The 144,179-nt window shown below is 43.2% G+C and overlaps 3 protein-coding genes and 2 pseudogenes across 4 annotated transcripts in view; all 5 read right to left on the bottom strand.

The window, feature by feature from the left end:
* The window catches only part of NFKBIZ (NFKB inhibitor zeta), an 11,639-nt gene extending 1,183 nt beyond the window's left edge, over positions 1 to 10,456 (bottom strand). The window contains exons 1-12 of the mRNA XM_066241257.1: positions 10,028 to 10,456; positions 7,649 to 7,788; positions 7,099 to 7,129; positions 6,877 to 6,980; positions 6,015 to 6,793; positions 5,113 to 5,218; positions 4,578 to 4,724; positions 4,340 to 4,403; positions 3,938 to 4,107; positions 2,970 to 3,080; positions 2,673 to 2,840; positions 1 to 510 (exon numbers count right to left, since the gene is read on the bottom strand). The exon at positions 1 to 510 is cut by the window's left edge and continues 1,183 nt beyond it. Coding sequence (XP_066097354.1) covers positions 457 to 510; positions 2,673 to 2,840; positions 2,970 to 3,080; positions 3,938 to 4,107; positions 4,340 to 4,403; positions 4,578 to 4,724; positions 5,113 to 5,218; positions 6,015 to 6,793; positions 6,877 to 6,980; positions 7,099 to 7,129; positions 7,649 to 7,788; positions 10,028 to 10,316 — 2,163 coding nt within the window. The 5' untranslated portion in view covers positions 10,317 to 10,456 and the 3' untranslated portion in view covers positions 1 to 456. The remainder of the gene's footprint in view (positions 511 to 2,672; positions 2,841 to 2,969; positions 3,081 to 3,937; positions 4,108 to 4,339; positions 4,404 to 4,577; positions 4,725 to 5,112; positions 5,219 to 6,014; positions 6,794 to 6,876; positions 6,981 to 7,098; positions 7,130 to 7,648; positions 7,789 to 10,027) is intronic.
* Positions 10,457 to 42,093: 31,637 nt separating this feature from the next.
* NXPE3 (neurexophilin and PC-esterase domain family member 3) lies at positions 42,094 to 95,654 on the bottom strand. The gene is made up of 6 exons (XM_066240895.1): positions 94,548 to 95,654; positions 70,826 to 71,103; positions 61,775 to 62,529; positions 56,633 to 56,706; positions 45,801 to 46,007; positions 42,094 to 43,865 (listed from the first exon to the last, which is right to left on the bottom strand). Exons 2-6 carry the CDS (start codon positions 70,916 to 70,918, stop codon positions 43,315 to 43,317), a joined length of 1,680 nt encoding a protein of 559 aa, XP_066096992.1. The 5' UTR covers positions 70,919 to 71,103; positions 94,548 to 95,654; the 3' UTR covers positions 42,094 to 43,314.
* On the bottom strand, positions 75,755 to 78,728 carry LOC136311658 (calponin-2 pseudogene; annotated as a pseudogene).
* A 6,222-nt stretch (positions 95,655 to 101,876) lies between the features above and the next one.
* On the bottom strand, positions 101,877 to 105,856 carry LOC136311657 (RNA-binding protein 8A pseudogene; annotated as a pseudogene).
* Positions 105,857 to 106,683: 827 nt separating this feature from the next.
* Positions 106,684 to 132,537, bottom strand: CEP97 (centrosomal protein 97). Of its 2 annotated transcripts, XM_066241231.1 has the most exons (12): positions 132,420 to 132,537; positions 130,514 to 130,656; positions 129,350 to 129,508; positions 128,306 to 128,407; positions 126,418 to 126,531; positions 125,693 to 125,859; positions 121,821 to 121,985; positions 119,823 to 119,947; positions 116,855 to 117,629; positions 113,086 to 113,161; positions 110,969 to 111,676; positions 106,684 to 107,767 (listed from the first exon to the last, which is right to left on the bottom strand). In XM_066241231.1, exons 1-12 carry the CDS (start codon positions 132,460 to 132,462, stop codon positions 107,705 to 107,707), a joined length of 2,640 nt encoding a protein of 879 aa, XP_066097328.1. In that variant the 5' UTR covers positions 132,463 to 132,537; the 3' UTR covers positions 106,684 to 107,704. The 2 variants fall into 2 exon arrangements, with proteins under 2 accessions (XP_066097328.1, XP_066097330.1); XM_066241233.1 differs by lacking the exon at positions 106,684 to 107,767 and having other exon boundaries at positions 109,410 to 111,676.
* Positions 132,538 to 144,179: the final 11,642 nt, after the last annotated feature.

Here is a 144,179-nt window from a genome sequence, read left to right as displayed (position 1 = left end):
CAAAAATAACTATCTGGTTTTGCATTGGGCCAAACGAGGCCTCAGTGGTACACCCAGATTCGTTTTGTTCTTCCAAAGGCTTTCATTTTTCTTTAAAGAATGTTGACAATTGACCTGCTTTTAAACTGGCAATAGCTACGTGAGCAATGCCTTATGCCACATATCAAAGCCTTTTTTCTAAACAAAAGCTACTATTAATTAAAATCAATTTTACCATTCATATTCAATTCAAATGTCTAGATCCCAGATACCTGGGTATGAAATATTAAAATCTGCCAAGAGGAATATTTTTCTTCTTTTCTTTCAATATAACCCACTATATAATAGTGAACTAAATATATTTGTTTCATAGAAACAACTTACATTTGCCAATACAGGGCAAATGGTCTATATACAGATACATGAGGACTGCCTAACTGACAGTGAGTGTTGCCGACGGGCTCCCAGTCAATGGAGCTAATAGGGTGGAGCTCTCTGCTGAATGGACTTGCCCTTCAGGATCCGTCGGATCTGGAATGGAAATGAATAGGATTTGTAAGGTTTCCTTTTATTCGGTCAAAGTCCCATGGTTACTTCACAGTTTCATTCCTTTCTTAGACACGCTACACCACTACTGCAAAGTTGTAAGTATATTAAGAAATAGCAACATCTCAAGATTTAACGTGACTTAAAAAAAAATACTAAAACTTTTTCAAAGCGTATTACCGATCTCCTATAATGAATTTTGAGTGCAAGAACATCTCCACTAGATTATCTGAAGTTGAAAATCTCCAACAGCTTAAATAAAACCTATATTCCTGTCTTAATTTTTACTCATGCTATTTGTGAGAACATTTAACATAAGGCAGCATTTAGGGCATTTAATAATATCTTGCCTATCTTAAAGAGCAGCTTCAGCTAACAAGAACCCAGAACCTACTTTATAAACACACAAATCCTTAATACCTTTCGAGTCAAAATAGCTGTCCTAATATCTAAGAACAAAAATATCTGCACATAATTTTATGGATCACAGGAAAGCCCATAAGCTCATTTAGAGCCTAATGATTGATTTTATATCCCAGTCTGACAAATTTTCTTATCTGTCTTTGAGACCACAGCAGATTAAAAGAAATTAGAAGAAAGAAGATTGGGGTAGAAGATGCAACTGATAGCTGCTAGAAGACACAATGACCACAGTCTGACAACAGAAACAAAGGAAAAGACCCGCCCCCCATACACACAAACACAAAAATACAAAGCAGAACGGAAAGTATTCTGAGAGCATTAAGACTCAAACAGCCCTGCTGCCTGGCCTTATAGATGGACTGGCTGGAGCATCGTCCCAAAGCACAGAGGTTGCCGGTTCAATTGCACAGTCAGGGTACATGCAGGAGCAGATCCATGTTCCTCTCTCTCTCTCCCTCATTCTCTCCCTTTCCCCCTTCTTCTCTCTTCGCTAAAATCAATAAAAAAAAATCTTAAATAATAAAAAAATCAAATAGCTGTCCATGCTCAATAAACCCTGAACATCACTGTATGACTGCATACCACAAACCTGAAGTAAAAGCAAACACTGGGTTTAGGACTCTGCCCTTTACTATTTCCTGATGCTTCCTATCTCTGGAACCTCTGTGAGTCTCCATTTTCTTAGCTAAGCACTTTTACTGCCATGTTTTTCTTTTCTTTTCTTTTTTCTTTTCTTTCCTTCCTTCCCTTTCTTTCTTTCTTTCTTTTTTTTTAAGTGAGAGGAAGGGAGAAAGTGAGGCAGCATCCTGCAAGCACCCCAGCTGGGAACCACCTAGCAACCCCATCTTGGGCTGATGCTCGGAGTACCAAACTATTTTTAGTGCCTGAGGCTGAAATGCTGGGACCAACCAAGCTATCCTCAGCACCAAAGGCCATGCTCAAACAAATCAAACGCTGGCTGTGGGAAAAGGGAGAAAAGGGGGAAAGAAAAGAAAAGAGAAGCAGATGGTTGCTGCTTCTGTGTGCACTGACCAGGAATCGAACCTGGAATGCCAATACACCAGGCTGATGCTCTATCCACTGAGCCACTGCAGTTTCCATAATTACAAAGTAGCATAATACACATAAAAATGTTACAAATTATCAAGAATTTCATTTTAAGTTATAAAGAGCTCCACAAATACGGGTTCCTATAAATTATGGTCATAAGAGGGATGTCAATCAAAGAAACAGTTCAACTGCATTTCATATATTTTGTGATTATCAAAATATGTGGTGATCTATCTATGGCCACAATCACCCTCATTTCCCTCAGGGAAACATTTTTAAAAGATTCAGTTCTTATTATTAAGAAAAGTTCAGTCATATAAAACTGTCCAATTCCCAAAGATAATATATAACCATATGATAAGTAAAGTATAATTTTGTTTAAAGTACAAAACAGTTCTAGATTCTAAACTGCATAAATAACCTTCCTATTTCTTATTTAACGTCAGTCAGTAGATAGAAACAATTGTAAAAGCTGATGTTTAATGAGCAGTTACTATGCACCTGGGACTCTCCTGAACACCCTACAGATACTGACTCATTTAACTCAGGCACACCGATACTGACAGAACCTGCCTAAATAGCAGCAGCTGGCCTCCACCCCGAAAGACCCGATCTCCCTTTATGTTTCAGACCAAGTGCCTGAAAGCACTGCCTGTCCTTCCTGCAACCCTCACCTGTTCTCCCACAGGGCCATCAGGAACCAAATGCACTGGCTGTTCATTCTCCAAGTTCCGCGTGCTCGGGTCTGCCCCCTTCCTCATCAACAAGCGGACGGCATCCAGCTGTGTCAGCCGACACTGCAGGCTGGCGGCAACGTGGAGGGCAGTGTTGCCATTGTAAGCCTGGAGACAGAGAGACAGGATGACACCCGGCAGGAAGTGAGGCTTTTTTTGAAAACAGCTCAAAAGCTTGAAAAGGTAATAAAAAAATGTCGATCTAACTCGTGCGCAGTTGATGCTTTCTAAAAGTACCTTTGCATTCACGAAGGACAGGCAGCTGGGAAGCTCCAAAAAGTGGCGAATGAGTTCCAGATTTGCTTCTTCGGCTGCCAGATGCAGGGCTGTGCGGCCACTTTTACGATCCTTGTTGAAGGCAAGGGGGGAAAAAAAATAAACATCCAGACATGCTTTCCAGTCAATCTCTTCCATGTCTGACTCACCCCCGCAGATTTCCTTTGCACACTCCTCCACAAAGCCTTCCCTAACCCCACACAGACGGAATCTCTCATTCCTACTCCATTCACTATTAATTTGCCTACATGCCTCTTATTACAATCTACCCTGGCATACAGGGTGGCCATAAAATGTAGAAACATGGACGGCACTATAATATAACACAATAAAACATTTAGTACATACTCTCCTGTGTTTCTAGACTTGGTAACCACCCTGTGAACTTATAATTAGTTATATTTCTCGCCTCTTCTACTATACGTAAGGTCCCCAAGGGCCCAATGTAGGTTATGATTTAGACATCCCTCCCAGTTTCCTAACTCAGTGCACTGTACATAGGAAGTACTCAGGTAAATAAACTTCAAATTTGAAGAGAAAAATATACTTTCTAGTTTAAAAAACAGAAGATTAAGACTACATCCCACAATGAGGAAGCAACCCTTACAAAAAGCACTACCCTGATTATCTGCGTATACGGCAGCCAAAATGACAATATCCACTTCAAGCATTTTTTTCCTTTCAAACAAAGACTAATTTATTTCATAGCTAAATGATCTTTTGCATAATAACCCAAAGACTAAAAGCAAATCAAGACAGCAGATAAGATGATCTTTTCAAATCTAAGCTTCTTAACTATCCATACTTTGCTACTCAGCTCCACTACTTTAAAAGGGGCAGGGGGAGTTTTAACCTCTACTTGGGGACAGGTCTTCTTCTATAACTAGTTTTCTCCCCTCTGTCATTTCCAAACTACTCTGTGAATATACCTTAGCTTCCACTGATGCCCCCATTTGAATCAGACACTTAATGGTGTCAACCAGACTCTTATTCTTCAGTAGAAGCTCCTGAACTTCAGGTGAATGGGGCTGTTGATTTCTCTGGAGTTCATGCACCACAGCATTATGGGCCACAACAGCGCAGTGCAGAGGAGTCAGGCCTAGAAAAAAAATAATAGAATAAAGCATGCCATCAAGTCTTTGGAGTGTTCTATCATTACAAACCCTGAGGATGGCCTGACTTGCCCCACACATGGGCTCCTCAAGAACTAGTGAGGCAATCTGAATAATCCCTCCACTGGTTCCATTCTTGATATGAAACTTAATATACCTTTAGAACTAAGGGGCCCTTCTCTAACGATGGCTTTTCACACAATAGTTTCACTTGCTTACCATCGTAGTTAGTTGCCTCAAGATCCACAAACTGATTGCTCATCACTGCGCCCTTCTGAATTGCCTGAAAATTTAAAAACAGGTATCTGTTAGAAAAGACAAGCCACACAAGTATTCTAAACAATGAGTAAGTCAACTCCATATAGATTATTACAACACAATCCCCATCTCACTCCTGATATCCAAGTCCTATCTCTTTGGCCCTGTGGTGATGGAAGCCTGGCGCGCTGCCTCTCACCTGAAGCACCTGGGAGTGGCCCTTCTCAGCACAGACGTGCAGGGGGGTTCTTCCCCAGCAGTCGGTGGTGTTCACCTGCGCCCCAAGGTTCACCAGATCCTGCACAATGAGATGCTGATTGGCCGCCACTGCCACCTGAAAGGCACTCTGTGGACATTCAGAAGAAGAAAAAATTGTTCTTAGACCATATAACACTACCATAACCGGGAATATGAGCCTAAACTAAGACTAAAGGGAAAACCCACATAGAAAAAAGAAATCCTGTTAATAAGCACGAAGACACTGAAACACAAGAAAACGAAAATAAACTTAGGGTATGGATTTATTATACCCACTTAGTCTTTGGTCAAATAACTACAAAGTTCATGTTAACAACTTCAAGGGTGATGGTGGCAAAGAGTCAACATCTCAGAGTTAATATTTGCTCAACTCTCTCGGTCTTGAGCTCTGAAACTCTCTGTAGGGAAACACGAGACTGGCTGGGATTCTCTCCGCAGTGACCACATCTCCGCCACTTCACTGTCAAGGTCCTCACCTGTCCATTGTGCTCTTTAATATCCAGCATGTGAAGGGCGTTCATCTTTCTCGCGAGCACATAGGCGAGCGCCCTTCTGCCTTGAGCAACAGCAATATGGAGGAACCTAAGAGACAGGAAAAGAAAAAGAGGTGAATTACTTCTGCTTCCACTAAGTTCACCTATAAAAATATATTCATTCAGCCTCTGGATCTTGAGATGTTGGGACACTCGAGTAACACATTGCAGAGCAGAAATTGGCTTTCCTGCTAAGTTGATACTACATCTGAGTTGCAACAGCATGAGTTAGGCTATGAGAGATAAGGGAAGGAATGCCAGGCAACATACTGATCACTTTAAACCTGTTATTTCTACGATTCACTGAAAATCCTATGAGGAAGGCATTAATTTAAATGTCAAGAGACTAAAGCACAGAGAACTTAAATAACTGGCCCAAGGCCACGAAGATGTCAGGACAATAAGTATTCAATCTACAAATCAACTTGCAGTTGACCATGACCAACTAATCATGATCTGTTGTGTTGGGGTTTTTTTTGTCTAGAGATGCAATCTATGCTGGTCTTTTGAAGCCAGTTATTTAAAGACTCATATATATTTTTTATTAACTCAGAAGAGGTCCTTTGTTCAACCAGGAAAAAAAAAAGGAAAGGAAAGCTCTTTCTTGAAATATTCTGCTCACAAAAATTAGGGGATATTTTATAGCTTCATATTCATTTTGCAATCTCCCCTAATTTTTGTGAGCAGTATATTACCTATCATTGAACAGCAGTTTCTACCTACACTGGTCCATCTTGATTAGCCAACCGTTTACAAACTTGGTATATCCCAGAGAAATTCTCTGCCACTACATGCAACAAATACGGTTTACCAAATTAGGAACATGAGATAAAAGGGATACTCACGTGTCACCATCTGCATCCTTGGAAAGAAACTGGTCTTGGGAAATATTTGCCAATTTGCCTTCTTCCTGCTCCACTTGCCACTGAAAAAAGGACTTCCCTAACTGCATGGTATTCATTGAATTTCCGAGGAGGCTCTGGAGCGGCAGTGAAGTGCTTACAGGCCCGGAGCCTGCCTCCCTCCCTGCCACAGTCTCACAGGCACTGTGAGGCATCATGCTGAAGTTCTGCAGGTGGCCATCGTTCTGTTGCCGAACAGCGGGGGAAGTCTGAACGGGTACAGCAACATCGTCACACTCCCCGTGACTATTTAGAAAGGATGCAAAACTTTGGTTTGGGCAGAACTGGACTTCTTCGTTATCAAAGATGTTTGGTTCATAGTTGGGGGACTGGGAAGTTCTGGAATAATGACTATATTCCAGACTTGGGTTGTGGGTATAGTGGTAGGGCTGCTGCTGCTGCATGTGCTGGTTCTGTGGAGAATACTGGTACACGGGAGCCTGGTCCATCATGTGCGGGGAGCCGCTGGCTTGGAACGGCTGGAACTTGTGAGGCGGGCTGAAGAGCGGCCCTCCGTGCAAGTCCTGACGCTGCTCCTGGGGAGATCTCTGAGGGGGCACGGGGCTCACCCAGCTAACCTGGACAGTATTCAGGGAAACCGGGCTGCACTCATTCTTGATGTTGATAATGTTCTGCAGCAGATCGGCGCCGCTATCCTGTTTGGGTTCATTATAACGAGCATCTTCCATGCTCTCCACGGGTGTGGGCGTTTGAGGTGGTGTCTGGAAAGACAGAAAAAGGAAATTGCACTCTCCCTTCCAAAACTCTTCCAGGACTATTCAGAGGAAAATAGTGAGATACTTGCCAAAAACTGGGTAAGCAGTGGAGCTGGCCTTTTGCAAGCTGTTCCATCAGACGCAGAGTCGGGTCCTTTCCTCTTCCCACTGTATGACACTGTGCCTGTCAATTCTGCACCCAAAAAGAATACGGAATCCGTGATCATTTTAGTTTGTAAACTGTATCCATAGTCAAGCTAAATTATTTTAGTCTAAAGCCCCACAGTATCATGAATAGAAGTCACTCTTACCTGTGAACTGCTCTCTGTTTACACCTTGTGTCTATAAGGAAGAAAGTGGTCCAATTTAGTAGAACATCTAATGGCTTCCTGCTTCATACACATCAATAAACATTCTTATCTCTCCCACTCTTTCCAGCTCACCATAAACCTTTGATATAGCTATTCTATCAATATTTATTTCCTATCTTAATTTTCACTCTATCTTGTAACTTCCCCCATTTTCTCTTTCACCTTAGTTCAACTACGTCAAGATCAAATAAGGTCGTTTCAGTGTTCCCCTTCTAGTCAAAATGTTCCGTTTCACTTGAACTCCATTTATTTCCTCGCCCCCAGTTTGCCTTCATCTATTCATTCATTAAATTTCTCTTGTGTGCCTACCAAGTGCCTAGCACTGGGCTAACTGATAGGAGTACGGTAGACCACAGGACACATGTGCTCTCTGTGCCATGGACTCTGTGGTCTACAAAAGGCTTCCTGAATAATAAAGCTAGTCAGCAAATAATAATCCAGCAGACTAGCTTTCCTGATCCCCGACCCAAAACAAAAAAATAGGTGCCACCTTAAAATCATCCGTGGCTTGGCCAAAAGCCTTCTGTTTATGACTTCGGATGTGCAGGAGAAGTTCCTTCACCGAGTTCTTCACACGAACACCTTGAAAGGGTCCTCTGTGCTGCCTTCCAACCCCCATATGGGGCTCAACTGTTCAAAGAAAATAAAACAAATCCCATTTAAATCTCTTCACAGATACAAATCTTAGTAACCTCAAAAAACATAGCTGTCTAATGTATAGAGTCCCCAATCACCAGAACGCAAAGCCTTTCCAATTTCACTCTGGTCCATAGCCTACATGTTAGTCCCCAGTCCTACCTAAGGGTTGACACAATGTGATACCTTTCCCGATCAGGCAATATAAAGAATCAGATGTGGTTCTGGAGATCTTCAGAACCAACAGGTAAATCCAAATTAAGCCCCTCTGTCTCTTTGGCCTATTAACCCATGAGACAGTATCACAGATTTGCCACTCTAACCCTCATAGACCTATAATTATTCTTGACTTCTGATAAAGTTTGGAGGAGCAAGGGATAAATGATGAAATTTGTAGTTTTTCAAACCAAAAGCTTTGTGTCCACATAAAAATTTAAGTCTATTACTCCACTCACCTAAGAAAGCACAAAACAAACTTTCTCCAAAGATCTCAATGTACCAAAGCCTAACAGTGTCTTTGGTGTGTTTCTTATTATTTCACTCACTCAGTCAGCTATACCAAGAAATCCGCTTACATCCACTGAGTGCAAACATAGTTCCACACACCCACAGGCAGGACTTCCCCTCAGGGACAGTTTGTGGAATTGCTCAGAGGCCTTCTAAGTAAAAAGGAAATCTGTAATCTCATTTCACAGTTAAACTTTAAAATGCACTTTAAAATGTAGTTTGTGAGTACAACGTTCTACTTCTGACCACTACTGTGTCACGCCTCTTGGGATGAATTGAACACAAAGTAAATAAGCAGAACGTCATGAAATGACTAACTCAGCGACTTCTTAGAGAGTGGAAAAAAGTATGACAATGGGACAAGAAACAATGCATAATTTGAACACATATAACATAAATATAGGAAAGAAACAACTTAATGATGGGGCATATTAAATGTCGAGTTGGTTTCATGTTTAAATTTAGAAATATCTTGTCAGACTCTAACAACATTTCTCTGGAATGGCAGTAGTTAATAATTCAACATCACAAGGAGAAAAATTCATTTTCAGAAATCCCCTATGGTTATGCCACCTGGTTATGCCGCTGTACACCAGGGAACTAGCAAAACAGTTTCAAGCAGATGAAAGCCAAATACGCAAGAAAAGGTTCTAAATACCCACACACATACACACACACAATTTTTGCCTTTGTTGTACATTGAACGTACAGGGTGCACCTTATACAACCTTAGTGGCTTAAATCACTTCTTTAAATGAAAATGGAAAACCACTTTTTAAAGTAAAAGGCAACCAAAACAGCTGTGGCTAGCAGTGGGGATCACCTAAAAGAGAAGGTTCTTTAAATCGTGATTAGATTTTCCAACCATTTGAGATTATCTAGAGTTACGTTAGTCTACCCACAGTGGCATCCTGTTTTGCCCCGAACTGTGTTAGTCGGTTCATTAAAAATAGAAACCAATTCACAACCGAAAAAACGAAACATTGTCTCTCTTTGCTAGGTATGGCTTAACCACTCTAAAGTTCACAGAACAAAATCCTGACCGCAGAAGTTCTGGGCAGACCCGAAACCCCCCAATACCACAAACTAAAGGAATGCATCGAGTTGGTTTTCAGTCCAGCTTTTGCCTTACATCTTGATAATATCGGTTTTCTTTTCTTTAACATAACGTCCTTTTACTTAAAATTTCCACAAATACTTAGGAAGAAATAAGCCATAACTTTCAACACAAGTCCTCACACTATTACGCGCGCGCGCGCGCACGCACACACACACACACACACACACACGTTTCAAGAAAAAAAAAAACCACCTATATCAGATCCAAAACCTCGCCACAGTATGTGAATTATAGCTTAATAAAGCTGCTTTAGAGAAGGAGAGAAGAAGAGAGAATGAGATTCTAATGTGGTTCTTCCCGCCCCCCCCCCCAAAATCGGAGTTCTCTGTCCCACAGGCGTTTCAAGCTGCTGGACCACTCCCGGACTGTACAGACGGTCAAAGGGCATGGAGTTAATATCAAACGCCCGGCACAGGGTAAGACATCCAGTGCTCGCCTAATAAACAAGAACTAGTATGACTATGTGCTGCCACCAGGGAGGCGCAGGGGCCACCTAGCACCTGGTGGAGGTATTCGCATCTGGGCGGCCGGACTCTCCCTTCCCAGCCCCGGTGGGGGACGATGGACTTTGTGCCGCGCCCGCCCCCCGTTCGGGCCGGCGGGTACCTTGCATCCGCTCCGCGCGGGCGCCGCCTCTCGGCCGGGACTCGACCGCCCCGCAGGAGGACACGGACGAAGCGGAGGAAAAGTCGGAGGAGTCGGAGCCCGGCGAGCCCGGCGCCGACGGCCCCGACGCCGCGCAGCTGGCGTCGCAGGCGCCCGGGGCAGCGGCGGGCGGCGACGCGCCGTAGAAATAGGCCATGTTGAGCGGGCTGGTCATGAGACCGCAGTCACTGTCCGCGTCCAGCAGCCCCTCTCCGCCGCGGCTGTCGTCCAGCAGCCTGTCCACGATCATGCTCCCGGGCTTGGCGCTCGGGGACCCCCTGAAACCTGGGCCACCGGGTCGCTGCGCGCGGCTGCCTCTTGGCTGTGGCTGTGGCTGTGGCTGCGGCTGTGGCTGCGGCTGGGACGAGCCCGGGACTACCGGAGGGAGGACGGCACGGGCACGGGCGCGGCCCGAGGCGGCTGGCATATATAACCGGCCTTCGGGGCCAGGGGCGGGGAGAAAGGACCGCCGCGGCGCCGGCCCCCCGCGCCTGGCGGGGCCATTGGCGGCGTCGGCGCCTCCCCCGGCCCCTCCTCCGGATGCGCTCAGTTTCCAGTAAAATGTACAGGATGAGGCAATGTGCCCTCCGCCCTCGCCCCGCCCGTCCGGCTCCGCCTCAACCGACCGGTTGTTTTCTCGCCCTTCACCTGGAAACCCCGACCGAGAGTGGCCTCCCGCCTCCGGGACCCTGACACCCCGCCCGTTCGCGGAGAGAAGCCGGGCCGGCGCCGCCGTCGGCGGCCCGGGCGCCCTGGGGGAGGGCGTGCGGCTGGCGCTCCTAGGCTGCAGAGGGAGGCGGGAAGGCAGCCGGGAACACGTCGGCCAGGTTCCCGCCGAGTAGGAAATCGGGGATGGTGCGCGCCCCGCACCCTTCTGCCCCAGCTTCTCGCCTTCGGATTTAGGACGTCTCTAGAAGGGTTCTTAAAGGCCCATCGCCTCCAGCGCCTCAAAGCAACTTCTCTCTTAATTTAGTAAACTTTTGATGACGTTCCTTTTCAAAGGGTCCCAGACTAAATATAATTTGAAGCCAGTTTTCTGTGTAAAAATTATAATCTGGGCAACAGCTATTTTTTTTTTTTTTTTTTTTTTAGTGGTGGGGGTTGGGGGGTGCGGTCCAGAAACAAAAAGTGCCCTACGTCCTTGTATCCTTCAATAGTGGAACAAAGCCATCTTAGCAAAATTATAAATACACCTAAATGTATTATGTGTCTATATTTATATATATCATTTCTTTATTCTGCATAACTTTACATTGTGTCTGATAAACACAGGAATTTGCTCTTTCCTGTCTTAAATACTTTTTTAAATGGATTTACACAATTTTTTATTTAAACCATGGCTAGGCGTTGGCAAGAGAAAAAGATGAATTATTATGTTTGTCCTTTCGAGTATATTGATACCTTGTAAGAATAAGTATGCTCATGCTACATATATTAAAAGAAACCAATTATGATTAAATATGAGGGATATAAGAAGTCTGGTGGAGGAAAAGAGGTCATGAGTACAATCTTGCTGGTAGTTGAGATCCACACTAAAGATGGGTGGGATTTCAGCCCACAGCATTTACAGCAATGATTTTCAACGTTTTTACACTTAGGGACTGATGAAATGGAATTATTTGGCTTACCTCTAAGGCAGAAATCACCCTGAGTATAAACAAATTCTACTAAGATCATTGGGTCTATAATCTTCACTCATCAGGATGGTTAACCCTTTCACAGACCAGCATGAAATTTCTGGCAGACTGGTCTGTGTACATACTAGTGGTTGAAAAACACTAATTTACAGCATGAGCAAAGAACTAAGAGGAGTCAGGTGAAAGAAAACAGTCCCTTGTAGGATAATCAAAGGGAAGATAACGTTAAATGTAAAAGGGAACTTGGTGCCTTTAGGTAGAGCATCTCCAGGGGCCAACTGAGACAGTGGGTCTTTATTTAATCAACACCAAATGAAAATAAAAGACTTTGAGGTGGACACAATCTGGAAGCAGTTTAGAGGGTGTGACATGAAGGAGTCCAAAGACCATCAGAAGCCATTGCAGTAGCCCAGGAGGGAACTGACCCTGATCCTGGGGCAGAGACAGTGGGAAAGGAAAATGGACAGAACCCAGGGTTGGGCAGCATTGCTAGGGCAAATCCGGAGGTCTGAGAGCTCTGGTTCAGTGGAGGTGGGGAGCCCTGAAGGGGTCCCCAGTGAGGCTGTGGTTAGGGGCAGGATGACTGAGGAACAAGGAGCTAGCTTCAGGTCACAGGGAAATAGGAAAAGCAGAATGTTAGGCTTCCAGGTGGGAAGAAGGGATGGAGGGAGGGAGACAGTGAACTTGAGTTGGTACTCAATTAATTATTAACAGTGTGGTAAGACCCTGTTGGGGGTTCCAACATAAATATTTCCTTTCTTTCTCACAAATGTTGTATTGCTCCCAAAACTTCTTGCTGTCTTTCCCAATTTTTGGATTTTGGTAACTTTTATAAAAAAAAATAAAACAGGCCTGACCAGGCGGAGGCGCAGTGGATAGATCGTTGCACTGGGATGCTGAGGACCCAGGTTTGAGACCCCGAGGTCGCCAGCTTGAGTGCGGGCTCATCTGGTTTGAGCAAAGCTCACCAGCTTGGACCCAAGGTCGCTGGCTCGAGCAAGGGGTTACTCGGTCTGCTGAAGGCCCGTGGTCAAGGCACTTATGAGAAGGCAGTCAATGAACTAAGGTGTCGCAACATGCAACAAAAAACTAATGATTGATGCTCCTCATCTCTCCGTTCCTGTCTGTCCCTATCTATCCCTCTCTCTGACTTTCTCTCTGTCTCTGTAAAAAAATAATAATAATAATAAAATAAATAAAACAGAAACAACTCACTTGATGTAGCTACAAAAAATAAAAAGCTCCAGTAATTGCAATTCCTGAAAAGCTAACTAACATCATCTAAAAAGATGCTCCAAAGAAGATGCTGGGCTTCTTCAGTACAATCTATTTGAATTTTATTTCCTTCCCTGCTCACAGCATAAGCAGAGCAGGCTTTTTGGACACCTTTGACAATCCAATAGGGGGTCACTGTCAGTCTGGACAGTTGGGTAAGGACTCCCATCTGGACACAGAGATGAGTGGGATCTCCACCCCTTGTGGGCTATAAGAACTCAGAGCTTTTACTCTCCAACACTGGAGCTTGGCTGTTGCAGGGTCATGCTCAGAGCCCTGTCCACAGTCACAGAGACTTCCACTCCACCGAACTGTGCTGCTACTGCAGCAGCCTGGCTCAAGACAATGCCCACCTCTCCACCTGCAGTTGCCACCAGTGACCAGGACTTCGTGCCTGACCCTCAGTTTGCTCTCTTCTGTCACGTAAGCTCCCCCCCTCTGTGGGCAACCTCTCTGTGACTCTGCCGGTTTATTGGGCAGGTCTCCGCTATTCCACCTGGCATTGTGGGAACACACACTATGTGTGAGTGACTCCTTTCAGGGATTCTCCCTTGCTCACACCATCCCCACTAGTGTGTTTTATATATAATATTATAAAAGCCATAAATGGCCATTCAAGTAAATTTACAGACATAATCGATAGAAAAAATTGTTTTTACAAAATAAATTCTCCCCCTTAAATTGCTTTCTGTTTCACTTGGTATATAAAAATTCAAACCTCAAAATCAGAGGCCTCTGGAGAACTTTGTATAGATAAATATGATCAGTGAAAGACTGATGTCGCAAACATTTAAAGGTTTCTGTGAAATACTAAAGCTATCATACTATTTGAGAAGACCACCACCCCCAATGCCCAGAAGCCCATGGTCAATATGATTGTTAGCACCATTTCAAAACAAAAATTTTAAAATACTCTGCTTCATTTAAATGTGGAAATATACATTCAATTTGGTCTATTTGGTTGAATGATATGACACTACCATTGATTTAATCAAATATGATGGAACATTCACTCAGTGGAAGGCAGCCACCATGTTAAGAGGACACTGGGAGAATCTACTGAGACTAACAGCCAGCACCAACTGTCCAACCATGTGATTGAGCCATATTTTATTATTTTGAGAGAGACACAGGAAGGAAGAGAGATGAGATCAACGCATAGTTGCAGCATTTTAGTTATTCATTGATTGTTTCTCATCATGCCTTGACCAGGAGGCTCCAGCCAAGCCAGTGACCCCTTACTCAAGCCAGCAACCTTGGGCTTCCAGCCAGTGACCCCTTGCTCAAGCCAGCAACCTTGGGCTTCCAGCCAGTGACCCCTTGCTCAAGCCAGCAACCTTGGGCTTCCAGCCAGTGACCCCTTGCTCAAGCCAGCAACCTTGGGCTTCTAGCCAGTGACCCCTTGCTCAAGCCAGCAACCTTGGGCTTCCAGCCAGTGACCTCTGGGATCAAGCCAGGGACCTTGGGCTTCCAGCCAGTGACCTCTGGGATCAAGCCAGGGACCTTGGGCTTCCAGCCAGTGACCCCTTGCTCAAGCCAGCAACCTTGGGCTTCCAGCCAGTGACCCCTTGCTCAAGCCAGCAACCTTGGGCTTCCAGCCAGTGACCTCTGGGATCAAGCCAGGGACCTTGGGCTTCCAGCCAGTGACCTCTGGGATCAAGCCAGGGACCTTGGGATCATGCTGATGATCCCACACTTAAGCTGGCAACCCCAAGCTCAAGCTGCAACCTCAATCTCAGGGTTTCGAACCTGGGACCTCAGCATCCTAAGTCGATGCTCTATCTACTGCACCACCACCAGTCAGGTGTGACTGAGCCATTAAGTGAGGGGAGGGGAGGCAGAGACAGATTCCCACATGCGCCCAGACCTGATCCACTGGCAAGCCCCTACAGGGCAATGCTCTGACATTCTAGGGCATTACTTTGTTTCTCTGTTGCTCAGCAACTGAGCTCTTCTTAGTGCCTGAGGAGGAGGCCACAAAGCCATCCTCAGCGCCCAGGGCCAACTTGCTCCAATCAAACCATGCCTGCAGGATGGGGGGGGGAGAGAGAGAGAGAGAGAGAGAGAGAGAGAGAGAGAGAGAAAGTGGGAGAGATGGAGAAGCAGATGGGTACTTCTACTGTATGCTCTGATGGGGAATTGAACCAGGGACATCCACATGCCAGGCCAGTGCTCTACCACTGAGCTAACCAGCTAGGGCCTGAAACCTATATATTTTTATTAACCAATGTCACCCCAATAAATTCAATAAATTTTTTAAATATAAAAAAGAAAAATGTATATAACTCAGTAAATGAATATTTTCCAAATGAACAATGCAAGATCTTACAAAATAACACATTCCATTCAAGGTTCAAGAGAAAACAATATACATTAATAAATCATAGTACAAAAAGTTCATTGATATGGTTTCAAATTCCACATTGCATTAATTCTTAAAGAGTTCCCACTTACTTTGGCATAAAATTAAAAAATATCCACAATTATCTAAAAAGTATATTAAAATATTTCTTCCTTTTCCACCTACACATCTGTATAAAGCCAAATTTTCTTCATACACTTCAACCAAAACAATATATTGCAACAAATTAAATGCAGAAACAGATATGAGAATATGTCTTCCATAAAGCCAGACATTCAGAAATTTTCAAAAATGTAAAATAATACTGTTATTCTTAATGTTTTTCCTAATTTAGGAAAAATACAGTTTTAAAAAAAATAAACTAGTAAATATTTAAAATTTTTGTTGATGGAATGTAGAAACTATTAAAGCATTCAAACTAGTTATTCCAGATGTACTAATTATTGTTGAACGCCTGGTTCTGGGACCTTCTTCCCATCGTCATCACAATTTAAACTGTTCGATACAGGCTTTCATCTCTCACCTGAGCCAAATGATTGCCCCTGCAGCCTTGCCCACCTAAAACCATCCTCAAGACGACCACCAGCATGCTGTACCTACAACCAAATCTAAGAATTCCTCTTTAAGGATCCTTTTACGGCTCCCTCTCATCCTGAGTTCAATCTCCTTAGAATGGCAGGTGTCCAAGCCCTGCCTTCCTCCCAAGCCTCATCTATCTCATTACCGACAGTGATACTAAAGTGAATATAGTTACAAAGCTCTGGGCCGTCCGCTGCTGCCTCTTCACAGATTCTCTCCCCCTCCTCACCTGGCCAGCTCCTGCTCATCTTCCCCAAGACTCAGCTAACATCCACCAATCCTGAAGCCTTCCCTGACCCGCCCTCCTCCCTACCTTCACTCTCACCTCCAGTTTGGCTTACAGGACCCCCTTCTATGTCTCCATAAAGACTTCCATCCTAGTTATTAAACTGTTTGGAAAGAATCCTTTGATGAGTCTGTCTCTACTAAACTATAATCCCCCGAAACATGCATCCCTTGTAAGGACCCAACTTATTCCTTAGTGAATATGTAACTGAATGATGGAAAAAATGCAAATGCTTCCAAATTTATTTTATGTGCAATACCACACAGACATCAAAAGAGATCCTCTGGCCACCTAAATTAGAATCCCTCCAGTCTCAGCACCTGGATTACTACACAACTATTTTCATATATTTTGTAAATATAAAAACCCAGCTGTCTTTTTCCTGGGATTCTTTGGTTTATTTCAACTCTGTACATAATGTAAAATGTTTTCAGGAGCTTTCAAAATAAATATCATGTTATAAAATATGTTCATCTCTTAGATAGTTACCCTAAAAAATAATAATGTTACCTCCATTGCAATTTAAAACAATTTTTAAACTCTCAAAAAAACATTTAATCTTCTGAGATTTTTTTTACTGCAAAGGAACAAATTAGACTGTATATTTTCAAATTTATTTAATTCTTCAATATGGAAATAACTTCTGATGGCAGATCTTTTTCTAGGCACTGGGACACAGCAGTATATCAGACAAACAAGAATCCCTGTCTTGTGGAGCTAATATCCCGAGGTTTGAACATTCTGGTCAGACGCTATTACTATTACTGAAATACATATACTCAGTACTATCGGGACTAATATAGTTCCCAAGAACACCTACAACATCTGACCTCCCAGGCTACGGCACATACAGCTCTAGCTAGTCTGATCCATAACCCGCTTCCTTACAAAAGTGCAACACATTGCTTTGTGTGTTTCAGCTTGGGAAGACCAAAAAGTTGTCTTTGGAAATCATTTCCTACATCCTGTTTGCAGCAAATTATTAACAGCTAACACCAAAGCACAGTCAGCCCTTCTACTATTTCTGTTAAGGAAATTTCTCAAAGCAGGTAAATATACCTGTCTAGTAACCTAATCATCATAACAGATGAATTAGCAAAGGGTTTCCACGTCTCGGAACACTTTGTTCAGTGCTGACAGAATGAACCTGAACCACATCTGAGTCAGTAAGCACAGTATATACAACCGTGCATACTATGGACTGATTGTGTCAAGGCAATGTTAATGCTGGAGTATCCCCGTAGACATCTCTCTGGATTTTTCTCATGCTAAAAGTATCTATAAAGAGATGCCACATGTACCACTTTGTCCCACAAAGATTTCCTGAATACCTGCGATGTGCCAGGTGAGTTGTCCACTATGTAAATGTAAAGTAGCCTTACTGTTTTCCATTAGGTACACAAGGCCTGTCCTCGGATGGTGGGCAGAGGAGGATCTCTGTGCAAGGCCAGGTCGCACAGCTAAACATCCCCATCAATCAGGTGCCCTGTGAACACAAGCTGAATCACAGCAGTGCTACGGTACCCCAACACGCCTTCCAGCCCAACTGAAATCCAAGTCTGTGATTTGGAAAATAAAACAATTTGTCTTCCTCTTTAATACTTACTTTATAAAGAATCAAAAGTTTATTTTTCTATTGGATTTGAGAAAGTATGCACAAGCTAAAAATGTGGATGTGATCGACACACATGATAACTTTCACATGATAAAACTCACATGATATGATGGAGTAACGCTCAATGCTGGTCTGAAGGGCAACATGGTGTACCACTCTCTGAGAAGTAATGATCACACCTCACACAAAGCAGCCACATGAAACTAGCACACTTCCCTAATATTCACCCTCGTACTGTTCTTAGCTCAGGAGAGTACTTCTTGGTTTCTATATAATGATGAACTTTATCCATAAAAGACACAGAGAAATGTAAATGATGTTGATGAGCTTTGTCCAAAAGGGCAGAACTTTACAAGTTCTGTGGTTGCTTCTGCTTTCTCTGCCTTGTTGATAATTCAAAGATTTCATTTCCACATATGTGAGTGAATCCACCATCATAAATCCTGAATGTGGGAATATTATCACCTCTTGCCTCCTTTAAAAAATACCAAAGTCTGAACTGCCTTAAACAGAATGAAGAAAGAAAACTATCTTCTCCCAGCTCCCCTTTCCCACACAAATCTGCAGACCCTACACAGTAAAACGGTCCAAACTTATTCTTCCCTACATATCTCTTGATGAAGGAAACTCCCATCCTCTGGGAAGTTAGCTCAGCTTTCAGGAGGAAAGCTCTGACAAGCTGATTCACATTGTAATGCAAATAAATAACTTGGTTACCTTTCATGGAAATACTCACTTTTTAAGGAGAAAAAAGCCCTGGCCGGTTGGCTCAGCGGTAGAGCGTCGGCCTGGCGTGCGGGGGACCCAGGTTCGATTCCCGGCCAGGGCACATAGGAGAAGCGCCCATTTGCTTCTCCACCCCCACCCCCTCCTTCCTCTCTGTCTCTCTCTTCCCCTCCCGCAGCCAAGGCTCCATTGGAGAAAGATGGCCCGGGCGCTGGGGATGGCTCCTTGGCCTCTGCCCCAGGTGCTAGAGTGGCTCTGGTCGCGACAGAGCGACACCCCGGAGGGGCAGAGCATCGCCCCCTGGTGGGCAGAGCATCGCCCCTGGTGGGCGTGCCGGGTGGATCCCGGTCGGGCACATGCGGGAGTCTGACTGTCTCTCCCCGTTTCCAGCTTCAGAAAAATACAAAAAAAAAAAAGAAAAAAAAAAAAAAAAGGAGAAAAAAAAGATTTCTTGTTTTTGATGGCAATAAATTAAGCCCAAAGGACTGAATGTTTCACAGTTGAATTTGAGGACGTGAAGTTATTAACCAAAGATTTTTGACACTGGCCTACATGACTTGGCAAAAGCAAAACACTGAAAGACTTCCAAGAATTGTGTACCTGCAACCTGTATAATTTTTTAACAAGTGTCACTCCAATACATTCCATTAAAAATAAATAAATAAATAAGTAGAATAAAATAAAATAAAAAGACTTCCAAGTATTATTCTACTTCTCTTTAGGTAATGATTTAAACCATGTTTTTTCAAGAAGAAAAGGTTACATGGGAAAGGTGGGTTAATCTTAGCATAACGCCTTTTTAATATAGAAATAAGATACAGTGGTACCTTGTGATACGAATTTAATTTGCTCTATAACCGAGCTTGTAAGTCAATCAACTCTTATATCAAACTGCCGATACTGGACCCATGTGCCAATGTGCCAACTAGCGGCAGCTTCCCAAATCACGACTTGTATCTCGGAATTTCGTTCGGATCTCAAACAAAAATACGGACCAAGCCGCAGCTCGTATCTAAAAAAAAATTTCATATGTTGGTCTGTTCGTATCTCAAGGTACCACTGTATTATACTTGTAAATGTTCAGTACATAGCTGCTTAAAAAACATGTTGATTGGACTGATTAATATGTAAAATTATCTTTTTTAAAAACTTTCATATCCATAATCTCCTTTTCCCTTTCCTTTTTAACACAGATAATACATGTTGTTAAATTAGATTAAGAATGAAAATACAATTCCATGTCTTATAGTGAAAGAATGAATGCCTTACCTGCCGCATTTTATCAAGAAGAATTTTGCTTCTAGAACTTTTAAACTTGAGGTTTGGGGGCTTTTTGGAATTTTTGGAGGGGTACTTTTTCACACAGTATACAGGGATTTATATTGAATTTCTATTTTAAAAAAAAAGGACAGTAGTACGGGCCAGACAGAAAGAGCTGAGGAGAAGTTAGCCTAGATCGTGTGTAGTAGAGACTCCATTACTCCCAAAATAATAAAACATTACAGATCCACAATATAACCATATTTTGATAGACTGATAAGATTAATAATAACTACTACTATTGAATGTCCACCATGTACTGAATACTATGTTGAATACTTTATATATACTTTAGCTCTAATGGAATTGATGCTTGGAAAAATGGTCAAAGATTAAGGTAAAACAGTTATGAAATCTTGCCAACTACAACCTACATTAGCAAACAAAATACAATAAATATGTATAGCTATAAAAAGAATTTTATAGCCCTGGCCGGTTGGCTCAGCGGTAGAGCGTCGGCCTGGCGTGCGGGGGACCCGGGTTCGATTCCCGGCCAGGGCACATAGGAAAAGCGCCCATTTGCTTCTCCACCCCGCCCCCCTCCTTCCTCTCTGTCTCTCTCTTCCCCTCCCGCAGCCAAGGCTCCATTGGAGCAAAGATGGCCCAGGCGCTGGGGATGGCTCCTTGGCCTCTGCCCCAGGCGCTAGAATGGCTCTGGTCGCGGCAGAGCAACGCCCCAGAGGGGCAGAGCATCGCCCCTGGTGGGCGTGCCGGGTGGATCCCGGTCGGGCGCGTGCGGGAGTCTGTCTGACTGTCTCTCCCCATTTCCAGCTTCAGAAAAATGCAGGAAAAAGGGGGGGAAAAAAAGAATTTTATAAAGGAAGGGATAATTTAATATTGAAATAATGAGGACATCTGAACTCTTGTTTTCTAAAAGACTGGGCATATTTCACACGTTAATGACAATTATTAGTTGAAACACTCCCTCCGAACTGCTTTTCTTTACATTTGCTATTTCAGGCCAGGAGTTGGCCTGCGAGCCAAATTTGGCCTATTACACAGCCTGTCACCTAGGAATAGTTTTTGCATTTTTAAGTAGCTATATACTGCTCACAAAAATTAGGGGATATTTCAAAAATGAGTAGGAAGCGATAAAATATCTTCTAATTTTTGTGAATAGTGTATCTTAAATGGTTATTTAAGTGCCTACATAATATTCTCCGTCCTGTCTTAATCCACAAAACCTAAAATGTCTACTATTTGGTCCAATATAGAAAAAGTCTGCCAACCCCTGCTTCCAGCAAAAGTGCTTTGAAGCACTATAGTATCGTGGCTTTGAAGCACTATAGTATCGTGGCTTTGAAGCACTATAGTATCGTGGCTTGGAAGCACTATAGTATCGTGGCTTGGAAGCACTATAGTATCGTGGCTTGGAAGCACTATAGTATCGTGGCTTGGAAGCACTATAGTATCGTGGCTTTGAAGCACTATAGTATCGTGGCTTGGAAGCACTATAGTATCGTGGCTTTGAAGCACTATAGTATCGTGGCTTGGAAGCACTATAGTATCGTGGCTTGGAAGCACTATAGTATCGTGGCTTTGAAGCACTATAGTATCGTGGCTTGGAAGCACTATAGTATCGTGGCTTGGAAGCACTATAGTATCGTGGCTTGGAAGCACTATAGTATCGTGGCTTTGAAGCACTATAGTATCGTGGCTTTGAAGCACTATAGTATCGTGGCTTGGAAGCACTATAGTATCGTGGCTTGGAAGCCTGCAAACTCCACTCTAGCAGGTACCAGCTATGGACCTTGGGCAAGTCCCCTAACCTGTAAGCCTCAGCTTACTCACACATAAACTGTGATACTAGTATCTAAATCAAGCTGCTAAAATCACATGAGATAATGCAGGAGATATGTAAACTATTGGACATCTTTAAAACGCTTAATATTAGTTCCCTTTCCATTCCCATTAATTACAATGACCATTGAGTACATCTACCCTATCTGTGTGTCTGTGGCTAGGAGAAGCAGGGAAGGATAGACTACATAGTAAACAAAAACCTGTCTAGTCATGAGGCAGGAGAGTAAGAAGCTAGGAAAATTCGGTGGCAAGTGGAATGGGGAAACTGAGACAGACAGCTGAACAAACTGGCCAAGCAGTTTACAGCAAGATAATAAATCACAAGGCCTTATCTTCCCTAACCATGGACACTCAGGAGCAAATGGTTTACACTTTCCAGACCTTGCAGAACCAGACCTGCCTTGGTCCTGGTCCCCCCTCTGTGACATTCTTTGATGGTGAAACTGACCAGAGAATGACCCTGACCACGCTATAATAAGTTTATTTTTATTTTTATTTTTTTAATTCATTTTAGAGAGGAGAGGGAGAGAGAGAGAAGGGGGGAGGAGCTGGAAGCATCAACTCCCATATGTGCCTTGACCAGGCAAGCCCAGGGTTTCGAACCGGCGACCTCAGAATTTCCAGGTCAACGCTTTATCCACTGCGCCACCACAGGTCAGGCAATAAGTTTATTTTTATGAATCAACATATTAAAGGACATATCTGGAAAGTTGAGTGTTCTATCGATAGTCTCCCTTGAAACCTCCTCTAATGTTCCTGCCTTTAGAAAACTGACAAAAACCCTCAAGATAAAGGAAGTGTGACTTGCTCTTGGAGCACGACCGTGCAGCTCCTCTTCTCAGGCCTTTGCTTTCTCTCTCCCAAACTCTAAGGGCCCCTATAAGACTTGTAGCCAGGGGAGCATCAGGCAGTGGCAGCTCATCCTGGACAAGCCCACCGAACCTTTCTCCAAGGCCCCCTTTACTCTGACTTTTCAGCGAACTAAGAGCAGCCCGTCTTGGTTCACTTTTATCACTGTGACTTTTACTTCTCACTGCGTCCATTCAGTCCTGTGTGGCTCACTCCCTTCCTATCACATTTCTTTTTTTTTTTTTTTGCATTTTTTTCTGAAGCTGGAAACAGGGAGAGACAGTCAGACAGACTCCCGCATGCGCCCGACCGGGATCCACCTGGCACGCCCACCATGGGGCGACGCTCTGCCCACCAGGGGGCGATGCTCTGCCCATCCTGGGCGTCGCCATGTTGCGACCAGAGTCACTCTAGCGCCTGGGGCAGAGGCCAAGGAGCCATCCCCAGCGCCCGGGCCATCTTTGCTCCATTGGAGCCTTGGCTGCGGGAGGGGAAGAGAGAGACAGAGAGGAAGGCGCGGTGGAGGGGTGGAGAAGCAAATGGGCGCTTCTCCTGTGTGCCCTGGCCGGGAATCGAACCCGGGTCCTCCGCACGCTAGGCCGACGCTCTACCGCTGAGCCAACCGGCCAGGGCCCCTATCACATTTCTAGGGAGCCAAAAGAGAGTACCACGTAGGCTTCTTCTATCCTAAGCCATTCCTTGTTTCATTGTCCCCAGTTACTACATGTAATCTCAACATAACCTGGCCTTGTTTTGTAAAATCTTTCCTGCACAAAGTCAAGAATCCACACACTACATACATCCTGGCCCAAAGCAGACCCATTCTGGGCCCCGTCCCTTTTGGGTGACAGTCATACCTTGCTGTCTGCATAGTATTTTTCTTACAGAGCACCTTCCAATTTCATCACACTGATTAGAAAGAAGCCCAATGTATTTTTAAAATCATATTTGTAGAACCTGTAAGTCAGAAAACTATTATACTGAACTATTCCTTAAAGATGCACCCAATTGGCCATAGGTTCAGTAAACAAGTTCTCCGGTTAAAATCCTTCCATTTTTTCTCTGTTTCCAACAAACATGCTCAAATTTTACCTCTTAGCCTCATCCTGGAATTTACAGACTTGTCCTCTTGCCCCACAGTGTCCTCTCCCCATCTGCACCATCTTCTACAGCTTTAAAGACAGTTTGGTCCCCAAACTGTCTGGGGGACCAAAAGGCAATCCTGTGCTAAAGAGTAGAGGACAGATAGAAACAAGGGTATCTTTTAATTTCACGTGTTCTGGTCACTTGAACCCTCAGAATCTGTGGCCAGTGATTCTCTACCTTTACCACCTCCCAGCAGGGCTGAGGGTATGACACCGCGCCATCAGTACGATGGCGTATGACACTAGCGCTCAGCTAGTACGATCTTCAAAATGGTGTTGTGTGGAGCTTGAAAACACTTCCCCAGTGATCTCGATAACCCTTTAGGGATGAATTCCCCATCTATTGGAGAACTACTGCTTTAAATTACTTTACCCAATGATTCTGGTATCATTTATACCACTCAGACTATCTGAAAAAGAAAGGCTAGACTTCATAAGAGTCTTTACCTGTATGTAATACAAACAGATTCACTTTACCTTTGATTTTGATTCCTTAGAATAGTGAAGAAGAGGTGGACTTAGTTTAAATGCCTACCCTACCTATAGCTGTTTTTTATGAGATGCCATACCATACTCAGTCATCTTCCTGGAGAAAATTATAACAAAAGGTGACAGGTTTACGTTTGCATGGACTGTTGGACCCACATAGATACAATGAGATGTGAATCTTTAAATACAGGTATCATTAGTTAATAGGAAAAGAAACCTGACAGAAATCAAGAACCTCAAAAGTAAACTTCTGTGAAAATTACCAAACACACACACACACACACACACACACACACACACACACACACACACAAAATCTGGTCAGAGGAACCAGACTGCTGAAATATCTAGATTTTTTTTTCTTTTTTGTATTTTTCTGAAGTGAGAATCAGGGAGGCAGACAGATAGATTCCTGCATGTGCCCAACCGGGATCAACCTGACATGCCCACTAGGGGAAGATGCTCTGCCCATCTAGGCAGTTGCTCCGATGCGACCAGAGCCAATCCAGCACCTGAAGTGGAGGCCATGGAGCCATCCTTAGTGCCCGGGACAACTCTGCTCCAATAGAGCCTTGGCTGTGGGAGGGGAAGAGAGAAAGGAGAGGGGGAAAGGTGGAGAAGCAGATGGGCGCTTCTCCTGTGTGTCCTGGCCGAGAATCAAACCCGGGACTTCACACGCCAGGCCGACGCTCTACCGCTGAGCTAGCTGGCCAGGGCAAAATGCCTAGATTTTTAAAGAAAGTCATACCTACTTTCTCATAAAGGAATGCTGTTGTAGAAAAGGGACTAGGTGAACTTGATTTCAGGAAAGTAGAATTTAATGAAAAACAAAGAAACAAAACTAAGTTTTTAGGTTGTATATTTCAAGACTCTCAAATATATGTGTTTATTTATCTAAATGTATTTGTTAAAGAAAAAAATTTTATTTTAAGGAAAGTTAAGGCCCTGGCCGGTTGGCTCAGCGGTAGAGCATCGGCCTGGTGTGCAGGGGACCCGGGGTTTGATTCCCGGCCAGGGCACATGGGAGAAGCGCCCATTTGCTTCTCCACCCCCCCCTTCCTCTCTGTCTCTCTCTTCCCCTCCCGCAGCCAGGGCTCCATTGGAGCAAGGATGGCCTCTGCCCCAGGCGCTAGAGTGGCTCTGGTCGCAGCAGAGCGACGCCCCGGAGGGGCAGAGCATCACCCCCTGGTGGGCAGAGCGTCGCCCCTGGTGGTGTGCTGGGTGGATCCCAGTCGGGCACATGCGGGAGTCTGTCTGACTGTCTTTCCCCGTTTCCAGCTTCAGAAAAATAAAAAATTAAATAAATAAATAAATAAATAAATAAATAAATAAATAAAAAAGGAAAGATAAATCCTAGCCAATTGGCTCAGTGTTAGAGCATTGCTCAGCATATGGATGTTTTGGGTCTGATTTCTGGTCAGGGCACACAGCAAAAGTGACCATCTGCTTCACCAACACCCTCCATTTCCCCCCTTCCTGCAGTCACAGCTTGATTGGCTCAAGTAAGTTGGCCCTGGGTGCTGAGAATGGCGCTATGACCTCCACCTCAGGCACTAAAAATAGCTTGGTTGCCAGAGCAATGTCCCAGATGTGCAGAGCATGGCCAACAGGGGGCTTGCTGGATGGATCCTGTTGGGCTACATGCGGAACTTTGTCTTTCTGCCTTCACTGCTCTCACTTAATTGAAAGAAAGAAAGAAAGAGAAAGAAAAAAACAGAAAATACCTATATCCAGCAATCATCAATTTTAGTTCTATTAATCATAAAAATTAACCTAGTCATAGATTCATTCAGCAAGTATTTATTAAACAGCTACAATGTTCTGCACTCTCTCCAGGTATTAAAAATATAGTACTGAACAAAAAGATAATCTGTGCCCTCATGAAGCTTCCACTCTACTGGGAAAGACAGACAGTAATCAAATAGCTATCCAAATACAATATTAAGTGGCAATCACATGCTATGAAGAAAAACAAAGTAAGGCAAAGGGAGAGGGCCCAAGGTGCTATTTTAGCTAGCATGGTCCAAGAAAACCTCCATATCATCTTCCAAATCAGTGTGAGAGCAAAGCAGTCTGAGACCTGAGAATTCTTGTCCCCTGTCTTATTTGAACTGTGAGCAAGCTTCCCCAGTCCCACAGGTACAACTCTGACCTGTATGAAGACTCCAGAGTCTCTCTCTAGCTCTGACCTTGTCTCTGAGTTCTGATTTCATGTTGCCAAGGGCATAATCAATGTTGAAGACCAACTTGCCATATTCCCTCTTTGCTTCCTCTATCCCCACAAACAATCTTCATTTCCTAACTATTTCTAGAGGACTTAAAAATTTGACCCGTACTGCTCCTTTATTCCATTGTAGAAAAGTCCTAATAGTTCCTCCTCCAAAATGCCCCCAGAGTCCTCATTCCCACTACCATCACATTGAAGAGCAGTTGGAAGTTTGTTGGGGCGACACATGATATACACCTTTTCCCCTGCTTGACCACCCCTGGACCCTACGACCTCCCACATGAAATTAAATTCCTATGCCTGCTGTTCACATTGTCCAAAATCCATCTGCCTCAAATCTGTTAGCCACTGAATTGTGTCCCTCCCCCCAAATTCATGTTAAAACCTAGTACCTTGGAATATGGCTGGGCCTTTAAACACAGGGCCTTTAAAGACATAATCAAGTTAAAATGAAGCCATTAGGATATGCCCTAACACAATCTGACTGGTGTCCGTGTTAGAAGAGAGACACCAGGGATGCACGTGCAGAGAAAAGGCCATGAGCGAACACACAAGCAGGCAGCTATCTCTGCAAGCCCAGGAGAGAGGCTTCAGGAGAAACCAGCACTGGTGCCACTTTGATCTCGGACTTCCAGCCTCCAGAACTGAGAAACACTTCTGTTATTTAAGCCAACAAGTCTGAGGTGTTATGTCAGCCCTACCAAACTAACGCCCTATCACATCCTACTTCCACCTCCTACTCAACATAAAGTCTTCATGAATTCTCGCCCCAAACTTTTATCCAAGATAGAATTCTTGCTTGTCATTTCTACAGTCTTCATCCTTTGCTTAAAAACATGGGGCTGTGAAGTCAGATAAATCCAACTCTACTCACTTAATAGCCATGTAACTTTAATTAACTCTCTAAGACTGTTTTCTCACTCATAAAATGGGTATATTAATAACTCATTCGGTAAGAATGTGGGTTAAATGAAGTAGATAGAATAAATGATATGCCTAGAACAAGTCCTGGCACACAGCGTCTACTCTTGATGGCAGTTATAATTATTATCTGTTTTTCAAAGTGCCATTTAGTACTTGATTGTTAAGCAGTCTAGCCTCTTTGGATCACCAGCCCAACTTGAAGAGCGTATAGAAGAGGAGAAGCATGGAGTCAAGCTTGCAGCCCTATCCCACAGAGCCTTGATGTCACCTGAGAACGCTGCAGTTAATGTACTAAGGCAGGGAACACCATTCAGGATTTTGGAACTGAGCAGACGCACGCGCCAAGCCACGCTTTTGGAAGGATAAAGTGGCAGCTGTGTGGGCGGGTGACCTGCAACAGACAAGATGACAGGTCATGAGGACCAAACTAGAGTGGTGCCTACGGGAACAGCCAGGGGACAGTTCTTTAGTTTAGAGAAATGTTACAGATATACAGTTGTTCATCTAAAAACACTACAATAATTAATAATAATAAAAGAATAAACTCTGTTTCAGGTACTCACAACTGTAAACCTACCTCTGCCCCACCCTGTATAATCTACAGGACTGACAACAGACTGAACACAGAAGGAGAGCAGAGAGTCAAGAACTCCAAGGCCTAAGCGTGACAGAGTGGGAGCACCACGAACAGAAATACAAAAGCCAGGGGCAGGAGCGTGGGGGAGGCACTGAGAGCGGCAGAGTGGGAGCACCACGAACAGAAATACAAAAGCCAGGGGCAGGAGCGTGAGGGAGGCATTGGGAGGGAGCACCATGAACAGAAATACAAAAGCCAGGGGCAGGAGCGTGGGGGAGGCACTGAGAGCGACAGAGTGGGAGCACCACGAACAGAAATACAAAAGCCAGGGGCAGGAGCGTGGGGGAGGCACTGAGAGCGGCAGAGTGGGAGCACCACGAACAGAAATACAAAAGCCAGGGGCAGGAGCGTGGGGGAGGCACTGAGAGCGGCAGAGTGGGAGCACCACGAACAGAAATACAAAAGCCAGGGGCAGGAGCGTGAGGGAGGCATTGGGAGGGAGCACCATGAACAGAAATACAAAAGCCAGGGGCAGGAGCGTGGGGGAGGCACTGAGAGCGGCAGAGTGGGAGCACCACGAACAGAAATACAAAAGCCAGGGGCAGGAGCGTGGGGGAGGCACTGGGGGAGGCACTGAGAGCGGCAGAGTGGGAGCACCACGAACAGAAATACAAAAGCCAGGGGCAGGAGCGTGGGGGAGGCACTGAGAGCGGCAGAGTGGGAGCACCAGTAGCAGAAATACAAAAGCCAGGGGCAGGAGCGTGGGGGAGGCACTGAGAGCGGCAGAGTGGGAGCACCACGAACAGAAATACAAAAGCCAGGGGCAGGAGCGTGGGGGAGGCACTGAGTTTGATTTTAGCCTTCACAGTCCACTCCCGGTGCTGCGCCGGCCACTGCACGTCACCCCAGTTTCTGCAGTCTGACCAGGGAGCCTGTGCCCTTCTCTTCGAGTAAACTCCAAGAAGGCCTTTCAAAATTAATTCCCATTGAGACAAAAAACATTAGGCCTTCCCAGAGGCTCGCATTTTAAGAGAAGCCCCTCAGAATGAACAAGCACGCAGCCTGGATAACTGACAAACGTAAGGGCAGTGTGGGGTGCAGAGAGCCTGTCCTTTACGTCATCACCGCCCACCCCACAGCCAGTCTGCTACAAATATTGTGTCTGGCGACAATCCAGCACCATCTTGAGCTTCTGACGTGAGTATTGTGTTTAAGAACCTCTTCCCATCTTAAGCTAGATGCTGTTCAGCACCACCGGTTAACAAACCAAACTGTTTTCGCAGGCTGTTTAATATATATGAACCATCAGCAGAGCACAGGAGGGCCGAGAAGGCCTCTGGCATATGAGCAGGTGCCATCCTTCAGACAGTTCCCGTTCCTCGGCTCTGAGACGACAGATGCCAAGGGTAACTTCGGCAGCCTCGTCTTCCAGCCCTGATTACCCCACTTCCTTTACCCTTGACAGAGGTATGAAACAGAAGCTTAACAGTCTTCAAAATAGTTTTTCACAGATTAGAAAATAAAGAATTCTTTCATTTTTTTTCCTTCCTTATCAGTTATTTGTTCAACCAAAACTTGCTAAGTGAGTACGGCAGAGGTGAGGAGAAGAGGTGGAAGAAAGAAGAGAAAGGTGACAACCATATACAACTCCATCCTAAAGGCGTGCTAGTTCAGTCCCTCTTCATTCATATCTGTGGGTCACGTTTGTCGTTCTGACCCTTTTAACCCTCCCACCAGGCTACATACGTCTCCTTCACATGTGCGACTGCATGGCAAGTGGCTCGCGATCTCAAAACAACCTGACCCGTATTCTAAATGCATTACCTCCATGATTCTCAGAGCGGCCGTTAGCAGAGCTGCACTTGTTTGTAAGTGCGCACATTGTAGTATGTTTACACACAAGGGTAAGGTGCAGGGGAGGTTAATCTGTTTTACTAGTCGTGGTGCTGAATCACCCAGCGGACTATTTATGCTGAACTTCAGATTGCTCTCTATCCTATTTCCATGGTACACACTTTTCATGGGACTCTGCCAAACAGTGTACAGAGTGAGTAAAAAGGAAATCCTGGTGCAGCTGCTAGAGAGAATGGTATGACAGTTCCTCAAAATAGTAAACACAGAACTACTACGTGATCTAACAATTCCACTTCTAGGGACACACCTGAAAGAACTGAAAACAAGGATTCTAACTGCTACTTGTACAACCATGTTCATAGCCGCATTATTCATAACAGCCAAAGGTGAATGCAACCCAACTGTCCGTCACGGAGTACAGGGTAAACCAGGTGGGATATACACATATAAAATGGGATATTATTCACCGTGATAAGAAATTTCTGACAAATGCTACTACATGGATGAGCCTTGAGGATATTATGCTAAGTGAAATAAGCCAGTCACGAAAGGACAGACATTGCATGATTCCATTTATATGAACTACCTAGAGCCATCAAATTCATAGAGACACAGGCCCTGGCCGGTTGGCTCAGTGGTAGAGTGTCAGTCTGGTGTGCAGGAGTCCCAGGTTTGATTCCCGGCCAGGGCACACAGAAGAAGCGCCCATCTGCTTCTCTACCCCTCCCCCTCTCCTTCTTCTCTGTCTCTCTCTTCCTCTCCCGCAGCCAAGGCTCCATTGGAGCAAAGTTGGCCAGGGCGCTGAGGATGGCTCCATGGCCTCTGCCTCAGGCGCCAGAATGGCTCTGGTCACAACAGAGCGACACCCCAGAGGGGTAGAGCATCGTCCCCTGGTGGGCATGCCGGGTGGATCCCGGTCAGGCGCATGCAGGAGTCTGTCTGACTGCCTCCCCATTTCCAACTTCGGAAAAATGCAGAAAAAAAAATTCATAGATACAAAGTAGAATGGTGGTTGTCAAGAGTTGGAGGAGAGAGGAGTGGGGAGTCATTATTTAACAAATACGGAATTTTAGTTTGAGAAGATGAAAAATATCTGAAGGTGACTAGTAGTGACAGTTGCACAACAATGTGAATGTACTCACTGCCATGAACTGTACATGTAAAAATGCTTAAGATGATAAATGTTGTTATCTATATTTTATCACAATTCCTTAAAATATTAAACACACTTAAGGATATAATAGAAAAAAATGTTTCTGGAAAAAAATATATATGAAAAAAAAACATCACTCTTCTAGAAGTATTTTAAAAATCCATGACAATGATACAGACATAATACAAGACACTAAGACACAACAGGCCACAGAAATAAATCTTTTGACCTCAAATGAATAAGTATGTGTACAGCACTTACAGCCGTGTGTCTCAACCATGCTCTCATTATCATACCCCCTAAGGAGACTTCTCAGACAAACCACAGATATACTATATATCTGTTAACGTATTATGGTCTTTTGGATAGCCACAAACCATTGTAACATCTAGGTATTTCCCCCAAAGAACCAATTTTGTCCTCGTGAACAACGGCACCCTCTTTGACAAGGCATGATTTATGGAATTAGACACTCTAAAATACTGGGTGCCATGACAAATAGCAAATTTGACTGAAACAATCAGAGGACTGAACACATATTAATAATGCTAAAATGTATTCAAAAATCATATATCAGGCCCTGGCCGGTTGGCTCAGTGGTAGAGTGTCAGCCTGGCGTGCAGGAGTCTCGGGTTTGATTCCCGGCCAGGGCACACAGGAGAAGCGCCCATCTGCTTCTCCACCCCTCCCTCTCTCCTTCCTCTCTGTCTCTCTCTTCCCCTTCCACAGCCAAGGCTCCATTGGAGCAAAGTTGGCCCGGGTGCTGAGGATGACTCCTTGGCCTCTACCTCAAGCACTAGAATGGCTCTGGTTGCAGCAGAGCAACGCCCCAGATGGGCAGAGCATCGCCCCCTGGTGGGCATGCCGGGTGGATCACGGTCAGGCGCATGCGGGAGTCTGTCTGACTGCCTCCCTGTTTCCAACTTCAGAAAAATACAAAAAAAAAAAAAAAAAAAAGAAAGAAAATCATATATCAATATTAAAAATATCTGCACACTGCTAAATATCTAAACAGAAAGTGAGAATTTATTTTAATGTCTTCAAATATATGGAATTTGCCATTGTATGACTATAACTTCTAGGTGATTAACAACATTTTGAGAAATATAATTTAGACATCTGGTGTCATATATAGAGGGTGTAGTATTACTAGTGTTGTTTAACACAACCATGACAGAATTTATTTTCCTACATCAGTGATTTTCAACTATTTTCATCTCATGGAACATATAAACTAATTACTAAAATTCTGCAGCACATCAAAAATATACATTTTTTGCTGATCTGAAAAAAAAGAAGTATGATTTTGATTCATTCATAGTGGATGGTGATTGTTGGGTTGGCTGTTATAATTTTTTTATTTGACAATCTAAGGGAAAAGATATCAGTGCCCCTGAATAAAAAGTCAGGTATTGGATGCTTAAAAATTTTCTTGCAGCACAACAGTTAAAAATCACTATCTTATACGGTAAAATGAGATGAAGATTTTATAGAAAAACTATCAGAATTTTTCTTATTAACTGGAACTTAAGGAGCCTTATAATTTTGCAACTCAAAGGGTGAACCTTGGGCCAGCAACGTCAGCATCACATGGGAGCTCGCTAAACATGCAGAACAGCAAGCTCCACCTCAGACCGACTGAAACAGCTGTAGTTCAGCATGGTCTGCAGGTAATTCTTAGCCACATTAACGTTTGAGAGACACTGCCTTAAAAAACAAATACCAAAATTGTTCCTTAATTCATCAGAGAATTTTACTTTTTAACTATTACTCCACTCACCTTAGACTAAGACTAAGGAAAATGCAAATTGGAAAAGAATTGTATAAAATAAAAAAATCAAAAGCAAACAAACAAAAACAGAACACACGCACCAGATACAAAACATACATATTTCTTTCTCTCTCTTTTTTTTTTTTTTTGTATTTTTCCGAAGTTAGAAGCAGGGAGGCAGTCAGACAGACTCTCGCATGCGCCCAACCAGGATCCACCTGGCACGCCCACCAGGGAGCGATGCTCTGCCCATCTGGGGCATCACTCCATTGCAGCCAAGCCATTCTAGCACCTGAGTCAGAGGCCACGGAGCCGTCCTCAGCGCTCTGGCCAACTTTGCTCCAATGGAGTCTTGGCTGCAGGAGGGGAAGAGAGAGACAGAGAGAAAGGAGAAGGGGAAGGGTGGAGAAGCAGATGGGTGCTTCTCCTGTGTGCCCTGGCTAGGAATCAAACCCAAGACTTCTACACACCAGGCCAACACTCTACCACTGAGCCAACCAGCCAGGGCCCAAAACATACACATTTCTATCTGTGACTATCTCTAAAAGAAGTTAATTCAGATAGTTAGCTCTCTCACTCTGCAACAGCAGTCATGGGAGAGAACAGGTGAATGGAGTTGCCATGTGCCCACCGCTCCTCTCTGCAGAAGCACCAGCAGTGGGCCCTTCCCCAAAGCTATGACTAGGAATGCTCTTCTGAGCCTTAGCTTTCCAGCACAGAAGGAAATGTCCCGAGAGGTGCAAAGTAAATGAGCAGCAGGATTTCCCTTTATTGATGATGCCAGCTGTATTATCCAAAAATGGCTCAATAAGTAAGAGGCTGCCTCTCCCTAAACATTAGCCCAACCACTTCCATCAGTTCCACCATACAGCTTTACTCTTCGAGGAAGCAAAGATTGGCCTGCAGCCTTCTTAAAATGTGAAGGGTTAGGTGGTTATCACCTACAACTCTGTTGGCTATATCTCAACAACAAGGAATAAGGTCATAGACAGGTGTAAGCTAGGGAAAGGGAGGGACATTAGGAAATTCAGAGCCCTGGATAAAGGCTGATCTCTCCCCATTGTACCTGTGCTAACATGCCAGTGGCCTCACGGCAAAGGCACCGGCCATGGAGACAAGCCCTCTCAGGTTCAAATCCAGGCTCTGCCACTTCCTATCTGGATGACCTGGAACTAACTGCCCAATCCCTGTAAGCCTCAATTTCCTCACCTATAAAATAAAGCTAATTATGTTTACTTCAGATGTTATTACGAGGGCTAAATGAGATCTTGCTGGTGTACTCCCAAAATGTGTTTAATAAATGTTGATTCCCTATCCACTAACTTCCCCAAGAAGCCTAAAGTATATTTTCATTCATTCAATTTGGAATGAAAGTATTTAACCTCATAGATGGTCCCAAATTAAAGGAACAGGAAATGCTTTAATCAGAAACCACACACGTTAGCTTTTATGAGCACCCTCATGAAAACTGTAGGGGGCACAGCGCTCTCGGAATCTGTTCAAGATTACATAACCTTGAAACTGTCAGTCAGCAGAGAGCTGAATTCCCCACTAAAGTACATTCATGCGGCCTTTTCTCATGGAAAATAGTGGAAATTCAAGTTGGTTAAAATGATGCTAAATCACCAACAAGATCTTACTTGGTTCACAAGAAATCACAGTAAAATGCCTATAAGTAAACTTCATAGTAACTTTGAGGCAATTTTCAAAATTGACTGATTGAAGAGATCTAAGAATCTCAGAAACATGAGAAACCATCCCACTGCCCATTTCAAATGACATCAGCCAAGGCCCAGGTAACATCTGGAAATATCCACCACCTTGCTCACCCTTGAGAGTTCAGCATCAGGCCAAGAAAGTCAAAAGGTGATGTTCTGCCTCCTGATCTTCCTGTTAACCTGGGGGGTGGGATCAAGAGACAGCCAGATCAGTGTCAGCTATGAGCCAAAAGGAAATGGTTTTCTCAGGAGCAAATTCCTTGTGGGACTCAGAACAATGATAAAATCCTTCCCTTTGGTAGTGTTCTCCATAGCTCTTTAACTTCTGAGAGGGTTTCTTTTGCTTTCTGAGAGTGAGATGGCTTTCAGGACAATGGAGAATGAGAAAGGTTTGCCTCCATTACCTCAGTGAGAAAAAGTCTGTAACTAGACAACTAAACTGTGCTGACCATGGTCATCACTTCCATGCGGAGGAAGATGCTACCAAAAGTTTAACATGTGTGCTCTGCTCTGATTCTTGTGCTAACTCATCCCAAATGTCATCTTGTGCTAACTCTTCTATGCCTGTACCCTGCCCCACTGTGTCTTTAGCCTATGAAAGATGTTATAATGGGCCCTGGCCGGTTGGCTCAGCGGTAGAGCGTCGGCCTAGCGTGCGGAGGACCTGGGTTCGATTCCCGGCCAGGGCACACAGGAGAAGCGCCCATTTGCTTCTCCACCCCTCCGCCGCGCTTTCCTCTCTGTCTCTCTCTTCCCCTCCCGCAGCCAAGGCTCCATTGGAGCAAAAGATGGCCCGGGCGCTGGGGATGGCTCTGTGGCCTCTGCCCCAGGCGCTAGAGTGGCTCTGGTCGCAACATGGCGACGCCCAGGATGGGCAGAGCATCGCCCCCTGGTGGGCAGAGCGTCGCCCCTGGTGGGCGTGCCGGGTGGATCCCGGTCGGGCGCATGCGGGAGTCTGTCTGACTGTCTCTCCCCGTTTCCAGCTTAATAAAAAAATTGAAAAAAAAAAAAAAGAAATCTTATTAAAAAAAAAAAAAAAAAAAAAAAAGAAAGATGTTATAATGGAGAGAGATAGTGGATCCTACACTGCATTCCAATGCCACAGAAGATGATGTCTGGGTTTTCAGCATGTTTAGATGATCTGTGAGGTTGAGCCCCTCCTCTACCAGGGATTATTGAAGGCAGCAAATAAGCTTTGGAAATTTTTCTTTTATTGTTTAAAATCATACGATCTTTTTCTTGAGAAGCAAAAAAAATAGTCCACCTGACTCAGATAATGTACTTCTTCAGATGCCAGATTTGAATGGGGGTAATATATATTACCAAGAGCTTAAAATTTACATATTAAATGTCATCCTCTTTGGGACACCCCCCAGCCCACATCAGCCAGTTCACTGATACCTGTAGAGAGAATCCTAATGCATCCTACATAGAAATGTTCCTTTATTTGCACAAAATGCCTTAAAATACTTTATACAGATTGTTATAAATCTGGGGTTCGCACCAAGTCATTAAATTTCAGATCTCCATCTCCCTCATTCACAAAATAGTCTTGTAATATTTGTCTTGAATATAACAGAGGTGATACAAGAATTCATGAGCTCATGATATAAAACATTTCCATTTCTCAGATATACTTTTCCATAAAGAAATCATTTTATGCCCGCCCTTGGTGAGAAAGTAGACTTCTAAACGCACACTCAAACCTTCTGGAAGATTTCTGCCTTGGAGTATCACTATTCTTTCTCACCAACTGAAGATAAACTTTATATTATCTTTATGCTACTTTCATCACTCATCCCATCCATCTCCTCCATCAGCTTCTTAGTCCTTCCTGGGCCTCCAAGGCAAACAGAAAGGATTCACAGCCATTTACCAAAATATAAAAACATCCCAGGTTTTCTTTCCCTAAAAAAACTATCCCCCAATATTTTACCCCAACACAAAGATGATTATCCAAACATCAGAAAGTGATTCCAAAGGAAACATTCTAAATATGGGAAGGCGGGAGGGAGGGGCGGAGAAAGCTGAGCACTTAAGATACTTTTCCATACTAAATATCAAATCATAAAAATATACCTTAGTGTTTGAAGAGTCAAGTCATACAAATACGTAAAGGCAAATCAATTGTTTCCAGCTGTAATCAGCGATAATAACCCAAGTACGTGAGAGCTTGAGAAAGACGACCATTTAGTTTCCTTTTGAGGTTACATGATAAGCAGCAGCAGCAGTTAAGCAGCCTTTTTCTCTAAGGACCCGGCGTCTGACCTCGTGGCAGGAGACCAGCCCCTCTCCCGGCCCCCTTTATAGTGCTCGCTTTCTGTTCACACCCAGAGAGGGGTGGGGGGCGGGGGGGCCGGGGGAAGCTAGGAACTGTTCTCTAACATACAGAATGTGGTCAAACTCCCCTTTGAACGGAGCTGCGTGGGCAGAGAGGGGCAGAGGCGGCGGGAGGGGACAGAGAGGACTAGGCTCGTGGATTTTTTTTCTGCACACTGGAAATTCCCAGGCCGAAAAGGGCTCGAGTCCCGGACATTCCCCTCGACGGCGGGCTCCAAGACATGGACTGGAATCATGCCGCAGAATCAGAAACAAATCTATAAAACATTTTTCTTAGCGGTGCCTTTTAAAAAAAATGTCTCAGTAAATCCACTGCCAGGCATTGGCGTTGCCTCGTTCGATTCACCTTCTCTTATTTCAATTTCTCCGTAAGGTCTCTGAACGTGTGTGTTGGGGGGGTGGGGGGAGAGAGAGAGAATCGCTTTCTACAACACAGCTTTTCAAATATGGCAATCAAAAAAGTATGGCTATCGTGTGCCTTCGCTGACAAATTAAAGGACGTGGAATCTGCGAGAAATCAAGTGGTGCTCCTGTAACACGAAGGTTACGTTATTTTCGAGGGACGGGGGACAGGTAGGGTGGGTGTACTGAGATAATGAACCACTGCGCAATACTGAAAGGATTTCTATGACATCTGGTTTCACTGTTGCGTCTTTTCCTTCCGGGACACTCGAGAGTCATCTCCGCACTGCTCGTCCCCACCCCCACCCCCGCGGGGTTCAATCCAGCTTTAGGATCAGACAGGAAATGCCTGGTCCTCCAGTAGGAATGGGCATCTAGAGCTAACTACCAGAAGGTCCTTAAAATTTTAAAACAGCAGAAGGCCTTTCTTCAAAGAAGCCTAACTTCCTCTCACTTAATGCAGAATTTTAAAAAGCAAAATAGAATACATTTAAGTTCACATTTAAAAAAAAAAAGTTAAAATGTAAGTGCACTTTGAAGAAGAAGTTCAAGTTGATGGGATGCATTTTGTGCCACCTTCTGTACCCTATGAAGTCCTGCCCTCAACAACCCTCTTTTCTTCCACCCCCGCTCCACTGGCCCAGGACTCCTAGATGCCCCTACACTCAGGGACTGTTTCACTTTCAAACAGAAAAAAGAGCACCTTGGAGATCCTATTCAATGCACACTGTGCAGTCAGGCATTCTAAGGGCACGAAGAATGTACTGTGGACATAAACTGTAAGAGAAGAATACTTAACCCAAGAGAATAAATATACTTAAAGTGGAATTTCTGGCATAAGTGACGAGCTGATGTTAAAAAGATGAATTTACGTAGACCCGCAAAGATAATGTTGGGAAGTTGTGTGGTTGTTTGTTTGTTTTTTTTGGGGGGGAGGCTATTTTTATTGTTTCCCTTGGATGTTTATTTCCCTGTACCTCTCAGTAATTGCTATTTCCTTCAACAGGTCCCAGAAACAGACTCACCTCAGACATGTAACACTTGGACATTTAAAGGCCCACCATATATCATCTCGTCAAGAAGCCAGATGTATCAATCTGAAGCTATAGTATATACCTAAAGTCGGGCGCTGTAGACAACTGGTTATTAATCAAATGATAGTTGTTCATAATGGTAAAATCAATCATGTTAGAATACCAAAGGTCTTTCTTTGTATTGGCTAAACAAAGGTTACTCTTAACAGGATGACGTCTTTAAAATATAATTTGCATAGAGGAGCCTTATGGATTTTCCCTTTCACAAGTGGTATCAAATCAATCAAGTTCTAGAATATGATGAGATCTAATTACGTATTAAAATCCAGAAGAATTTGAGTTCTAGAATATGATGAGATCCACTAGATGAAATTCATGTTTTCTGGTTCCAAAATAAAAATACATACTTTAACCCCATTAAATTGTATATAAACCACTGTTTTAATATTTTATTATAAACCTCAATGTCCAACCATAATGGCCAATTTATATAAACAACAACATCATTAGCTAGGCAGACTTTACAATTAAGTTATGAAGACTATTTAACATAGAAAAATATTCAAATGTTAAAAAAAATATTGATACAAATTACATATTCTGTGATTATAGCTATGTGGTTTTAAAAAAAATGTATGAAAATATACCAAAATGGTAATGGTCATTGAGTTCAGATTATAGAAGTATGGATTCTATCCATAGATTTTCCTCTGGATATTAATAATTAGATGAAAATAGTCATAGGGATGTAAAGCACAGCATAGGGAATATAGTCACTAATATTGTAATAACTATGTATGGTGTCACACAGGTACTAGACTTATTGGGGTGATCACTTTGTTAAGTAAAAAAATGTCTAATCACTTTGTTGTACGCTGAAACTAATGTCAACTGTAACTGAAAAAAGTGTTTTAAAAATTATGTTTCCCTTTATACTGGAAAATATGTATTTTAAACAAACTGTATTATTTGACCTAAAATAAGCTTTTCAGAAGAAATTAAAACATTATCTAATTGTTCTGAGAAAAATTTAGGTAATATTTCAAATTCTACACATGCATTTTTAAAAAGAACTTCCACACTAGAGTAGAAAAACAAATTAAAAGAGAGACAGAAATGACTGAGAATACTTTTCATCAAATGTTTAGGACCTATGTCACTAAATCAAAAAATTCCAAAAACTGGACAAGATCAGAAGAAATCATTCACAGAAACAAGTAGCATCACTCCAAAGCCCTAGAGAAGCAGTATCCTCTCCCTGAAATTCTTTTAGGAAAATGATAACAGTCTCCTCCAGCAATTCTCGAGAAAGTGCTCAAAACATTTTTCATTATAAAGAAAACTTCTGCCTGGACCAGGCAGTGGCACAGTGGATAGAGCGTTGGACTGGGATGCGAGGACCCAGGTTCAAGACCCCAAGCTCGCCAGTTTGAGCGTGGGCTCTTCTAGTTTGAGCAAAGCTCACCAGCTTGGACCCAAGGCCACTGGCTAGAGCAAGGGGTTACTCAGTCTGCTGAAGGCCCGCGGTCAAGGCACATATGAGAAAGCAATCAATGAACAACTAAGGCAGCAGTTCTCAACCTGCGGGGCACGACCCCGGCGGGGTCACCTAAAGCCATCGGAAAATACATAGTGCATATCAGGTATTTACATTCCGAATCATAATTGTAGCAAAATTACAGTTATGAAGTAGCCACCAAAATTATTTTTTGGTTTGGGGTCACCGCAACAAGAAGTACTGTATTGCAGGGTCACGGCATTAGAAAGGTTGAGAACCACTGAACTAAGCTGTCGCAACGAAAAACTGATGATTGATGCTTCTCATCTCTCTCCGTTCCTATCTGTCCCTATCTATTTCTCTTTCGGACTTTCTGTCCCTGTAAAAAAAAAAAAAAAGAAAGAAAGAAAGAAAGAAAACTTCTCTGGCCCTGGCCAGTTTGTTCAGTGGATAAAGCGTCAGCCCAGTGTATGGTTGTCCCAGTTTCAATACCTGGTCAGGGGACCCAGGAGAAGCAACCATTTGATTATCACCCCCCACTTACTCTCTTTTCCCTCTCTTCTCCTCCCGCAGCCAGTGGCTCGACTGGCTCCAGTGTTGTCCCTGGGCAGAGGATGAGGATAGCTTGGTTAGTGAATGTCAGCCTCAGGTGCTAAAAATAGCTCAGGTGAGTCAAGCATTGCGTGGATCCTGGTTGAGGTGCATGCGGATGTCTGTCTCACTATCTTTCCTCCTCTCACTTAATAAAAAAAAAAGAAAAAAACTTCTCTTTACAAAAGTCCAACAAGTTGAAACTGAAAAAGGTTATGGACTCTCACCTACCTTAGTTCAAATCCAGACTAAAGTTCCTCATCTATAAAATGAAGTTAATATCACCTGCACTACTAGGTCATGATCAGAATGAACTGGTATGGGTAGAGCACCTGAAATAATAGACAAGGAAGATGATTTCCTTAGTTCTGTCTTCACTCTGACCTTAGTCAGTGTTTCTCCAAGTGCAGCATCCACCACTGCGTCAGAATCACTGGGCCCTTGCCAGAGCCCCTAATTCTGCATCTCTATCAAATACTCCAAGTGATCCTTGGGTCCTCTTCAGATTCAGAAAATAATTTAAAGTCTTCTTTCCCCATTGATATATATATTTTATAAACTTGCAGGTGACCCTCAAGGCTAGAAAGGAAAGTCTTAGACTTTGTTTTAAGCTAAAAAAAAAAAATTGTTTGACCCATTCCTCTAAGAGTGTATTTTCCCATGCTTTAAGCATCTGTCTTCAGTTCTAAAGCTTCCCCATTTTTTTTTAAGTGGACTATAATCTACTGTGGCTCAAAAAAAAAAAAAAAAAAAAAGAGTACTTACTAAATGGCCTCAAAGTAACTTAAAGTAAAATTTATTTAAGATAGCCAATAGGAATAGCAGCTTTTTGACTCCAAGCATGAGAGAACTATATGTACCTATGCGCAAATCAAGAAATATCTGTCACAGATTTCAATATCTAACTTTAATTTCTAATTAGGTTTTAACTTCTAATTTTGGTATGCAATTGAAAATGATATAGGAGGCAATTAGACAGGCAAGAAGAGTAGAGCAGGGACGATAGGCCAAGTATGGAAGGTCACGGGGCAGAGCCCCACGTGCCCAGCATGGGGCAAAACTGGGAGGACAAGTCCCATAGGGCGGGAAGTGCCCCCAGAGCGACCTTCTCCTCTCCTAGCATAGCTGATCATGTGGTTTAGACCGCATAACCTTAGGAACAAAGTCTCAGGTCTGTTGACCACAGAGACAGAGTTCTGGTCAGACTAGAGATAACATCGAGGCCTCAACTGTGTTTCAGCTCCAGGACCAGAAAAGCAGCAAAGCTAGGCAGGGTGATGCCACCCACGGCTGACCTCAGGACCAGCTGCAATTACAAATGACCCCCTGCCCTGGCACAGACCAATCAGTAGAGCCCGCGACCCTGTAAGGGCATATCTGGGAAGCCGATGCATATTCTATTGAAACCCTCCCTTGAGACCTCCAGATAAAAACCCTTAAGATGAAGAATCCGGTGTGGCTCTCTCTTTCTGGAGGACCCCAGCACCTTTCCCCAGACCCCTTCTTTCCCTAGTCCCACGCTCTCTCTTTCCTCTCTTTCTCTCTGGAGCACCCCTGTGCTTTCCTCCTCTCCTTCCCCTGGGCACATTTCCTTTCCTTTCTCTCTTCCAAGCTCGAAGGGCCCTTCGTTAGCCTCCGGAACTTGTTTCCTGAGTCCACGCAGCCCGGCCGGCCCACTTCTTCCACTGCTCACTTTTTCTACTCCTGTAACTTTCTAAAGAAACTTCCACTTGTATTTGAGTTCCTTGGCTCCGGATTCTTTTCTTAGCTAAACTCAAGGACCAAGATTTGACATCTGGTGCCATTTCACTGTTAAGAAAAAATAACGACCAAAAAAAAAGAAACACTTGAAATAGATGGAAGTAGTTTTCGCTACTTTATAATAAACAATAGCACTCTGTACACAAAAGTCAATTCTTAAAACGCTCAAACTTCCCAACACAAAAATAGATTTCCATTTATAGATTTCACCGTTCCAGTTCCAAAAGTGGTGACTTTAGAATATTCATAATGTAAAACTTGAGCTGAATTAAATAAATAACAATCACCCAATGCAATCATCAACCAAACATGGAAACTTTATACACAGTGCTTTCACATCTCCCCTCTGCTTCTTTTCTAGATAAAAGTAGGACACTATAAATAGTCACAGTAGAACTTCTGAACAAGGACACTGGTCTTTTCAAGTAATTCAGAGTGAGTGGATTATCCAGAGAAACTCTGAGACATGGAGGTCTGCGGTGAGTTCCAGGAGTCACTGATTCTAAGCCTCCTTAGTTCATCCTGCTGAAGATGGACCGGCCGTGCTGTTCATGCAGCGGTGCTCGATTTCCTTGGCCGGATAAACTACAGACACTCCACTGCCAGCCAAACGTGTCCCTTCTGTTTAGGTCAGAAACTTTTTCATACTTCTTTAGCACAGTGATCTCCCCTTCCACGAGAAGTTAATTGAAACACACTTATTTGCATCTTTGGTTACAAGGGCAGTACAGTATGTGGATGCTATTAATGGTTCTCTCTTGGCTAAGTCAAGACTAGAAAATATCCTCTAAGTAGCATAATGTAACCTGCAGTTTCTAAGCTTCTTACAAGTCATTATGTGAAATCCAGCTATTTTTTTTTTTTTTTTTTTTGGTGACAGAGTCGGACAGAGGGACAGATAGGGACAGACAGACAGGAAGGGAGAGAGATGAGAAGCATCAATTCTTCGCTGCGGCTCCTTAGTTGTTCATGGATTGATTTCTCATATGTGCCTTGACTGGGGGGCTACAGCAGAGCGAGTGACCCCTTGCTCAAGCCAGCAACTTTGGGTTCAAGCTGGTGAGCCTTGCTCAAGCCAGATGAGCCCGCATTCAAGCTGGCGACCTCGGGGTCTCGAACCTGGGTCTTCCGCATCCCAGTCCAATGCTCTATCCACTGCGCCACTGCCTGGTCAGGCAAATCCAGCTATTTTTGAAATTTTTTATATATCAATGGTACAGCCATCCCTCCACAGGGCCACTCATGAACTTTCTGTAATGCAGGTGATGGTAAAGGTCATTGGAATGATTCCTTGGGTCTTCTTCAGGGCAGGCTATGTCTCCAACGGGCACACAAAGGACAGGAACATGTCTAATTGGTTCTTGACAATAATTTCATCCGGATGTAGCTGGTGGGGCAGATAGTGGGCCAGGGTCATCTCCCAGGCATCAACGAGATACACTCCGAGCCCTGAGAACATCTTCCGCAGGATGGTGTCCAGCTGGAAGTTGTACCAGTCACTGTTGAAAAGGCTCACCTCGGGCCCCAGCTCCTGGGCGTTGGCTGTCCGGATAACGACCACCGTCTTAGGGCTTCGATCTAAGAGCTGGACTACTGCTCGTCGGATGTTCCTAAGCCGCCGGATATACACTTCCCAGGGGAAGGTGCTGAAGTGAGACCATACAGCTATGGCGACCACGGTGTCCTTCCCTCCCACGATCCCGTTCAGCTCATTGGCCACGTAACGGAGCTCGTTACTGAAGACGGTGGTGAAGCGGATGGGCGGCCCGTGGCAGCGGTACTGGAGCAGGATGTTGTGCTTCTGGTCCACGGCGAGGAAGGGGCCCACGTTCTTCGGGCTGCCCAACTTAAACTCCACTAAGTCTGAAACAAGGAAAACTCAAATTCATAAAATGTTCGAACCAAGCACACATATTGCGATTATTCTTTACTAGGTGGTTTCAGAAAACAGTTTTTAAAATAATAGTACAACAACCAAAAGGTAAATACAAAGGTCAAGTTGACTGCACTTTGTCCCTCTTTGCCTCAATGGACCTTGATTTGAACATAGTTTTTATTTAAATCTTGCCATAAACATGACATTACAAATACCACACCAGTGACAGATTCTGTTCCTGTGTCTACACCTCAGACGCAAAATAACCTGTTTACCTCTATTAGGTTAAGAAATCTCCATTTGTACTGATTGTTGAACATCTGAAAATCAACTTAACATTTACACATTATCATTCTAACAAATAAATATTTCTTCCAGGGCAAGGGCTATAATTTCTGCTTTTTTAAGAACACATAATAGTAATTAAATACCTCCTTTTGCTATTGTGTAACCAAACACTTCTGTTTGCTATTGTGTAACAAAATACCTCTTTTGCTATAAGCCAAAGAAAGAAGCAACTCTGTTCTTTTGACTTTCAATTTCAGCTTCTGGATGGAAAATCATGTTACAATCGAGATAACATCAGTTGCTGACATAAGAGTGACAAAGACAGCAGCACAACTTAGAATTCGATTCTCTCCCTCCCCTTTATCTAAGTTGTGTTTCAAAGTCCAGCTCCTCTGAGATCTTCCGAAGATCCCAGGAATTACTGTTTCCTCGTTACTCCTAAAAATCTGTACAACTCATCACTTAATATGCCCCATGAGGAAAGAGGGCATGTCTCGTATTCCTAAATTCTCCTGTAACTGCCTTACAGGAAACAGACTAAGTAACTTCTGGTGACCCAATTCAATGAACATTTCCTAAGTACCTATTCAGAGTACTTAGGGGCTATCAGCCAGCAATGCTCAGTGGAGAATTCACTCTTTGTCCTTCAGGAGTTTCCAGTCAATTTCAAAGAAGTGACATCAAACTATAATTGTACTATCCTACTCCCCTCTCCCTGCAGACCCAGGCTCCTCTTCTAGACTGCCTATCTACCTCACTGCTACTTAGCATTTAACCCCATTTAAACAGAATAAGTGCTCAACCTGCCATTCTTTCTTTTGATTAAAATCAAGCACCAACACTAAGATTTATCAGGTGAAAATCTCTGCAAAGGTCACCGTGAAACATGATCAAGACAATGTGATCATTGCTATGAATGGAAATACCAAACTACGTCATTAAAATGAAGAATCAAACAACTAACTCCTGGAAGGTCCTGTCCGGTTAACATCAAACCATACCTATCATCATGCCATACAAATTATTTCCTTTCTCTTGATTTTTTAATTTATGCTTAATTGACTAGAACTCAACTATATCTCTTTTGAAAAAAAAAACAAGCAAAATAAAAACTGGAATTAATGTCTCACATTTTGGGATCATATCGACTTCCTCCTTTCCTTCTAAAACTTACATTTGAAGCCCTTTCAGAAGTAAATGTCTTGTGCAGGGTCACACAGCTAATCAGTGCTGTAAGCTTCAACTAGAACCTAGTACTTCCATCAATCTAGCACAACTCCACCAATGATCAAAAACTATCACACATATTTCCAGGGTCAGGGTACTTCTGTAGTCCTATAGAAATAACTGCTTTTTCACTTGATGCCTTTCTTCGGGAACCGGAGTGAGTCTGCTTATTTCAAAGCTAACTTTGTGTATTTTTTTAATGTTTATTTTATCGATTTTAGAGAGAGTAATGGAGATGGACAGTGAAAGAGACAGGAACATCTATCCGTTCCTGCATGTGCCCTGACTGGGCCAGAACCGGCAACCTCTTTGTTTCTGGACAATGTTCTAACCAACTGAGCTCTCCAGTCAAGACACGAGTCCACGTATGTTTGAAAGAGTTATGAAACAAAAAGCAAAATACCAACCTGGAACAAATGTAGTTAGATATTCAAACCACTGCCTGATTGTTGAATCACCAAATAAATAAACCACTTTTCTTTGTAAGCACTCGGTGATGTTGTCGGGGTCATTAAACTGGCGTATCTTAAAGTTTCTAGGCCTCCACTGATCTTTGTAATAATGCCCAGAAGGAAAAGTTCCTGAGCCTTGATACAGTTCTAGGTTCCTAGTTTCTGAAAAGAAAAGAAAAAAAAAATGAGATATTCTGAAATTCTCCAACAAACCATGCATGAAAAATGATCCAAGAAACACAATTATGCCCCATATTTGTTAGTCTGATAACACCCAGGGAACATATTCTGCCGTCGCGTCTCAGAGAAAACCCAAACTTTCCCCTGTTACAAAGGGTTCCCCTTTGCACAGAAATGGGAAGATCTGAAATGCTTGTGAGGATGTTGGTGGGCAGAAGGGGGAAAGGGAACTTTTTCTTTTGAGCATTCCCTCTGATTATGCATGTTTTCATCAAAGCCAAAAAGAAAGGCACACAGCAACCAGGAAACGTGTAGATACAAGCACTGTCCAGCGTCATCCCAGAGTAGGAGACATTTCTCATCCAAACGCCTGGGAGGCAATTCACATTTTATATATGCTGAGTAATAGTCCACTGTTTGTCAGCCCATTAAAAGGGAAGATTTAACCCATGGGTCTTAAAATCAAATACTAATTCAGAAACCACCAGAGAACCAAACCAATAACATACAGTCTAAATAATTATTCCGTACAAATCAAACAGTCTTTATGCGAAACAAACAATATTAAAAAATACATCAGCAGTGTGCATGCATGGCTGTCGCCTCGCTCCTCACGGTAACACAGTGCCAGGACACCTTTCAGAGGAAGGGTCCACATCCTGGTGCCCACCTCCCTTGGAAGATGCCACTGTGGAAACAACACGCTTTACATGTCTCAAACAGACAGGAAAGGTTAGTATTTCTTGCCAGTTTACTTTGTACCGGACAACAAGACACTGCTATAAGCAACTGAACGTATTCCCTCATAAGGCGTTCATGGTAACCCTGTAAGGTAGGTCCTATAGAAATAACTACCTTTCATAGCAGTTAAGGCAACAGGACCAGGGCCCCAGAGCAGGTGAGTGGCAAAGCCAGGAACTGACGACCCAGCGGGTGAGCCCCAAAGCCCTGTTCTTCACCACTGGGCTATGTCGCCTCTCAAAGACACATGTCTGAAGGTGTCAGCCATTTTCTCTCTGGCCTTTTTTCTAAGGTGTACACTTACTCACTTCGAACACTTATTCAAATCCACCATCTTCAGAAAACCACCAATCATTTTATATCCCCTCCTTACACCCCAAGGTTCAAACCTTGATCGTAATCCTGTAATTCCATCGTCTCACTTGTTAAACCACAATTCAAAACCTACATGCTTATATGACTCATAAGATTTAGTTCCCTAATTTAGTTTTAGGTGACTATTTTCACTTAATTTGATTTCTTGTTATTATTCCTATTACTCAAAATAACTTTGGTTTTATTTCCCTCAGAAAGATGCAGTATTTGACAGATAGTGCATATTTAATCTTTTCTCTATGGCATCTGCTAATTTTTTGCAGGTTGAGGGCCTCAATTCAAAAGTAAACAGCATTTCTAGCCCTGGCCGGTTTGCTCAGTGGTAGAGCGTCAGCCTGGCATGCAGAAGTCCCGGGTTCGATTCCTGGCCAGGGCACATAGGAGAAGCGCCCACCTGCTTCTCCACCCCTCCCCCTCTCCCCCTCTCCTTCCTCTCTGTCTCTCTCTTCCCCTCCTGCAGCTGAGGCTCCATTGGAGCAAAGATGGCCCTGGCGCTGGGGATGGCTCCTTGGCCTCTGCCCCAGGCGCTAGAGTGGCTCTGGTCACGGCAGAGCAACGCCTCGGAGGGGCAGAGCATCGCCCCCTGGTGGGCAGAGCGTCACCCCCTGGTGGGCGTGCCAGCTGGATCCCAGTCGGGCGCATGCAGGAGTCTGACTGTCTCTCCCCATTTCCAGCTTCAGAAAAATCCAAAAATAAATTAAAAAAAAAAAAAAAGTAAACAGCGTTTCTAAAAGTTTTATTTGGCAAATGTGATTATCAAAAAAAAAAAAGAGGGATGAGGGAGTAAGGTATATTCTTTTGTTGTTACGAGAATTGAGGGGATCAAGGTTGCCTGTGCTGGAGAGGTTTGTGAATCATGTGCTGTGGAAGTTTGTTCTGCAGGGCTGAGTTCTCATTCAGAACAATCCACCTCCACACAGACACTGGTAAAAGCGGTGGCTGAGGGGAAGGGACCAGTCACACGTTAGGCTGGGCTCCATCCACACATCTATCATGTCCTGACCCATTCGTTGGCCTAAGTTCTTCAAACTGTGGGACTCTGAATGAAGGATAACGTATAGCAAATGTCAGACCTTGGAAGGCACTTAAAACATTTATTGAATAAATGAGAGGATGGATGAATGAATGAAGACATTGAAGGAATAAAGATGCATCAGGCTGCTGGCTCAAGACGAAACAGCCCTTCCTTCTCTTCGTTCAGGTATTTATTTGGCTTATTCAAAAACAGTTCCTCCACATGCGCCAACCGTGTCTTTGCCACGTCACATTGCCCAAAGCTCACTCAGTCACATCAGCATGCCCAGGCTGCACGGGCCGGAGAGCTCCCAAGTAGCTGCCCAGGACCCACGGAAACATTTCCTAGGACAGGAACTAGAAGTTATTTTGAAGCTACAATTTTTGCCACTGTTAATTCAGTAGACTTGGCTATTCTGTGTCAGATACATATTATAAAGAAAAGTGTATTATCACACAGGAGACAAGTGCCATTTCTATTCAAATGTTAATTATATTTACTACGAGAGTTAAGCAAAGCAAGTCAATTACTGAACCTGACATTAATTCTTTAAACTTGCAGCTCTATAGATAACAGCACATAGACTTTTAAAGTGAAATGAACGTACCTACACTGCCCTCTTAAGGTCAGCTGAGACAAAAACACTTCCTCACGAATGGATGATTTTAAGCAGTCAAAAGTTGTTTAAAAAAGTCAATTATTTCTTGGAACTCAGAATAAATTTTCACATAAGATACCTGAGATAAGACAGCCTGTTAAATCAATAATATAACCCATATCCCTGGCTGGGTAGCTCAGTTGGTTAGAGCATCATCCCGATAGATACACCAAGGTTGTGGATTTGATCACCATTCAGGGTTCAGACAAGAATCAACCAATGAATGCATGAATAAGTGGAACAACAGAATCAACATCTATCTCGCTCTCTTTCCTCCCTCCCTCTCTCTTAAAAAAAAAATATGTATGTGTATATATATATATACCCATATATATATACACACACACATACATATAAAATCCTACTAATATAATAATATATCTTTCATGTACTATACACGTAGAATAAAATAATTTAAAAAATAAAAATGAGTTACTATTCAATTTAATGGTTATCTGAATCTAGATGGTGAAGAAAGTTTACACAAAGGTGGTTGTAAAGGCAGATAGAAGATCTGCCAAAATAAAAAGATAAAAAGATCTTCATGCCAAATCAAAAGGAATAGTTTTTATTTGCAAGTAAGATCCCTGCTTCTCTAAAATGTCTTTGGCTTCTCTTTAAAGCCCACAGCTTCTATTTTTCTCCAAAGGGTGTCACTGCAGGTAATGCATTAGCCATATGAAGGCCATCTGGGCCGCATGTGGGATAAAATCAGAGGGGAAAAAAAAGCAGGATAAATTTCCCTAAATTATCTAGAGAGAGTTGGGAGAGATACGGAGTGAATTAAGGATGGGGTATACTTAATGTTATGGCCTGGAATTAACCATAGAAGAACGGTAAAAGGTAGGCAAAGAGGAATGGATGGTCCATGACAGGATAGAAAGACCAGACAGAGAAGCAAGTCAAATAATTCCATGACCAGGGGACACAGTGAGCAGAGGACAGCTTGGGTGTCGCCACTGGGAGAAGGAAGCCAGGACAGCATGTGCCAAACCTTTTAGGCATGCCCAGCCCGGTGCTGGGGATCAGACAAGGTCCTAGCCACACAGTCATGACAACAGCTTGACTTTGACCTTACCCTTGAATTCCCCCTACAAAACCTTGGATATTTGTTTTTTTCTTTATATTTTAGTTCCTTAAAAGCTAAGCATTTTAAAGAGGAAAGTTAAAAATGCCGTATAGGTAGAAATACCTACAGATTCAGAGAATGTTGAGAGGGACCTCAGAGACTAGCTCGTCCAAATATCTTTTAGAGGACTTGCGAAAGGTTCTCAGACAGCTGAGGAGACAGGCAGTGGTGAGGTGGCCCTGTGTACCAAGACATACATTATATTACTGAGACAGTGGGGAAGTGGGCTCCTTCCCCCACATGGGATAGTAGTTGGATTTTACATGTAGGATCTGAGCCCTCTGATTTTCTAAAGTTAACTGGACCTGCACCTTGGTATCGTTATCTATCATATAAAGTGAGTAAGTAGTTATTTGAAAGGGTTGTAAAAATTCAATACCGTAATAATGTGAAAGCACCTTTTTTTAATAGTAAAGGGCTACACTGGAGTGCAGGAAATATACTCTATGTTCTAAACATTCTGTATCTTAATCTAGATGATGACTTATTAGCTTTCTATTGTTGTGTAACACAGCACCACAGATTTAGTGCTTTAAAACAAGGGGCATTGTACCCAGTGGTGGGGTTCAAATAATTTAATAACTGGTTCTCTGCCCTAACGACCATTTTAAGTATAAAAAAAATGATATACCAAACAGTAGTTTATTATTTCATGCATTAAATACTTAAATCGGAACAATAAAAGAGGTACACAAAACTAGATTATGTGATAAGAGTTTTAAAATATTAATGAAAAAAAACCTAACAAAAAACAATAAAACTGTTACTTAGGATATTTTCATATTGCTTCTTGATTGGTGTCCTCACTTGGAATTTTTTTTCACCTGCACCTATGGACGGAATGAACATCATCACTACAGGCGCTTAGAATACACTGTTGTGCAGATGAATGTTAAAATAGAGTAAGGAATGCAATTTGTGATTTCCACACTGGCTGGCTGCCCAGGCGCCCACCTTAGAACCCTGATGACAAGTGCCATTTTAACAACTGGTTCGCCAAACTCAACGAAAAATTAGGTATCGGCTCTGCCAAACCGGTGCAAACCAGCTGAATCCCACCTGATTTTACTCCACGATTCTGTCCGCCAAGAATCTGGCGTGTGGCACTGCTGGGTTCTCTGCTGGGGTGTCAAAGTTGAAATCAGATGTCAGCAGGGCTCGTCCCTGCCTGAAGTCTCTGGAGAAGAATCTGCTTCCAAGCTCGTTCAAGTTGGCCAAATTCAGTCCTTTGTGGATATAAGGCGCTTCCTTTCCTTTCCTTTCCTGGTAACCAAGTGTGTCTTATTTCCTTGTCAGCCAGGGAATGCACTTCAGCTCCTAGAAGCTGCCAACATTCCTCGCCACGCGGCATCCTCCATCTTTGAAGCCAGCAACCAAGACTCTCCCTCACAAGAATCCTTCTCACACTTTCTTCAGGAAGAAACTGGTCTCTGTTAAGGGTTTACCTGATTAGGTCAGATCTACTCAGGATAATCTTTTTTTTTTTTAAGACCATTTTGTCATATAATTGAAGGGAAGGGATTAATAAGGGCATGGATCACTGGGCGTCACCCTCAGAATCTGGCTACCACAGTTACAGAAATGCCCAAATGTAAAACTATGTACTATATGCTTATGATCTCTGTGCTCCGTTATATGTGATACATCTCAATAGATAAAGAAACAGAGGAAAGAGCTATAACAATGTTAATATTCACTCTATTACTGTTAGCTGTAGTCCTATCCTAAACTTCCAATAAACATGAGCTCTAGTTTAGCTGATGAAGTTAGAAGCCATCAAGGTCCCTAAGGCGTGATGAGGCTATGACAGTCTGGGGACCTCATTAGAGTTCTTATAAAAATTCAACAGTAGTTGTGTTGAGTTACTGTCAGAAACCAGACACTTGCCCTTGATAAGGTAGTCTAGCCTAATTAAAAATTGTGCTGCTTCACTTTTGCCTGGAATTACACCCAGGCATGGTGATAGCACTGGGAATCTCAAGCAATCCACCAGACTCTAAATATGTACCTTAGAATAATTTTACCTTGTAGAAAAATCATTTAACTAATACATAAATAATAAAATTTCATAGAGTAAAAAAGACCCTCCAAAATATAAGATTCATAAATGAAATAATAAAAGGAGAGAGACTATGAACTCAAGCCCAGGACAAAAAAAAAAAAAAAAAATATGAGATGGGCCTGAAATACTTTGTGGTGCCAGGAAGGAGTGCTCAAAAAACCAGCAAACAAAAAAATGATGATTGAATTGAATCATAACCCAAAGAATGAATAAATAATCAGGAGCCTACATTGATAGGTAAATAAATGGAAAAAAATAGACAACGCTTCCTTAAAGAAAATTCCAAATAACCAATGTGTTAAGAATGAGACAAACAGCAAATCACCACTGGAACACCACGGAAACAATGGCTGCATGTAAGATCTACTGATGCACACTCAAGTCAGTGGGTGAAGCTTAAGTAGAAACAGAATGTTTATGTGGTCTCCGTGTTGATTTCCTGTGGCTGCTGTAACAAATTACCCAAGTTCAGTGGCTCAAAACAACATAAATTTATTCTCTGTCAGTTCTGGAGGTCAGAAGTTCAAGATCAGTATCTCTGGGCCAAACCCAGGGTGTCAGCAGAGCGCCTCTCTCTCTGGAGGCTGCAGGAAAGAATTTGTTTCCTTGCCTTTTCTAGATGAGCTAATGGCCCCTTTCTCCATTTTTAAGCCAGAGCATGGCATCTTCAAATGTCTCTGCTTCTTCCATCTTCACATTGCCTTCTGCCTTCTGTATGAAATCTCCGAAGGACACTTGTGATGACATTTACGGACCACTCAGATAAATCTACATAATCTCTCTTCAACACTCTTCACTTAATCACACATGCAAAGTTTATTTTGCCATATAAGGTAGCATTCAAAAATCTGGGGGATTGGGATCTAGATATGGGGGAGGAGGGGTGATTATTTACCTTACCACAGTCTCCAAGTATATCTCCAGAATACTGAGTAAATGCAAAGATACAGATAATAAGTTTAAAAATAAGCAAATTAATAAAAATTAGTTTACAGTGAAGAACCCTGACAGACACCACTTTAGCCAAGTGATCAAGGTTAACGTCCTTAGCAACGCACATGAATATTATGTATTGAAGGTGTCCCTTCGAAGGACACCAACGTTAACATCATCAACAATGCGTATTGACATCATGCCTCCCCTTAAAAGGACACAATATTGTTTCTGTGCTATTCCTCCCCAAAATGCATAACCTCAGTCTAATTGTAAGAAAACATTAGATAAGCCCAAAGTTAGAGATATTCTAAAAAATATCTGACCGGCCCTGGCTGGTTGGCTCAGCGGTAGAGCGTCGGCCTGGCGTGCGGGGGACCCGGGTTCGATTCCCGGCCAGGGCACATAGGAGAAGCGCCCATTTGCTTCTCCACCCCCACCCCCTCCTTCCTCTCTGTCTCTCTCTTCCCCTCCCGCAGCCAAGGCTCCATTGGAGCAAAGATGGCCGGGCACTGGGGATGGCTCCTTGGCCTCTGCCCCAGGCGCTAGAGTGGCTCTGGTCGCGGCAGAGCGACACCCCGGAGGGGCAGAGCATCGCCCCTGGTGGGCATGCCGGGTGGATCCCGGTCGGGCGCGTGCGGGAGTCTGTCTGACTGTCTCTCCCCGTTTCCAGCTTCAGAAAAATACAAAAAAATAAATAAATAAAATAAAAAATAAAAAATATCTGACCAATGTTCTTCGAAAGGCTCAAGGTCATGGAAGATAATGAGAGACTGAGGACTGTCACAGAGGGAAGACTAAGGGTCTGTGGGAGACTAAAGGCAATGTGGGATCCTGCACTGGATTCTGGGGCAGAAATAGGACATTAGTGGGAAAACTGATGAAATCCCAATAAATTCTACAGCTTGGTTATGAATATTGTACTAGTGTTAAGTTCATAGTTTTGGTAAGTGTTCTGTGGTTACATTAGGATGTCAGCAAAAGGGAAGCTGTATAGGTAAAGGCTATATGGGAACTTTACTATCTCTGCAACTCCTGAGTCTAAAATTATCTGAAAACAAAAAATCTTAAAGGAGAATGAAGGGAGGAAGGAAAGGAGGGAAGGAAGGCATGAGTCTTTTGTTTAGGATCTTTGAATATCGCCCGCTGAGGACACTCGGATCAACAGGGTGACCCTTCAGTGAAATTCTGCCAAGCTAGACTTCTCCCATATTATACACGGGGAGGAAAACCAGGTTTACAGTTGTGAGTACGCAAAACAGAGTTTACTCTGATATTATCCTTATTTACTAACTACTGTATTATATATTTGTATTACTTGTCTCCGTATCTGCACGTTCCCGGATGCCCTAATTTTTGTGAGCAGTGTATTTTGTCTCCAGACTTACGATTTATCATTTCGATAACAACAGCTGGTAATTAAACCTCCTTTGTCCACCCCTGTACAGCAACTGCCCTTTTCTTTCCAATTATGTATGGTACCTGCTTCAAGCTGGTTTTCTTAAAGTCAGGCTATTCGGCTCCTACTGATTCACGGTTGCTTTCTTCCTCTAAAAACCCTTCAAAAGCTCCACTAGTCACTGAACCTGCCTTCTCTGTAAACACAGTCAGACATCATAAACCCGCAACCATTCCTGGATGCAACTCAAAGCCTGTCAGGTGTAAGTAAACCATCCAGAGCGCCTTCCCCTGACCATCACTGAGCACCTGAGCCAGCACGGGAGGGCAGGCCAGGCGGCGGGATCGGGGAGAGAAGAGGAGATGGGGGTGGGACAGGCCCCCTGAGTATCAAAGAGGTGGGCGGGTGAGGAGTGCAGTGCTACTGGGAGATGCCCCGGGCACTGACACCTCAGCAGGCAGGCAACAGAAGGTAAGAAATTGCCGTTAATTACGTTTCCCACGTGTACCTTCTAAAATGAGTAAGTCACTGGGATCATGTAAATCAAAGACAGCTCTTCACTAGGAAAAGACTGGGATTTCCTCTGGCACAAGACAGTGAGCACCAGAGAGACAGCGTTCTGCCTGCATCTAGGGCACAGAGAGATTGTATTTAACCCACACTATTTTTAAAGTTTTGAATTGGATGTAAATGTTTTGAAATCTGGAGCTACCACATTTTAAAAATAGGATTTCTGATTTTTCATGAAACAATCTATAGATCTTGCCAAACTGGGTCTACATTTCCGCAGGGCAATCATCAACAGGTGCTGAGGGGAGGCTGCCCCCTCGCTCCTCAGTTCCCTTCCCACTGCTCACGCAAGGCTCCCACGTGGCCCAAACCCACCGTGCTGGACTCAAGTGCGTTCCCGAGACCCTGTGGCATTAGTGTTTGCAATACCTGCTGTGTGTGATACCATATACATGCTCTCAACAGCCAAAAGGACACTGCTTCCACCTGCACCTGATCTTAACCAAAAAACTGAGAAGTAATTGCTTGCTATCTTCATAAGCACCTGTAATAATGTTCATCCTTTCTTTCTGCTAAGTCACTATAGCTAATTATATCTATCCTGCAAAAACATAAACATACATTTTTCTTTTGAATTTCATTCTTTTACTTTTAATAATACCCTATACCTGTGGTCGGCAAACTCATTAGTCAACAGAGCCAAATATCAACAGTACAACGATTGAAATTTCTTTTGAGAGCCAACTATTTTAAATGTAAACTATATAGGTAGGTACGTTCCTTATCGAGGTAGTGCCCGCATGTGGTATTTTGTGGACGAGCCACACTCAAGGGGCCAAAGAGCTGCATGGGGCTCGCGAGCCACAGTTTGCCGACCACTGCCCTATACCAATGGATCAGAACTACTTGGAAGGTCTGTTAAAACACAGACTGCTGCCCTGGCCAAGTAGCTCAGCTGGAGGGAGCATCGTCCCAATACACCAAGGCTGAGGGTTTGATCCCTGGTGGGGGCACATACAAGAACCAACCAATGAATGCATGGATGGGTGGAACAACAAACCAATGTTTCTTTTTCTGTCTCCTTTTCTCTCTCTCTAAAACCGATCAAAGAGCAAATTACAAAAACAAAAAACCAGACCACTGTGATTCCGCCCCTCGTTTTCGGTTCCGTAGTGTGAGGCAGGGCCCAGGAATGTGCAGCTCCAGTCAGGCCCCTGGTGATGCTGACGCTGCCACTCCACAGACGACACTTAGAGAACAACTTCCTTTCACTAACCCAGTGCTTCTGATTTTTAAAATATCCAGACAATTTTCCACCCCCTTCTGGAATATATGTATCTGGAACAGTGACACCCAGCAGAACTTGCTGCGGTGACAGACACACTGTACGAAATGCCACCCAACATGGCAGCCACGTGCGGCTGCTGAGCATGTGGGACTAAAGGCTGGAGTTTTTTATTTTATTTATTAAATTTAAATAGCCACATATGGCTAATAGCTACCATAATGGACACAGTAGCTCTGAAGGCTGCTGAGGAGCCAAAGAGTAAGGGGCGTGGGGGAGAAGGTAACTTTTACATGAGCATAAATAGTAAAACCCAAGATTATGCACATACGGTCTGATTTATTTTAATCTAACAGCCTTTCAGTATTTTCAGTTGTGTTCAGAAGTAACCATGTCATATTACAGGGTGAACAAAGGGGTTTTGTAATATCATTGAAACTACAGAGCTTCAACCCACTTAGCAAGAAAAACAACAAATCATCGAGCTCACTCCTTTTTACCTTTTATTCTCCTGGGACTTACAGTCACCCAATCAGGTCCACTGGAGTTGATTGGCATTTTGATATTGACACCACTTTAAGGGGAATAAAAAGAGTACAGGCTTAGATTCAGGAACACTTATTTTCCAATATGTATCTTTATTTATAAATGAAAAATGGGTGTTATTTCACAGTCTCATTAAGATAAAATATTCTCCAAAATATTTATCAACACAGTAATAATAACTAGGTCTCCTGAAATAAGTAGATCATATAATCTGAATAGGAATTACTAAATAGATTCATTTTTCACTGCTTAGCCCTTAACCCAAACTCCAGAATGACAAATTCTGGTTTGAACTGCTTACTCCCACTGGACTCAGAGAATGGTTCACATCGATGACACTATTTTGTCACTGCTCAGTTTTCCGGCTGCAGGTCCATGCAGCATTAAGTCACATGTCAGCAGCATTAAAGTCACATGTCAGATTCCACAGGCCTTGCCCCAAACTAAGATGAGTCCTACTGTTGACACTTCTCCCAGACACGTGCTCAGGCAGTAATTTGTTCATCATTACTATGGTTCTTTAGTGTCTGGTTCCCCTTACTAAAACAGACTGTGTCTCGTTCACCTTTTGTCTTCAGTCCTTACTAGCACAGGCCCTAGACTTAGAGTCAGTGCTTGGAAACTGACGGGGGGCTACGTGAAAAAGTGGGGGAGACTGAAGCCCAAGAGAAGAATATTGAAAACTCGGTGAACCATTCTAGAGACTAGGTCACAATAGTTAGGCCTCTTACACTTAGACCAAAAACAAACAAAAAAGTAAAATGCTAACTTTCCAAATTCTTGATATGGGAACTTGTAAGTCACGATTTTTTGTTTTGCTTTGTTTTATTAAAAGTCAATTCGAAGCCAGATAGAAGGTGACAGAGGACCATTTGACTTTGGGTGACAGGGTATGCAACATAATTGAGTGACAAGATAACCTGGAAATGTTTTCTTTGAACATATGTACCCTGATTTGTTAATGTCACCCCATTAAAATGAGTAAAAATTTATTTTAAAAAAAGTCAATTTGAAAGAGATTTGTTCTTAAATAATTCTTAAACTGTACTGTATGCCAGCACTCCTAGAAGCCAGGGGTATAATAGTAAACCGACTGTCACAGCATCTCCTCCTTTATGGAGCTGACATTATAACGGGAAGGGAGACAAAGAAACAAGGGGGGAAGTACAGGAAGCTATATTAAAGAATAACAAAATTTCACAGCTTAAATAAGTGATGTTTAAGAGAGTATATAACTTTTGGCCCTGGCCGATTGGCTCAGTGGTAGAGCGTCGGCCTGGCATGCGGGGGACCCAGGTTCGATTCCCGGCCAGGGCACATGGGAGAAGTGCCCGTTTGCTTTTTCACCGCCCCTCCCTCCTTCCTCTCTGTCTCTCTCTTCCCCTCCCGCAGCCAAGGCTCCATTGGAGCAAACATGGCCCGGGCGCTGGGGATGGCTCCTTGGCCTCTGCCCCAGGCGCTAGAGTGGCTCTGGTCTAGGCAGAGCGACACCCTGGAGGGGCAGAGCATCACCCCCTGGTGGGCAGAGCATCGCCCCTGGTGGGCGTGCCGGGTGGATCCCGGTCGGGCGCATGCGGGAGTCTGTCTGACTGTCTCTCCCCGTTTCCAGCTTCGGAAGAATACAAAAAAAAAGAGTATATAACTTTTAAAAGAGCACATATAAATTGTGTTCACGAGTTTAGAGCTTCAAGGTCAGGAAACAAAAAAAAACTTCACCTCTGCAATTTTCCCGTAAAAATGTTTCACTTCACTCTAGTAATGCAGAACCAACAAAGCAGCAAACCCAAACTAGGGACACTTTACAGAATAGTAATGTAAAAATTCTTAACACTAAAAAACAGGCTAGGGACCTTTTGGATTAAAGGAGATTAAAGAGATAACTAAACACACTGTGTGAAAACAAAGATTCAATTAACTAAAATAAAAAAGGTAGCTATAAAGGACATTATTGGAACTGAAGAAAAATATAGACTGCATATTAAATAATATCATATCAATGATAAAAGTTCAAAGCATGGTAACTGTGTTATGATTGTATGTTGGAGAAAGCCCATGCTCGTAGGAGGTGCATACTGATGGGGTTCAGTGCCCGGATGTCTCCAGCTTACGGTCAGAGGGTCTGGGGGAGAATTATACACAGACACACACATATTAACACTCACACAGAGAGAAGGGAAATGTGGCAAAACATTAGCAACAGTTCTTCTAAGTTAAAGAGATACGGTATGTGTGCTCTTTGTTCTAATTCTTGAAGAGTTTCTAGAGATTTGAAGTCTTTTTAATACAAAATTAGAAAATAAAAGTATAGATCATGCTAAAATAAAGAGAAGCTTTTCATGTGAGAAGCTCATTCTTTCAAAAGGTTTTCCTTTCTATTAATGGGATTATTTAAGCAAAGTACTGTTGTTCTGTCCAAAACCAACACTTTATTTTCATTAAGATTAAAAAACAAAGATTAGATCACCCTATTTATCCCTCATTTAGGGACACAGAGACCAAGACTAAGCCTCTTAATCCTTTCTGAATGAGCAACATTATGAGCACCCAGAAAAGAGGTAAAAATGGGCAGCAGCTTAACCTATTCAGGGCACAAGCTCAAACAGTATACCCAAAGATCCTTCAAACATCGATTTTAATCCTTCCTTTTTCTTTTCAGTTGGCCTGGTGCGAACTTTTAGAATTTTAACAGAGTAAACAAATGCAAAAAATAAAATCGGTATCTGAGCTCTGTCAGATGTTCGTTCCAAAAACTTCCGCCACCTCACAGGCCGCTCTGCCAGCGAGCTCCCAGCGGGGTAGAGCTGCTTCAAGATTCTGCGGCAAAGCGCCACCCGCCAGCCTCGTCCAGGATTGCAGGGGCAAGGATAGGTATTATTTATCCTTTCTGGATCCACAGGTGTTTTTAGGTTTTAGGGATAAGATTGGTGTTACACATATTTTTAAGTTTTACACTCATTTCATTCTCTAACCTCTCTACCACTTAGAATCGGAGTAAATTACAAGCTATGCTTCCCCCGCTTTGCAAGGCCACTAGCTAAACTGTAACACAACTCGTAACTGAACAGTCGTCCTACACAGACAAAAAGTCCACAGAAATAAAATAATCTGTTCATCGTCATCAATAAATGGCATGTCTGAGATCGAACATGGAATTAAAACTAAATCTAAAGTCCCGTTGTACTAATCCATACAAAAAAACTATGCAGTCTTCTCTCCAAGGCAGTACAGCCAACACATTGAGTAGTGCACCCTCTGCTGGCCTTTTAACAGCATGGCATGAGACCATCGAATGTGTAGGTCAACTATTAGGAGTATAGCAGACTCCAGAAGTGGAAAATCAGAGTTTTATTTTAGAAGCTCCTATAGACCACACACCTTCGGGTAGAAAATTTACCCCGCCAAGTAATGTCTGGACATAAAATATAAAATTTTTCAGGGTTCCCAGATGTACTCAACAAAAATCACTCTCTACCAGGGAATGTTTAAAAAGTATATATTTCATTAAAAAATCTTTCTTTTACCTTCCCTCACATAATTGTACTTTTTGTCATGTAGCTTTTATAACTTTTTATATCTGAGAAATGTTATTTTACTTCAGAACTATATAGAATGTTTAAGAAAATAAATTTTAATTCATACCAATTTGCATGCATTCCATTCTGTACATTAGTACAGTGGTCCCCAACCCCCGGGCTGTGGACTGGTACCGGTCCATGGGCCATTTGGTACCAGTCTGCAGAGAAAGAATAACTTATATTATTTCCGTTTCATTTATATTTATTTATATTTCAGTCTGAACGATGTTTTATTTTTTAAAAATGACCAGATTCCCTCTGTTATATCCATCTAAGACTCACTCTTGATGCTTGTCTTGGTCAGGTGATACATTTATCCGTCCCACCCTAAAGGCCGGTCGTGAAAATATTTTGACATTAAGCCGGTCCGTGGCCAAAAAAAGGTTGGGGACCACTGCATTAGTTCATATATTGATCGCTGTGCTGAAAAAATTTTACACTTATATTCAAGAATCTAAAACTGTTCATCTAAAATATACAGTTTGCCGTGGTAATCCTGGCTTCCTATGCTTATCATTAAATTAACCCAGCAATGTTGCTAGATTCATTCTTTTTTTTCTACTGATAAATGGTTTTTTTGTTTTGTTTTGTTTGTATTTTCCTGAAGTTAGAAGCAAGGAGGCAGTCAGACAGACTCTCGCATGTGCCCGACTGGGATCCACCCGGCATGCCCACCAGGGGGCGATGCTCTGCCAATCTGGGGCGTTGCTCCACTGCAACCAGAGCCATTCTAGCGCCTGAGGCGGAGGCTATGGAGCCATCTCCAGCGCCTGGGTCAATTTTGCTCCAGTGGAGCCTTGGCTGCAGGAGGGGAAGAGAGAGAGAGAGAGAAAAGAGAGAGGGTAGAGTGGAGAAGCAGATGGGCGCTTCTTTTGTGTGCCCTGGCTGGGAATTGAACCCTGGCCTTCCACACGCCGGGCCAATGCTCTACCACTGAGCAAACCGGCCAGGACCCTCGTAATAAATGTTTATATGATTTTAACAACTGATATGTCATTTAAAATTATTTTAGTGTATTAAACATGATGCTAAAAAACTGGCCAGATCTGTTCTTGGATGATTTTTTTTTAATCTTCTCTGTGAATAAATGATCTTGCTTATACAGCTATAGATATGCTATATAGTTCTGAAATAAAGCATAGACATGAGGGTAAAAAATGAAAATCCAAGGGTAAAAAGTCTTTATTTGAACCAAAATAAGTATTAAGCTTCACTTTTAAAAAACTAATCACAAGACATAAACCTGTGTCTTGTGCACAACCTCTCCTGAATTGGGCCAAGTTCAAAGAGAAACAAGTAGCACACAATCAAAACAAGAACTCTCGGGGGGCGGGGGCACGATGAGGTGTGAGGATGGCGTTGCATGGGTGGTACCCTGGACACTTGTATAGTTTGGCAAATCATGTCAACCCATTAAGTTAAAAAAGAAAAACAAGAAAGGCTCCTAAATATGACAATGTCCCCTAAATGGGACAAAGACGGCAAAAAGGGGCCGTCACCCCCAGAACAAGGCGCAAGTACCTCTGGAAGAAAGCGCTCTCTGCCGTGGTCAGCAGGCCCTTGACGTAGCCACCTTTGAAATGGTTGATTCTGCTGCTGCAAGGGAGCTTCTTGGGTTTGAAGCAGAACCAGGGCTCTCCAGTGTGCAGGTCTGTAAAGTTACACAGGGGCAGACCCCCGGGAAGACACAGATTGCACTCGGTAGTTTCAGAAATTCTTCCTGAACGAAAAAGACTCTTGAAATAGACCCTGTCTGGTTTCTCCTCCTGGAGGTGCTGAAGAACTCTGATGCCTTCACTGGGGTGGACCAGCGATATGGACACTTTGACTCGCCCTGGCCAGAGCAGGGTGAAGACAACCTTGTAGAAGCCGTTCTGGTACTCCACCACTCTGCCCACGGCGCCGGCCCGCAGTGCGGGGGAATGGATCCGGGCCTGCAGATAGTCTCCGCCGTACTTCTTGGGCTGTCTCTGAAAATCCTGCACGTGAACCAGCACCTCGAGCTGGCTCCCCACCTCGAACACATCTGCAGAGTTCAAGATGATGAAGTAGCTGGAAGAAGGGTCGCTGCTCTTCACAAAGGGGACAAGGCCCGCATCGGGCCCCTGCCACTGTAAGGCGGTCAGCAAGGAGTCCTCCTCCACACGCTCCTGGCGGGACAGAGTCTGGTGCTCGTAGCCACAGTACGAATTCCGGCTGGTTTCTGTCACCTGGGACGAAACAAACTGTCCACTGCCGCTGATGAATGTGGCCGAGACAGCCTCATGGTCCAAGTACTAAAGAGGAAAACACAGAAACAGAGACCACAGCGACAATAAATCTCCTTACATTCAACCAAACACATCTCAGCTTCCATTTAAATTTTAATAACTACTTGGGATGAACTGCTTCAAAAACCAAAGCTCACTAGTTTGCTGTTATTGTAACACAGTGAAATCAAAATGAAAAATAGTCACAGAGGGCTCCCCAACTTCTGCGAGATTTACTAGCGCCAGGAGCTCAATCAGGTTCCCATAGTAAATATTGCAGAACCCCCCAAATGTGTGCTTCCAAAAGAAAGGAAAAGGTATGATTCTGAAATGTACCAAAGCATTCTGTTCTTCTTAACGAGGCCTGACCTCAAGAGAAACTGCTTTACCAGAGGTATAGCAGCTTTATCCGGGCCTAACCACTGGGATAAGGGACATACTCAACTCTAGTCCACCCCACCCATTCTGTCCAACTAAAGAACCAAAAACTACTCTCAATAGCTAATATTATATGTTACAAACTACTTACGTGTTACAAAGGCCCGCCTCCCCATCTATGTCAAACCACTCCAAAATACTATGCAAGATAAAAAAACTCCCATGTCAGGCAAAAATACTCCCCAAATACAAGAATTATTATCTTCTTAGAATCTGTATTGTTTTAACTCTCATTTTCTTCTACAAAGTTTTTACTTACGAAATTTAAAATATTCTAATAATTGAATATAATATTTTAATGTAAGTCTAATAACAAGAAGAATGCAATTCTTCTGGGGGGAATACATCAAAGTTAATGTTCCTGATCTATTTTAAATGTTCATCTTTATAAACCATTTTTATCTCTCAGGGTATATACCAAAACAGGTGACAGACCAGATATTTTTAAATGAAAGGGTTTCATTACTTCATACAAATGAACAACAAAAGAGCTATAGTACTAATACTCACATCAGACAAAACGGCCTTTAAAACAAAGGCTATATAAGAGACAAAGGAGATTTCATAATGATAAAGGGATCGATCCAGTAAGAGAATAGAACCGTTGTAAACATTTATGTATCCAACAGGGTTTGCGCTCTCTGTCAACAGTTCAGTCCAATAAGTGGAGACAGATTGAATCTTTTATGGAGGCTTTCTTCAGATGGCTGGTGATCAGAGGAGACCAGGAGACCAAAGACATCTCAACACCCTCCCCCACGTTTGGAGCCAATCTTTTTATAATGGGAAAACAAGGGTAGGTAAGGGTACTGGAATTTCAAAAGAGAGTTAATCACATCATAGTCAAAGTTAACTGGGCCATAGTCAGCAGGTGTTCTTCACTCCTTGGAGCACAAAGGCTTTGTGTGTAGACTCCTGGAGCACAAAAGTGAACTACCTGCAGTCACCTGGGGCACAGAGGTGGACTGCTTGCAGATCTTCTGGGGCACAAACTCTTGTGAAGTCACGCAGGCCTGCTCAGGCATCCCAGTCCCTGGAACAAGCCTCTGCCTGCATCAGCCATTAAGCCCGGCTGATCATAAACAATGTCACCATTACTCAAGCTAAAATTTTAACTCTTACACATCGATGGGCACTAATACAGTCATCGCTGGGGACTTTAACACCACATTGTCATTAATGAATAGATCTTTCAGACAGAAAATAAACAAAGAAACAGTGGCCTTAAATTATACATTAGACCAGATAGATTTAATTGATATTTTTAGAGCATTTCACCCCAAAACAACAGAATATACATTTCAAGTGCACATGGAACATTTTCTAGGATAGACCACATGTTAGGTCATAAAACAAGTCTCAATAAGTTCCAGAAAACTGAAATCATAATAAGCATTTTTTCTGACAACAATAGTATAAAACCAGAAATCAATCACACACACAGAAAAGAAAAACACACAAAGACATGGGAGCTAAATAACATATTACTAAACAATGAATAGGTTAATAATGAGATCAAGGAAGAAATCAAGATACCTTGAGACAAATGAAAATAAAAATATAACCCAAAATCTATGGAACACAGATAAAGGAGTCCTAAGAGAAAAATTCATAGCAATATAGGCCTATCTCAAGAAACAAACAAACAGCCTAATCAGGTGGTGGCACCATGGCTAGAGCATAGACCTGGGACACTGATGACCAAGGTTCAAAACCCCGAGGTCACTGGTTTGAGTGTAGGCTCACCAACTTGAACGCAGGGTTGCCAGTTTGAGCGTGGGATCACAGACATGACCCCAGAGTCTCTGGCTTGAGCCTGGCTTGAAGCCTAAAGTCGCTGGCTTGAGCAAAAGGTCACTGGTTCAGCTGGAGCCTTCTGGTCAAGGCACATATGTGAAAGCAATCAACGAACAACTAAAAGCGCCACAACTATAAGTTGATGATTCTCATCTCTCTCCCTCTCCCTCTTTCTCACTAAATTAAAAAAAAAAAAGAATCAAACAAAAAAGATCTCAAATAAATAATCTAACCTTACATGTAAAGGAACTAAATAAAAACAACAAAGCCAAAGTGAGTAAAAGGAAAGAAATAATACAGATTAGAGTGGAAATAAACAAAATAGTCTAAAAAACATACAAAAGATCCAGGAAACCAAGAGCTGGTCAAACAGATAAAAGCCGTTGGGAATCTCACAGGTAGGGCTGCCATGTGACATGGGTGTTTCAGTAACCTGAGAAAGCACGGCTGTGCATTCTAGCGGAAACAGCAAAGGAGCAAGTGCCCCTTGAGTTTTGGTCCCAAATATGTAAGAGGGCAGAGATCAGATATACCCTTATAGAGCAGCCAGTTACAGTGAGAAGATCCCTCCAATCAAAGAGTAGACAGAAGGATTATGTACAAGACCCACTCCAGCTGTTGCCCAAGCGGCTCCCTCGAGGAAATGGCATGCATATTTGCAACAGTACACTGCTCTCTCCACAAGTCTCTTGGGCAATGAGTTACACACCATTCTGGGGCCAATGTATTGCAAGACCACTTCAACCCCTACTGTAGAGCCCCCTACATGACATGCCCTCATCAATGAAAAAAGGTACTGTCCCCATTCCCCCAAAAGCATGGTATTTTAAAATACAGCTACATGCCCTTTTGTAATCCTCCACCATGCACAAGTGGGCAAAGGTCATTGCCAAGGAAGGCAGTTAGGAAATTAAGTGGCAGATGCCAGCATGGGTTATCTCCCTACCAACACTTGGGAACTGCTACATGGGATGTTCCACTGACCACATCTGTTAGGAAGCTACAGCTTGATGTTTTGATGCCAGAGCTAAAAAAAAAGGGGGCCAACGTCCGCTACCATTCTGAACTCCCTGAGATACCAAACCACTGGAGGGGACACTTGAATGGAGGTTGGCTAGCAAACTTCCCCAGGTTGAACTCGTATGCTGAAATTACTATATTCTTTCTCATGAACCTAACATTACTGACCTCTGATCCCACATGAAAAATGCTATAGTTAAGACTGATCGGATTTCCTTTGCTGACTATTTAGCTGCTGGCTTGCTTCTCTCCCTGGGAAACGACACTTGGCTGTTTTGGGGACCCACTTATGCCTAGTAAGCAGGCTTACTGTGCTCTTGTTGCTGCTTGCATTGCTGCTGTGGTATAAGCACGCAGGACAGCTCCTGATATCGGCACTAGGGACTCCTGATACATGGTCCCGGAAAACGGGCAGTAAGACTGTGTGGGGCACACAGATGCGAGGGGGGGCACACAGATGCGGGGGGGGGGCACACAGATGTTGATATGAACAAAACTAACTCCTGATCTGTATTCCACATTTCATTTCGTTTTTTAAGTTGCATGCTGAGACCTCTGACCAACCTCACTACCCTTAGCAAGCGTTCTTTCTTTCCTTCTTTTTTTAAGAGGAGGGGAGATAGTCAGACAGACTCCCACATGCTCCCTGACCAGGCTCCACCCAGCAACCCCCATTTGGGGCTGATGCTGGAATTAACAGAGCTATCCTCAGCGCCCAGGGCCATGCTCAGACCAACCTAGTGAACAGCTGCAGGAAGAGAAGAGAGAGAGAAGGGGGAGAGGGATGGAGAGGAAAAGCAGATGGTCGCTTCTCCTGTGTACCCTGACCAGGAACAGAATCTGGGACATCCATAAACTGAGCTGATGCTCTATCTACTGAGCCACTGGCCAAGGCCACCAAGCTTTCTATCAAAGCTTTCTAGTTGATGATTATCCAATGTTCCTTAAAATGAAGTCATAAATATTTTTACTAGTAATAGCTACACTGTCACTACAACTGAGATAAATATCAACCCGGGAAGACTCATCTAAGGCCACCAGGTGGTATGGCTCCTGGAGCTACCACATTCTTTGTCCTTTCTCTCATCAACCATCAGCACCCAGGGTATACTATTAAAAAAAAAAAAAGTACTACATCAGGGATCTGTTAGTAGAGAATAATATGCAAACTGCTGAGTTGTCTGTTGTACTCTGACCCAATCTTCCCGTAAGCAAATGACCCTATAATAAAGCCTGTTATAATCTATGGAGTTGCCTGCTTCATTTGTCAGTCCTGAGATACCTTTTCCTTATAGTCACCATCACACCTCTGCCCACCATCGCCCCCTCTCTCTGCCCTGAGCCCCTGCCACGCAGCGTCCCAGCACAATCCTGGTGACAACAGAAGCACACGGGGGGGGGGGGGGGGGAGCCGCTTCCTGTCCAGGATAAACCAAGTTCCTTAAGCCTGGTCACGTCAACGCAAGTGAATTCATCAAGACATCAGAAGCGCTCACACACCTTCCTCCTGATGGTCAACAGACACGGCATGGTGCGCGTGTCCACGCGGACTTCAGAAGCATGTGAAAGTGAGAAGGGTGAACATGGAGCCCCACGTGTGCTAAGTGCCTCTCAGGAAACCTCTGGAACCAGAGTGTTCATGTGAGACTAGCAAAAGGCAGCTATTCTAGAATTTTTTAAACCCTTACCAAGAAAAAAAGAGGGATGTTACCAACTGAGGCTGAACAGTTCGTCAGAGCACACAGATCATCATCAGAACAGCCGGGTCCCTGACAGGAGTCTTAGGAGCTTGTTCTTCTGTTGCAAGCACAGAGCTCAAATCGGCACACACAGTTTTGGGAAACTTATTTAACCTAGGTTGTTGTGTTTTCAGATTTCAGCAGTTTACAAATAACATGCTTTGCATTCTAAGTGGCCAATAAAAACAGATCCTGAAGTTATTTGGACATACTTTCCCCAAAAGGGACCTGCAATTTGAACATTCAGGCATCCTTGAAGTCTTCTCAGTCCACAGAATCAGACACTTCCTAACACTGAAAAACATTTCACATACAACACTGTATGAGTACAGGTATTGATTTGATGTATTTCTATGTATGATTGGCATTGTTGTGTAGCAAACACTTCTGACGGGGCGTTTGGACGAAGCCCGGGAGGCCAGCTGGGCTCTGGGGACTCTGGGTGTGGAGTGCCCACAGGGCTAACTGGGGACACCTGACCCACAGCTGATGATGGAAAATGACAGAGCTTCCAGGACATTTTGGACATAAGGACACATTCACCCCGGTGGCAGATGGGAGACACAGGGACACGCAAGGGGGAGGAGCCTGATGAGAGACACGGCTCCGAGCTGGCGTCCCCTGAGAGACAGGGATCAAGTACAGGACCTGGGGTGGCCGAGGGTCCCTGAGAAGAGAGGGTGGCCCTGGAGGTGGAAGACACAGGGACACGCAAGGGGGAGGAGCCTGATGAGAGACACGGCTCTGAGGGGGAGGAGCCTAATGAGAGACACTGCTCCGAGGGAGAGGAGCCTGATGAGAGACACTGCTCCGAGCTGGAGTCCACTGAGACAGGGATCAAGTACAGGACCTGGGGTGGCCTAGGGTCCCCGAGAAGAGAGGGTGGCCCTGGAGGTGGAAGAAACACTCATTCCCATGGGAGGGGACCTGGGCATCTCCTACCCACAACTGGGGTCCACAGTTGATATTTGGCACTGGTTAAAAAATGAATAAATATTAAGTTTGCATAAATGTGCTACCTTAAAACATTCCGCATGCTGCATGCGGCTGGGCAGTACAAAGGTGCAGAACCCAAAGGAACAAGACTCTCTAAGATTTCCAAGCCCAGATAAGCAGGTTAGAAGGCCCACTGACCCTGCAGGACTAATCAACACAGATCAGATGGAACAGAAACAAGCTCCTACATGTTGCCATGAGCCCTCTCTCAAGGAACTTTATGAATTTTTGAAAGACTCCATCACTCACCTCATTCAGGACTCTCCTCAGAGAGACCTTACTGCAAAACCCTGCACTCTTTCTGGCAACGTTCCCTACTGTCTTTCTTTATAGCAGTTGTCACTGCCTGACATTATATGATTTATTGATTTGGCTCACTTGTTTGTGCCTATGGCTTGTCTTGTTCACAGTTACACACCAAGCATCTAGAGCAGTCCTAGCACACACTAGAAGCCCAAATAAGTATTTTAAAATAAATAAACAGAGGCCATTATAAAAAAAAAAAAAGCCATTAGAGACAAGGTTTACATTGCCTGTAAATGAACAGTAATCCCACTGGTAGCAGACTTCTCCTCAGCAATACTTAATACGGCAAGGGAGCAATATTTCCAAGTGCTGAGAGACAAAAAAAACCAAACAAACATGCAGCTACAATTTTATACCCAGCCAAATGATCATTCAAGACTAACTGGAAGATAAATCTATTTCCTGACATTCAAAGATTCCAAAGGTTTATACTCATGCTTGCTGAATGAACTGTTAAAGGATACACTCAGAAGAAGAAAACTGAGTCTGGGATGCAAGAAGCAATGGTGAGCAAAGAAAGTACTAAAATTTGCAGTTAAGTTTAAGGGCACGCTAGTGAGCTGCATGCTTTTGGCAATAAAAATTTTTTAAACAATGACCTGTAACTTTAATAATATGATTTTCATTTTTTTTATTTATTCATTTTAAAAAGGAGAGAGGGAGAGAGAGAGAGAGAGAGGAGAGAGATAGAGAGAGAAGGGGGAGAGGAGCAGGAAGCATCAACTCCCATATGTGCCTTGCCAGGCAAGCCCAAAGTTTCAAACCGGCGACCTCAGCATTTCCAGGTCGACGCTTTATCCACTGCGCCACCACAGGTCAGGCTGATTTTCATTTTAATAATGATAATGATTTCAAATCCTATCAACACAGATAGGACATGTGAGCAAAGGTCATTGTGGGCAATCTCTCGTTAGTACAGAAGGAGCATAACAGCAGTGTATCTTCTTCAACAACCCTTGTACTGGGGAGTGCTCACCCTCAGATTGCTCCATATTCATACTGCAGACTGAAGGCCTTCATCATCTCCAGCAGCTCCAATGGAGAGCTCTGGAAGAAGGTGGGTGAGCTGCAGAACCCCTAAACGAAGTGTTGGAGATTGACTGTGTCCCCCAATAAGATACACTGATAAGCTAACCTTCAGGATCTCAGAAAGTAACCTTAACTGGAGAGAGGGTCCTTGCAGATGTAATTATTTAAGATGAGCGCATACTGTAATAGGGTGGGCCCAAAATCCCAAATGACTGGTATCCGTATAAAAAGAGGAGAGAACGCCTAGAGCTATCAGAAATGGAAGAGGCAGGAAGGATCGTCCTCTAGAGCCGGGGTAGTCACCTTTTTATACCTACCGCCCACTTTTGTATCTCTGTTAGTAGTCAAGTTTTCTAACCGCCCATGGGTTCCACAGTAATGGTGATTTATAAAGTAGGGAAGTGACTTTACTTTATAAAATTTATAAAGCAGAGTTACAGCAAGGTAAAGCATATATAATAATTACTTACCAAGTACTTTATGTCAGATTTTCTCTAAGTTTGGCAGAATAAATCTTTATAAAACAACTTACTATAGTTAAATCTGTCTTTTTATTTATACTTTGGTTGCTCCGCTACTGCCCACCATGAAAGCTGGAACGCCCACTAGTGGGTGGTAGGGACCAGGTTGACTACCACTGATCTAAAGCTTCCCTAGAGTAGTAGCCCGCTTCTCTTTCTTTATAGCACTTTTCACAATCTCTAATTATCCCTTATTATTATACAAATATAATTACTTAGTGCTATCTTTTTCTCCCACGCACATTTAGAATAGGAGCTCCACAAGTGCAGAAATCCCGTCTGTGGTCTTCACCACTGTACCCTTGGTGACTGGAACAGGTTATAACCATTATAGGTACTCAAATACTAATTGAATTAATGTGAATGAGAACTGTGACCAGGACAAGCTTCCTAATGATCAACATTTCCTAAGGTAGTTAGCCCTCAAATTCCACAATTTGGTTCCCTTAGTTATAAAATAGTGCAGCGAGTACTCACCTCTACCTGAGTAACATTGATGACCAGCACCACCACCATCAACACTGCAAGCAGACAGCAGAAAAGCCGTAGTTTAAAGAAATTGACCCACATTATCTGGCTGTGTCTTGATCATCCATGGCTGACACCATGCAACCTTCACTCCTTAAAACTCCACGTCTTTGTTTTTCTGAGCAGATGAGCTTTCATTTTAGTTTGCTTTTCTGCTAGCATCCTGAAGAGTTCTTCATATAAAGGAGAGGCTGGGATATAAGAAGCACATTTTCTTCAAAAGACTCCTGCAGAAAGGGGAGAACAGAAAATACATCACCAACTCTAACAGCCTGGGATGAGGTAAGAGGAAAGATACCCCATTTCCTCTTCTTTCACCTTCTCGAAGGCCCACAGCCAGGAGAAAGCAAGCATCCAGAGCACAGGGACAGCTACTCCACACCCAGACAACGTACTGAAGCCAACCCTGCCTGGGCTTCTGTGTAAACACAATGGTACTGGTCGGACTACCTACTTGGGTTTTAACTTTTAAGAGAGTAAAGAAGAATGTCTTTAAACTTAAAAACTGCATAGTTAAAATAACAAATTTCAGGCCCTGGCCGGTTTACTCAGTGGTAGAGTGTCAGCCTGGCGTGCAGGAGTCCTGGGTTCAATTCCAGTCAGGACACACAGGAGAAAAAATAATAACTTAAATTTCTACAGAAGTCTAAGTAAATAAAATCACTTCAATTCCATTATAGTTCAAGTTATTTAAAATTATGGGAGTAATTATATTTAAAGAGCATTAAAAGGAAACATTGTGATTTTCTGAGGAGCTCTGGAATAACTGTGCAAACATCAGGACACAGTCTGAAACACAAACAGAGCTGCCCTCTGTGTGGGAGAAGACAGGGGACACCCTTCCGGTCTCCAGCTCCCCCAGCACGTGGGTGGTCCGGATGCTCCCTCCGCTGAGGAACCCTCTGTGTGGGAGAAGACAGGGGACACCCTTCGGGTCTCCAGCTCCCCTAGCACGTGGGTGGTCCGGATGCTCCCTCCGCTGAGGAACCCTCTGTGTGGGAGAAGACAGGGGACACCCTTCCGGTCTCCAGCTCCCCCAGCACGTGGGTGGTCCGGATGCTCCCTCCGCTGAGGAACCCTCTGTGTGGGAGAAGACAGGGGACACCCTTCGGGTCTCCAGCTCCCCCAGCACGTGGGTGGTCCGGATGCTCCCTCCGCTGAGGAACCCTCTGTGTGGGAGAAGACAGGGGACACCCTTCGGGTCTCCAGCTCCCCCAGCACGTGGGTGGTCCGGATGCTCCCTCCGCTGAGGAACCCTCTGTGTGGGAGAAGACAGGGGACACCCTCGGGTCTCCAGTTCCCCCAGCACGTGGGTGGTCCGGATGCTCCCTCCGCTGAGGAACCCGCACAGGAGGAAAGACTCCTGCTCTAAAGCCACAGGAGAGAGGAGCTAAGCGTGACCAGCGACAGGACACCCAATCCTGTCACACAGCTGCTGGAGGCAGAGGGTTCAGTCTGCCACTCCTGTTCTCCAGACCGTGTGATGCATTCAGAATGCTCTCTCCAGTTCCATGCTGCTCCGATATAGGTAAGCAGAGAAAGAGCTAGTGGCAGCTGGCTCCTGGCGAGGCTTTCCACGGAGGGATGGTGGACAGGTAAGAGTGAAATGGGTGAACAGTCCGGGTCCAGGTCTCGGAACACCTCAGCGGCACCAGCGCTCCCTGGGGCGCTCTGTTGGACCTGGTGAGCCCGCTGTTCCCTTGCTCATCTACTCCCCTAATTCACTCCCATACCACAAGGACCATGACACCCCTTCCTCACCCCGCTTCGTAAAGGAGACAAGGCTAAACTACTGCAACACATTCTCCATCCTCCAATTCCCACAGCAGTTACTATTTCCATGTCTCAACTGATCTCTGTATTTGTATGTATTTCTGATCTCCCCAACTCGACTAGAGCATTTATAGCCATATTAAAAAAAAAAAGAAACCATACCTCATTAAAAAATGATAACAATGTATAATACTTTCTGACTCTCTCACAATACTTAGCTCTTTACAGGATATAAGTTGATTCAACATTCCACACCACAAATAATTATGAAGGCCTACTCTATACCGCAGACTGTACTAAGGTGCCAGAAGTTCTGGAAAGGTTCATCCTCACATTAGGCCAGAGGCAGCCCCCCTCCTAAATTGAAGAGGGGCAAATCCACTAAACCTGGCCGCCTCTTCGGGATGCCAGGCACCATGAAGGACTGCAGGGCTGCGTTCACTATTTCATCCCCCCCCCCCAACACTGCCTCCCTCCAACACCCTGGCCACCTCCCTCGGGATGCCAGGCACCATGAAGGACTGCAGGGCTGCGTTCACTATTTCATCCCCCCCCCCAACACTGCCTCCCTCCAACACCCTGGCCACCTCCCTCGGGATGCCAGGCACCATGAAGGACTGCAGGGCTGCGTTCACTATTTCATCCCCCCCCCAACACTGCCTCCCTCCAACACCCTGGCCACCTCCCTCAGGATGCCAGGCACTATGAAGGGCTGCGTTCACTATTTCATCCCCCCCCAACACTGCCTCCCTCCAACACCCTGGCCACCTCCCTCAGGATGCCAGGCACCATGAAGGGCTGCGTTCACTATTTCATCCCCCCCCCAACACTGCCTCCCTCCAACACCCTGGCCACCTCCCTCGGGATGCCAGGCACCATGAAGGGCTGCATTCACTATTTCATCCCCCCCCAACACTGCCTCCCTCCAACACCCTGGCCACCTCCCTCAGGATGCCAGGCACCATGAAGGGCTGCGTTCACTATTTCATCCCCCCCCCCCAACACTGCCTCCCTCCAACACCCTGGCCACCTCCCTCAGGATGCCAGGCACCATGAAGGGCTGCGTTCACTATTTCATCCCCCCCCCAACACTGCCTCTCTCCAACACCTGAGTAGCCACCGACTGGAATGGCCTGTGAATTCTGGGAAGGAAACAGCTTTGAAATAGAGGAAATAACTCTGTCACCAGGGCCCCAACTGCCCCTCTGCACGAACCCTTCTCAAGGGCCGTAAGAATCAGGTTTTGCAGAGACCAGCTCTGCCATGGGTGTGCATGAGAGGAAGGAGCTGCAGGACTTAAGAAAAAAGACATAAGATACATATGAAGATGGGGTCCAGGGGGAGCCCCAGCCTCTTGGACTGAGAGCCCAGATCTCTGCAGCCTCATCATGTTTATTTGTTTCTTTATTCAGTGAGCAGGTTAGCAGAGCATTGGCTCAGGTGCTGAGAAGGATGATTAACTAAAACCTTTACAGTGCTTGACGGGGCCGCATCTTGCCCTTGGAGGGCTTGGCATTCCAAAATCCCCACCAAAGACTGTGTCAGGACAGCTCTCTAATCTCGGGCCATCCTCCTCCAAGGTTTCCCTGATGGCCAGAGAGAGAAGACCAGAGATGAGACTGCCCAGGAATTCAGCTGCACACGGTAAGCACCGCCCATGTACTGTGTGAACACCCTCAGTTTAAAGAGTGCCGGTATGGTGCAGAGCCAATCAGCAGCAGCACAGCTGTGGTCAGGGGTGGAGAAGGCTGGCAAGGGCGGCAGACCCCAGAGCTAAAGGAACCACAGGGCTACAGGCAGCAATGCAAACATGCAGGAAGAGCCTCGTGGCCAGGGACTGCTACTAAAAAGCATTATGGAGGACCATGCCAGGAAAAGACCTGACTTCCTGTTAGGAGCAAGTAGAGCAGGGGTCCCCCAAACTTTTTACACAGGGGGCCAGTTCACTGTCCCTCAGACCGTTGGAGGGCTGTACTATAAAAAAAACTATGAACAAATCCCTATGCACACTGCACATATCTTATTTTAAAGTAAAAAAACAAAACGGGAACAAATACAATATTTAAAATAAAGAAAAAGTAAATTTAAATCAACAAACTGACCAGTATTTCAATGGGAACTATGCTCCTCTCACTGACCACCAATGAAAGAGGTGCCCCTTCCAGAAGTGCAGCGGGGGTCGGATAAATGGCCTCAGGGGGCCGCATGCGGCCCGCGGGGCCGTAGTTTGGGGACCCCTGAAGTAGAGCATTAAGATTTGAGAGACCATTTGTATATCTAACTAGATGTAGCCTGAGGAGCACCAAACAGACCTCTTCGTTTTTGCTGCTGTTGTTTTTATCCTAAAAAGACGTTTTTATTGCCTTTAGTCCACAGTTGGTATTTCCCACTATCAATCACTAGGTCCCAGGGAGGGCCTTCTGGGGGGAGTCCCTGCGCACAACTGAGCAGGGAGAGAGGGGCAGTGTGGAGACGGGCGGAGGGCTTTGCCTCAACCGCTCGGAACTCCAGAGTCCTGTCTGGGCCTGAGTTTCCTCCCTGGGACCCAGTGTGGGAGTGTCCTGGAGAAATCCAGTCCTTCACAATGCCTAAACTGTCTATGGCCATACCACCCTGAACGCGCCTGATCTCTTCTGATCTCGGAAGCTAAGCAGGGTCAGGCCTGGTTAGTACTTGGATGGGAGACACAATGCCTAAACTGTCCGGGGACTGTGGCCTGGCCCTCTCCCAAGGGGATTTCCTTCCCAACATCCCCTCCAGCATTCTCACCCCACTTCCCCCCCCAAAAAAAACTTACTTTTGTTTTGTTAAAACTGCCTGAAATTTCTGTGGGTAAAGTACAAATTAATCAGCAGAGAATAGAAAGAGGGCAGAAGCGGCCAGAAGCCATTTGGGGCCAGTTTTCCTATCTACATAGCTTTCTTCTTCCCCCTACAGCTTGGCCCAGAGCCTGTTGGGAAATCTCCCACCTGGATGTACCCTGGCAGGGACCCCACCCTGCAAACACCTGGATCTGGCCTTCACAGGTCCTGAGCTAGAAGCACTTGAACACATAGAAAAATAAGATAAAAACACAGAGAACCCCCAATTCCAAGTGGAGTGATGCTATGGGAAGACACCGCACCAGTAGCCTGTCTCCTCTTGGTGACAGAAGGTACACTCTGGAGCCTTCCCTGGCTTGGACAGTCGCTGGCTGACTCTGGAGCCCTGTCAGCCACAGGACGTTGAGGGAAGGATTTGGGGTCGTATATCTACTGGCCCAGGCCACAGACATGGCTGCTCTGGTTGGCACCCAGGATGTAGCCCATCTGCAGAGACATAGAGGAGTTATCACATCTGTCCGCCCCCAACTTGACATCACAGATGTGCCACAGGTCCCAGGAGCCGTCAGTCCCACCTGGCTGGCACCATGTTGGTGCCCACTTGCAGGCTAACAGTTGAGTGGTCCATAGGTGGCAAGATATGGGTCTTGGAGTCATACAGATGCCTTCTCGTGCCATATGCTGTCATGCCTGACTGGCTGTCATGCCTGACTGGCTCCCACCAGGAGCCCAATAATGCACTGGCTCACCTTGTTGATGCCATCATCAGAGAACTTCTCCTGCTTCTCTGAGTACTGGATGCAGCGCCCACGCCCGTCCGCAGCCCTCTGTCTTGGCCTTGCCTGCCAGAGCCAGAAGAGACACCTGTGCCTGTGTCATGTTCGCACTTTCAAACAGGTCACTGGCCTTGAAAGGGTCCACAGAGTTCACGCCATAGCTGACCACGGCCTTGGTGAAGCTGGCGAGGTTTTCCAGCTCCTGCCACATTTGCACGGACAGGCGATCTTGGGGATCAAGACCAGCTGTAGCTTATTCATTAGTGTACACAGGATAATTCCATCCTTTAGACCAGTGGTCCCCAACCCTGGGGCCGCGGGCCAGTACCGGTCCGCAGAGAAAGAATAAATAACTTACATTAGTTCTGTTTTATTTATATTTAAATCTGAACGGTATTTTATTTTTAAAAATGAACAGATTCCCTCTGTTACATCCGTCTAAGACTCACTCTTGATGCTTATCTTGGTCACGTGAGACACTTATCTGTCCCACCCTAAAGGCTGGTCCATGAAAGTATCCTCTGACATTAAACTGGTCCGTGGCCCAAAAGAGGTTGGGGACCACTGTTTTAGACTCTTCTGGAATTTAGGACAGACAGAGAGACCCAAGAGTCCCTCAATCCAGTCACAAAGTTCTGCCCCCTTCTGAGGGTCATATCTGGACAGAATCCAGTTCTTGATCTCAGCCCGAAGCCCATATGAGAGACCCCTACTGAACTGCATGGAACTCACACCAGCAGCAGCAGCCCGATGGACCAAACAGACCTCTTTATGAAAGCACGTAACTTAAATGTTGACAGCTGTCACGCTTGGCCAGTTTTTGTTTTTATCCATCTTTATTTCCTAATTTGTCCACCAGAAAATTTAAAAATATTAAAATAAAGCTGGTTTCTAAAAATAACAATTAAAGATAGGACAGAAGAAAAAACAAGACATTAAATCTGATATTAAAAAAATTCAATTTAAAATGAAAGATTTAAGACTTTAAAATGAAAGCTATAAGAGACAAAGATCATAAAATAATAAAGGGACCACTCCAACAAGAGGCTACAACTCTTATAAACATTTATGTACCCAATATAGGAGCAACTAAATATATAAAGCAAATTTGGATGGAGATAAAGGAAAAAATCAACAGTGATACAGTCATGGTAGGAGGCTTTAACATCAATAGATCTATCTTCCAGACAGAAAATAAACAAGGAAACAATGGCCTTAAGTTAAACACTAGATGAGATGAATTTAATTGACATTTTCAGAACATTTCACCCCCAAGCAGCAGAATATACATTCTTTGCAAGTCCACATACAACATTTTCCAGGATGGACCACATGTTAGGCCACAAAACAAGTCTTCAAGCATCTTCTCTGACCACAATGATATGAAACTAGAAATCAGTAACAAGAAAAAACTGAAAACACATGGAGGCTATATAACATGCTACTAAACAATAAATTGGGTTAACAATCAGCTCAAGGAAGAAATCAAAAGATACCTGAAACAAATGAAAATGAAACACACAACAATCCAAAATCAATGAGACAGTGAAAGCAGTCCTAAGAGGAAAATTCATTGCAGTACAGGCTTACCTCAAGAAGCAAGAAAACTTTCAAATAAACAATCTAACCTTATACCTAAAGGAACTAGAAAAGTACAACAAACAAAGCCCAAAGCAGAAGTCATAAACTAAATGGTGTCTAAAAAAAAAACAATATATATATAATATATATATATACACACATATATATATTATATATATATAAAGGATCAATGAAACCAAGAGCTAGGTTCTTTGATAAGATAAACAAGATTGATAAACCCTGAACCTGAACTAAACTCATCAAGAATAAAAGAGAACCCAAATAAATAAAATCAGAAATGAAGAAAAGAAATAACAACTGACACCACAGATATACAAAAGATTATTTTAAAAAACTACAATTACATAAAAACAAATTGGACAATCTGGAATAAATGGATAAATTTCTAGAAACATACAATCTTCTAACTGAATCAAGAAAACAGAAAAGCTAAAGAAATCAATTAGTCAACAAAATGCAAGCAGTAATTAAAAACCACCCAACATATCTATCTAAAGAAATGCAAAACATTAAGTCAGAAGAATATATGCACTCTTACGTTCATTGCAGCATCATTTACAATAGCTAAGATATGGGAGCAACACACATGTTCATCAGTAGATAAGAAAATATATAGTTGTAGCCATGGCCAGGTAGCTCAGTTGGTTAGAGCATCATCCTCACATGCCAAGGTTGTGGATTCAACCCTTGGTCAGGGCACTTACAGGAATCAACCAGTGAATGCATAGATGAGTGGAACAACAAATCAATATTTCTCTCTATATATCAGTAAAAAATATTTTTTAAACTTTGGTACATATATACAATGGAATATTACTCAGCCATAAAAAAGAATGAAATCTTACCATTTGTGACAGCATTAATGAACCCAGAGGGCATTATGCTCAGTGAAATAAGTCAGTCTACGAAAGACAAATAGCACATAATTTCACTCATATGTAAAATCTAAAAAAGAAAATCATGAACAAACAAAACTGAAACAGACTCAGAGACACAGAGACTGGACTGGTGATGACTAGCAGGAGGAGGGCCGGGGACTGGATGAAAGAGGTAAAGGTAAAGCGATTAAGAAGTACCTATTAGTAGTTACAGAACAGCCATGAATATGTAAAGTACAGCACTGGCATATAGTCAGTAAGATGGCGATAACTATGCATGGTGCCAGGTGGGTTAGAAATATCAGGAGGAATACGTACTTTGTAAAATATATGACTGTCTAAACACTATGCTATACACCTGAAGCCAATACAAAATATTTAATACTGAAAGTAAACTCTAATTGGAAAAAAAATTAAAAACTCCCAACACACAAAGGGGAATTTTACCAGACATTCCAAATAAAACTAACACTTATCCTCTTCAAACTATTTCAAAAAGTTCAAGAGAGGGAAGACTCCAAGCTCATTTTACGAGACCAGAATTACCCTGATTCTAAAACTAGATAAAGACATTACAAAGAAAGAAAATTATAGGCCAATATCCCTAATGAAGATAGAAGCAAAAATCCTCAACAAAATACTAGCAAACTGAATTCAGTAATATAATAAAAAGATCATACATCATGATCAAGTGGGATTTATTCCTGGGAGGCAAGGTTGGTACGTTATCCCCACATCAATTAAGGTGATTCATCACAGAAATAAAATGAAAAATAAAAATCATATGATCGTATCAATGGGAGCGGAAAAAGCATTTGACAAAATCTAGCATCCATTTATGATAAAAACTCTCAGCAAAGTGAAAAAAGAAGGAATATACCTCAACATAATAAAGGCCACATATGACAAACCCACAGTCAACACCACACTCAGGCAAAAACTACAAGTGTTGCCTTAAGATTAGGAAAAAGACATGGAATCTGCTTTCGCCACTCATTTTCAACATAGTACTAGAGATTCTAGCCACAGCAATCAGACAAGAAGCAGAAATAAAACTCATGTAAATTAGAAAGAAAAAAGTAAAAATGTCATTATTTGCATACATGATACCATATATAGAAGATCCTAAATATTCCACCAAAGGAAAAAAAAACTACTAAAACTGACAAATGAATTCAATAAAGTAGCAGGATACAAAATACCCTATTTTTCGCTCCATAAGACACACCTGACCATAAGATGCACCTAGAGTTTTGAGAAAAAGTAAAAAAAAAAAATTCTGAACCAAATGGTGTGTTAAAATATTTAATAAAATGTACAATAATATTTCAGCACTGTAAACTCAACAGCAGTATTAACAACCATGAGCACTGTTATTAACAAATGAGAAGATACTTTAATGTTGAAATACTCTTCTAATTGTCCAGGAACCCCAGGAACTCATCATCGCTAGTGTCAGAATTTAAGCTCAGTTGCTCACAATCACCAGTATCACTTTCTTCACTATTTTCATATATGATACCATCTTCAGTGCCATCTGCATTGCTAATGCCACATTTTTTGAATGACCGTACCACGGTTTCTCTTCACTGACTGCCATGATGTTTTCACCCGTTCACAAACTTGAGTGATGGTGGGTCTCTCTATTCATCCAGTTGGTATCATGATTACCAGTAGCCATCCATTTATTTGTTCCACCTTTCTTGCATAAAGACTTTAAACAGTTTGTTGATGGAAATGTTGAGAGGTTGCAATTGGCTGGTAAGACCCCCAAGAATTACAGCTAGATGAGTCTTTATTTCTTTAAAGTTTTTGTGTGTGTGTGTGTGGTTTCACTGATATGTGCTCTAAACTGGTCAAGCACTACTAGGGCAGCAAGTGAGGTCAGCACTTCACACAGAGCTCCAGCAGCTGCAGCACAGCCCTCCACCACTGCAGTCCGCCTCTCATGTCTGCCTTCAATGATGCCAGATAAATGCGCCCACACAACATCACTCGCCTTCCCTCCTGCGCTGTACGCAACTGTGAAAACCGGAACCAGGAGATCACTCAGCAGATACAGGGGCTCTAGACACCACAGTGGCAGGTACGATTACGCTCCTGCTGGCACTCATTTTACGTATGTTTACAGTACAGCGCCCCGCAGCAGCTAAAGAAAATGAACAGTGGCTCCATAAGATACACAGGCATTTCCCCTCCACTTTTGGGGGGAGAAGTGCATTTTATGGCGCTAAAAATATGGTAAATATTCAGAAATCAGTTGAATTTTTAAACTAGGAGTAAACTTAACCAAAGAGATAAAAGACCATACTCAAAAAGGTTTCAGACACTGAAGACGAGACAAATAAACAGAAGCATATAACATGTTTATGAATGAAAAGAAATTAACATTACAACATCCATACTACCCAAAGCTATCTACAGATTCAATGCAATTCCTATCAAAATACCAATGGGGTTTTTTTTACAGAACTAGCCCAAATTATCCAAAATTTTATATGAAACCATAAAAGATCACAAATAGCCACATCAACCTTAAGAAAGGACAAAATTGGAGGTATCACGTTACCTGATATCAAATTATACTACAAGGCTACAGTAATTAAAATGGCATGGTAACGGCACAAAAACAGATATACAGATCAATGGGACAGAATAGAGCCCAGAAATAAATCCAAGCCTGCCTGGGCAATTAATATATGGCAAAGGAGGCAAGAAAATACAATGAGATAAAGACAGTCTATTCAATAAATGGTGTGGGAAAACTGGACAGATACATGCAGAAAATGAAATCAGACCACCTTTTTACACTATATATAAAAATAAACTCAAAATGAATTAAAGGAGAGATGAGGTCAGAGTAATGGCGGAGTAGGAAGCAATACCGATAAATCTCCCCCAAAACTCAACAAGATCTTCAACCAGAAACAGAAAAACCTATACTTGGAGCCTCCAGATGCTTCGCAATACACCCGAAGGTATGGTCGAGTGAAAAATTGGCTAAATATATAACCAAACCCCGAAGGAAATAGGGAATAAGAAATGCTCCGCCTTCCTCACTAACCTAAACAGGGCGGCTTTCTCTGGTAACTGTGAATATAGAAACTGAGGCGGGCAAAGGGGGTGAATACATCCAGGCTGCGGCACAAAGGGCCGAACCAGGCTGTGGCACGGAGATCCTAGCCGAGGAAAAACTGATCCTGTGGCAAGCCGGGCAATACAAGCTAACACTCGCACCAAACCCAAACAAAGAAAGACAAGCGGGGCAGCCATTTTACCCGTTCTCCTGGTTGGTGCGCAGTTAGTGGGCGAGAGATTTCTTCCTAAGCCCCGGAAGTGGGTGTCCGTGTTACCCCACAGAGAGGCAGGGCCAGAGGCCTTTCTGTGGGCCGAAAGCAGAATCTCTGGGCAGCCCTAGTGCCCTGGGAAAGCCGCGCATGGGAGGGAGCAAGAACTAATTCCAACGGTGGAAATTTTCCTTGCTGGTGGGTGTTTCACTCAGAGGGAAACGCGGCCGGCCTCATATCCTGGTGTGCGCGCGCAGATAGGAAGTGAGCGATTCCTCCGAGTGCTTCGGCAGTGCGCGCCCATGTTATCGCACAGAGGGGCAGAGTCAGGAGCCTTTGTGTGGGCAAAAGCGGAATCTCGGGCCGCCCCAGCGCCTTGCAAAAGCCACGCACGGGGACGGAGCGAGAGCGAATTCCAACGCTGCAACTTTTCCATGCAGTTGGGGGTTTCACTCAGAGCGTGAGGCTGCTGGCCGGATATCCTGGTCTGCACGCGCAGATAGTGAATGAGAGTTTCCTCCAAGCGCCCCGGAAGTGGGCACCCGCCTGTGTTATCGAACAGAGTAGCAGAGCCAGAGGTCTTTGAGTGGGCGGAAAGCCCGCCTGATTATGCTAGCAGCTCTGACTGACTGAGCCTTACCCAGAGCCCTATGCTGAGTGGGAATAGAGTGGGGAGTTGCCAGCTCTTTGAACCTCTTACTATCTAGGCAGAGGCAGCAGCAACCCCATAGCTGGATTATCAGGCTACTAATTGAGGAAGGAAAGACTAGGAGAAAGGCTCCAGGAACACGGACTCTCTCACTGTCGGAGCCTATAAATGCTAATGAGCCTCGACTCCCAACGAGACTAAAGCACAATACATGACATTGCCATAGAGACTTATCAACTGCAAACCTCTACCTGAGCGTGCCAAAGGGGCAGAACCCGGGGTACAGAGTCACCGACCAGGAAGAGGGAGAGAAAAGAAAAAGCAAGAAGATAACCTCTCAAAATCAAGAATAATCTGCAGACTTTATAACCTATCCCATTTTATTATATTTGTTCGTTTGTTTCTCTTATCTTCATTCTTGAGACTTTTTTTCCTCCTCCAATTTGGCCGATTAACTCTCTGCCAGTCTTACTCTCTCCTCTCCTTGAACTACACTACCCATAAGTGTTACATCTCTCATTATTTTTTTTCTCCTCTTCCTTTCTCTCTATGAGGGTTGCACTCCAAAACCCTTAACTCTCTCTCTCTCTCCTTTCTTTTTTCTTCTTTTAGTGGTTCCTTCTTTTTTTTCTCTCTCTCTCTTTCTTTTCTCCCTCTATATTAGTTTCTTCCTTTCTCCTTTACATCTCCTCTCATTCAAACCTCAATAACAAACAAATTATCTTATCTGGGACTCAAACTTATGTTTGTGGCATTTTGGGGGGTTTTTACTTCACCTTTTTAACTCACTAGCAGTGCTCCCATCCCTGGCTCTCCATTTTATCTAGTTCTTGTTCCACTAAATACAATAGTATTTTTTTAATTTGTCCCCCCATTTTTCTGTTTTCCTCTTATTCCTCTCATCATAACTCTTAGACAACCAACACCTAAAAGTAAATCATTTTATTCTTGACCCAAATTTTTTCCTTATTTGCTTTTTGTGGGTCCATACCCCCCCCTTTTTTTTTTTTTTTTTTTTTTTGCCCCTTTATTACTTTTCCCCAATTCAGGCCCTCCATCACAGGCATTGTTTGTTATAATTCACAGTTCACCACAAGATTTTCTCAAGAAAAAGGGGAGAGGAGAGGAAAAAAGGAGGGGGGGAATAATTTCCTTTTTTAAAAAATTATTATTTTATTTTATTTTTATTTCATTATTAATTTTTTTTAAAAAAAAACAACTCTTTTTGATTTTTTTTAACTTTTTATTCTTTATTAAATCTCATTAATACTATCAACAAAACCACCCTCAGATGCCATTAAGGAAGAGAAAATCGAATATCATGGATACAAAAGAAACAGAGGTAACACAGCTAGATGAGGAAAAATCTATGGAGAAAAAATTTAATATATTGGAAACCTTGGAGCTAAATGACAGAGAATTCAAGATAGAAATCCTAAAAATCCTCCAAGATATACAAGAAAACACAAAAGGCAATTTAGAGAGCTCAGAAAACAACTCAAAGAACACAAAGAATATATGTCCAAAGAAATTGAAACTATAAAAACAAATCAAACAGAGATGAAAAACTCAATTCACAAGCTGAAAAACAAAGTAACAAGCTTAGCTAATAGAACAGGTCAGATAGAAGAGAGGATTAGTGAAATAGAAGACAAGCAACTTGAGGCACAACAGAGAGAAGAAGAAAGAGACTCAAAAATTTAAAAAAATGAGATAGCCCTACAAGAATTATCTGACTCCATCAAAAAGAATAACATAAGAATAATAGGTATATCAGAGGGAGAAGAGAGAGAAAATGGAATGGAGAACATACTCAAACAAATAATAGATGAGAACTTCCCAAGCCTGTGGAAAGAACTAAAGCCCCAAATTCAAGAAGTAAACAGAACACCAAGTTTTCTTAACCCCAACAAACCTACTCCAAGGCATATCATAATGAAATTGACACAAACCAACAGCAAAGAAAAAATTCTCAAGGCAGCCAGGGAAAAGAAGAATACAACATATAAAGGAAGGCCCATTAGATTATCATCAGATTTCTCAGCAGAAACTCTACAAGCTAGAAGAGAGTGGACGCCAATATTTAAAGTCCTGAAAGAGAGGAACTTTCAGCCACGCATACTATACCCATCAAAGCTATCCTTCAAATATGAAGGAGAAATAAAAACATTCACAGATACAGAAAAGATGAGGGAATTTATCATCAGAAAACCCCCACTCCAGGAATTACTAAAGGGGGTTCTCCAATCAGATACAAAGAACAAAAAAAAAAACAGAGCCACAAGTAAAAGCTCCAAGAAGAACACAATAAAACCAAATTTAAACTGTGACAACAACAAAAAGAAAGAGGGGGAGAAGATGGAGATTAACAGTAGCAAAGGACAATGGAGTGCAAAAGTACTCACAAAATAGTTCGCTACAATGAACAGGGTAGGGACCCTTTTCATTGCTCAAAGGTAACCACCATTGAAAAAACCACTACAGAAGCACATGAGATAAAAAAGATAGCAACAGAGGAAAGATTTATAGAATACAACCAAATAAAAACAAAAGATAGAAAAATGAAAGAGAAGGATCAAACAAGACACAAAACTAACAGAAAGCAAGATATAAAATGGCAATATGGAACTCACAAGTATCAATAATTACACTAAATGTAAATGGATTAAACTCACCAATAAAAAGGCACAGAGTAGCAGAATGGATTAAAAAAGAAAATCCAAATGTATGGTGCCTACAGGAAACTCATCTAAGTAACAAGGATAAAAACAAATTCAAAGTGAAAGGCTGGAAAACAATACTCCAAGCAAATAACATCCAAAAAAAAGCAGGTGTAGCAATACTCATATAGGATAATGCTGACTACAAGACAGGAAAAGTACTCAGAGATAAAAATGGCCATTTCATAATGGCTAAGGGGACACTGAATCAAGAAGACATAACAATTCTTAATATATATGCACCAAACCAAGGAGCACCAAAATATACAAGACAGCTACTTATTGATCTTAAAACAAAAACTGACAAAAATACAATCATACTTGGAGACCTCAATACACCGCTGAAGGCTCTAGATCGGTCATCCAAACAGAGAATCAACAAAGACATAGTGGCCTTAAACAAAACACTAGAGCACCTGGATATGATAGACATCTACAGGACATTTCATCCCAAAGTGACTGAGTATACATTTTTCTCCAGTGTACATGGATCATTCTCAAGAATTGACCATATGTTGGGCCACAAAAACAACATCAGCAAATTCAGAAAAATTGAAGTTGTACCAAGCATATTTTCTGATCATAAAGCCTTGAAACTAGAATTTAACTGCAAAAAAGAGGAAAAAGATCCCACAAAAATGTGGAAACTAAACAACATACTTTTAAAAAATAAATGGGTCAAAGAAGAAATAAGTGCAGAGATCAAAAGATATATACAGACAAATGAAAATGAAAATACGACATATCAGAATCTATGGGATGCAGCAAAAGCAGTGATAAGAGGGAAGTTCATATCACTTTAGGCATATATGAACAAACAAGAGAGAGCCCAAGTGAACCACTTAACTTCCCACCTTAAGGAACTAGAAAAAGAAGAACAAAGACAACCCAAAACTAGCCGAAGAAAGGAGATAATAAAAATCAGAGCAGAAATAAATGAATTAGAGAACAGAAAAACTATAGAAAAAATTAATAGAACAAGGAGCTGGTTCTTTGAAAAGATCAACAAAATTGACAAACCCTTGGCAAGACTTACCAAGGAAAAAAAAGAAAGAACTCATATAAACAAAATCCAAAATGAAAGAGGGGAAATCACCACGGACACCGTAGGTATACAAAGAATTATTGTAGAATACTACGAAAAACTTTATGCCACTAAATTCAACAACCTAGAAGAAATGGATAAATTCCTAGAACAATACAACCTTCCTAGACTGAGTCAAGAAGAAGCAGAAAGCATAAACAGACCTATCAGTAGAGAAGAAATAGAAAAAACCATTAAAAACCCCCCCAAAAATAAAAGTCCAGGCCCTGACGGATATACCAGCGAATTTTATCAAACATTCAAAGAAAACTTGGTTCCTATTCTACTCAAAGTCTTCCAAAAAACTGAAGAAGCAATACTTCCAAACACATTTTATGAGGCCAACATAACCCTCATACCAAAACCAGGCAAGGATGGCACAAAAAAAGAAAACTACAGACCACTATCTCTAATGAATACAGATGCTAAAATACTAAACAAAATACTAGCAAATCGAATACAACAACATATTAAAAAAATAATACATCATGATCAAGTGGGATTCATCCCAGAATCTCAAGGATGGTTCAACATACGTAAAACGGTTAACGTAATACACCATATCAACAAAACAAAGAACAAAAACCACATGATCTTATCAATAGACGCAGAAAAGGCTTTCAATAAAATACAACACAATTTTATGTTTAAGACTCTCAACAAAATGGGTATAGAAGGAAAATATCTCAACATGATAAAGGCCATATATGATAAACCATCAGCTAACATCATATTAAATGGCACTAAACTGAAGGCTTTCCCCCTTAAATCAGGAACAAGACAGGGCTGTCCACTCTCTCCACTCTTATTTAATGTGGTACTAGAGGTTCTCGCCACAGCAATCAGACAAGACAAAGAAATAAAAGGCATCCATATTGGAAAAGAAGTAGTAAAGGTATCACTTTTTGCAGATGATATGATCCTATACATCGAAAACCCCAAAGAATCCACAAAAAGACTACTAGAAACAATACGCCAATACAGTAAGGTCGCAGGATACAAAATTAACATACAGAAGTCAATAGCCTTTCTATATGCCAACAATGAAACAACTGAGAACAAACTCAAAAGAATAATCCCCTTCACGATTGCAACAAAAAAAATAAAATACTTAGGAATAAACATAACAAAGAATGTAAAGGACTTATATAATGAAAACTATAAACCATTTTTAAGGGAAATTGAAAAAGATATAATGAGATGGAAGAATATACCTTGTTCTTGGCTAGGAAGAATAAAAAAATCAAGATGGCTATATTACCCAAAGCAATATACAAATTTAATGCAATTCCCATCAAAATTCCAATGACATTTTTTAAAGAAATAGAGCAAAAAATCATCAGATTTATATGAAACTATAAAAAACCCCGAATAGCCAAAGCAATCCTAAAGAAAAAGAATGAAGCTGGGGGCATTACAATACCTGACTTCAAACTCTATTATAGGGCCACGACAATCAAAACAGCATGGTATTGGCAGAAAAATAGACACTCAGACCAATGGAACAGAATAGAAAGTCCAGAAATAAAACCACATATATATAGTCAAATAATTTTTGATAAAGGGGCCAACAACACACAATGGAGAAAAGAAAGCCTCTTCAATAAATGGTGCTGGGAAAACTGGAAAGCCACATGCAAAAGAATGAAACTGGACTACAGTCTCTCCCCCTGTACAAAAATTAACTCAAAATGGATCAAAGATCTAAACATAAGACCTGAAACAATTAAGTACATAGAAGAAGACATAGGTACTCAACTCATGGACCTGGGTTTTAAAGAGCATTTTATGAATTTGACTCCAATGGCAAGAGAAGTGAAGGCAAAAATTAATGAATGGGACTACATCAGACTAAGAAGTTTTTGCTCAGCAAGAGAAACTGATAACAAAATAAACAGAAAGCCAACTAAATGGGAAATGATATTTTCAAACAACAGCTCAGATAAGGGCCTAATATCCAAAATATACAAAGAACTCATAAAACTCAACAACAAACAAACAAACAATCCCATAAAAAAATGGGAAGAGGATATGAACAGACACTTCTCCCAGGAAGAAATACAAATGGCCAACAGATATATGAAAAGATGCTCATCTTCTTTAGCTATTAGAGAAATGCAAATCAAAACGGCAATGAGATACCACCTCACACCTGTTCGATTAGCTATTATTAGCAAGACAGGTAATAGCAAATGTTGGAGAGGCTATGGAGAAAAAGGAACCCTCATCCACTGTTGGTGGGAATGTAAAGTAGTACAACCATTATGGAAGAAAGTATGGTGGTTCCTCAAAAAACTGCAAATAGAACTACCTTATGACCCAGCAATCCCTCTACTGGGTATATACCCCCAAAACTCAGAAACATTGATACGTAAAGACACATGCAGCCCCATGTTTATTGCAGCATTGTTCACAGTGGCCAGGACATGGAAACAATCAAAAAGCCCGTCAATAGATGACTGGATAAAGAAGATGTGGCACATATACACTATGGAATACTACTCAGCCATAAGAAATGATGACATCGGAACATTTACAGCAAAATGGTGGGATCTTGATAACATGATACGAAGCGAAATAAGTAAATCAGAAAAAACCAGGAACTGCATTATTCCATACGTAGGTGGGACATAAAAGTGAAACTGAGAGACATTGATAAGGGTGTGGTGGTTACGGGGGGGGGGGAATGGGAGAGGGAAAGGGGGAGGGGGAGGGGCACAGAGAGAACAAGATAGAGGGTGACGGAGGACAATCTGACTTTGGGTGATGGTTATGCAACATGATTGAATGACAAGATACCCTGGACTTGTTATCTTTGAATATATGTATCCTGATTTATTGATGTCACTCCATTAAAAAAATAAAATTATTAAAAAAAAATGAATTAAAGACTTAAATGTAAGACTTGAAACCATAAAACTCCTAAAAGAAAACATAAGCAGTAAACTCTCTTATATCACTTTTAGTAATATTTTTTGGATATGTCTCCTCAGGCAAGGGAAAAAAAATAAAAAATAATCAAATGGGACTACCTCAAACTAAAAAGGTTTTGCCCAGCAAAGGACGCCATAAACAAAATGAAAAGACAACCCACTGAATTGAAGAACATATTCACCAATTATACATCTGCTAAGGGATTAATATACAAAATTTATAAAGAACTCACAAACTCAGCACACACAAAAATCACAAAACAATCCTATTAAGAAATGGGCAAAAGGCTGCCTGACCAGACAGTGGCACAGTGGATAGAGCGTCAGACTGGGATGCAGAGGATCCAGGTTCAAGACCCCGAGGTCACCAGCTTGAGCACAGGCTCATCAGGTTTGAGCAAGGCTCACCAGCTTGGACCCAAGCTCGCTGGCTCGAGCAAGGGGTTACTTGGTCTGCTGAAGGCCCACAGTCAAGGCACATATGAGAAAGCAGTCAATGAACAACTAAGGTGTCACAACAAAAAACTGATGATTGATGCTTCTCATCTCTCTCCATTCCTATCTGTCCCTAACTATTCCTCTCTCTGACTCTCTCTCTGTCTCTGAAAAAAAAAAAAATGGGCAAAGGACATAAGAGGTACTTCCCGAAAGAGGACATACAGATGGCCAAGAGACATGAAAAGAGGCTCAATGTCACTAATCGTCAGAGAAATGCAAATTGAAACCACAATGTGATATCACTTCATACCTGTTGGAATGGCTACCATTAATAAATCAGCAAACAAGTGTTGACAAGGATGCAGAGAAAAGGGAACCCTACCGCACTGCTGCTAGGAATGTAGACTCATGCAGTCACTATGAAAAACAGTAATGGAAGTTCCTCAAAAATTTTAAAATGAAACTGCCTTAGGACCCAGTGATTCCACTCTGAGGTATGTATCTGAAAAAACCTGAAACACTACTTTGAAAGAATATATGCACCCCTATGTTCATTGCAGCATTATTTACAATAGCCAAGATATGGAAGCAGCCCAAGAGTCCATCTATAAACAAGGGGATAAAAGAGTTATGGTCCATACATACGATGGAATATTACTCAGCTATAAAAAAGAATGTAACCTTAACCTTTGAAATAGCATAGGTGGACCTGAAGGTTATCATGCTCAGTGAACTAAATCAGAGGAAGAAATAGCATATGATTTCACTTACAGGTAAACAATATAAAGAACAAAATAAACAAAACAGAAACTGACTCATAGATACAGAGCACAGACTGATGACTGGCAGAGGAAAGGGGACAGGGGACTGGGTGAAAAAGGTGAGGGGATTAAGAAGTACAAATCAGTAGTTACAAAATAGTAACGGGAATGTAGAGCACAGTAAAGGAAATACAGTCAATAATATTGCAATGGCAAAGCAGGTCCTTCATCATGTGGAAATACTGCCATTACCCTGCCGAATCTTGTATTGATCATTTTTTATTGTGCCTTTATAAGAGTAAAATCCTGAAGACTGACATGGACAATTCTGAGAAAAAGAGAAAAATAATAATAATATATATTGCAATGTTTTATCTGTGGTGCCAGATGGGTACTAGAAATAGCAGGAAAATACTCTGTCAAGTATACGATTGTTTAACCACTATGCTGTATACCTGAAACTAATATAAAATAATATGGACTGTAAACTGTAATTGAAAAATAAAATTTAAGTTACTAAATGAATAAGTAGTAAAATGAAAGTTTTCAAAGTGGAAGAAGAAATAAGAGGTTTCTATGATTTTCCTACAAATGATAAATGTAGGGACTATAATATTAAAAGCTATTTGCAAAGAGAGCAGAAAAATACTCTTTGGTATCTCAAATTGTTCTTAGAATTGAATAAGAGTAAGAGTACTAGATGGAAATAACTCTAGAAAAGTTTCCCAGGTCAACCAAAAAATAAAAATACGTAATAAATATAATTTATCTTTTTTTGGAAATTTCCAGTTCCCAAGAACACATGCTTCATTAGAACTAAGAACTAAGTTTACATCTAACTTTCTTTCCAGTGCAAGGTCTTGGCTTCAAGAAATCATGACAGCAGCTCTTACTCTTTTCTTGCCTCATTCAAAGCACATGTTGATTTCTTTTATACCATTCTTCCTGCTGCAACAGAGAGAAACACCTGATGTATAGGTTTAAAATACTAAAAACAAGGTAAAGAAAAATATACTTGAAATAAAGAGTACAGTTTTACGTCAGTGATGTACATTAGACTTCAGTACATTTCCTACCAATAAAAAACAGTAACAGGCTATTTTTATACATAAACATGGCAAATCACTCTCAGCTCTGAGCTGAAGGTCAAAACTGTAAACAGTGATACAACTGAAAAAAATAAAATAAACCAAAAATAAAAGCTCCATGTGTTATCTTTTTTTAACCACTGATTCGATTTTTTTTTTATATTTTAATTATTGATTTTACAGAGAGAGGAGGGGTGCAGAGTGAGATGTATCAACTCATAGTTGCTTCACTTTTGTTGTTCATTGATTGCTTGTTGTATGTGCCTTGACACGGCAAACCCACGGTTTCAAACTGGCATCCTCAGCATTCCAACTCGACACTTTATCCACTAAGCCACCACAGGCTAGGTTGTGCTATTTTTCTTAAAGAGTAGAATAATCATGTAGTTCAACGACTCATTTCTATAACTAGAGAAAACAAGAGGCATCTAGAAAGATATAAAAGTTATAATTACTGCACGAGGACTCTCAACTTGACCAGTCTATTTTCAAATCTTTCTGGTGTTAGTCCACCACTTACTCATGCTTCATATTTATGTTCAAATGACAAGCAAAAAGTAAAATCCACAGTCTTTTTGCCAAAATTGGCTACTTACCAGCCAATGTATATCATCTTTAAGGTCTGTGGCAACAATCCTAGACTGCCATTAGGTATCTGACTTCTTATCCATTATTTCACATGAGAATTACAAAATGATTGCTTACAGAAAACTAGGCAGCAGCCCCAACCCCTGGGGAGCTAATGTTCTTTAACAACCATTCTACAAAGAATATTTTAGAGCAGTGGTCCCCAACCCCCGGGCCGCGGACCGGTAGCAGTCCGTGGGCCATTTGGTACCGGTCCACAGAGGAAGAATAAATAACTTACATTATTTTTGTTTTATTTATATTTAAGTCTGAACGATGTTTTATTTTTAAAAAATGAACAGATTCCCTCTGTTAATCCGTCTAAGACTCACTCATGATGCTTGTCTCAGTCACGTGATACATTTATCCGTCCCACCCTAAAGGCCAATCCATGAAAATATTTTCTGACGTTAAACCGGTCCGTGGCCCAAAAAAGGTTGGGGACCACTAGAGGACAACCATACATCCAGTTTCTAGGACAGCCTCCCACCCCCACCCCCACCCCATGCCAAATACTATGATCTGTAATTATACTTGTCAGAGCAAGTGTCTGCAATTTTAATTCAGAATACATGGACCCCTACATAAAAGACAAAGGCACATATTTATATGGAACAAACCCAAACCCAAACTTAAATGTTTATATCTAAATTTTTCAAAGAGCAGCTGTACTTTTCATAGGATGCTGAGTAAGCCCTTGAAACTGAACAGGGAGGGGTCTAAAGAGAGACACAGGCTCATCCCAGACCATGACAATGATGGGTCAACCAAAACAGGTCAATCCTGGAACAAAAAGCAGGGGCAGAGGTCTGCATGACTTATTTTCATGGATCCCATTTCTCCTTCACATAGGCCACGTCACAGGCCCAAGTGCCCATGTTTGCGCTGGTGGGGGCAGGGAGGGGTGAAGGGAAAACAAATCAGTTAACTAAGTCACAGAACAGTAACCGCTATTTAAAAAAAATAGGGCATGTTGATAGATGATGGCCTTCGACCTTGCATGCACATCAATATCTTAGAAGCTTTTAAAAATACCAATGCCTGGAGGACACCCAACCAAATGAATCAGAATCTGTGGGAGTAGGACCCAAGAAACAGCTTTTCACAAAGCTCTCCAGATGATTAGAAGGTGAAGCCAGCTAACAGAACAACTAGAGCAGAGGGGTGTTATTTATATCAGAGGGTCCGGGAGGTCTTTCTGAAATATTTGAATTGTAACTGGCATGGCACTCTCAGGACACCCCAATCACGGGGCAACGGGGACAGCCAACCCCACTTTAGTAATTTACCCCTTTGTTTCCTTTCTCTGTGATAAGTAACAGCATTTTATCAGGCCCAGAGAATTGGTGAGGATAACAGACATGGATCGGGAGAAGATCCTCAACCGTCGTAGGGAACCAGAACCAAACATTATGGAAGAATAGCGTGCTACCACCTCCGCTGTGGATACAAGTTATCCGGGTCAGGGAGTCCCGCCAGCCTCAAGCACACCTGATGTTCCACATGATAACTAGGCACAGTGAGGAGAGAGGGTAGGCCCATCAGAGCAGCGTGTCTCTTCTTCTTTAGGAAATGTGATAACAATTCTCCTTTACGGTATATAATGAAAAGCAAGAAAAAGTTTACAAACAGGGAATTACACACACACACAAAAACGAACCTTTCCTGAGCATCCCCCTTATCACACCCTAGTGGCCTTTGATCAAGCGGAGATGGGCGACAAGTCAGGATCTCCACATAACTCGTTTCGCCCCGTATGACCTCAATCTGATACCAGTAAAGCCAGAACAGAGCAGCCATGACACGCGAGATGGAGCAGAAGGGGGACGAGGGGGTGTCCTTCGCGGCTGTCCCGAGCTCTGGCTCTGCCGCGCTGCGGCTGCGGCTGCACCAACTCGAGAAAACTGAGAGTGGAAAGGCTCCAGCCCCCGCCCCCTCCCTGCAGGGACCTGCCGCAGCTCAAGCTCCGGTCCGCGGCTGCGGCTGCGGCTGCCGGGCTCCCACTCTGCCCCGCCTCGGTGCGGAGCCTCTCCTTCCAGGCTCGGACGCGCCCCCAGCCGTGCCCCTGCGGCGGCACTTGCTCCGCACTAGACCGAGGACCGGACTCCGGAGCCGGCGCGCGCTGAGGATGGAGAGTCGAAGCCCAGAGGCGCGCATGAGGAGCCGGGTAACGCATCGCTCGGGCGGCCCAGGCTGGCCCGGTGCCGCACACAGCCCGCAGGTCCGCACTCACCTCCAGGGCCGGCCTGCCGCCTCGCGCTCTCCGCGGCTGGGGACGCTGGTGTCCCGATCCTTAGAGGCTGATTGTAGCCAGCCCCCTGGCCCCTGCTTTTCGACCCCACTACGTCGTCCCACCCTCGATCCTGGGCTATGATTGGCCGAGCTCCTAGAGGGGCGGGACGAGGAAGCTGACTGACGGCCGCCGACACAGGGGCAAGTGGAGCTGGGCTACCATTGGTCGAGCTCCGAGAGGGGCGGGACGAGGACGCCGACTGACAGCCGCCGACGCGGGGCAAGCGGAGCGGGGCAAGCGGAGCTCTGGCGGCGGAGTGGGTTCCCCAAACGCTCGGCCTCATCTTTCCCTGTCCGCGTCTTGCGCACGAGCGCTTGCTGCAGCTATCGGCCTGTGGCCCGAACCCTGGATCTTCTTGGGACCCGGTTCCTCGTCGCCTTCGCGCATCAGGCTTTCCCCCGGGAGCCGCCGTTTCAAGCCTTTTCTCGTCAGCGAAGCGACCAAACCGGAGATGCGCCTACTTGGGCCGTCTTTCCTCTGACAATGCACTTCCTCTCAGGCGGAATGTATTGTTCCCTTCATCAGAGAAACACGATTTGCCAAGAAGGAGCGCGGAGAATCTTGAATCTTTCACTGGTCTTTGAATCTTTACTTGCTTCTTAATAGTCGACTTAGTCTATACAAGACATGGGTCTCCTGGCAAAAAGCTTGGAAACTCCCTCCCCCACCAATTTTGGACTATCCTCTTTTGTACATCTTTCTAACCAAAAAAATTCCATAGCATCTGTGAGATTCAGGAACAGACAAGAGTCCTTGGAAAACGAAAAGCCCTTGCTCCGGAAGCAGGAAGGGATGACTCAGCTCCGGGCGCGCAGTGGAGTTAAGTGACTTTATCCAAGCAAAAAGCAGGTTCCTAGAAGTAGACCTGCCCCCAGACTGTTTCCTCAAGGCTGAAGAAGTAGAATTGATATAATTTATAACTAACATGAATTATCTTCCCATGTATTGACCACAGTGGACTGCCTGCTTATTTAGATGTTTTCGTGGCAGGTCTACACGCACGAGTGGCCAGGGGTCTGTATTGGGAAGTCTCTTCTGGAGCAAGCTTTTCATTGTCCCCATATGGAGCAAGCTTCTCATTGTCCCCATTTCTTGGGAATATTCAGCCTTCCTGATCCCTTTGTAATAATAAAAGGTGCTTCCATTGTCTCTGTGCCTAATATGATGAAGAGCCCCAGGATAGACTTCTGCTCTATCCAGTCATGTCTCCCAGTAGGGGACTTTCAGCCACCTATCTTTCACAGTTTGGCTGTCTGGCAAGAGACAAATACTTAAACAGGATATGCTGGCTTCTAGACCATAGTTTTGGGCTGTTTGTGATCCTTATTAACCTCCATTCACACAGGCAGTCATAATTTTGAGGAGTTTGAGAGCTCTTGCATATATTTCAGTCATTATAGCCACAAACAAGAATGACTGAACCAAAGAGGCCTGTCCATCACTACTAGGTTCTTAAAGGATCTCTGACTATAAAGTCACCGCACTTCCACTGCTGAATACTACCATACAAAGAAGATGCACTTTCTCATCCACACCTTTGCCTCTTCGTAACAGTGCCATCTTAAGCAAATTATTTTAATTCTCTGAGCTCATTTCCTGAACTGTAAATTAGGGGCAACACTGCCTTCATTTAGGATTAAATGAAATAACAAAGTAAAAGTGCTTAGCACAGTGTCCCAAATCTCTTCCTCTTGAATTCTCTATTTCAGGTTAGGGCACAGCATAACAAACTTCTAAATGTTGCACATAGGATAAACTAACTTTGAGACATGGAAAAAAATAGAACATACATAAATATATATGTATATATATGATGATATAAAACCAAAGGAACTGGTCATTTGTTACCTATCTGAAAATAATAGTTTAGATGCTAATGTTACTAAACGTTCTTTCTTTAAGCAAAACAAAGCGTGGATTTTTAAAATCATTACTAATTTTAGAGAGGAAGGATGAGAGAAAGAGAGAGAGAAACATCAATTTGTTGTTCCACTTATTTATGTATTCATTGGGTTGATTCTTGTATGTGCCCTAACCAAGTATGGAACCCACAACCTCGGTGTATTGGCACAACTCTCTAACCAACTGAGGGCCAAAGCAAAAGCAAATTAAACCTGTTTCTGATGCAGCTAACTTGGGGGATATTTGCCAGCAATCTGGCTACATCTCTGGTGGCAGAAGCATGGAGGGCACAAATTACTCCTGAGCCCATGTTAGTTCCCAACTTAATTCCTTGGTTTCCTCCCTTTGAACTAGTGACTGAAATTTGAGCCCCCAAACCAGTGAAGAGCATTGTTCAAAATGAGCGACTGTTGTCAGATTAGACCTCAATCAACCTATTCCAAAAACACCATGAGCCAACTGTGCGAGGATTCCGCCCGAGAGAAGACTAGAAGTCAGAAGTATTTGGTGACTGTATTATGCTGCTCAGGCTGCCATGATCAAGTACCATAGACTGGGTGGCTTAAACAAGAGAACTACTTTCCTCCTAGTTCTGGAGACTAGAAATCATGGTCAAAGTACCAGCTAATTCAGTTCCTGGTGAGAGCTCTCTTCCTGGTTTGTAAACACCTTTGCATTGTGCCTGCATATGGCAGAGAGAATGAGAATTCTGGTGTCTCTTCATCCTCTTAAAAGGACACCAATCTCATCAGATTAGGGCCCTACTCTTGTGACCTCATTTAACCTTAATTGCCTCGTGATAGGGACGGCAGTCTCTTGCATACAGTCTAGCTCAGTGGTCCCCAACCTTTTTTGGGCCACGGGCCGGTTTAATGTCAGAAAATATTTTCACAGACCGGCCTTTAAGGTGGGACGGATAAATGTATCATGTGACTGAGACAAGCGTCAAGAGTGAGTCTTAGACGGATGTAACAGAGGGAATCTGTTCATTTTTTAAAAATAAAACATCGTTCAGACTTAAATATAAATAAAACGGAAATAATGTAAGTTATTTATTCTTTCTCTGCAGACCGGTACCAAATATCCCACGAACCGGTACCAGTCCACGTCCCGGGGGTTGAGGACTGCTGGTATAGCTTACACTCAGCAATGGCCAGCAGCACTTCCTTCAGCGCTGGGATTCAGCCAGTTTGCCCCGGTTCAGCAGAACCGATACCTAATTTTTTGTTGAGTTCTGCAAACCAGTTGCTAAAATGACACTTGTCATCAGGGTTCTTTCTCAGGTGGGTGCCTGGGCAGCCGGCCAATGTGGAAATCACAAATTTACATTCCTTACTCTTTTTTAACGTTCATCTGTGCAACAGTGTATTCTAAGCAGCCTACTAATGTTCATTCCATCTGTACATGAAAAAAAAATTGCAAGTGAGGTTGCCGATCTAGAAGCAATATAGAAATATCTTAAATAACAGTTTTATTGTTTTTTTGTTAGGGATTATTTAATATTTTTTCATTAATATTTTAAAACTCTTTCTTATAACACAATCTAGTTTTGTGTACCTTTTTTATTGTTCTTAAGTATTAAATGCATGAAATGATAAACTACCTTTCAGTATATCTTTTTTTATACTTAAAACGGTCCTTAGGGCACAGAATCGGTTATTAAATTATTTGAATCCCACCACTGACTTCCTTACCAAAAGATAAAGAGTCCTCAGAGCTTTTGCTGGGCTTGTTGTCTGTGCGAGACTATCTTTCCCTGTTTCAGAGTTAATGCATAGTCCTTTGTTCTGCTTAAGAAACGCCAGTCCCTTGTTTCTGCTTTAGAAAATAGTCATCAGTGAATCAGAAAGCTAGTGCTCACCAGACATCAAACTTGATCTTGAATTTCCCAACCTCCAGGACTGGGAGAAATAGATTTGTTTATAAGTCACCCAGTCTATGGTATTCTGTTAGAGCAGCCCAAATGAACCAAGACAGACTATCCAGTCAACGATTTCGCAAAGTGACTTTGTCTTAAACAAGGGAAAGTCATCTCCCTTTTCCTACCCCCTTCCGTGAGCTTATGCCAGACATTTGTAATACAGTTAGAGTCATTTATCATAGTCCACATTCCATCCGTAGATCCCTGATATCCTCCTTGAGATTGGGGAGGGGGTTTTAAATGTGCAGAGAGTAAAACTTCAGTCTGTGTGTACTGTCCTCTGAGTGTTGACAAATACATAGGATCATGTATCCACAACCACATACCACACACAACAGTTTCATCACCCTAAGAATTCGCACGATCAGCCCTTTTGTCAACTCCTCGCAATGACTAATCTGTTTTATTTATTTGCAGTTGGAAAATGTTAGGTTTTATTAGTTAACATTATTTCACCATTATAGTTATTGTACATAAGACTAATAGCAAAGGTCGCTTCAGAGTAGCTGCAAAATGACCTAAAATTTTAGTAGCACCCATTTTACTCAAGATGTTTTCTCCACAGACTTAATCACAGACACATCAGGAAAATCATTTCAGCTAAAAATGTTGGTGAGGTAGTAGGAATATCCTTTTATAAAGTGCAATGTTTAGAACAGTAATGGAAAAGGCAGAATTCTTTAAGTCCCAGGATTTAACAAACTTAATGGTTAGCTCCACAGCCTAAGGGAATATAGGGACTTTCAAGATACATTTCTAACCTTTTTAAATCTTCCCCACCATGCATGAACCCTAACTCAGCATTGCACTGCTCTGCATAGATTCAAGAATGAATTGGGAAGAGATCGTGTGACGTTGGTGGGTAGGTTGGGGAGGTGGAAGAGGTTCAGTTCTAATAGTCCTCAACCCCACTCCAGCTATTCCTGTTCCAAACTATCTGTAAGCTGGCCCAGGCCCCTTCCCTCAGTGTGTCACCAAAGGCAGCTTCAGGGCTCAGTGACAAGAGACCACCTATATGACCTCTTCACCTTCAGCTGCCCGTTCTGCTGCACTGGCTGACATGACCGTTCGCTATAGCTGCATCGTCTTCAACAAAGTGAGACTTCAATCCCCACACCCTCCAGGCGTCCCCAAACTACGGCCCGGCCCGTGGGCCGCATGCGGCCCCCTGAGGCCATTTATCCGCCCCCCCCCCCCCCCCGCCATACTTCTGGAAGGAGCATCTCTTTCATTGGTGGTCAGTGAGAGGAGCACTGTATGTGGCGGCCCTCCAACGGTCTGAGGGACAGTGAACTGGCCCCCTGTGTAAAAAGTTTGGGGGCCCCTGCCCTAAAACTATTGCTGGTAGCCTCATTTATCTGATACCTAGCAAACCAAACACGAGATCCTAACTGTATTTCTAGTACCTGACACTGCACATAATTATATTAAATACTTGCGATTCTCATCAACCACTTAGCCATCATCTGAACTTGAGTTGGCTGGACAAGGATTAAGGAGAGGGGTGATCAATATTCTCTTTTACTCTTTGGGACACCGTGAAGTCTTAAAGTAGACTTAATAACTTCATATAACAGCACCTCAAATCAATCTTTTTCCCGGCATGTTTGTCATAATCCCTAGAACAGGGGTCCCCAAACTTTTTACACAAGGGGCCAGTTCACTGTCCCTCAGACCGTTGGAGGACCAGATTATTAAAAAAAACTATGAACAAATGCCTATGCACACTGCACATATCTTATTTTAAAGTTAAAAAAAAAAAAAAAAAAAACAGGCCCTGGCCAGTTGGCTCAGCGGTAGAGCGTCGGCCTAGTGTGCGGAGCACCTGGGTTCGATTCCCGGCCAGGGCACACAGGAGAAGCGCCCATTTGCTTCTCCACCCCTCCGCCGCGCCTTCCTCTCTGTCTCTCTCTTTCTTTCCCTCCCGCAGCGGCAGCGGCAGCGGCAGCGGCAGCCGAGGCTCCATTGGAGCAAAGATGGCCCGGGTGCTGGGGATGGCTCCTTGGCCTCTGCCCCAGATGCTAGAATGGCTCTGGTCGCAACATGGCGACTCCCAGGATGGGCAGAGCATCACCCCCTGGTGGGCAGAGCCTCGCCCCTGGTGGGCGTGCCGGGTGGATCCCGGTCGGGCGCATGCGAGAGTCTGTCTGACTGTCTCTCCCTGTTTCCAGCTTCAGAAAAATGCAAAAAAAAACAAACAAAAAAAAACAAAAACAGGAACAAATACAATATTGAAAATAAAGAACAAGTAAATTTAAATCAACAAGCTGACCAGTATTTCAATGGGAACAATGGGCCTGCTTTTGGCTAATGAGATGGTCAATATCTGGTTCCATATTTGTCATTGCTAGCCGTAACATGTGATATGTGCTCCTCTCACTGACCACCAATGAAAGAGGTGCCCATTCTGGAAGTGCAGCGGGGGCCGGATAAATGGCCTTAGGGGGCCATATGTGGCCCGCGGGCCGTAGTTTGGGGACCCCTGCTCCAGAAGGAAGGGAGCATTTAGTCCCACGTTGGGAAGGAGAAGAGGTTTTCTGGCATTCTCTTTCTTGCAGGGGAAAAGCTCCGTCCTACTGCCCACCCATCTAGTCACCCTAGATTCAGGTCAGGAGCTGAAGAGTTCTGAATTTCAGCTTATTATCTCCTGCCAATGAATTTGGCTCCTTAGACAGTTGCTCCCATGTTTGTCTGCAGACCCTGCCACTGGCCCTGCTTGTCTTGTGGACATCTGTCTTCAGCTGGACATCTTGAGCACCTGTGGGTCCCTGGTACTGGTTCTCTCCCACCACGCTAACTGAAGTCGCTCCCAGCCTCAGCCGCAGCCTCATCTTCTTTGGCCTCTGGATCACTTCCAAGGGGCCTTCACCCTTGGTTGCTAAAGTGAGCACCAGGAACCTCATAGACTCCTTCAGTGAAGGAGGCTCAGGGAAAATGCCCGGATAGAAGACATAAGCCCTTAGACAGCTGGAGGTACAAACAAGTGAGGCAGCAAAGGCAGGAGAAACAAAAGAAACATTCCTATAACATCCATGTGCTCAGGACGAGGTATATAGGAACAGAATGTTTATTCTTTAATATCCTGAAAACATTTCACTTCTATCCCTGCTCTCTTAGCTTCCAAGGGAAAGAAATACTAAGTACTGTTTCTACTTTGACCCTTTGAGACTTGAGACTATGTCTGATGTATAAGCTCACAGAGAATTCAGTTACTGGGAGGAGTATCTTCAGAGAGACCCATACTGCCTTACTGTAAATAGTACTTGGGACCTTGCACTGTTAGAGCAGGAAAGTAATTTTAAATGTAGAAAACAAAAGTGCAGCATTTATTCCTAACTCAAAACAAAACGAACAAAACCAGACAAACAAAACACTAAGCAATAGGGTAAAAAATTAAAAATAAACAGTGAGTTCCACCCTAGACCAATTTCTCCAAAGCTGCATAGTTAATGGGATCTCTGGAAAGACTGCCTGGACGACAGAGGATCTGCCAGCAATGCTTCCGGTTCCTGCCAGCAATGCTTCCGGTTCCTGCCCGCAATGCTTCCGGTTGGACTCGCGCTGCGTCTTCGGCCACCTCTCCTATGCCCTTTGGTGGTCCCCGAACAGAACACCTGGCCACACTGATGGACTGTCCCATCAAATGCTGGCCATGGAGACCCTCCGCAGCAGCCGGGCCTCTTTGTATGTCTCATGCGCAATTAGAGTATACCTGTTCAGGTCTCCCGTACACCTGTCCAGGCTCAGGTGGATGCATTTTACCTCCCTATACTCAGCATATTTGTCATGGATGTCTCCTTCAGTGGCTTCCTCATGGACTCCAGTGACCAGGAGAATCCAGCCTTCAACAGAGCTGTGTGGTCTGGGTTCATCTCCATCCTGCGCCATGCCCTCACGATCCTCACGCATCGGGTGCTCGAGACCCCGTGGAGCCAAAGCCGTTGCGTTTCTCTTTCTTCTTTCATTTGCAGATGTTCTTGTTGCCGTCCTCATCCACGGCAACGTCCTCACCCCAGGCCTCATAAAGATCCAGCACATCTACGTCTACTCTCTTGCCTGTGTTGTCACTACTAATCTGTTTGTTTGTGTTTTTGTATTTTTCTGAAGTTGGAAACAAGGAGGCAGTCAGACTCCCGCATGCGCCCTCCCAGGATCCACCCGGCATGCCCACCAGGGGCAATGCTCTGCCATCTGGGGCATCACTCTGTTGCAACCAGAGCCATTCTAGTGCCTGAGGCAGAGGCCATGGAGCCATCCTCAGCGCCTGGGCCATCTTTGCTCCAATGGAGCCTTGGCTGCAGGACGGGAAGAGAGAGACAGAGAGGAAGGAGAGGGGGAGGGGTGAAGCAGATGGGCGCTTCTCCTGTGTGCCCTGGCCGGGACTCCTGCACGCCAGGCCGACGCTCTACCACTGAGCCATCCGGCCAGGGCATTACTAATCTGTTTTAAAAAGGACACATGGTCTTAACCCTCTGTTAGATTACATATCTAAATTTGGAAGAATCTTGTTTGAGGTGCAGAAAAACTTTCTTTACCTTCAAACACATGTTAAACAGTACAAGAAAAGCTTTGTTATTCTGATGCCTTGCTTTTTAATCCTTTTCCAGGGCAATGCTCTTTCATTCCTACCAATTTGAGTTCTGCCTTCAAAATATTTTATGATTCAAATTGTAGGGTAATATGAAGATGACAACATAAATCATTCCCAACCTCAGTCTGCTTCAAAAAAATAACAACTATCCATAAACAAGGTACCATTATGAAAATCCCAGAATCGGGGGCTGCACAGCGAAGCACCTTCCCGGACCACATTAGAAAGGTAGGAGGAGGCCCTGGCCGGTTGGCTCAGTGGTAGAGCATCGGCCTGGCGTGCAGAGGTCCCAGGTTTGATTCCCGGCCAGGGCACACAGGAGAAGCGCCCATCTGCTTCTCCACCCCTCCCCCTCCTTCCTGTCTGTCTCTCTCTTCCCCTCCCGTAGCCGAGGCTCCATTGGAGCAGAGATGGCCCGGGCACTGGGGATGGCTCCTTGGCCTCTGCCTCAGGCGCTAGAGTGGCTCTGGTTGTAACAGAGCGATGCCCTGGAGGAGCAGAGCATCGCCCCCTGGTGGGCGTGCCGGGTGGATCCCGGTCGGGCGCATGCGGGAGTCTGTCTTACTGTCTCTCCCCGTTTCCAGCTTCAGAAAAATACAAAAAAAAAAAGAAAAAGAAAGGTAGGAGGAACAGCGACACTCTGGCCACATCACCCCTTCCCCAGGCCAACACAGCATTCCACTGGGAGGGGCCTGAGTCTAGTTTCTCCAGTGGGAAGCAAGAGTCCAAAGAGGTCAACCAGGCCCCCAGGATTTCAGGACGCTTTCAGGGAAGTCAGTGTGGGTCTCGCTTCATGGGATCACTAGGAGAATCTCCGTAGCTCACCCAGTGGGAATCGGATAGAGATGGCGAAGAGGGGCAGGGCTTACAGCTACCAGCTCTCGGATTTGGGCAGACAGAGGGACTACGTTCCTGTCTGTGTGGTACCTGAGGAGAGATCTTAGCCAGCAGACCTGCCCATCTGCAGCTCTGAACCAGAGGCCCTGTCCGGACTCCGCTGGCAGTTCTGCCTGATTTGGATCCACAGTTAACAATGTGGCAGTGAAGCCCATTTTACCACCCCAGCCAACCAGGAAAACAAACTCACAGCTTGCCCAACTGCCTCAGGTCCCATCCATCCAGGAGGACTGACAGAGAATCAAGGCAGCTGTGGAGACCAGCCTCCAGTACCAGCATGATTCCAACGACATTATTTTTTTCAGAAATAGAAAAAAACAATCCTCAAGTTCATATGGAACCACACAAAAAAACCCTGAATATCCAAAACTAAGAAATTACAAAAAAAGTGAGAGGTATCTTGTTTCAAACTATATTACAAAGCTAGAGTAATCAAAACAGTATGGTACTGTTTTGTCCCCATAGATCAATGGAACAGAATTGAGAGATAATAAATCCATACAGATACGGTCAATTAATATTTGACAAGAGCCAAGAATATTCAATCATCAGTTTTTTGTTGCAACACCGTAGTTGTTCATTTGATTGCTTTCTCATATGTGCCTTGACCGTGGGCCTTCAGCAGACCGAGTAACCCCTTGCTCAAGCCAGCAACCTTGGGTCCAAGCTGGTGAGCTTTGCTCAAACAAGATGAGCCCTTGCTCAAGCTGGCGATCTCAGGTCTTGAACCTGGCTCCTCTGTATCCCAGTCCAACGCTCTATCCACTGCACCACCACCTGGTCAGGCAAGAGCCAAGAATATTCAACAGGGAAAGGATTGCATATTCAGTGAATGGTATTAGGAAAACTCGATATTCATGTGCCAAAAAATAAAAATGGACCTCTAAATTACCCTACTCACAAAATGAACTGAAAATGGAGACTTAAACATAAGACCTGATACCATAAAAATCCTTGAAAGCTCTAAATAGGTCTTAAAAGTTTTTAACTCATACACAAAATTATAACTATGTGAGGTCCTGAATACACAGTTTATATTTTACAATAAACACCATTTATCAAATCATCACATTTTTACACCTTAAACTTATACAATGTCAGTTATTTCTCAATAAAGCTGGAAAAAATAAAATTGAAAAGAAACGTAAAAAACAAATTGTAGCAAATAATAAAACGGGATACACTACATAGCACATAACTGTGTCAGAATTTATCAAACTGTCCACTTTATGTAAGTGCATTTCATAGTATGTTGCTTAAATTTCATAAAGATTTTTTAAAGTTTAAGGTAGTTTTTCTGTGTGATTTCCTACTCTAACCAATTTTTTGATTAACCAACTATATTAGTCTGCTCAGACTGCCGTAACAAAATAACATTGATTGCCTGTCCAGTGGTGGCACAGTAGATAGTCAACCTGGGACTCTGAGGTCACAGGTTTGAACCCCAAGGACACTGGCTTATGCACAGGCTCACCTGACTTGAGCACAGGGTTGCCAGCGTGAGCGTGGAATCATTGACATGATCCCACAGTCACTGGCTTGAAGCCCAAGGTCGCTGGCTTGAGCAAGGGGTCACTCACTCTGCTGGAGCCCCCTGGGTCAAGGCATATATGAGAAAGCAATCAATGAACAACAAAGGGTCACAACTATGAGTTGATGCTTATCTCTCTCCTTTCCTGTCCATCTGTCTCTCGCCCTCAAAATACAACAAAAACCCTACTGATTGAGTGGCTTGAACAGAATGTATTTCTACACATTTCTGAAAGCTGGAGCCCAAGATCAAAGTACCAGCAGTGTTGGTTTCTGGTGAGAATTCTCTTCCTGGCCTGCAGATGGCCGCTTTTTCTCTGTGTCCTCAAATGGCCCTTCCTCTAAAGATTTGGGGGTTGGGGGTGCGATCTCTGTATCTCTTCCTTTTCTCATAGGGACACCAGACATACTGGGTTAGGGCTCCAACCTTATGACCTCATTTAACCTTAATTACCCCCTTAACGTCCTTACCTCCATATACAGTCACATTGGGTGTTAGACCTTCAACATATGAATCTGGCAGAGAATACAATTCAGTCCATTAACACCAACCAACAACAAGTCCTACTTGTGTCAAAGCAGAGGGCTTCTACTCTGCTTTTCACTTATTCCTAACACTTTCAGCACCTACTGTTTCAACAGCATCGGACAGTGTCACTTGTGCTCTTGGAAGCGTAATACCAGCTCCTCTCTACCCAGGGAATTCTAGTGACTATGCAATTAAATCCATGCCAAATAAAACTAAATGAGCATTCTTTCCATTTCATATCCATTTTCTTTTTTACTTGACTTTTAGAGAGAGGAAGGGAGGAGTAAGGGAGACAGAGAGAAAGAGAGAAACATTTAATTTGTTGTTCTACTTAATCATGTTGTCACTGGTTGGTTCCTGCATGTGCCCTGACTGGGAATCGAACCCGCAACCTCACCATGTGGGAAATATGCTCTAAGCAACTGAGCAACCCAGCCAGGGCCTCATACCCATTTTCTTAAGGCTAGGACTGTTTAATCACAAATTCACTTATATAACTATACTCAGAACTTGGGTAGATTTCTGTCCACAGTTTGTTCTGAATTGTAATTACTCACTAATTACAAACACAATGAATAACAAACATTACTACTACTTATAATAAACAGATAATCATTCAAACAAATGTACCAACTTTTTATTTAGAATTAGAGACTCAAATATTATACAAATTAAGTACAGTATAAATTATGAAGCCTTCACAAAACAGATCATAACCATTTGCAATCATCTATTTCTAAAACAAAATAAAAAAAAACCCTGAGTCCAAAATCAAATTATTTTTAAGCTCTTGTCAACCTTTAAATTATTGCAAAACACTCTAAGAAATTTAATCAGAAAATGAATATAGCTACTGCATAGGGACTCATGCTAGCAATTCATTAAAATCAATGAAGGAATTAGAATTTAGTAAGATTTCTATTCATTCACAAATAAAAAGCACCTCATTTTAAAAAAGGCAATTATTTGTTTCTCGCCAGATCGTGAGGAATACTTTGTTTACTTGACTTTTAATTTCAATATGGCACAGTAAATTTGATCAGTTTAAGCAGTATCACTAAAAATGTTTACAATGTTCCTTACAGGCCCTTTCATGAATGAGAGTGGTCATGTTTAATATTTAAAAGTTAAAACAGTATAATATAATGGATATCCCTTAATTAGGTGCATGGCAAACTAAAAATATAGATTAAACAATAGTCTCTTTATTCAATTTATGAATAGAAAATTGGTCAGACTCCTTTTATTTATTTTTTTTGTTTTTTATTAGGTCTCAATTCTCCAGAAAAAAAGATTTTATATTATTGTTATTAATCCAATTCTAAGAATTTGCACCAAAAAGTTACCAAGGAAGACAGTATAATTTCTTAAGCTCATATTGTGTTTGAATTTATAAAAAGTGGAACTATACCTGTCTTAAGTAGATAACCAAAAAAAAAAAAACCACAAAACATTATTATGGTGTCTGTATATTTAAAATAATCCGAAACAAAAGAAAAATACACTCAAGAATGGTATCCACATCATTCAAGAACATAATTATCTGCATATATACAAACACACTTGTGAGGTTTTCCGAAAGTATGTACATGCTGAACCTTTTATAATTAAACTTATAAAACCAAACTATACTGCTCACAAAAATTAGGGGCTATTTTATAGCTTCATAATCACTTTGAAATACCCCTCATTTTTGTGAACAGTATATATTATGTCCGACTCACCTGTCATAATTGGAGCTTTCTGAATGCCAGAAGAGTTAAACCTTGAACACCTGTTGTTCTGTAAAACTGCAGATAAAATATAACCAACTCAGCATTTCAATAGGAAATTTATACACCACAATAACCTGTTGTACTTGTCATCAAATAAATGGACTCCAAGATACAGTTACTCTTTTTTAAATATTTTGCTTTTATTATTGCTCTTTAAAAAACATTTTAATCAAATCACATTTCTTAGAGAAAATGCACTCAGGATTCTAATGAATTAATTGTATTTTACAAGCAACTCTGCCTTGAGATGTAGTGTTCTAGTTCTCAAAATTTTTGCTCTCTTTCAAAGAAAATGAAATATATGGGAGATTTTCTTACTGACTCACTAAAAGAAAAGATTAATAAAAAGTATATAATAAATTTTTGGAACACCATTAAAGTTTTTAGTTTATTTACTACTAACTAGCTATACCATCAGAAAAGTTATTTAACCCCTCTGTGCCTTAGTTTTATATTTAAAACAAAGATATCAGAACAAATCATCTCTAAGATTCCTTCCAGTTCTCACATGGTAGGATTCTGTGCTTCTGCAAAAGTACCTACTTAATATATTAAATTTTCCATAAATGAAGAGAACTAATATGAACTAAAATAGCACAACTGAACTAAATTTCCCCTGTATGAAAAAAACATAAACACCATGTTAAAGCTCAACCTCCCAAACCTTACTTTACCCAATTCCCTTCTGAGTGGACCAATGAATAGCCCGTAGAGTCAAAAACAAGTATCTTAGTTACATAAATTATTTTAAATTACAATGTAAAGCTCTCAAAATATATTAAGTCTATGCGACAGTTTTCCTGCATTCTAATTTACATTATTTTCATTCTATGTACATTCAAGATAATCTGTGAAGTTAAGGTAAGGGGCTACTTAATATTCTTCTACTTCAAAACACCAGTCAAGTTAAATAGGATGAAGAGCGGAATGTTAATCATTATCATATTCTGTCAATTTAAAAATAAAAGCACGCTAGATGCTATTTATGCACTAGAAAAACAAGGCAAAGGTAAAAAAAAATCTTACTAACAAATGCTTGTGTTCAAATCAATTTAATTGTGGTTTGCAATTTTTTTTAAAAAAGAAAAGAGGGAGAGGATGTCAGCAGAAACCTACTTAGGTAATACTGAACCGGGACACTTCAAAAAAACCTTAATGAGAAATTTATGTCTTAATGAGAAGCACTTTTGGTATCAGTCAAGTGCAAGCTAATTTTTCTTTGTCTAACAATGGGCAGCAAATGAGGCACTTAACTGTAAAATAGAAAAATAGGGTATATTTTAGAAGTTCAAAATCATTCATAAGAAATTAGCATTATTCAAAAAGCAAAAAATTCTATTTTTATTTAACATGCTTTCAACGTTACACAAGCTTCATTACGAAAAATACCTTTGAAAATAAGACTGCTATTCAGTTTATAAGAAACAGAAAATATTTCCTTTTCAAGAGGCTTTTGGGTTTCTGAGAATGAAATTCAAGTCTTTTTAATCTGAGTGCTACATATTTATAAACCCTATTTATATACATTTTACCCATACTGGAGAAATGTTTCTAACTATCAGTAAAGTGTAACATGTGATCACTGACCTTATTCTTGACAATTCAGAAGTGGTTTTTTTTTTTTTAATTTATTCATTTTGAGAGAGAGAGAGAGAGAGAGAGAGAGAGAGAGAGAGAGAGAGAAAGAGAAGGAGGAAGGAGCAGGAAGCATCAATTCCCATATGTGCCTTGACCAGGCAAGCCCAGGGTTTTGAACCGGCGCCCTCAGCATTCCAGGTCGACACTTTATCCACTGCGCCACCACAGACCAGCCCCAGAAGTTTTTGTTTTATATAACTTCAACGAAGGGGGCCTATTGACTGTAACAGAATAGTTATTTAGCACCTAAATTTAGAGAGTACATAAGTATTGCCAAAGTTTTAAATAGCGGTATGTCCACAGATTAGGGAAAATCAGATATGTATTGTTCAATAATATTCGAACATTCACAAAGATTAAAATATTAAGCTTCCAAAAATTATCTTTGATTTGCGAATGTATCTACCCGTAACATTCAAACACAATATTATTTCTTCCTAGATTTACAGATATGTATTCTTTTTAACAAGTAAAGATAAGTAGGGTTTATTTTTTTCTTAATCACCATTAAATTGTCTTCCAAATGTGGCACTTTTTTCAGAGATATGTACAGAAAATAGTTCTTAAAAAATGTCACTGTACTCTAACACTAGTATTTTTTAAAAATATTCTTCATTATGAGGCTGAGATCAAGTAAATGACCAGGGAGGGAACTTTTGCTGAAATACACTGCAAATACAAAGTAGGAACACAAATGAACATACATCAATTTCTGGCAATATATTGGCACACAAATGCTTATCTCTGAGGCAAAAAAGAACTAAATGAATAGATAATGTTTGCCATGACATTATTGCAAATAAATACACCCTAGTGTTGGCTTTCTTCATATCTGGGAGAAATACTCTCGTGCTGCCTCTTTAAATAAGCAGCTTTTAATTATGGATGGAACACTTGGCTTTATATGTTAAAAATGATACATGACATCACTCAAGTTTTCCATGAGACAATTTAATCATTCCCACTGAAAAATCCTATAATCTTACATTCTCTTCCTATTTGCTTAGAAGAAGGCTTTCCTTGACTCATAAGGAAGGGGAAAGACAGCTTAAAAACACAAGCTCTTCCTCCAAGGAGGCTGGCAAATTTCAATAGTTCACAACCCTCATATGTTATTATAGTCACGTTAACAAATTGCACTCTTCAATACACAATTAACTTCCTGACATAGAGGAGTCAACAATCTCATATCTTTAAGGAAAAGTTTCCTACCTTCTTTATGATATCCTAGTTTATTTTTGAAAGGAAATGAATACATAAAACAAGATCACTGTTGAGTCAATTCAGTTCCGAAATAAAGTGCCTACAGCTTCCAAGATAAACATTGTTTGATACATTACAGTTAAGTAGAAAGGCTAACCCGATCAAAATAAAGATTAACCTCAGTATCTAGAATATGGAAGAAAATATGCGACAAGAATACAAAGTCTATATACATAGTAACAAAATTGGGGGGAATACTCCCATTTCCTTTTGGGGAAAAAAAAAGAAAAGGCAACTGAAAGTAGTCTTAAATTAAATGGATTTCTGCTTCTGAAGCAACCAGACATGCTACACAGTGATACCAACAGGCAATACCTGAAAAGTAGGATCGCATTCTGCCTGCTGCCCTTGAACTTCCGCATTTAAGTTACAATTCTCGGGTGGCTGGCTGCTCTCCTCTTGCAAGGCAGGAGACGGGCCACGAGGCTCATCTGCAGGAGCAGGAGCACTGCCAGACAAGGCGTCTACCTGCTCAGACAAGGCGTCTAACTGCTCGGGAGAAGGAGCTGTGGGGAGCACACTACCATCGCCTGCCCCTTCAGCAGGACTTGTCCTCTCCTCCGAATCCTCCAGCTGTTGGATTGAAGTTATGTACTGTTCAAGCAGAGCGTCATCTTCCTCGTTGTTTGAGCTCTCCTTACTGCACTCACCACGCTCTTCGCTGGCATCTGCTCCGTCCGAGTCTTTGCAATACTTGACTGTGTCAGTGGAATTCCCCATTAGGGAACCTTCACTGCTTTCTGTGGAACTTTTGTCAAAATCCAAAGACTCCTGCAAACAGTGAATTTGTTCTGTGAGGGAGGAATGAAAACCAGAATCTGGAAACTCTGGCAAGGACTTCTCCAGAGGAGCTTCGTCAGGAGCAAGGAAGCAATCAGAATTTTGGTCAGAAGAGTACTCCTGGCTCTGGGTGGACAACGCGGGTGCAGATGGCGCCAGAGAACCTGGTGTAGTAGGAACATCAGCCTGCCTGGAACTCAGACGCTGGTCCACAGTCTGCTGCCAGGCTTGCAGAGACCTTACCTATAAACCAAAGGACAGGGTTTCATTATAAAATAAAAACCATGCCTGTTTTACATTTGCCCTTTGAGCTTGTTTCCCAACACACATGAACTTGGCAAATGGCAGATGGTGCAAGTGGAGTTAGAAATGGCCTGACTTCCCCACGCTTTCCACAGCACCTCCAGCCTCCACGAGGCGGGCACAAACGGTACAAGTCCTTGGCCATGCAATTCAGAACGGCCAAAGCAGCTCTCTTGCTTCTCCTGGAAAAACAATTAGAAGTACAACTGTACATCTGTGTACCTGGCTAAGGGGTCAATAATGTCCTCAACATACACTGAGGTCCGTATACTAAGACAGAAGATTAGAGCCCACTAATAAAAGTAGATTCTCCAATATAAGTAGAGTCTCATTTTAGATACCCATTTGGGGTAAGAGTTTAAATATTATCTAACAGTATAGTATATACAACTCTAAAATACCTAAAAAATACCCTGCATTCTTGGTAATAAGGCCTTAACATTTTTAAAGTACAATGAAGATCTCAAAATTTTACTACATCTGCAACAAAACAGCAGTATATAGAATGTTTTAGTTTCCCCGTGACTGCCCTCCAAGGTAATCACTGATAGCACTTTGATGTATCCTTCCAGAACTTTTACTATATATTTTCAAGTACAAAGGGAGTTCTTAGAGTCAAGCGGAACACCAAGTTCTGCAATTTGCTGCTTGCACCGAACGGTGTTGTTTTGGAAGTTTTTCCATGTCAGTCCATACTATCTTCTTCCTTTTACCTATTCCACAGCATTCCACATTATTTTTATAATTTATTTAAGCTCACCCTAGCTATTAGTAGCTATAAAATCTTAAAAGGTTTTTGAAATTTGTAGTTAAAATACTATTACAAAAAATTCTTTTATAAAAATATTTCCAGGGAATTATCACCTAAGGGATATTTGATGGAATACAATTATAATAAAATCAATTGTCTGAACTGTCCCTGAAGTACACTATTCTAAAATTCAAGCTCTCCCAAAAACTCATGCGTACTTTTGAGGACATTTATATTGTAACCATCATACATGATGTTAGTCACCTTTCATTCAAATATTCCCAAAAGATAAAACAAGACAGATAATTACATAAAACTTCAAATTGGGTTTTTTTGTATCTATGTATTGCTAAGTTAAAACATCTCTTAATTTAGTCACTTTCTTTCATCATTATACTTTCTTATCTTTCTGGTTAAAATTATGAAAATATCTTTTTCAGATGAAATACAATGTAACCAACTTCACTGTGCTAGTACCAAGTTAGTGGCAAAGAGTACAAATTACATCCTTAACCTTGGGAACTAGTCTATGATTATCTCAATAAATCTAGAAATTTTCTTTGTTTACACATGATGTAAATCAGCAGGAAGGGTTTACCTGGTTCCAGAGAAATCTGACAGCTTCTTCTTGTACAACATTTTTAATACATTCTTCATCTCTTTCTTTTCTTAATCTATAATAATTCAAAGTCCATTACTGATACAAGGAAGTGTACTTTGACTTGTACTTCTTGTAACAATCAATAAACACATGCATTATAGAGATTAAAAAACAAATAAAAGTTCTTCTCACTTTTGAAATATCTAAGCTGAAACAAGTTTTTACAGAGACTCAACAAAGAAGCCAAGTGAGATGGCCTCAGTTTCCCAAACACACCACAGGGCAGCAGTTACGGTTTCGGTTCACAGCTAGAAACAAACACCTTCTAGGAGACGAGCAGGACTCATCCCATCAAACTTCACTCCTTGTTTTCCCCAGTTGCAGACCATCAAAAGACAACCACCCACTTCGTCCCATCACTTCCCCTCATTCACTCAAGTCTTACTCTGGGTTCACTGCTGCCCCTCCACACTCACGCCTATCGCAAACCTCGGGCTCTTCTGGTAGTTAGTTGGCCATTATCTCCCAGACTGTCACCATCTTGTTCTGAGGCTCTGACCCGATTCCCCACATTCTTTAGCCCCCAAGCCCTTCCCCTGTGTCATCTGAGACTCCTAAATTGTGATCAGCAAACCCTTATCAAGACAACCTCTTAAGTGAACTTACCCTTGATCAAATCAGACCTACTTCTAAGGGCTTTGTCGCCCTCAAGTGGAAGACATCTTTTCCACTCACCCATTAGGGTCAACAGATTGCTTCTCACTGCTGGGTACGAACTATTTTTTACCTTCCTACTGAAGAACTAAAGCTCCCCAAACTCTCTTCAAGTGCTGATTTCCCGTTACCCACCCCCATTCACTGAAGTCTCAGCACTGACTCTCACTGCCCCATTCCTGTCATCATTTCTGGAGACCTCAACACTGCCATGGATTCTCAAAGAATAATCCATCCCACGTCACTCATTTCATTCTCATTCTAGAGATCCAGACATTTATTTTGACTACACCATTTTCAAAAATGATTTCAAGCACCTACACAAACTACTACCTCCTATCTTCCCAGTTCATCTCGATGCAACAATCTAAGACGCCCGATCTTCATCTAGACCTTTGAACTAATGATCCCTTTCTCCTGTCTTTCCTCTTACCTCATTTAAATTCCAAGATCTATCATTATAATCATCCCCTCCAAACATCTTTGATTCCCTTGCCCTTCTCTCTTTCCCCTAACGATACATATCTGAGGAAAAACCATTCCTGGCTGAATGAAATTAACCACCCCCGAATCAGAATAGAACAGCTGAGAACTGCTGATGAAAATCATACCATTTCCTCACACTGCCTAGCAATCCTCTTCCATTCCCCTTAAAAGTTCACTTGTTTTTCCCTTATTTTCCAAGTGAGAAGACAGGGAGACAGACTCCTGCATGTGCCCCAACCAGGATACACAGAGTGACCCATGTCTGGGGCAGATGCTCTGCCTATCTGGGACCATGCTGGCAACCGAGCTATTTTTAGAGCCTGAGGGGGAGGTTTCATGGAGCCCTCCTCAACGCCCAGCTGATGCACTCAAAGCAATTGAGCCATGACTACGGGAAGGGGAGAAAGACAGAGAGAGTGAAAGAGAGAGAAGAGAGGAGGGGGAGCAGATGGTTGCTTCTCCTGTCTGCCCTGACTGGGAATTGAACCCAAGACATCCAGAAGCTGGGCCTATACTCTACCACTGAGCTAACTGGCCAGGGCCTATAAATTCACTTTTACAGTGACCACCTCACATCTCTCCCTCTCTTCATTTTCAGACGTTGACCACATTTTATACATTACTGAAGAAAAAGCAGCAGCCATCACACAGGATGTCCCCACACCCCACCGTCAACCCTATCACCCGGCCTGCTCCTGCCTCAGGCCACCACCTCTACTGTGCACTGGATCCCTCCCTCTTACCTTCTCAAGAGCTCAGTCCTGCCTTCTTCCTTTCCTCCGCACCCCTGTCTCTCTTCACCGAATCATTTCCATCAACACATAAGCACGCTATTTATCCTCATCTTTAAAAAATAATTTTAACTCCAGATTTTCCCCTAGCTCTTCTCTTCCTCACAACACGCCCCAAAAGGCTGATTACACTTGTCGCCTCTCATTCACAATCTAACCCACTCCAAACTGCCTTCATCCATTAATGCCCCTGCTCGTAGGAGCCGTACTGGGCAGAAAGGGTTAACTCAGCAGGACTGGGGTGTTGAACAAGAATATGATGGCAACAGGGGTAGGGGGAGGGGGGATGGGGTGAAGAAGGAGAGAGGGGTTGGGGGAGGGGAGGGGCACAAGAAAACCAGATAGAAGGTGACAGAAGCCAATTTAACTTTGGGAGAGGGGTACACAGCACAATCAAATGTCAAAATAATCTAGAGATGTTTTCTTTCAACATATGTACCCTGATTTATCAATGTCACTGCATTAAATTTAATAAATAAATTTAAAAAAAAGAAAAGAAACCCTTTGTATTCTAAAGAGAAAACTGACTTGACTGGCTTCTGTATGTAAGCCCCAGCAATGTCCTGCCTGTCAGGAGGATCTACACACCTGGGGCCTTGGGTTAAACTGGAGTTTATGCTAACGCTGTGCTCTCCGGTGAACAAGCGTTCTGTTCGCCTCTGGCCCTGAAGCAGTCTGACCTCAGGTGGAAGGCTTGAGGGACCCTCCCTGGTTGGCCTACTTCCCAGGTGCTGTCACACATCGCTGCTGGGAGAACCAGGCCTCTGTACAACTGCCCAGGGAAAGGACAACGAGAAGCTTGTGCCCGACTCTCCTGAACTCGACCCCACCTGCTTTTCTTCTACGCTGACTTACAGGTGTATCCTGTCATTATAACAAAACATAATCATGACCAGAATAGCATAGCTCCGAGTCCTTTCAGCAAATGATACCCCCCAGCTTCTGTCTCTACGTGCATTCTCGCTCTTCCCTGTAGCACCTCTGCTCTCCCGAAACACCCCCCGCGGGAGCTGGGACACACTCTCCAGTTCTTCCCACACTCTCCTCCTCTTCCACCTGATAACAGCAATAGGTACTGACGGCTGCAACACCAATATAATCTACTCAGAATAGATGTAAAACCCTGATTTTCCTGGGGGGGCTGTCAGGGATACATGGGAGCCACCGAGTGAAGGCATACTCTACCATTCCCCCAGAATTTCAGCCTCTTAAATTCTCAGGTCACCTAGTTGGTTCTATGTAGTTTCTCATCTTCTCCTTTTTATATTTATTCAGTTTTTCTACATTTTCTGTACCTTTCTGCGTTTAGGTTTATAGATGCCTATAAGGCACATACTGAGCCAACATTTACTACTGTACCACATATATGTGCCTACTGCTGTGCTAGACACGGAGATGACGTGACAGTCTGCCCTCAGGACGCCTCCCGTGCTCTGCAGCAGACAAGTAAACCAAGAGTGGCAACATGGTATAGAGCAGGCGTCCCCAAACTACGGCCCGCGGGCCACAAAGTGGTCCCCTGAGGCCATTTATCCAGTCCCCACTGCACTTCTGGAAAGGGCACCTCTTTCATTGATGGTCAGTGAGAGGACCACTGTATTTGGCAGCCCTCCAATGGTCTGAGGGACAGTGAACTGGCCCCCTGTGTAAAAAGTTTGGAGACCCCTGATAGAGTGTGACCGCAAAGGCATGATTCAGTGTTTCGAATCTACTTGGACAATCTGACACCCCCAAACCAACAACAATGCAGCCCCCACGCAGGACGTCTGACCCACCTCCTTATTTCATCGGTGAGGCAGACAATGTGTTCCTGCATTCTGCGCAGCCGGATTTCACAACGCACGTCTTTAGCTTGAGGGTTGTAGTTCCTGGCATAGAAGCCCCGCCAACAGGCCTGAAGTGTCGTGGCTGCTTCATTCAATTTCTGAAGGGCAACTTTATCTTGCCCCAAAGCAACAGATCTCTGGGTTAAAACCCTGCAGGGAAGTTCCTCTGAAGCAGTTTCAGACACAGCTTTTTCACCATCTGGCTGTGTATGGAAGACACTGAGTCCAACAGACTCAGGAAGGGGCGTAGGACTGTGGGTGTCACCTTTTAAGACAGCACTGGTTACTGCCGGCTCAGGACGAGGTAGCAGTCTATCTTTCTCATTTACCTCTGCACCGACTGCACTTTTCATCATTTGAACAGAATTCTCATTTGCAGCTGCAAAAGCTTTCTCCTCTTCCTTATCCAAGTCCTGGTCCTCCTGCTCTTTCACAGATCCGCCTGCAGCACCATCATCGGCCAGGCCCAAGGGAAGGCCTTGTAGCCTCAGCTCACCTGTAGGGGATACTGGAGAGAGTCCGGACGCCACCGGCATGAACGTCGACTCCGAGGAGAGCAGACTACAGTTCAACTTGTCCTCATCTGTCTGTATGTCTTCCAGGAGCAGGTCACTTCGGGAATACCTCGTAGTGTGTACAGAGGCTGGGAAGTTACTCCTAACAGCATATAGCTGGTCGTCATTACTGCTTATCCCAACCCAAGAGTTGACTTGGATGACGGGTTCTAGAAGAATCAACAGAGTATCATTTAAGCCACTAAATATCTAAAGAGGTTCTTTATTTTCTTTTTTAATTTAATCTCTATCAAGGTATAACTGACACACAAAACTTTAAGATATATATTTTTGGCCCTGGCCGGTTGGCTCAGCGGTAGAGCGTCGGCCTGGCGTGCAGGGGACCTGGGTTCAATTCCCGGCCAGGGCACATAGGAGAAGCGCCCATTTGCTTCTCCACCCCCACCCCTCCTTTCTCTTTGTCTCTCTCTCCCCTCCCGCAGCCAAGGCTCCATTGGAGCAAAGATGGCCCAGGCGCTGGGGATGGCTCCTTGGCCTCTGCCCCAGGCGCCAGAGTGGCTCTGGTCGTGGCAGAGCAACGCCCCGGAGGGGCAGAGCATCGCCCCTGGTGGGCGTGCCGGGTGGATCCCGGTCGGGCGCATGCGGGAGTCTGACTGTCTCTCCCAGTTTCCAGCTTCAGAAAAATACAAAAAAAAAAAAAAAAAAAAAAGAAGATATATATATATATTTTTAAAGATTTTGTTTATTGATTTTATGGGGTGGGGTGATGAGAAGTAATTGCTCCACTCTAGCTGTTCCTGTCTGCTTGTCACATGTGCCTTGACCAGGCAAGCCCAGAGTTTCAAACCAGAGACCCTGGCCTTTCAGGGTGGCACTCTATCCACTGCACCAGCACAGGCCAGGCCAAAACCGTAAGATATTGAAAGTGTATATTCTGGTGATTTGATGTAGGTACACATTGTGAAAGGATTCCTGCCATCTGGTTAATTAACACATTCATCACCTTGCATATTTATTTATTTATTTATTTATTTTGGTGAGTCCATTTTCAGTTACACCTTTTTTTTTTTTTTTTTAATAATTTTATTTTTTTAATGGGGTGACATCAATAAATCAGGATACATATATTCAAAGATAACAAGTCCAGGTTATCTTGTCGTTCAACAGTTACACCTTTCTAATAAAAGCTAATCCTTGAAATAGAGTAAAATGCAATAAAATGACTTCACTGATTCCTCTAATGCCTAAAACATCAAACCAGATGTTTGTTTTTATTCAGTGAGAGGAGAGGAGGCAGAGAGACAGACTCCTGCATGTACCCCTACCGGAATCTGCCCAGCAAGCCCTCTATGGGGCAATGCTGTACCCATCTGGCACATTGCTTTGTTGCTCAAGAACTGAGTTATTTTTAACGCCTGAGGCAGAGGCCATGGAGCCACCCTCAACGCCTGGGACCACTTCGCTCAAACCACTTCAGCTATGGCTACAGGAGCAGAAGAAAGAGAGAGAGAGAGAGAGAGAGAGAAAGGGGGGGGGAGGGAGAGGTAAAGAAGCAGATGGTCTCTTCTCCTATGTGCTCTGACTAGGGATTGAACCTGGGACATCCACACACTGGGCCAATGCTCTACCACTGAGCCAAATGGCCAGGGCCAAACCAAGTTGTTGTTGTTTTTTGTGACAGAGACAGAGAGAGAGACAGAGAGAGGGACAGACAGACATGAAGGGAGAGAGATGAGAAGCATCAATTCTTTATTGCAGCTCCTTAGTCGTTCATTGATTGCTTTCTCATATGTGCCTTGATGTGGGGTAGGAGAGAAGGGGACTACACCAGAGCAAGTGACCCTTGCTCAAGCTAGCAACCTTGTGCTCAAGCCTGTGACCTTGGGCTTTAAGCCAGTGACCTTGGGCTTCAAGCCAGTGACCTTTGGGCTCAAGTCAGCGACCATGGGGTCATGTGTATGATCCCATGCTCAAGCTAGTGACCCCATGCTCAAACTGGTAAGGCTGCGCTCAAACCAGATGCGCCCGTACTTAAGCCGGCAACTGCTGGGTTTTGAACCTGGGTCCTCTGCATCCCAGCCCAACAATCTATCCACTGAGCCACCTCTTGGTCAGGCCAAACCAAGTATTTTTTAAAAAATAAATTATTTCAATAATCATAAGAATAATCAAAGTATCAGATCAATACAAAAAGTAGCAGGCCCTGAATTTTAAAAAATCAGATAAAAGTTTTGATATGTATATATAATATACATGTGTGTATACACACATATCTAAACTATAAGATCCAAATGACCACTTAAGTGAAAAAGCTAATAAAGATTATGAAAATGTGCACTTTATCTGTTTTATGATGCCCAAGAGATCAACCAGCTTGGAGGAAACAGGAGTTAATTTCTCACCGCTCTCCTGGACTGTCTGGCCGTCCTGACCAGGGCTTGAATGTTCCGGAGTCCTTGTTTCCATAGCCGGAAGACAAGACGACTCTTCATTTTGGCTTTGGTTCATCAACTGCCTCTGGTGAAACCTAAAAGTCAACAACATCTGATGTGATTTAACACACATCAACATATAGTTTCTCCAGGCCCTGGCTGGGTAGTTCAACTGGATAAAGTACTGTGCTGATACACCAAGGGTGCGGGTTTGATCCTCTGTCAGGGCACACACAAGAATCAACCAATCAATGCATAAATAAGTGGAACAGCAAATCGATGTTTCTCTCTCTCTGTCTTTCTAAAATCAATAAAAATAAATTAAAAACTAAAAAGCTTTTCTGCTTCCTACGTAACACTCAGAAAGGTACAAGTTTACAAGTCTTCAAAGTAGATACCTCTAATCACCACCAAATTACAAAGCCTCATTTGAAAGCACTGGATAAAGAAGGTTAAGGAACTTATTTTTAAATCACACAGACACCCTCAGATGCATACACTTGCACAAACATTTAAGGCTGAATTTCTGATAAAAAAAAAAGTGACTACTAAATCTTCTGGCTGTACTTTTTAAAATTTTATTAACTGATTTTAGCTACAGCGTAATGGAGACAGAAAGAAAGAGAGACAGGAACATCAGTCTGCTCCTGTGTGTGCCCTGATTGGGGATCAGACCAGCAGCCTCTGCGTTCCAGGATGGTGCTCTGACCAACTGAGCCACCGGCCACGGCCTAGCTATACTTCTTTTTTTTTTAATTTTTAAAAATTTTTTTTTTTTTTTTTGCATTTTTCTGAAGCTGGAAACAGGGAGAGACAGTCAGACAGACTCCCGCATGCGCCCGACCGGGATCCACCCGGCACGCCCACCAGGGGCAACGCTCTGCCCACCAGGGGGCGATGCTCTGCCCATCCTGGGCGTCGCCATGTTGCGACCAGAGCCACTCTAGCACCTGAGGCAGAGGCCACAGAGCCATCCCCAGCGCCCGGGCCATCTTTGCTCCAATGGAGCCTTGGCTGCGGGAGGGGAAGAGAGAGACAGAGGAAAGCGCGGCGGAGGGGCGGAGAAGCAAATGGGCGCTTCTCCTGTGTGCCCTGGCCGGGAATCGAACCCGGGTCCTCCGCACGCTAGGCCGACGCTCTACCGCTGAGCCAACTGGCCAGGGCCTAGCTATACTTCTTAACATTAGTATTTAAAAACCCATACAAAATACCAACATTAAAAGGACCGCGCCATTTTAAAAAACATTCCAGTTTCCCATACTGCTCGGCTCTCCCAGAAATAACCAGCAATGCAGCTGCTGTGGAGCAAACTGCATTGAACTGCATGGTTCAGTGCCCTGCCAGCTGCTGCGGAGCAAACTGCATTGCACCGCATGGTTCAGTGCCCTGCCAGCTGCTGTGGAGCAAACTGCACTGCACGGCATGGTTCAGTGCCCTGCCAGCTGCTGTGGAGCAAACTGCACTGCACTGCATGGTTCAGTGCCCTGCCAGCTGCTGTGGAGCAAACTGCACTGCACTGCATGGTTCAGTGCCCTGCCAGCTGCTGTGGAGCAAACTGCACTGCACTGCATGGTTCAGTGCCCTGCCAGCTGCTGTGGAGCAAACTGCATTGCACTGCATGGTTCAGTGCCCTGCCAGCTGCTGTGGAGCAAACTGCACTGCACTGCATGGTTCAGTGCCCTGCCAGCTGCTGTGGAGCAAACTGCATTGCACTGCATGGTTCAGTGCCCTGCCAGCTGCTGTGGAGCAAACTGCACTGCACTGCACGGTTCAGTGCCCTGCCAGCTGCTGTGGAGCAAACTGCACTGCACTGCATGGTTCAGTGCCCTGCCAGCTGCCGCAGTGACAAGGGGCCCGAAGGCCCAGGAACGTGGGCCTTGGCACTTGCCTCAGTCCCACTGACCCACGGAAGACTCAGAGGTATCTTCACTTGTGAATTCATCAGCTGCTACACATCAACGGGCTTACCTCTGCTTGCTCAGAATCTTCTCCAGTTTGGCATCCTCAGCAATCTGGAGCCCCAGGGTGGAGGTGAGAGGACAGACTGTCGCTAGATACTGGACGAGCTGGACGTGCTGGCCGGGCCGATACGCTCGGCCCTTGCCTTGACTGTAGAGCCATTCAGCTTTCAAACTGGAATCGGGGACATAAAGACATGCCACCAGGTAGACAAGATACATTTCTAAGCAACAATGGTCTCCCTTCTTAATTTATCTCTATTGCATGATTGGATGTTTTTCTAAGTGAAACGCAATCAAGTTAAAAAAAGACTCTTGTTTTTTAGTTGTATTAATGGTTCCAAATATTTTTAAGTTATTTTCAAAAAAGCAATTAAGTATGTATTCCTTCTAGTCACTGTCAAAATGCAGTACCTCAATCCATCACAGGGGAGGTGTGATAACAGTATTGTGGTTATTTCTTGAGTTGTCCTTTTTTGGCAGAGATAATATACTGACATATTCACACATGATATTAAATGTAAACTAAGACTGCTTAAAAAATAATACAGGAGAAGAGGAAGTGGGTAAAGGTACAAATGAGTAAGATTGTCCACGAAGTGAAAACTGCTGAGGTTGGATGACAGGAGGTCATTATGTTGTTTACTTTTCCATATATGCTTGAATTTTTTTTTTTAACATGCCATTGCCTCAATTTTTCCATTCTTTTTTCCCTTTCTTCTTTTCGAAGTGAGACAGGGGAGAGAGTAAGACAGATCATCACATGCACCCCAACCAGGATCCACACAGCAAACCCCACCTGGGGCTGATGCTCTGCCCATCTGGGGCCATGCTTGCAAAGAAGCTATTTTTTATGCCTGAGACAGAGGCTCCACAGAGCCTCAGCACCTGGAGCTGATGCACTCAAACCAATCGAGCCATGGCTGCGGGAGTAGAAGATAAAGAGAGGAAGAGAGAAAGAGAGAAGGGAGAGGGGGAATGATGGAGAAATGGATGGTTGCTTTTCCTGTGTGCCTTGACTGGGAATTGAACCCATCCACATACCTGGCCAACGCTCTATCACTGAGCCAACCAGCCAGGGCTATTTTCCCATTCTTAACCCTTTGACTAGTGAGTTCTTTTCATGCTTGCTGACCCCAAGGAGTGAGTTTTTTTTTTTTTTTCAAAAAATGAAATTAGTTTCAGTTACAGTTTTATTAACTTAAAATGTTTGTTTGATAACCAATTTATGGAAACAAGAACATACATTTGCCTTTTTTTAATGTTGCCTTACGTGTACGATCTTACTACGGATGGTCAGTAGGCACAATGATGTACATGAATGTTCGTACTACTCAAAGGGTTAAATATGCCCCTCAACTTGAGTTGAGGTTTGATCATTCTGGTTTACTCTGTTTCTCTGTTTCTCTACCATTAACTATGCAATGTGATTGGTCTGAAAATCAATTCCAACCCAAAACCATTTTCTTGGACCTTCATAGTAAAGTATCCAAATCACACAAACTGCACTGTCCAAAGCTGTCAGGCTACCTAGCTGTATTGTAGACTGATACAAAGGAGTCCTGGTGCAATCAGAATATAATACATTTAGTCAGCAGTCTCCCACAGAAAAATACAACATACTTCTTTTGCTTAAAAAAAGATCCGGAGAAGCCTGACCAGGTGGTAGCGCAGTGGATAGTGTCAGACTGGGATGCGGAGGACCCAGGTTCAAGACCCCGAGATTGCCAGCTTGAGCGTGGGCTCATCTGGTTTGAGCAAAAGCTTGGACCCAAGGTCACTGGTTCGAGCAAGGGGTTACTCGGTCTGCTGAAGGCCCACGGTCAAAGCACATATGAGAAAGCAATCAATGAACAACTAAGGTGTCACAATGAAAAACTGATGATTGATGCTTCTCATCTCTCTCTGTTCCTGTCTGTCTGTCTCTATCTATCCCTCTGACTCTCTCTCTCTCTCTGTAAAAAAAAAAAAGATCCGGAGAAGGTAATCCAAGTGAACCCATATTCCAGCTTTAGAACTATACAGTTTGAAACAAAATAAGGTTCTTGAGTACACAGCAACATTTACTGCAGCAGAAAGGAAAAGCCACACTTTTTGGTAGGCAAACTGGACTTGGCCCATGCCCATCACCCGGCACCAGCACTATGCAGTCCTGGCTGCCATTTCTCACTGCCCCAACCCCATTCAATAACGAGATGAAACAGCAAGAAGGAAAAGGGCAGCCCTGTCTGGGACCCACCACTCCTCCTCTCATCAGGACACCCCTCCAGGGATGAGTACTGGTCTCCAGGACAGAGGGCAAATCTGGGGAGGAAGAATGTTATGTGTTGAGTCCATGAAAGTATGTATGTATGCACTGAGCAGAGGAAGTGCAATGAGGTTCAGTGATGAGAATAAACTCACCTCAATTCTCACAATCCAGGCCCTGGCCAGTTGGCTCAGTGGTAGAGCATCAGCCCAGTGTGTGCATGTCCTGGGTTTGATTTCCAGTCATCAGGAGAAGCACCCATCTGCTTCTCCACCCCTCCCCCTCTCTCCTCTCTCTCTCTCTCTCACTTTTCCCCTCCTGCAGCCATGGCTCAAATGGAGCAAGGTGGCTCTGGGCACTGAGGGTGGCTCCATGGCCTCCCCCTCAGGTGCTAAGAAGAGGTCGTTGCTGAGCAATGGAGTAACTCCCCAGATGGGCAGAGCATTGCTCCCTATGGGCTTGCCAGGCGGAGTCCAGTTGGGGGCCATGCAAGAGTCTGTCTCTGCCTCCCCTCCTCTCTTTGAATTAAAAAAAAAGAGAGAGAAAAGAAAAATTCTCACAATCCCCTCTAATTCCACTTTCTTTGCCCACATTCTAGTTCCTGACCTCCCCTAAAACTCTAATTCCACTGATCATGTGCCAGCGTCCAGAAGACCCCATCAGGCAGGGAGCCCAACTCCAAGTGCAGAGACCATCAATGATCTAAAGAAGGGGGAGCCCTCATTCCTGCTGCTTCACAGGTAGGAGAAGGGGAGCACCACTCAAGTGTCTGCTACCAGCTCCACCCTGGAACTCTGCATGCACTTTCCCAGAGCCACTACTGCAAAGGGTGGTTGGGTCCCAAGGTATTATTAATACTGCCCTTACACAGCTGGTGAATTACAAGCTTTGCAGGTTATCTGAAACTCTCCCTAAACAGGATCCACGACATGGTTTGTATAAAGTGCTCCAAGTGGCCCTGGCCGGTTGGCTCAGTGGTAGAGCGTCAGCCTGGCGTGCAGGGGTCCCGGGTTCGATTCCCGGCCAGGGCACACAGGAGAAACGCCCATCTGCTTCTCCACCCCTCCCCCTCTCCTTCCTCTTGGTCTCTCTCTTCCCCTCCCACAGCCAAGGCTCCATTGGAGCAAAGTTGGCCCAGGCGCTGAGGATGGCTTTGTGGCCTCTGCCTCAGGCGCTGGAGTGGCTCTGGTTGCAACAGAGCAATGCCCCAGATGGGCAGAGCATCGCTCCCTGGTGGGTGTGCCAGGTGGATCCCGGTCAGACGCATGAGGGAGTCTGACTGCCTCCCCGTTTCCAACTTCAGAAAAATACAAAAAATAAAATAAATAAATAAAGTGCTCCAAGCCTCAAACAACTGGTTAACATTAGAACTTTTAGACATCAAATTGTATGCTGGGCACTAAGATAAACTCACCAGCCCCACCCAACCTCTAGAACTGATATTTATATCTTAGTCTTTGCAGAAAGGACAGAAAATCCTTAGCAAGCTGCACATAGTCTGCTATATGATTGCACCAATGAGCTTCATTTCTAAATATACATTTTAAGGAATAGTTTATGAATCTGCAGAAAGCTAGAAACTGCCTTTCCAGTCACTGCCACAATCAGTGTGACGTTGAAGAGGTCATATTCACCTTTCCTTCTGAGAAATCACGTATCCATCAAGAACTCTGAGGTTCAAGCACCAGCTGACGATGTACGGCCGGTAGTCAAACCCTGGAATGGAAGGTGTTGCCATCACACAAGGATTGCTCATGATCGACAACTGCTCCAATTCAGTTAAGGATGCCAAAAAAGAGATCTGGAACAAAGGATATCTTTGTTAAGCAAAACGGACTATCCCGTGTCAAGCGCAAGGCTTCCGCTGATGACACAGCCTTGGCAATTTGAGAATGTAACAATCCCCCTCTTGTTCTGAAAAGCGACAAGTAACACTCTTAAATTATCCATTGATTTCCAAAATTCCTACAATATGGCCATCTGTCCCTCTGCAGAGTCCCTCAGAAAGTATCACACTGCCCCCCACAGAGAACCCTATTTTGAAAACATAACCGTAGCCGGAGCAAGGCGCACAGAGTGCCTGTTAGCCCTGCAAGGCAGCCGTCTCTCTGCCACCACTCTCTTCCAAACGCAGTAACTGCAGCTCTGCCCAGGAAATGAAGCCTTAATGACACAGTGACATTAATAAAAGTGGAAGGAAAAGGAATGATCAGCAGAGCCAACCAAGTGTTTCATAGCGATGGCAGGGTCTCCCAAGACCCTCGGAGCCCAAAAGTGAGCTCCCAACTTCCTCCTGCACCTCTCCCTTTCTCACAACTTCCGAACTTCCCAGTTCCCACAGGACACCCTCGAACTTTACCTCATTTAAGTCCCGAATTTCATTTTCCGCCAAAGAAAGGATAACGAGACTTCTGGGTAGGTAAGCTGGCGCAGTTCTGAGAGAAGTGATGATGTTTCCATGTAAAAGCAGCGTCTTAAAAGTAAAAACGGGACAAATTACAAATAAAAAGATTAGATGGGTCTATGTTGACAAATTAAAATGGTACATACAACAATAGAGGGACCTATTTGATTATATGACTTACAGCACACAAAGCAGACTTAATGCTAGAAGGGTCCTAGGTCGTATTCTGGTCCACTCTCTCTTTTTCCGTCCACATTCAGCCCAAGAAAGTTGAATGATTTGCCCAAGAACATGTTTGGCATAGCAACTAACATTTTGTCAGATCTAGTTTATTTCAACTGTAGCAATTGCCAACACACTCATGTATTTCCTTATAAAACATCAAACTAGAGGGTGAGGAGAAAACATTCCTTGATATCATGTATATAGCAAATTTTCCAAAGGAGAAGGAGGGAAGAAGAGAGAGAACCCACGATCCATAATCTGCAACTGGATTCTCTTGGAAGCTAAAAGCTGGAGGGTAGAATGTGCGCCTGGCGGATGAAGCTGTCAGCAACAGTGAGGAGCAAACACTGAGCACCCAGATTCTAATAAGAGAATCATGCCTTCATTTCAGAAAAAAAAAAGGTTCAATCATCTTTAGTTCATCTGAATTCTCTTAGTAGCTGGCTAAATCCAACTGTTTAGAATAGTGTATTTTTTGCTAAAACTGTGAGGAAAGATGACCCAACCACAGTTCTTCTAAAACTTAGAGAGTTCATCTGATGCTAATAATATCCAATGAAGCAAAAACAGAGAAAATTGCCTACACACATCTTTTTATTTTTATTTCTTATTTTATTTATTTTTTTAAAAAGAGAAACATCAGTTTGTTGTTCCACTTATTTATGCGCTCATCGGATGATTCTCTATGTGCCTGACTGAGGCTCAACCCTGTACCTTCGGTATGTCGGGACGCTTTAACCCACTGAGCAACCTGGCCGGGGCCCCCATACAGGTCTTCTGAAATTGTGAGTCCAGCTGTTACTTATTTGACTGCATGATACATTCTCTTCCATGAAAAGTACTATATGCTATAAGTTTATTTTATTTTATTTTATTTTAAAGAGACAGAGAGGGATAGATAGGGACAGACAGACAGGAATGGAGAGAGATGAGAAGCATCAATCATTAGTTTTTCATTGCGACACCTTAGTTGTTCATTGATTGCTTTCTCATATGTGCCTTGACTGTGGGGCTACAGCAGACCAAGTAACCCCTGGCTCTAGCCAGGGACCTTGGGTCCAAGCTGGTGAACCTTGCTCAAACCAGATGAGCCCGTGCTCAAGCTGGCGACCTCGGGGTCTCAAACCTGGGTCCTCCACATCCCAGTCTAACACTCTATCCACTGCGCCACCACCTGGTTAGGCATAGGTTTATTTTTTTTTAAGTTAAAGTGAAGTTAATTTTGATAACTTAGCAATACTATTACTAAAAACACAGCAATTCCGAGTGTCAAAAAGGCAGGCTCAAGTTCAGGAGTAACTACGTTCAACCTCACCAACACGTTACGTATTTGCTGTAAAGCCGCTAGCATGGCGGCTGGGCATGAAGGGAAATTTCATGTCTGAAAGATGGTAAACTAAGAACCTTAAGTACAATGACTAGTTTTAATTAAATCAGTTATAGAAACCAAAAACAAAAAGTTTCATACTTAGTTTCTGCTACTCTATTAGAATTTTTATCATAATGAGTATACTCTGTTCTTCATATTCAGCAGGCTGCTTTTAAGCCAATCATATCACTTTCTCTCAGTATTTTAGTATAAAATTTCAGAAATGACATAGACAGAACACAGGCTTACCTTCAGTGCTACCAATTTCGAGAGATCACCTATCTGGGGTAAGTTGTTGTCTGATAAATCGAGGTGCTGTAGAGCTGTGCAACTATTGATTTGGTCCATGGCCTATCACAAGAAAATTATCACGTCAGTTCACGCACACAAAATCAATAAAAGAAACTCTCCCCTACTTCCTCCTCGCTGAGTCCCCTGCCTATTCTGCTTACCGTTGGAAGCAGAGGAGCAGCACCTAGTGAGAAAAAGCAGTACTAAAAAAGAATTGGTAAAACGTTACGTAGCAAGCATCCATGTTCACTATCGCTCTACGAGGAGAGGATCGTATCATCCCACATATTTAGAACCTAAAGAACATGACACATGACAGCTGGGAGGGCACAGACTTCACAAGTTAAGAGTAGAGCCAACCTGCCTGGATTCAAATCCTGAATCTGCAACTTCCCAGCTGTGTGACCTCAGGCAAGTCACTTAACTTCTCGACCCCTCAATTTCCTCATCTATATAATGGGCATAACGACACTACGTATAGGCTGTCATGAGATTGAGTGAGTTAATACAGTTAAGATGCTTAGAATAGTGCCTTGCCTAAACTAACTGTTCAATAAAAGCCAGATATTAACAATAACATTTAATCCAGTCCCCTCATCTAGCGTATTGAAAAATAAGACACAGAGATAGTTATTAATTTATCCAAAATGGTGGAAGCAGGACGAGAATCCAGCTCTCCTGACTTTTAAAACAGAACACTCTCCACTCTATCACTAAACATTTACTTAACACTTAACGCAGCATGACCTAGTCTCCCTCCTAACATGTCGTTCTATTTGATCCACTTTTCTAAGTATACTACAGATACTTCGTTCACATTTAAAAAGAATATTATACTGCATTATGTGTTTCAAAATGAAATTTTTTTTAGTTTATGTTAACTGAAATCATCCCTGTAGAGTGTGAGTGCGTACTGCTTAAATTTCTTTTACAGTGAACACTTTTGTAAATTAAAAAAAACCAAAAAACCTAATTATTAAAAAAAAGAGAGAAACAGTTTACCTTCAGATTATTTCCTGCCAAATTCAGCCACTCTAAATGTACCAGCTCCTTCAGTCCTTCCACATAGCCAATGCTATTATGAGGCAAATTTAACACCCGGAGTTGGGTCAGTTTGGCCACGCCCATCATCCGCACTAGTCGATTATTAGCCACTGACAACTGTGAAACGGAAACATTTCATTATTTTTCGGAATATAATATATAGATCACTTTCACATGAAGGTGGTTAAAAAGATTTGCTTATCTGGCCAAACGTGCCCAAATATATAAACTCAATTTGTACTTTTCACATATATTTTCTACATGTTCCACAGAGTAACCATTAGTTTGTTGCTGCTGTCATTACTCTTAGACAATGGAAAATACTCATAACCCTCAGCAATCAGATCTCCAGTTAGTAAAGAGAAAACACTGTTAACACAGCAACTACTTGAGAATGTAAACTCTACAGAATGGGGCCCTTAAACTGACTAAGTCAAAATCTAGAACAGTGCCAGATACATAAGAGGGGCACAGTAAACATCTGTTGAACAAATGAATGAATGAACTCTTTACCCCATCATGAAATGAAACGGTATCTTAACACAATATTTTCCCAAAATAAAGTGTTGGCTTTTTTTTTTTTTTTGTATTTTTCTGAAGTTAGAAGCGGGGAAGCAGTCAGACTCCCGCATGTGCCCGACCAGGATCCACCCGGCATGCCCACCAGGGGGCGTTGCTCCGTTGAAACCAGAGCCATTCTAACACCTGAGGCGAAGGCCCTGGAGTCATCCTCAGGGCCGGGGCCAACTTTGCTCCAATGGAGCCTTGGCTGTGGGAGGAGAAGAGAGATAGAGAGAAAGGAGGGGGGGTGGAGAAGCAGATGGGCGCTTCTCCTGTGTGTCCTAACTGGGAATCGAACCTAGGACTTCCATACACTGGGCCGACACTCTACTGCTGAGCCAACCAGCCAGGGCTTTTTTTTTTTTTTTTTAAACAAATGCTTCTTTTTTTAGTCCAATCTAAATGTGTTCACCTTCAGGAGAAACTGTCATGTAAAGCTATAAGGCAACATTTACTACTTTCCAGGTCTGCACAGTTACCTTTGTTAGATTATTTTATTGTTTTATTAGATATAATAATAAAATGGTCCTATATAACTATTTCCCCAGATACAACACCTACCTGTATTAATCGTCTGCATTTCTCAAGATTTTCCAATTTAATAATCTGATTTTTATCCAGAATCAAAGTATGAATATCAGCTTCACAGGGTAAGTTTGCACTTAATTTCTGTAGCCCCTGTCCGGACCAATTGACCACCGATGCTTGAAAAGAGAAGAAAATTTTTAGAAAACACAAATCAAACAACTGATCATATGGATGTAATTATACTCATAAAAACCCTATACATTCCGATTTCAAAAACACTACAGAGCTCGATAGTATCAAGAAAGCAATCAAGTTCTAAAGGACCACAGGTTGAAATTATTCACTTGCCTTTAGAAATATCAAAATACACCATGGTTTGTGATATTCTACTCAAGTTTATATGATGAAATACATACTCTGGAATTCTTCACATTTAAATATGAACTATCAGTTCCATATTTTGTGCCTTACATAGTGAAAGTATTTTTTTTTTAAGATTTTAGGCCCAAATCAAAGTATACACTTCAGTTAATCTATCTACAAAACAGAAATAGTGCACCTAATTCATTAAATTGCCGTGGGGATGAAGAGCACCCATATGAACAGCACTCAGCCCTATCCCTAGCACACAGCCTCAATAAAGTACTTTAGTACAACACTCAAATCCTGGCTCCAGCAGTTCACCTTTGTGGTATCTTGGGCAAGCTACTGATCTCTTTGGGTTCACTTTTCTACTCTGTAGGATGGGTTTGATAATACCTGCCTTATCATGTTGTTCTTTAGAGAAAATTAGATGATGTAAAATAAAACTTTTTTTAAAAAGCACCCCAAAACATAGTCCAGTTCATATAAAATGTGCTCTCTAAGTGTTCATCGCTACTATTTTAAGTTGCCTTGGTGGGCCGGGGAGTGGAATTTAAGACACGCTGATACCCAAAGGAGACGGAGCCAGAGAAAACTGTCAATTTCAAAGTTTATACCCAAATTACGATTACTGCGGGAACTAATTTTTCGAGAATGCTCCTGGAGAGACTCAAGGTCTTCCCATTGTCTAATGGCTTCTAGCATTCGGGGTCAGGGCCAGGGGGTGGGTGGGTCATGGGATTCTCTTGAGAATTTGGTGAAAGCTGTGCACTGTGTCCCAGGAAAACGCACAGCCTTTGCACACAATTCCAAGAGTCGACAAACCTCTTAGAACCACTGCTCGCCCTCTCCTCCCAAGAATTTAACGAGCCCCCGACCTAAGCAGTGGAGAAAGGCCTCGACCCTCGGCCCTGCCCCCGACCCAGGCGGCGGCTGCAGAGCCTCACGGCCGTAACTAAAACAAAGAAGCTCGGCTCACGCCCAGGGGCTCCGGGTCACAGAAGCACGGAGGCCCGCGCTCCCTGGGGCAGCGACCAAACCCGACCCCAGCATCCCGTCTGCAGAAGCAGGGGTGGAGAACAGTGGGCTCGGGATGACCCCCAGATGGTATTACAGCCACCGAACACGTCCAAGAAAGGGCTCAACGTAAGTGCAGGGAGCTGTGTTTGCCAGAGGGTGTCCTGGACGTTCTGGGAACCGAGGGGAAAGAGGGAGATCCTGCAGTTCTCACTCGGGCACCCAGTACTCAAAGTAAACGTCCTACAAGAGTCACCGCAGTCGGAAACCCATCACCAGGACAGCGTGAGGAGCGCGGGAGCCGGGGCGCCCGGCAGCGCGAAGGACCCCGGAGCCTGTAGTCCCCGCGCCGGCCCTGGCCGCGACGCCCCAGAGATAGGTAGAGCCCCGGGACTGCAACTCCCAGAAGGCAGCGCGCCTCCGCGACGCCCATAGACCTCATCCAAAGAACAGGTCCAGGACTGCAACCCTAAATCCAGGCTTTTTTCCTTCCCCAGATAACTATTTAATTCAGTCCCATGGAGTAAACCTGGGGACTCAGGGGTGAGAAGCGCCTTACCTTCCCCAGGAGGTAAAGCCGCATCGACACGCGCCACCGCCATACTTCCCGCTTGCTAATAATACCAAGCAACCGTCCTCCAGCTGCTCCACTTGTGGTCGAGGATAGGAGGAACAGGAAACTACAGCTCCCAGAATGCACTGCATGCAGACGGCCTAATTGGCTGCCTACGTTTGATGCTGAAAACCCCGGATTAGACTTCAGCGGTAGTAAATTTAGAACCCTGGTCAACTCCCTTAATTGGACAGGTGAGCAAACTGGATTCTTTCATTCCCATTGACACTTTTACCATCGGGCTGTTGCACAATCGCTACTTATTGCAGCCCGAATTGGAGAGCTCATTGCTAGGAGTCTTTGTAGGGAATGCCTGTTCTTTGAACAATCCTGCATAAATTTTCAGCTCTGCTTTAGGAGTGATTTGGACCGTCAAAATGGATACATTTTATTTGAAAATTTAGTGAAAGCATTCTGGGATAGAAGCTTTCATACAGTATTTTAAAGTTTTATTTTCTAAAATATTTAGAAGAATTTTAGACCTGGGAGTATATTTGATAAGTATAAACCCCAAAATTTTCCAAGGCATATACAAAAGAAGTTTATAGTATAGTCTCCAAACTAAAAAACTACATTGCCTGGCCCTGGTTTGGTAGCTCAGTAGGTTAGAGTCGTTCTGGTATGCCAAGGTTGCTGGTTCAATCCCTGGTCAGGGTATACACAAGAACCAACCAACAAATGCATGGATAAGTGGAACAACAAATCGATGCTCCTATTGATGTTTCTCTCTCACACTCCCTACCTCTCTCTCTCTCTCTTAAAAAAAAAAAATTTCAATTTTAAATAATAAAAAGAATTACACAGCCTGAGTGAAGGGGAGTAGGCTTATACTTTTGGTCTAACTATTTATTACATGTTAACTAATGTAATTGTAACTATACTACCAAAAATTAGGGAGTATTTCAAAGTGAATATAAAGCTATAATATATACATATACATATATATATGTATATATACACAAATTTCCCTAATTTTTGTGAGCAGTATATGAAGTCAATAAGATTTCAGGGAATGGAGAATGAAATGGAAACTATAATCCTCAGAAAGACTTGAAGGAGGAAGTGAAACAGAACTAAGCTTAAAAGGTGGGTAGACTTTGTTTAGGTTGAAGATGAAAAATATTAGCACAGCTGCGGGTGAGGGCAGTTGGCAATGGAGCTGTGCTTCCAAGAAGCAAGAAACTAACCTGATAGCACCACAGGATGTACAGAGGAGCTTCCAATTTCTACTACCCACTTTTCCATTGCTTCTTGTAACCTATCTTCTGAACTTTCCTTTTTCTGAAACAGCAATGTCTAGCATGTCTAATTTCTGTTTGGGAAAATTCACTAACTTGTGCTTCTAGATTTTCAGGCACTTGATTCTGTGAGTATCTCCTCCTTCTGGGTTCTTTTATCATTCTAACTGCCCCTGCTGAACACTTTTCTTCTTCTTCTCCCTTTCTTCCCCTACTGTTTTAGTCTGAAGACAAGTTTCCTTTTCCCAAAGAGGGAATTAAGACTAAGAATATTTTTTTTTACCTGACCAGGTGGTGGCGCAGTGGATAGAGCATCAGACTGGGACACGGAGGATCCAGATTCGAACCCCAAGGTGGCCGGCTTGAGCGTGGGATGATCCAGACAGAGGCAGATTTAACGGCAGGCACACTGGGTGCGCGCCCTGGACCCCGACTTCTGAAGGCCCCACAAGACCCCAACTTTACACTTTTTTAAAGGGGTCCAGTATTTTCTTCAGTGCCCTGGGTCTCAACCGACCTTAATCTGCCTCTGCATCTGGCTTGAGCATGGGGTCACCAGCTTGAGTGTGGGGTTACTAGCTAGAGCATGGGATCATAGACGTGACCCCATAGTTGTTGGCTTGAGTCCTAAGGTCGCTGGCTTGAAGCTCAAGGTCACTGGCTTGAGCAAGGGGTCACCCGCTCTGCTGTAGCCACCAGACAAGGCACATATGAAAAAGCAATCAATGAACAACTAAGGTGCCGCAATGAAGAATTGATGCTTCTCATCTCTCTCCCTTCCTGTCTCTCTGTCCCTCTGTCTGACTCTCTCTCTCTGTCTTTGTCAAAAAAATATTTTTTTTCCTTCTAACCAAGAGACCCCTTCCCTAGAAAGCAGTCTTACCTTATAGGTTTAAGAACAAAGCAAGCGTGAATGCTGTGTCCTACTATCCTTTATTCCCTGGAATACTGGTGAGGATTAAGGAGACTTTAGCTCAGGGAGAAAAAAAAGGATTTATACTTTTCTACAATTTAACAGTATAGTGAATGGCCTGGGACAGGGATTCTTGAGGGTTAGGGTTCCTACAAGTTTACTGTAATGTATCAGAACCAGAGTTCTGTCTGATTCATCTGACCTGGGATCCTTGAGGAAAGGTCCAAAGGGCCTTTTGTGGGGTTAACTAAGTATAGTCATGGCTCCTATAAAGAATGATGCCAGATGATCCTGGCCACAGATTCACATGCCCAGGTGAACCAGCACCATTTAAAATCACACTAGAGGCCCTGGCCGGTTGGCTCAGTGGTAGAGCATTGGCCTGGTTTGTAGGAGTCCTGGGTTCAATTCCCAGCCAGGGCACACAGAAGAAGTGCCCATCTGCTTCTCTACCCCTCTGTCTCTCTGTTCCCCTACTGCAGCCAAGGCTCCATTGGAGCAAAGTTGGCCCGGGCGCTGAGGATGGCTCTGTGGCCTCTGCCTCAGGCGCTAGAATGGCTCTGGCTGCAACAGAGCAACACCCCAGAGGGGCAGAGCATCGCCCCCTGGTGAGCATGCCGGGTGGATCCCAGGCGGGTGCATGCGGGAATCTGTTTGACTGCCTCCCCGTTTCCAACTTAAAAAATAATAATAATAAAGAAAAATCACACTAGAGAGTCCTGGCCGGGCAGCTCGGTTGGTTGAAGCATCGTCTTGATATGCCGAGGTTGCAGGTTCAATCCCCAGTCAGGGCACATTCAGGGATCGACCAGTTAAAGCATGAATAAGTGGAACAATAGAACTGATCGTAAGGCCAGTAGCCACGGCCACCATTATAGCCCCCTGGCCCATGCAAGTTCGCATTTGATTCGGACAGATGGTAATGAAACAATGGAGCCAAGAACTGGTGGGCCATTATCTTTAATCCTAGCTTGCACCCGGCGAGCAAGAAATACACACAGTGGAAAAACACTTCCCTTTCCATTCAGGGTTCCCAAAGCCACTGACTCTTCTGAGTTTCCTAGAATCAAAGGTTTCTACCTCACCGGCCTTATTCACCTCTGTTCCCCATCTCCTTCTCTCTGCATAAACTCTGCACAAACTAGCTTCTCCTCCAGCACTCTACCATCTTGGCTGCTTCTCCTCTCCTCCACGTGGTCTTTCTCTGCTCTCCTCCAGCATGGACTCTTCTACCTCATTTTATAGTGTAGAAATCAAAACCTATATTTCAATATACAAACAAGGAAGTCTGATACAAAGTCACTTATCTGAGGCATAATGGGATTCCTCATGAGAGTGCACCACCCCACATCATGCAACAGTCAAGGGTGTGGGGAAAAGCTTAGTCTTAAAACTGAGCCTTAGGCTATGAGGACCCTGCCTACTTACAGCCTGTCCCCCACACTTAATGCAAACTCTAAGCCAGCAAACATATACATCATATTTGCAAACTTATTTCACCAACACCGATGTTTTTCTCCCCCTTCCTCTCTTTCTCTGAAGTCAATAAATAAAACCTTTTTTCTTTTAAATTACACCACAGACACTCTTTTGTGCTTCAGATAGTATGGCTTTTACATCTAAAATTGAATCGCTACACTTTAACTAAATTGCCTCATCTTGCATATATGTTAAATCCTGCAAGCTCCAATCAGTTTGGAAGAGTCTACTTGTAAATGTCTCAACAAGGTAGCATTTTTTTGGCAGGCCCAGGCCCCACAGGAAAGACTGTCCATCCCATCATCAGCACGGTATACTGATCTCTGCAACAACTGATTGCCCTGACTCATCTCTCATTCATCTGCCCACTACTACTGCCAGGATCCAAGGAAAACAACAACATTTTTATCATGTTAATCCCCCCCTCAGTAACTTCCTTGAAATTGAGCTTTCCAGGGCCACCACAGTCTGGCCTCACCTTACTTGCCACCATACATTGCACTAGTTTTCACTTGGTATTTCTGAGTTAAGAGTAGACAGAGTGAAACATTGTAGAAAGGTTAAACTGATCGTATAACAAGGATGAACTGAAAAATAGAATTGTGGCAGGAAGGAGACTGTTGTCATAGTAGATGGTAACCTTTAACAGAGCAGTTTCACAAGAGTATTATACACAAGTTTAGATAACACAAAGTTAAGAGACGAGGTAGAAAGGAAACTTGAACAGCTTTTGTGGTTAGTGCAACTTCTTTAAACAAAGGAAGTTTTCTAATTCGGCTGAGAACTTGTATTCGAAAGAATTAAATGTAATAACTTTAAATAAAGAATTTTGACACTAAAGATTTTGAAAATGTGCCACTTTTTTTTGCAATTAAAAATATCTTTATTTATGTGAAAGTGTTGAAACCAGAAAAATGACCCACCCCGCAGGTCTGGCTGCCTGTTGCTATGAAAACCAATAACATGACACAGGTGCTGGTGAGAAGGACATAGGTTATTCAAGGGCCAGCCACCTGCGAAGATAGAGGGACTCCTGTCCTCAAAGTGCCATCTTCCTCTTCTGGTGCAGGCAGGGGTTTTTAGGAGGAGGGGAAGGAAGGAGGCACTGAAAAGAACTAGAACAAAGGAATCCAAAGGAGGGGTTGAGAGTTGTCTGCTGAGAGAACGCAGCACAATTGTTCAGATAACTGTTTGAAAGCCACATAACTTCTGGAGCGGGCATATCGGAAAGTTGGAGTCCATTCCTTTGGTTGTCACGGGAATTGAAGCTAGCAAGTAATTTATAGATTAGGATTTTTATTTCATGTAACAAGTGTCCACACAGTCCCACAGTCAAACTGCACTCTGGCCTGGATCAAGTAATCAGAATTGCAAGCCCCAGAGTAGTGGGAAGGAGAGGAGTGGGAGCTGATACTTATTCTCCTTGCTTGAATGTTAACAGGTATGTCAGCCAGAGGGGAACAAGCCTTTGAACAGTAATGAGGGCTTGGCCAGAGGTAAAAACACTCTGATTATATACTATTGATTAGTTATAGAATACGTAACTATGATTAAGAAACTAGTAATATTACATCACAGTTATAAGCAGTGGTGGGATTCAAATACTAATTCAAAAACTGGTTCTCTGCCCTAATGACTGGTTTAAGCATAAAAAAAATACACTGAAAGGTAGTTTATTATTTTATGCATTTAATATTTAAATAAGAACAATAAAAGATACACAAAACTAGATTATGTTATAAGAAAGACTTTTAAAACATTAATGAAAAAATATTAAATAATACCTGACAAAAAACAATAAAACTATTATTTAAGATATTTCCATATTGCTTTTTTTTTTCATAGTGCTTCTTGATTGGCGTCCTCACTTGCAATTTTTTTCACCTATGGACAGAATGAACATTATTACAGGTGCTTAGAATATGCTGTTGTGCAAATGATCGTTAAAAAAGAGTAAAGAATGTAATTTGTGATTTCCACATTGGGCGGCTGCCCAGGCACCCACCTTAGAACCTTGATTACAAGTGCCATTTTAACAACCGGTTCGCCAAATTCAACAGAAAATTAGGTATCAGTTCTGCCAAACCACTGCAAACCAGGTGAATCCTCCCATTGGTTATAAGAGCAACCAACTGGGTTTAACATTTTACAGGAATCCTTTTATAAACTTACTTTGTTAGTACGTTCTTATTTACCTTTATTTTATGGCTAGTCAGACTAATGTCAGTTAATCAGTAATATATCATATTTATTCCTCGTTACAGCATGGCTATATAAAGTCAAACGTTTTCTTCTCTGGTTAGTATTCATTGCTAGACTTTTCGGTCCTGCTCCCTTATTTATGACCTATGACAATGGGAAGAGAGCCTGCCAACTATGAAATACGTATTCAAGAGCATTTACTTTTCTCTTTATTATGTATTATTACTTAATAGGTGTTACACACACATGATAAAAATCCAAAAGTACAAACGGTTATACACTGACCCTTTCGGGTGCTTTGTGCACCTGTCCACAGGAGGGGCAACAGTTCTTTCAGATGATCAAAGTGGTCTGGAAATCAAAAAACGTTTAAAAGCAAAGTTGAACACTTTCAGTAATAAAATTCAACCATAATATTTGAATGGGGGAGCCAGGTATCCTGCGTCATTATTTATTATAAGAAGGTTCTCGCTGGACTCCTGTGCAGGGATTAGTCCTGGACAAATAGGAAGCTCTCTCAAGGAGAGGAAAACGAAACATGTTGGGAGACCAGTGAGTGACCGCTCCCGCCGCTCCTCCGGAAGTCGACCACCAGCCCGCCGTTCTCCCAAGCAATGGAGTGTCTGGAAAGTGGGCAGACAGCTTTTAAGCATCAATCCTAAATACCACACAGTGTCAGGGCCAAATCATGAAGAAAGAAGAGTTAGCCACCTCAAGATGAGATACTAAAATTTTTATTTATTTTTTCCCATATAACATATCAGCTAATCTCTGAGACAAAGAAGAGGTGAAAGTATAAATAGATTTCAATAAAGCCACTGTGAGGTATTTTTCAGGTGCTTTTACCTAATTAACTGAGAAGAAGTTGTCTTTTCTTTAAAAAAAATAATAAAGGAATTCTCAATACTTTTATTATCTTATTTGAGGTGTTTCTAAAAAGCAGTGAAACCTACAAAAGTGGTTAAGAGTTAAGTGACTATTTAAAATAAAAGTTCTAATTTTCATTTATACCTGGTAGACTTTGAGTGGTTAAAAGTTCAAAACAGTCACTTGTAAGAGTGGGACTCTTACTCTCCACCCCCACTCCCCATTCTTGATTCTTTTTTTTTTCTAAGATTTTTTATTTATCGATTTCAGAGAGAGGAGAGAGATGCAGAAGAGGGGGAGGAGCAGGAAGCATCAACTCATAGTAGCTGCTTCTCGTATGTGCCTTGCCTGGGCACTAAGGTTTTCATATTTAACTACAACACCAAGTCTATTAAAACAGAAGGAATATGAATAACAATGTCTTTCAACTGAAATACAAATTCCCTGCCATGCCCTCAAATGAAATAAACTCAAAGGGCTGCTGTACGTAGACCGTCTAGCAGGGCTGGCAAACTACGGTGTGGGGCTGGCTGTCTCTGGCTTTTGTACAACCTGCAGCTGACCATGGTTTTTACATTTTAAGTGACTGGAAAAGAATCAAAAGAATAATAATATTTCATGACACAGAAATGATATGAAATTCAAACTTGAAAGTGCCTAAATAAAATAATGTTGTAACGCAGCCATACTTAATTTCCTGTTGTCTGTGTCTGCTTTTACACGACAACAGCAGAGTGCTCACGACTGGGACCATGCGTGGCTTTCTGTCACTCCACACTGCTCTACAGACTACACCTCACAGTAACACAGTTGTACTTAACAGTGTTTTGTGCCATGCGCATCACCCTACGGTGACATTGCGTTATTATTATTATTTTTTTTTTTTGTATTTTTCTGAAGCTGGAAATGGGGAGAGACAGTCAGACAGACTCCCGCATGCGCCCGACCGGGATCCACCCGGCACGCCCACCAGGGGCCATGCTCTGCCCACCAGGGGGCGATGCTCTGCCCCTCTGGGGCGTCGCTCTGCCACGACCAGAGCCACTCTAGCGCCTGGGGCAGAGGCCAAGGAGCCATCCCCAGCGCCCGGGCCATCTTTGCTCCAATGGAGCCTTGGCTGCAGGAGGGGAAGAGAGAGACAGAGAGGAAGGAGGGGGGGGGGGGTGGAGAAGCAAATGGGCGCTTCTCCTGTGTGCCCTGGCCGGGAATCGAACCCGGGTCCCCCGCACGCCAGGCTGACGCTCTACCGCTGAGCCAACCGGCCAGGGCCACATTGCGTTATTTTTATTACAGCATATACCTGTCATATCAAAACAAAAAAAGAAAAATGTGGACTTAAAATATTCTGTCTTTAAGGGACAATAAAGTACAGATTGTTATCAAATCTGATGGCAAAGCATTATGCGTTTTAGGAAATGAGTCTATATCTGGGCTGCAAGGATAGAATGTATGTCAACATTTTAAGACAAAGAAGTTTCACAGTATCCCCAAATCACAGGAAATAGGGAAGTTATAAAAATGAAATGGAGTATCTCATCATAATAAAAGTTCTCAAAAAAAGGAAGGGAAAGGAAAAGAGGGAGGGAGGGAGAGAAGGAGGGAGGAAGGAAGGGAGGAAGGAAGGGAGGAGAGAAGGAGAAAAGGGAAGGAAGAAGAAGATGGGGCCGCAGCCAAAGTAAGTGTCCAAGTGGCTTATTTGTTAGCCATGCAAGAAAGCTAACAATGGATTAAATGATGTGTCATTGCAACAGCTAAATAAATGTAATCAGAAAAAAAAACACCTGTTTAAGACCATTACCTTTGGGTGAAAACAGCTGCTTAAAGTGTTGAGGCCACTGGGAACAGCATCAATAGTTTAAATTATATAGTGAAGGCAAATAATTTTTTTCTTTTTCTTTTTTTTTTTTTAAAGAGACAGAGAGAGAGAGTCAGAGAGAGGGAAAGACAGACAGGAGTGGAGAGAGATGAGAAGCATCAATTAGCAGTTTTTCGTTGCGACACCTTAGTCTTAGTTGTTCATTGATTGCTTTCTCATATGTGCCTTGACCACGGGCCTTCAGCAGATGGAGTAACCCCTTGCTCGAGCCAGCGACCTTGGGTCCAAGCTGGTGAGCTTTGCTCAAACCAGTTGAGCCTGCACTCAGACTGGCGACCTCGGGGTCTTGAACCTGGGTCCTTCCGCATCCCAGTCCGACGCTCTATCCACTATGCCACCACCTGGTCAGGTGTGAAGGCAAATCATTTTGCGGTTCAACTTTTTCTTCGGGTCTTCATTTCCTTAGAAAGTCTCTCATGTCACATAAAACTCATATTAATTTTTCATGTCTCTTTGCCTGTTAGTCTTTTGTTGCAGAGCCCCCAGCCCAGAGCCTGGAGCCCAGAGCCCAGAGCCTTAGCCCAGAGCCTGGAGCCCAGAGCCCAGAGCCCCAGCCCAGAGCCCGGAGCCCAGAGCCTGGAGCCCCAGCCCAGAGCCTGGAGCCCAGAGCCCAGAGCCTTAGCCCAGAGCCTGGAGCCCAGAGCCCAGAGCCTGGAGCCCAGAGCCCGGAGCCCCAGCCCAGAGCCTGGAGCCCAGAGCCCAGAGCCTTAGCCCAGAGCCTGGAGCCCCAGCCCAGAGCCTGGAGCCCAGAGCCTGGAGCCCAGAGCCTGGAGCCCCAGCCCAGAGCCTGGAGCCCAGAGCCCAGAGCCTTAGCCCAGAGCCTGGAGCCCCAGCCCAGAGCCTGGAGCCAAGAGCCCAGAGCCTTAGCCCAGAGCCTGGAGCCCAGAGTTTGGAGCTGCAGTCCAGAGCCGTAGCCCAGAACCCCAGCCTAGAGCCCAGAGTCCCAACCCAGAGCCCAGAGCCCCAGCCCAGAGCCCGGAGCCCAAAAGGGTAGAAGGAGGAAGATATTTTTTCTCCCCGACAGTAGACTAGCAACACAAGGATGGACTGGCCAATAATCAGAGCTGAACAATTGATTGCACTTATAGAAAAATTAAACTCATCTACTTTATACCAAGCACACAGGTAAACTCTAAGTGAATTAAAACATAAGAAGCAAAATTGGATATGTGTGGAAAATTGGGAGAAAACTATATTAAGAAAGGATTTCTTAACCAAGACTCAGAAAGTACAAACCATAAACAAACAGATTGGCAGTTGACTAAAATGAGAAACTCCATCAAACAATAACCCAGACAAAAAAGATGGCAGAGCAGCAGACAGGAGTTTGTAACCAACTCATGGTGAGCGTTTAAAATTTACAGAGAACTCTGACAAGGAAGTAAATAAAGGAGCGCCCAGAAGAGAAACGGGTAAATGCTACAAGCCAGGAGTTGCCAAAGTGGGAACCTGAGTGACCAGTAAATGAGAAAGTTAACATCAGGCCTGCTGCCCATTTCTGTAACGTTTTATTAGGACACACCTGCTTGTTTTCATACTGTCCGAGGCTGCTGGCGGCTACTGTAGCGGAGGGAAGTTGTGGCAACACAGACTGTTTGACCTCCAGAGCCTAAAATATTTGCAATCTGACTCTCTGCAGAAAAAGTTTGTTGACCCCTCATCTAAATACTTATTATCCAAGGCATAGAGACTAATAAATGTGGGTGTATTTTAAAAAATAGATACTATACAGTGGTAAATATAATAGACCACAGTTACATGTATCAACCTGGCTAAATCTCAAAAACATAACATTGTAAAAAGCAAATTATAGAATGATACATGCATACTGTTTGATGCTATTTATGTGGTTTTCCTTGGCTCTTGAGTTGACATGTGTTATTGATATTGCTCATTTATTTCTGTTTATTCAAGGAGTCAGTGTTTGTGTGGTAGGCAGACAGACATGAGCAGAGCAAGGATGACAGGCAAGGTGTAGAAAGTCAGCAGGGTGGAAAGTCCCAGTGCCTAGCAATGGGCAAAACTAGGAAAACAGGGACCTCGCTTCCAGGGTAACCTATCCTTCCCTAGCATACTGCTGGTCACACAGTTTACACCCCCTGACCTTTCAGACTGCCCCCAGACAAGCCACTGCACGGCCACTACCTTAAGTAGTAACAGCTGGGGATAACATCCAGGCTTCAGTTGTGCTTCAGCTCCAGGCCCAGGAAAGCAGCAAAACCAGACAAGCAACGCCATGGCTGACCTTAGGACCAGCTACACTGACTAATGGCCCCCTGCCATGTGCCAACCAACCAGTGTACACTAGGAACCTGAACGGACACACATGGAAAGCTGAAGAATATTGAGATCTTCCCTTCGGGTAGGGCTCGTGAGCCAGATGTGGCTCTTTCGATGGCTGCATCTGGCTCGCAGACAAATCTTTAATAAAAAAAAATAATAACGTTAAAAATATAAAACATTCTCATGTATTACAATCCATTCATTTCCTACCGCTCATGTTCATGGTTGCAGGTGGCTGGAGCCAATCACAGCTGTCCTCCGGGACAACACCAAATTTTTATTGGATAATGCATAACGTACACGGGTCATTGTATGGCTCTCATGGAATTACATTTTAAAATATGTGGCGTTCATGGCTCTCTCAGCCAAAAAGTTTCCCGACCCCTGCCCTAGGGTCTTCCCTAAAATCCCCACCCTTAAAAGCCCTTAGGAGACCACAGCATGCACTCCCTGTTGGAGCAAGACTGCACCTTTCCCACCCCAGCTCTCCCCTCAGGCACCTTACCTTTCTTCTCTCTTCTAAGCTCCAAGGGCCACTTCTTTTGCCTCTGTAATTTGTTTCCTGAGCCCATTCCTTCAATGGCTCACTTTGCTGGCCTCTGCAACTTTCTAAATAAACTTTTTCTTATAGCTTGAGTCTTGCTTCTGAATTCTTTCTTAGCCAGAACTCAAATACCAAGGTTACTGAACCAAGGTCTGGTCTGACTACACCAGTCTAGCACCTGGTGCCATTTTTGCTGCTGCCAACACTTGGAGTAACTGAAGAGTTGGCCTCCGAATTGCCTGCATGCAACAGGTGAGGATGTTTTTAAAGAAGTTGAGAAAAACCTGATCAGGCAGTGGCACAG

Source organism: Saccopteryx bilineata, chromosome 8 (genome assembly GCF_036850765.1).
Source record: "Saccopteryx bilineata isolate mSacBil1 chromosome 8, mSacBil1_pri_phased_curated, whole genome shotgun sequence".
In the NCBI taxonomy this organism is placed as follows: domain Eukaryota; kingdom Metazoa; phylum Chordata; class Mammalia; order Chiroptera; family Emballonuridae; genus Saccopteryx; species Saccopteryx bilineata.
The sequence above is the reverse complement of the archived record's forward strand: the minus strand, read 5'-3'. Positions and strand labels throughout refer to the sequence as shown.

Excerpts from the sequence above, each read along its gene's own strand:
- NXPE3 (XM_066240895.1), bottom strand. The coding sequence starts at position 70,918 with ATGTGGGTCAATTTCTTTAAACTACGGCTTTTCTGCTGTCTGCTTGCA. Across the intron at positions 56,707-61,774 it reads GAGAGCGCTTTCTTCCAGAG|TGGTGTCAATATCAAAATGC; the intron begins GTACTTGCGCCT and ends TTCCCCTTAAAG. Across the intron at positions 43,866-45,800 it reads TCTAACTACATTTGTTCCAG|ACTTAGTGGAGTTTAAGTTG; the intron begins GTTGGTATTTTG and ends TCCTTGTTTCAG.
- CEP97 (XM_066241231.1), bottom strand. The coding sequence starts at position 132,462 with ATGGCGGTGGCGCGTGTCGATGCGGCTTTACCTCCTGGGGAAG. Across the intron at positions 128,408-129,349 it reads TGGCAGGAAATAATCTGAAG|GCCATGGACCAAATCAATAG; the intron begins GTAAACTGTTTC and ends TTCTTGTGATAG. Across the intron at positions 117,630-119,822 it reads CCAGACAGTCCAGGAGAGCG|AACCCGTCATCCAAGTCAAC; the intron begins GTGAGAAATTAA and ends TGATTCTTCTAG.